Source organism: Panthera tigris, chromosome C1, assembly GCF_018350195.1.
Source record: "Panthera tigris isolate Pti1 chromosome C1, P.tigris_Pti1_mat1.1, whole genome shotgun sequence".
Taxonomy (NCBI): Eukaryota; Metazoa; Chordata; class Mammalia; order Carnivora; family Felidae; genus Panthera; species Panthera tigris.
Genome location: NC_056667.1, coordinates 20409778 through 20517651, shown reverse-complemented (window position 1 = coordinate 20517651; position 107874 = coordinate 20409778). Strand labels below are relative to the sequence as shown.

General features: G+C 45.2%; 2 protein-coding genes across 3 annotated transcripts; one reads left to right on the top strand and one right to left on the bottom strand.

Moving 5' to 3' along the window:
* Nucleotides 1–18315: 18315 nt before the first annotated feature.
* Nucleotides 18316–19078, bottom strand: LOC107179249 (40S ribosomal protein S20-like). Its single transcript, XM_015535706.2, has 2 exons — nt 18719–19078; nt 18316–18481 (listed from the first exon to the last, which is right to left on the bottom strand). The coding sequence occupies exons 1-2, from the start codon at nt 18910–18912 to the stop codon at nt 18316–18318; spliced, it is 360 nt and encodes a 119-aa protein (XP_015391192.1). The 5' UTR covers nt 18913–19078.
* A 14621-nt stretch (nt 19079–33699) lies between these two features.
* Nucleotides 33700–105185, top strand: WASF2 (WASP family member 2). 2 transcript variants are annotated; one of them, XM_042995765.1, is made up of 9 exons: nt 33700–33880; nt 85043–85215; nt 92689–92823; nt 93341–93494; nt 95650–95767; nt 96791–96921; nt 99012–99167; nt 100802–101316; nt 102745–105185. In XM_042995765.1, the coding sequence occupies exons 2-9, from the start codon at nt 85086–85088 to the stop codon at nt 102900–102902; spliced, it is 1497 nt and encodes a 498-aa protein (XP_042851699.1). In that variant the 5' UTR covers nt 33700–33880; nt 85043–85085; the 3' UTR covers nt 102903–105185. The 2 variants fall into 2 exon arrangements, with proteins under 2 accessions (XP_042851699.1, XP_015391191.1); XM_015535705.2 differs by lacking the exon at nt 33700–33880 and adding an exon at nt 82192–83862.
* Nucleotides 105186–107874: the final 2689 nt, after the last annotated feature.

Sequence of the window (107874 nt, the reverse complement as noted above, 5' to 3'; positions counted from 1 at the left end):
CAGGTCTTGAGAGAGTCTGAGGAACCCTTGGTGTGAGGGGGAGAGAGACCCCCAGCTTCTGGGGACACCTGTCTGGAGGAGGAGGCCAGAGGATTCAGATGGGGCAGGTAAAACAGTCCCCTAAAAAAAAAAAGTCCCCTAAAACGGCAGCCTCTGTGCTGGATGTGAGGTTTAGCCACCCACCAAGCCCCCTCTAAGCATCCATAAAACTCAGAAGAAGACACTGTCGCCTCACTGCACGGCGAGGCGAAGGCAGCAACACTAAGCTCAAGGCTACATTCCAGTATGGCGCTGCAAGTGGGGGCAGGGAGCAGTGAGACCCAGTAGGAGCCTGGAAGGGGGTCTTTGTCACCTGAGGAGTAAACAGCACGTGCAAAGGCCTGGGAGGTGGGGGCGGGGCAGGCAGAAGCCACACATCTTTGGTCGTTTTGGAGCAGACGCTGTGTGTGGAGGGGAGAGGACAGGGAGAGGGCTTTGACAAGGTCACTGTGGAGCCCGGTGGAGGCTCTTTGGAGTAGGTGGCATGGATGGAACCAGTGGGGGAGGCGAGAGAAGCTTGTTTTCAGCCCCACGAATTGCCTGCAGGGAGAAAATAAGTGTGTTCAGTGCTGCTGAGAAAGCAGAAGAAGCTTGGGAACGCTGTCCAGGTGGGGCTGGCTTGGGAGAGGTTGGGGGAGGGGGCTGAGGACTGGGGGGCGGGGTACGGAGGGTGCCCAGAGGAGTTTCGGTGAGGTAAGGGGGCAGTAGGGGGAATTCAGTGGAAGGGACTGGGGGCTCTACTTGAAATGGGGAGGGAGGGCAGTGAAGGCTTGTGTGCCCAGGAATTGGTGGGGGTGGGGAGGGAAGACCCAGGAAGGAAATGGAAGTTTAGGGAGGTGATTATAGCCCAGGAGGGGGCTCATTAACTTGAAGAGGGTTTTGGAGAAAGGATGGGGATTCACTGCCAAGAATGGAGCTACGGTTTCTGGGATGGGAGGGAGACTTGGAGAGCAAGCTCCTGGAAAGGGAAAGTGAGGGGCGACGTGAGAATGGGAGCGCCGGGAGAGAAAGGGTCTCAGTCTTGAGACTTAGTAAGGGGTGAGGAGGGCAGAGGTGTATTTTGGAGAGCAGACTTGGGAGATCTGCCAGGGCCAAGGGCCCGGCCTTTGGGATGGAAGTCTCTCCGACCCCGTCCAGGTGGGTAGGGCAGGGATGGGGGTCACCCTATTTTGATCTGTTCTTTTCAGAAATTTTGGCCTCACCACAGTCACAGCCCTGCACCTGATTCCAGAAAGCATCAAGGCAATGCGGCTCAAAGATGTTTGGGGGTCAGCACTGTTGTTGAATACTTCCCTGAAGTTTGTGTTCCTCAAAACAATCCTTGAGTTAGAGAATTTACTCGCCTCATTTATAGATGAGAAAATAGGTTCGAGACAGAGAGTAAGTGACTTGTCCAAGACCACATGAGAAGTGGGCAGTAGTGTGTCTCAGAGCCCTTGGTCAGTCTTTCTTTCTTTCTTTCTTTCTTTCTTTCTTTCTTTCTTTCTTTCTTTCTTTCTTCTTTTCTTTCTTTTCTTTTAGTCCTTGGTCTTCCATAACAATTTAAATTAAGAAAAAAATCTTGCTTAAACAATTCACTCAAGGGGCACCTGGGTGGCTCAGTTGGTTAAGCATCCGACTTCCACTCAGGTCTTGATCTCACGGTTCACGGGTTCCTGCCCCGAGTCGGGCTCTGTGCTAACGGCTCGGAGCCTGGAGCCTGCTTCGGATTCTGTCTCCCTCTCTCTGCCCCTCCCCTACTCATGCTCTGTTTCTCTCTGTCTCAAAAATAAACATAAGGAAAAAATTTTTTTAATTCAAAGTTTAAATAAATATAGGAAATGATTTATTTATTATGTACCAGGTACTGTTCTAAACTCTATATATAAAATTCATTCCATGTCCACAACAATTCTATGACAAGGCTTTATTGTAATGATTATTAACCTGTTTTATAGAAGGAACCTCAAGTGCAGAGAGGTAAAGACCACTCAGTGAGTAAATAGTGATCCCAGAGTTCAACCCCAAGTAATCTGGTTTGGGAGTCAGCTTCGATGTACTGTTAAAAGTGAAAATCCACTCTACCCACATCCCTGGTAATAACCTACATGTCAACATTTTCAGGTCCATTCATCTAGATCAATGTTTCTCAGCCCAGAAAGTCTGATTTCATTGGGCTGGATGGGTCCTGGGTAACGGGATTTTTAAAAGCTACCCTGGTGATTCTAATGTGCAAAGTTCAGAATATCTAATCCAACTATTGTGCTGAGTGTTTACACACAAGTACCCACCTGTGTGCACACACCTATATTTTTTTTAATTTTTTTTTAATGTTTATTTTATTTTTGAGAGAGAGAGACAGAGTGCGAGCCGGGGAGGGGCAGAGAGACAGGGAGACACAGAATCCAAAGCAGGCTCCAGGCTCCGAGCTGTCAGCACAGAGCCCGTCGCGGGGCTCGAACACACGAACTGTGAGATAATGACCTGAGCCGAAGTTGGACGCCCACCCGACTGAGCCAGCCAGGCGCCCCTGCACACACCTATATTTAATGTGTTGTCCTAGGTGTTCGTAAGATGTACACATCTTATGTACACATAAGAAGAAGATGTGTACATCTTATGTACACATAAGAAGTATGTGTACACTGTGGTATCCATTAGTGTTTTTCACTGAGTGGCTGTAAATTACTATGGGTTTTCTGAGTGACTGTTAGAGACACTGTAAACACATTCATTCCACAAATATTTCTTAAGCACCTACAAGATTCCAGGCAATGGCCTAGGCATTTGGGGATATAACAGTGAACAAAACAGATGGGGTCTCTGCCTTTGAGTGCATAGTCTGTTGGAATTGACAGATTTGGTCTTATGTCTTTGCCTGTCTGTGGCAGGGGGATAGCTGCCCTTGGAGGTTGCTGAAGGGTGAATGGCTGGCTGGGAGAGCTTAGGAAGGTGAGATTTGCTAGTTGGCTGTGTGCATGGTGGCCTTTCTAGCCCTATGTGCAAATATATTAGAGAAGGAGACATAGGGCATGTTTCTGGGTTTGAATGAGTGTGGCTGGCTGTGTGGCATGTGTGTAAAGATGTGCATGATCTGGGCCTGTGAAAATGTAGGCAACAGCACGAAGAGAGCATGATAGGGAAGGCTGCGTGCAAGGTAGGCAGGCACCAGCCCAGGACTGCACACAGATGGTGGCACATGCACACACACGCGCATACAGCCAGCAGCTGCAAGAAGGAGGCTGGTTTCCAGTCCCGGGGCACAGACTCCCAGGACCCGGAGAACTCTGCTTTGGGTATGTGGAGGAGGCACAGCTGGGGCTGGAAAGTCTAGAGTGGGAGGGAGGGAGGCTGGGGACCCACATCCTTGATCTCTGGTCTGTTTCAGCAGTTCCGGACTTGGTGCTCTGGGTCTTTGTGTGACTCTGGGTCTCCCTCTCTCTGATGTCTGGATATTGGCATCATTCTCCCTCTTCTGGGTCTTGGGCTCCGAGGCTGATCACATGACTCTGGGTCACCACCTCTCCAGCCTGCTTGGCTCTCTGTGTCCCCCCTCCAAGTCTGTCTCTGCCTCCGTGTCTGACTCTGTCTCCGTGTCCTTCCTTGTCCTTGCCAGGTGGGGGGAGGGGGTCCAGTGCTCAGGGAGCAGGTGTCAGCTCACTCAGGCAGCAGGGAGTGAAGCCAAGGAGGGCACAGAGCCAGCAGCCCCTGGACACACAGCCACACTCCAGGACACACTCAGGGCGCTCACAGGAATGCACAATGACATACATGGAGAGATGGGTTCTCAGGGACATACATACAGGTGCACAATTCAACACACAGCTAAGCCCAGAAACACAAGGATGCCAGACAAGATCACATGCAGATAGCAAGGGATCACACACGCGCGCGCACACACACACACACACACACACACACACACACACGGCAAATACTTATTCAGGCACACACCAGAACAGTCCCATGGACACCTGGGACATTCTTCCAGAGAAAAACCCAGAGCCACGGGCACACAAACGGATACAAACACACACACACCTTCAGGCATGTGCAAGCACACAGGCTCAAAGATAACAAACACAATCACACGCTCGTACACAGATGTACAAAGACACAAGTACACTCAGTTACACCTGGGCTATCATACACCCAGTGCCACATACGTTCGGGATAGGGAGGTAAATGAGCACGGAGAGGCCAATACCCTCAAGGACAACCAGAGACGGAGGCACAACAGGCACACTGAGGGACACACCCAGGCACAGGCAAGAACATCCTCAGGTACATACAACCCCCCCCCCTCGGGAGCTCACTCTGGAGCACCTGGGGACACGCCCACAGGCGGCCGGAGCCTGCGGGGAAGGGGGGGAGGGGGGGCGGGGGAAGCCGGGCGGCCTCAGCGCACCTGGCGCCCAGGGCTCGCCCCCAGGCGCCGGAGCGTGCGTGCCCGTGCGTGCGTGCGTGCGTGCCCGCCCGTGCGCGCCGCCACCTGTGGGAGGAGAGGTGCGCACTGCGCCCGGGGCTGCCCGGCTGGCGCGGCGCGGGGGGAGCGGTTGCCATGGCGCGCAGAGCGCGGCCGCATACTAATGGGGAGGCCACGGGCGCTGCCCCCTTGCCGGCCCGGCTCCCTCCTCCCGCTCCTTCCTTCAGGCACTACGAAGTCACCCCGGTGGCGCCCCCCCCCAACACTCAAAGGGCCCGAGTCCTGGGGGCTCTCGGGAGGCCCCGGGCTCCGGGACCCTCGCCTCCCCCAGTGCCCCAGAGAAGGCCCAGGCCGGGTGCAAAGAGGGCCGAGGGAAGGCCTGGGGGGGCTGCCCTGCCTGGGTGCGGGCACCGAAGGGGCACGGGAGCTGGGAGCGCAGGTGCCGCCTTGGAATGGGGGTGGCTATCCTGGGAGGGTGGGAAATAAAAGGGGGAACGTAACCCTTTTGTTGCCCGAGGGCCCCCCCCCCAGTCTGTCTTCCCCAGGCTTGACTGGGGAGGGGGAGGAGACTTGACCAATTCTTGTGCAATCCACACCCCTCTCTCTCTCTCCGCTTCCAGCATCTCTCCGGTTTGGGCTTGACCTACAGGGGAGGGAGGGCGCATCACTTCACCGCCACCCCAGTTCTGCCCTGCCCGGAGTCTGACTGGTGATGTGGCTGTGTGCAATGAGGACTGAGGGGAAGGGGGCCGTGGCACCGGGATGGTTAACACCTCCCCGTTACCTCCATCCCAGTCCTAGAGTCCCCCTTTCCTACAACCTTGACCCCCTACCCTCTTAGCCCCACTGTTTTAATTGGCTTGGAGGGGCACGGCGGTACCCGGGGGGGGGGGGGGGGGAGCCAACAGAGGGTTTGCAGGTAGAGACGGTGGGAGGGGGGCCTAATGGGGGGGAGCCAGGCGGTTGCCTAGCAACCCCACAGCTGTCTGTTGACCTAGAAGAAGCTGCGCTGTCTTGACACAGCTGGTGTTTACATGTAACCGAGGCTCTGGCTTAGCGCTTGCTTGGAGGAAAGCTGAGGCAGGGCCCTTGTGGCAGCCTGGCCCCGGCCCCCGGCTGTGGTGGGCTCCGTGCCTGCCTGCCCTCTCCGCTTCAGCTCCCACCTCAAGTCCAAAAGGAGAGAGAGTGGGAGGGCAGATCTCAGAGCTGAAGGCTTTGGAGCTGGGGAAAGTTGATAGACACACACACACACACACACACTCAACCTGAGGCCTTTAACACAGAAATGGTGGGAGAGACTAGGAAAGGGACAGGGGAGCGGGTGCCGAGTTTATGCACAGATTTCAACCCACGCACAAGAACACCAACATTCACAGGGACACACGAACGTTACGGACCCACAAAATCAAACTGACCTGGGCACACGCACACATAGGCACAGAGGTGGCCATTGACATGATGGCATCCAGACAGACACACAGTAACACAGTAATCAAATGACTGAAACCCCGACACGACACGCAGACATCTTGATACAGAGGATAAACAGGCGCTGACCGTCTGACAGAGACACAAACACACTGACGCATATACAGAAACCCCCACGTGTTAACACCGGCACCTCTCACGTTAACACAGTTTATTCCAGCTGGAGTTTGCGGGTCTACATTATGACCCACATACAGAGCCACCCGCATGCACACAGAGAAACCCACGACTCCCCAACCCCTTATTGATTGCCCGAGGCAGACAGCCACTGACACAGGCAAAGACACACCCAGGAGCCCAACGTGTGAGGAGGCACAGGTCGCTGAAAGACCACGGGCCCTGACATGTCCCACCCGCACCCACACAAATACCTGTAGCACAAACACATGCCGGCCTAGGGTGTGGGCAGAGCTGAGACTCCTCCCGGCCCACAGCCCCGAGTATCAGCAGATGTGCCTTGGGGTCAGAGAGCCCTAGAGGCGCCAGGCCCAGGGCCAGATGAACCCATACGTCCTGTGCTGTGCACCTGACCCTCAGCTCTAGGGCGAAAACCGCCAGCTCTTTTGCCGGAAGCCCCCAGACGGAAGGAAGAGATCCAGCTCACACCCAGGAGTCCCTGTCTGAAGCTCTGTCCTCTGGAGCCCCTGGACTGACAAAAGAGGCACTGTCCTGTTCAGATGAGCCCCAGTCTGATGGAGGCCATATTGCCCTCCCAGGCGGCTCTGGACACCACGAACACACACACACACACACACACACACACACACTAGCATGTGGCAGCTCCTGGGGGGTTCTCCAGGGCTTCCTGATAGAGGTGAGCCCGGGGCCTGGCTTTGGAGCCCAAGAAGTGGGGGAGGGAGTGTGCTGAGGAGGGCCTCCCTGTCTTACCCCATACCCCGCCCCTCATCCAGCAGTCCCTTCTCCCCCCAGGGCCCAAGGGGCCTGCTGGGGCCCCACAGCCCCATCAGCCCAAGCAGTGAGCAGAGGAGGAGAGCGGATATTTTTAGCTTCTCTGCCACTGACATTTCGCAGCAGGCGACCTGGGGTGAAGCTGAGTGAGTGCTGAAGGCTGGGAGAAGCCGACAGCGCCTTCCCGCCCCCCCCCCCCACACACACTCACAACTGTGCGCTGCACGCACATAGCCGCATCCCTCGGCACCCCAACGTTCACATAAGGGGCACAGCTTTAGGGACGCAGTCACACCGAGGCACGCACACACGCACCCGTGCACACACTCGGTTCGCGTGCCACTTGTGCCCAAAAGCTCACACACCCGGACACAGAATGTATCTGTTCACACACCCGGATGCCCACAGACACAATTCATACACATAACACACTTCCCCACACCCGGCCGAGTGTGCGCACACTCGTTTGTCACACACTCAAGAAAGATGGTTTAGTAACTACTGTGTGTTGGCACTATTCTGAGCACCGGGGATACTGGGAGCAAAATCGACAGAAATCCTCCAGCCTTCATAGAGTTTATGTTCTGGCAAGGGAAGTTTGACAATAAACAAAAAAATAAATAAAATACTGCTTCAAGAACCGCACCGCTAGCTAACCCAGTCCCCCAAGCATACAACCACACATGTGAACAGTTCCCTGACATTCACCACCCCGCAAACACACACAGCTTGCACACACAACCTGTAGCCAAGACTCCTACAGACAACTCCACCCATGAGCCTCACGACGACCACCAGCATGCATATGCTGCCACACACACACGCCGTTACACACTTCCCGTATAAGTACGCACGCGGCTCAAACACATGATGCACGCGGACCCGTGCAGCCACACACACACACACACACACTGTACAGAGCTGTACACACTACGCACACAGAACACAGCCTCCGCAGGAACATGTAAGTGCAGAATCGATCCCACAACCCTCTCCCCGCCCCCGCCCCCCCCACACACACATGTGCAGGACCATTCCCTCAAGTAAAATTTCTCTCTGCCCATAACAAACATACACATACACACATTCCCGCAATCCTCCCCCAGCCCAGGGAAGTCCAAGTCTGTTTGCCGTACACGTTCACAGGTATACACACAGAGTCCTAGCACAGTCACAAGGTCACACGCACCCAACTCCCATGCCCTAAAGAGGCCCCATACCCCAAGTCAGTTTCATACCCATTGTCCCACCCACAGCCCCTCCCTCCTTTCTCACGAGGCAGATCTGGTCACTGGGCACACCCACCCCCAGAATGCCCCCGAGACTCCAATTCTGCTGTCCCTGTCCCAGCCCCCAAGGGGCAGGAATCCCTCCGAGGCGCTCAGAGGTGGCCTCTGGTGCCCTGGCTGGAGGCGGAGGCAAAGAAGGTCTATGCTTCTCAGATCTGACCCCAGCAACCTCCTTGCCCTCCCCTCTCCTCCTTCCTCTCTCCTCAAATTCCTTTCCTTCCATTTCTCCATCTCCCCATTCCATCTCCCCAGTAGCCCTTGTGCCAGAACCAAATTCTCCTCTTTTCTTCCAGGTTCTGCTGTCCTAGAGAGGACAAAAAAAAAAAAAAAAAAAAAAAAAGCAAGAGTCATTGTCAAATCCTGAAGTCCTGAGAGTGGGAAAGAGATAAATGGGCCACCAAGAAAAGGGAAGGGTAGGACTGATCGGCCCACTGGCCCTTGGGTCAGCCTGCACAACAGTCACAGGGAGAAGAAGCCCTGTGTGCCCCGCTCTACTGTGTTACCCTGGAGCAGTTGCCATGCCTCTCTGGGTCTCTCTTCTGCCTCTGTACAAAGAGGGAGTTGCAGTCGATGATTTCTGAAGCAATGAGATTCTCAAAGACACTGCAGTGGTTGTGTAAACAGGGAGAAGGCCTGGAGCCTTGGGAGTCTGATTAGAGAAAGGACAGCCTGCTCCCCAGAGGCTCTCCAACCAGAACCCCCTCCTCCCCCTTCTAGGCCTGGGTTCTGAGAGGCCAACAGCACCCCCTGCCCCCCAACACATATAAACACGTGTGCTCCCCTCAACCCTTAGCCATGTCCTTTGCCCTCTGTGGACCACTGGCATCCAGGCTTGTGTATTTGGGGCTCACATTTGGGCTCTGTGCCGTGAGCCAGTCTATGTGTGCACTGTCTGTCTGTCTGTCTGGTTGCCAGCAGCCTTCAGGCGCCAGGAGGGGAGGCAGCAGTCGGGGAGGTGGGGGTGGGGAAGGAGGTAGCGTTGACAAGTTCCAATGTCTGGCTTTCCCTCCTGGAAACCCCGAGCTGGGGCTGGCCCCCCCTTCCCTTCCTGTCTCTCTCGCTCAAGCACGTCCCTTCTAAGAGCCCCTCTCTGCAGACACCCCCAGTGGAACCAAGCCCAGATCTGCTGCCAAGAAGGCCGACATTTCTTAGACTTGCCACGTTAAAGGGGCCTGCACAGGCACGCACTCAAATCCCCCCTCCGTGTCCTCCTCCTGCGCACATTCAGACGACCCGAAACACACAAAGACACGGTTGGACACAGCGGCCACCTGTGCACACAGGAGGTAGCACATGGAGCGCATCTGACCCTGGGCTCACAGACAAGTACAAACACGGCCATGTACTCCCCCCCCCCTTCCCACACTCAGCTTACCACAGACTCAGAAGCACGCACAGTTTGCAGCACACGGTGCTCACAGACACGCACAAACATAACCACACGCAGGGCCTTGTCGTGCGGAGGAACAAGTGCAAATCCACAGCATATTGTCTCCCCGCCACCGCCACCACCACCATCACCCTGTGCAGATGCAACACAGCAACACAATGCCTGTGCTGCCTGTGACCTTGTACACACGGCCAAGCGTATCAGTCCCACACAGTGATCCCCTGCGTCGCTGTAGATAACCACACTTACAAAGTCTCCTGGGCACAGAGACACGGTGTGCCCACACCACGGACATTTGGAGTAGCCCACACAGTTACACAATGTCCTCCTGGGCATGGACCCACGTCCACGATCGTGGATTGTAGCGCTCCTCTGTGCACACACAACCACCGTCCCTTGGGCGCACACGGATGAGCTTAAACTCGCAATTACCTCATTATCCTCTTATACACAACAACAAATTCACAGGGGCCCCAAACACACCCAGACATGGCATGCATGAACTCAGGCCCGCGTGCTGACCCTTCGGTGCGCACACAGATTCCTTGTCACTAACAGTTGGCTTCCGTGTGCACACACTGCTAGACACAGCCTCTCTCCGAACACAGGCATGTGTTCAAACTCGCGGCACATGCAGCTTTTCCTTGTGCTTACGCAGACGCAGAGTGACCGCCTGGGTGTGCACAAACTAGCACAAACACACGCACAGCGTCACCCGTGCACACCAAGGCAAACACGGACTCACAGGTCGCCCCCAACATGCTCTTCCCTGCATACATAAGTGTGCACGCTCCCAGAAAAGACCCAGCTATCTGAGCCTCACACACATAGACACTGCAGCCCTCTGGCTCCCAACCCCAGGCTCCTGCTTCTCTCCCTTGGCTGGTGAGGGTGGAGAAGGACTGGGAAGGCTGGGGGCTGGCTCAGCCCTTGTTCCCTCCCTCTGCCGGCTGGCTCGCTCCCTCCTGTCTGGCAGAGTCAGCCAACCCAGCCCGGGCTCCAGCAGCCCTGGCTGTTCTGGGCAAACTCTCGGCGGGTTGGTCTCGGCTGATGCCGCATCAGCAGCAGCAGCAAGCAGCAGCAGGGGCGAGAAGGCTGCGGGCGGCTGCCAACGTGGCAGACGGCGGGCAGGGCGGCAGGAAGGAAGCGGGGCCTGTTCTGCGCCCACTCACTGGGGGAGACAAAACCAAGGGGGCTGGATGAGTGAGCGGTGCAGCTGGGCAGGGGGACCTTGTGCCCAGCCTGGGCTCTAGGCCCACATTGGCCCCAGACTCACTGGGTGACCTTGGGCAACTTGCTCCCCTTCTCTGGTCCTGTTTTCCCCTTCAGTAAACAGTCTGGACCGGACTGGACGCTCCTTTCATCTCCAAAACCTTGTATCCAGTTCGGCGTAGAGAGCTCATAGGAGGGAGATGTGGGCTCATTCTGTGGCTTCAGGCTGGTCCCTTCCGCTCTGAGAAACTTAGCCCTTCGGTCCAAACATTCCTGAGCTCTGTGCAGCTGTTACCGTGGACACCACATTTTTGTTCTATGAAGGTAGCACCATTTTGCAGATAAGAAAACAAAGGTTTAGAGAGGTCAAATGATGCACCCGAGGTTACCCAGCAAGTGAGTGAGTGGCAGAGTTGGGACAGGAGCTCAAGGCTTAGCAGTTTGCCTCTAGAATCAATGCTGCTCCCTTAGCTTTCAGTCGTCCGCACCCCCACCGGTATCTGGGCTGCCCCTCTGAAGCTCCCCACCTCCCAGCCCGGGGCCCCACCAGCGCCACCTGGTTCTGCCCTGGGGAGTCCGGGTTCAAAGGCCAGACAGGCCTCCCACTAGCATTCCCCGCTGCCACTGGGAACACAGCTGTCAGCAGGGCTGGAGAGCCAAAAGCCGCCTCCCAAGCAGACCCACATAATTGGTACATTGTCAACTCAGAAACAGAGCTGTGCTGTGGGATCTCGGGCAAGCCACAGTCCTCTCTGGGCCTTCGTGTCTTCATCTGGTCGCAGTCTAGATGATCTCCCAGGGCCCTTTCAGCTTGGACAGTTGCCTAGGGAGTGACCGAGGAGAAACATGGTGGGGAGAGGCAGCTGTACCAAAGTCCCCGGGAGGCCATGGGTGTGCCTCAGGTGTCTGGACCGAAGAATCTGGCCTCTGCCTCCCTTGTGGGTTGGGGTCACATCCGGGTCCTCTCTGAAGTCCCAACTTGGAGTGTTTGCAAGATGGATGGATGGACAGACAAGTGGACAAACAAAGGTATGAAGGAGAGAAGGGAACAGAGGCCTTCAACCAGTGTTCTAGGGCCACAGCACCCCCTGAGGAGGAAAGAGGACAGAAGGCAGAGGGAGGCTCTCCTCCTACCTTCCCCCTTTGTTTATTCCACAGACCTCTCTTGAAGGTCACTGTGCCCCGCCCCGCAGGGGAGTCTGTGGGGAGGACAAATGTGGGGCAGCTACCTGAGGGGGAGGGTGGCGAATGCTGAGGGATCAGTCCTGAGGCCTGCGGAGGGAGGAGGCTCCCAGCTCATCTGTGAGGGCGAAGAAAGGGCTCTGGGAGGAAGAGTCACAGGTATCGAGCTCAGGCCTCTGGGAGAGGTCAGAGTAAGCCTGGAGAAGCACGCGTGCTCCAACGTGTGTCTGGGGGGGTGCAATTACCATCCCATTTTACGGATGGGGAAATCAATTCTCAGGAGTAGAGGGACGGAGCCAGGCCGTACATCCAGGCCTGCCTGACTGCAAAGCCCGTGTTTTCTGTGCTCGGCCACGCTGCCTCCCGAAGGAGTGAATTGCTAATGGTGGCATTTCAGATTTCAGATGTAGTGACAGCAAACTAGGGAAGAGGTTCTGGACAGATGGTTCCCAATCGGGTCCCTGCCTCGGGCTAGCAGAGCAGAGGGTTGTCAGGGCAAGCAGAGCGCCCTCCCCTCCATTCCTCTTGTGTGTGGGATGCAAGCAGGTCCCCCCCCACACACACTCTCCTCACCAGCCCCCTCCAGCCCTTTGGCCCTGCCTGGGTGACCTGCATGAGCTCAGCTTCCCAGCAGCCCTGTGGAGGAGTCGGCCAGGGCGGAGGCTGCCTCTGCCCTCTCCCTGCTTGGCAATGCCAAGGGAGGCGGGGCCGCGGAGGGGAGGGGTGGGGGGAGCCCGCCAGCCACCAGACCTCCGGTCCTATCCCCCAACTCAGGCGCCCCTGGGGTTTGCTGCAGAGGCCCAGGCTGGGCCAGGTGGTGCGGGGCTGGGACGCGCTGGTCAGGCCTGTCCCCGTTGCTGCAGCCTTGTTGAGCTGCCATTAACAAGTGGCCGGAGGTTGCCGTGTCTCCATGGAGACCAGACAGTCAGTGCGGCTCCGGGGTGAGGGCCGTGATTAGTGAGTGTCAGCTTTGCCAGCTCTGCTCTTCCCACCGCCCGCTGCTGGGCTCAGAGACAACAGGCCTGGCCGGGGGTGGGGGGGAAGCACAGGGAGGGGGTTCCCAAGCCCGGGCCCAGGTGCTGTGTCTTTGTCTCCCCCAGGGCCTCCTCACTTCCCCCTGCCTTCCCTCCAGATCCACCTTCCCAACAGCCCCCGGGGGTGAGCCTTCTAAAACACAAGCTGAATCCTGACACTGTCTTCCTTAAGAACTTTCCATGGCTCCCCATTCCCTCGAGGCTGAGTCAAATTCCTTATGGTGGCATTCAAGGCCTTCCTACCTTCATTCCTTCATCCGTTTATTTACTCACTCATACGACAAATCTGTTTTTGAGCACCTACTGTGTGCCAGGGAGACTACCAGGTAGGGATACACGGTCAGTAAAATGAGCGAGATCCCTGCCATCGTGGAAGTGAGGAAGACACACTATAGACAATACAAATCAATCGATACCTGATTACAATCATGACAAGGACTGGAAGGAAATGGAGAGCGTGTGTTGGCAGACATTAATTTATAGGGGGCCGGCCTACCTAGAGCGGTCAGCGTGGCTTCCCTGAGAGGACAACATTTTGACAGAGTCACAGACATTGATGGGGATCCACCAGCCGGGAGACAGGGATGAAGAGCTTTCCCGGGAACAGCCTGGGCCAGGACCCCAGTCTCCTGCCCTGGCCTGCTCCTCCCTCCCCACCTCCACCCCCACTCGTGTTTCCTATCTTGGCTAAACCATCGGGCTTTGGGGCGCCTGGGTGGCTCAGTGGGTTGAGCATCCGACTCTTGATTTCGGCTCAGGTCATGATCTCGTGGGTTTGTGAGTTTGAGCCCCGCATCGGGCTCCACACGTTGACAGTGTGGCTGCTTGGAATTCTCTCTCTCTCCGTCTCTCTCTGACTCTCCCACACATGCTGTCTCTCTCTCTCTCTCTCTCTCTCTCTCTCAAAATAAATAAATACACTTAAAAAAATAATGAAGCAGAATAAATGTATGTTTAAAGAAAAAAAAAGTCAGGCTTATTCAAGGAAGAGACCTGTGAGTTATCACCAACTCCCCCCGCCCCACCGTGCTCACCTCTCGTCAATCCAGTATTCTGTCTCCTCTACCACCTACCACCGTCATCTCTCTCCTCGTTGCTACTTCGGACCCCATCATTTTCACCCCGGTCACACTTATCCATTCACTCACTAGTTCCTTTGTCCATCTGATCATGCATTGAGCGCCCCCTACGTGCTGGGCACTAGGCTGGGCTTCGTGGACACACCAGTAAGCAGGACCACGCAGTCCCTGCTGCTGGCCGAGTCCAGTTGGGGAGACAGACAAGTCCACAAGTCCACAGAAAGAGTAGGAGGACCTAATCTGGACCAGGGATGCCTAGAAGAGCTTCCAGAGAAAGTGTGGCTAAACAGAGACCCGAGGGAGAGCGAGGAATTTGCCAGACAAAGAGAGGGGGAAGGTATCCCACGCAGAGGAAAGAGCATGTGGGCAGGTCACATGGGCAGGCGGGAAGTAGGAGACTCGGGGCCTCATCTGCAGGCTGGTGGGGAGCCACTGGGGGACTCTAACCCACCCACGGGGGCGCACACTCAGATCTGCTCCCCGACATCCCGTCTCTCCCCTTCCGTTTCACTCTCCACACTTCAGCTAGAATCATGTTTCTAAAATTGGCACAATCGTGTCCCTTCCCAGCTCTTAAAATCCTGCTCTGTCCCCAGTCTTTTAAAGTCCAAACTCTCAGCAGCAAGTCAGTCGAGGGCCTTGAAAGCGTCTTTCCAGCCTCATTTCCTATCACTCCTCCTCCCAGCCCACTCTGCTCTGCCACACCCAAACAGGTCATATCCTTTCACAGCTCTGGGCCTTTGTCCATGTAGCACATGCTTCCCTGAATGCCCTCCCCCACTTCCCCAGGTGAAGTCTTCAGGCTTTGGGGCCCAACGCAGATGTCCCTTCCTCCAAGAAGCCTCTCCTGACCGCTGTCCCCAGCAAGAGTTAAGCTTCTCCTCTATGCCCCCATTATCTTAATAACGGAGAGCTAACACTCATTTGATGCTTTCTCCTCTCTGCTCAGCTTTATAGAAGTATTTCACGTTCACAATAGTCTTTACGAAAGTATCTTATCATCAGTCCCATTTTACTCATGTGAAACTGACGCTCTGAAAGGTGAAGGGGCTGACCCAGTTTGCAAAGGTAACAGGTGACTCAAGCCCAGGCGCCTGGCTGCCACAGCTCATGTGCTTAATCCCTAGGCCACCTCACCCTCTACTAGGGTTTTCTAGCGACGTATCTGCCTCCCTTAGCAGATGAGCAGCACTTGGAGGGCACCGTCCAAGTCTGATTCACCTAGGTCCCTAGGGTCTAGCATATGTTCCCACACACAGGAGCAGGTACAAATGTGTGTAGAGTGACTAACTTTTGCCAGAAGGCTACCAGAGGGTTGTGCACGGGGCTCACAGGTTTTTGAGGGTGGATTAAACCCCTTCACCCTGAGTGGGTCTGGCTATCGTCCTGGGACAGACACCCAGTCCAGCACCTAGCTCCTCCTGATCCAACCCCAACAAGGGTCTGCTGGTGACCTTGGGATTCCCATCCCTTAGCTAGCGGCCCCTTCAGAATCAGACAGATTCAGCTCTGAATCTCAGTTTTGCCCTTAGATATAGCTATGCCATAAGCTGTGCTTGGGGTACCAAGCAAATGACTTTACGTCTCGAGTGTCAGTTTCTTCATCTTCAAAATGGGCTCAGCAGTGGCTGCTTTTATTTATTTATTTATTTATTTATTTATTTATTTATTTATTTTAGGACTTTATTTATTTTTTTTATTAAAATTTTTTTTTAACGTTTATTTATTTTTGAGACAGAGAGAGACAGAGCATGAATGGGGGAGGGTCAGAGAGAGAGAGGGAGACACAGAATCTGAAACAGGCTCCAGGCTCTGCGCTGTCAGCACAGAGCCCCACGCGGGGCTCGAACTCACGGGTGCGAGATCATGACCTGGGCCGAAGTCGGACGCTTAACCGACTGAGCCACCCAGGCGCCCCTTTTTAAGTAATCTCTACACCCAGCGCAGGGCCCAAACTCACAACCCCAAGATCAAGAGTCGTATGCTCTACCGACCGAGCCAGCCAGGCGCCCCTCAGTAGTACCTGCTTTTAAGTGTTTATTATGAAGATAGTGAATGGCAGCCATTCTTACTATTTCCCAAGTGTCCACTACGTGTGCTGTGCTGGGCTTTGTTGTTTATTCTCGAGCAGTGTGACCCTTGGGCTCAGGCAACCAGGAGGCAGGAGCCCCTGCATTTCAGAGAGCCTACTCCAGACCTCCTCTGCTGGGCCCATCCCCATAGAGTGAGGAGTCAGAGAGGCCAAGAGGCCTTGCCCACCTGAAGCCCATCTCTACCCCCTTCTAGACCACCTCTGGGTATCCAGATCCCAGAATCTCTTGAGCTAGCTTCTGGGGCCTGGAAGGGTCCTTGCCTAATCCAAACTCGGCTGCTGGGGTAGATTTCCAGGCCTGAGGGGTGGCTGAGGGACAGCTACTTGCCGGGAGTGGTGAATAAACCTTGAACATCTGGTGGTAGGGCAGGGAGGGGACGAGAGAGGAGAAGGGCCTCTGGTGTGCTCTCATCAGGGACTACCTTGCCTTTACCAATCTTTACAAATGCCCCAAAAGGTAGGGATTACTAGCGTCATTTTATTGTATTTAATTAATTTTTTAGAACATTTAAAAATTGTTTTTATTTCAAAAAAATTTTTTTACATTTATTTATTTTTGAGAGACAGAGCGAGACAGAGCACAAGTGGGGAGGGGCAGAGAGAGAAGGAGACGCAGAATCCGAAGCAGGCTCCAGGCTCTGAGCAAGAGGTCAGCACAGAGCCCGACGCGGGGCTCAAACCCACAAACTGCGAGATCATGACCTGAGCCAAAGTCGGACGCTCAACCGACTGAGCCACCCAGGCGCCCCAGAACATTTTTAAAAATATTTCTTTTGAGAGAGAGAGAGAGAGAGTGTGTGTGAACAGAGAGAGGGAGAGAGAGAATCGCAAGCAGGCTCCACGCCGTCAGTGCAGACCCCTGCCCCCCCCACCACGGGGCTCCATCTCACAAACTGTGAGATCATGATCTGAGCCTAAATCGAGAGTTGGAGTCTTAACTAAGCCACCCAGGTGCCCCTTTTAGTACTATTTTAGAAAGAAACCAAGGCTCAGGCTTAGAGGGGCGATTCCAAAGCCTGTTCGTTTTATTGGCTTTGAGGCCACAGTGCTTTATGTCCAGGTGCTTTACATCTTCACTTCATTCGATCCTCACAACGACCCTATGATAAAGCAACATTAGCATCCCACTTTACAGATGAGGAAACCGAGGCACAGAACAGACTCGTCTAAGGTCACGCAACTCATTAGCGGCAGTTGAATCTTGGCAGTCCAGCTCTTAACTTTAGGCTTTGCTGTCTATCACCATTATCAGAGTTTTCATTCAGTTCCTTAACTTGGGTAGCACCCACTCTGCCTCAGTCATCTCTCTGAGGAATGGGATACAGTAAAATGCCCCCCAGCCACCTCCACCCCCCGCCCAAGTCCGTAAAGCTACGAAGAGGCACAAATGTGATCCAAGCTGAAGGGAAGGCCATGTGGCAGTTGCGGGGGGGACTGGGGCTTAACTCCTCACCCTCTGCCCTGCAGGCCCAGGAGAGCTGGGCAGGGCCCTGGGGGCTGCTCAGAGAGGCCCCTCTGGCGACTGTGCGACTATGCCCTCCCTCCCAGCCTGTGGCCTGAGAAGATGGCGCTTTCTCAGGGCCAGAAGCAGAGACTGCGTCCCCCCCACCACCACCACCGCCTTCCTCTCCAAGGCCCAGCTGTGGGGCGGCTGCCCAAGCTCCCGCCAGCCCCGCCTCTCCTACTCCCTGGCCAAGTTGCTGCTCTGTGGTCACCTGGACCCAATTTCCTCCTTCCTGCCTCCTCCCATCTCTGGGAAGCGCCCCTGGGCTGCCCTGCCAATTTCCAAAGGCTTCTCCCCCAGGAAGCCTTCTCTGTCCTCCCCCCACCCGCACCCCCAGGTCTCCTACCCCTCCTTGGAACACTCCAGCTCCTCTCCCTTCAGCCCCACACATAGAGAATCATTTGGACCATCAGCCCATTTTCCATTTGGTTCCTGGCTGAACATTAGGTCCCCCTGGCCAGACTGTGAGTTCTCTTCCCCAAGGCGGTTATCACATCGTGTGCTTCCCTCTCCCCCCGAGGTGCCAGGCAGGGAGGAGCCCAGAGCAGAGCTGCCCATGCCCCAGGAGCTGAACCTTGGTACTCAGAGGCCTGAAGTCAGCATCATTGTTCTTTAAGCTTTTGAGAGCAAAGCGTGCCTTTCATTTATCATTTTTTTAAACAACTGATAATCAATTTATTAAAAAGGTTGATTTAAGTATCTGCACTGGTGACTTCAGCCTCAACTCCTGGCTCAATACTGATGGAAGTAATCCGCTTAACAATCTCAGAAGGACTGTGCAAATCAATGAGTCGCTTGTGGATGCTCATCTGAAAACGATCCCGAGTCTCAGAACCTTCACCACAAGGAGTTTTTCTTTTCTTTTTTTAAAGTTTATTTATTTATTTTGAGAGAGACAGAGACAGCACGAGTGGGGGAGGGACAGAGAGAGAGGGACAGAGAGAGAATCCCACGCAGGCTCTGTGCTGCCAGCTGCACAAAGCCCGACATGGGGCTTGAACTCACAAAACCGGGAGATCGTGATCTGAGTCGAAACCAAGAGTCGGACACTTAAACGACTGAGCCACCCAGGCACCCCAACAAGGAGTTTTTCTTGTAGTGATTCTCAGAGTCTTGGTAGGCATCCAAACTGGTCCTTTCACATTGAGAGTCTTTTCCTTTGCGCCTGTGATCAAGTCAGCAAATACCTTCTCTAAAGATTTTATGCTATGGCTGGTTAGAGTCATTCTAACTCGGCGAATCGCCACCTCTGGTTCCAAGGGTGTCTTCCCGGTGTCTTTAAAAGCCATGGCCGCAGCGTGGCTTCCAGAAGGACCTGTTCCTTGGCGCCGAGAGCAGCAGGGAATCAGGAGCAGGAGGGGGTCAGCCAAAACCCTGCTGTGGCTGCGACTTTGTCTTCCTCAAAGAGAAAGCAAAGCACCCTTAGGTGAAGAAACCCAGAAGGCGCAGGGAGAAGGAACTTGCCCAACGTCACCCAAAGGCCAGGCCAGTACTCAACCCAGGTCCTGTGACGCTCAGCTGCAGGTTTCTGACACTACCTGGATGGAGCTTCTAATAATCCTCCTAGGTCCTCATTTTCAGGCAGGAGACCAAAATATTTCCCAATGATGTATTATCAGAACGAGGGTGGAGGGGATGGTTAATTCTGCCTCATATGTCGTATCTGGAAAAACCCCAAAGACATTATTCGTCCAACCTCCTTCCATATACCCCCATTTCATAAACAAGCAAACTGAGACCCCAAAAGCAGACGGGACCTCCTCGAGGTCACACCAAGCGGGGACTAGAGCTGAGACTGGATTCCGTGTCAAGTTCTCTGATGAAAAATTAGGCATCACCAACTAATTCATTCATTCAACAAAGATTTTTTTTTTTTTTTGAGAGCCTAATAATACCAGGCTCTATGCTGGCTGCTGAGAATGTAAGGGTAAAAAAGACAGTCACAGGTGGTAGGAATAGGAGGGGGTCCTCGGACAGGAAATGTGGGGCATCTTGATCCAAGTACCAGTTACATGGTTGTGTTCGGTTTGTGAAAATCCATCGAGCTGTACATTTTGATAGGTGCACTTTTCTGAATGTGTATTTCGATTAAAACACTTTTTAAAAGACAGTCCCGGGGCGCCTGGGTGGCTCAGTCAGTTAAGGATCTGACTTTGGCTCAGGTCATGATCTCACAGTTCGTGGGTTCAAGCCCCGCGTCGGGCTCTGTGCTGATGGCTCAGAGCCTGGAGCCTGTTTCGGATTCTGTGTCTCCCTCTCTCTCTGCCCCTCCCCCGCTTGAGCTCTGTCTCTCTCTCTCTCTCTCTCTCTCTCTCTCTCTCTCTCTCAAAAATAAATAAACATTTAAAAAAATAATAAAAAAATAAAAGACAGTCCCAGGGCAGGGTGCCTGGGTGGCACAGATGGTTAGGCGTCCAACTCTTGATTTCAGCTAGGCCAGGATCTCCCGGTTTGTGGGATCGAGCCCCAGGTTGGGCTCTGTGCTGTCAGTGCAGAGCCTGCTTGGGCTTCTCTCTCTCCTTCTCTCTTTCTGCCCCAACTCCACTTGTGCTCTCCCTCTTTCCCTCTCAAAATAAATACACTTAACAAACAAATATATCTATGTCTATATCTATCTCTATCTATATATGAGAGTCACAAGCATTGAGCTTACAGAACTACAGTACAGTAGAGGAGATGAGATGTTAATTACACAAATAATTGGTTAGTTACCATTGTGACAAGTGCTACAATAAAAGTAGAGGTTGCTAAGGGCTGTGGAATACAATAACTTGATCTAATCTGCGAGTAGTCAAGGAAGGCTTCTCGAAGGAAGTGGGGGATATGCTGAACTGTAAAGAATGAGAAGGCATGAACGGAGTGGGAGTGATTCTCAACCCCTACCTTACATGGCACGAAAACTGATTCAAGATGGGGCACCTGGCTGGCTCAGTCGGTAGCGTGTGTGACTCTTGATCTCTGGGCCACGAGTTTGAGCTTACTTAAAAAACAATAATAATTAGGGGCGCCTGGGTGGCTCAGTCGGTTGAGCGTCCGACTTCAGCTCAGGTCACGATCTCACGGTCTGTGAGTTCGAGCCCCGCGTCAGGCTCTGGGCTGACGGCTCGGAGCCCGGAGCCTGCTTCCAATTCTGTGTCTCCCTCTCTCTCTGCCCCTCCCCCGTTCATGCTCTGTCTCTCTCTGTCTCAAAAATAAATAAACATTAAAAAAAATTTAAAAAAAGACAATAATAATTCAAGATGAATCATGAACCTAAATGTGAAACCTTAACACTAAAAAGCTCCTAGAAGAAGATGTATGGGAATATCTCCATGATCTTGGGATCGGCAAAAATTTCTCAGGCATCAAAAACACTAAACAGAAAACAGAATTGTCAGGGGATGGGGAAAAGCATTCAAGGCAGAGAAAAAAACTATGTGTGAAGGCCCAAAGGAAGAAAGGGACAAGGTATGTTAGAAGAACTGAGAAAAGGCCAGAGGGAATGAAGGCAGGGGGAGAGTGAAGTGTGAGGAAGTCCAAGAGGAGGTACGGGGCTGACAAGTCAGGGCATTACAGGTTGGGTCAGGAGCTGGGAGTTTATCCTGAGGGTCCTAGGCAGAGAAGGGTTTTTAAGTTTTCTGTTTGTTTGGCTTTGGTTTTTTTATTTTTATTGTTTACGTTTTATTTATTTTGAGACAGAGAGAGAGTGAGGGAAGGGCAAGAGAGAGAGAATCCCAGGCAGGCTCTGTGCTGACAGCATAGAGTCCGACACGGGGCTCAAACCCACGAACCATGAGATCATGACCCGAGCCGAAGTCAGATGCTCAACCCACTGGGCCACCCAGGTGCCCCTGTTTTTTTTTCTTTTAAGTCATCCCTACACCCAACGTGGGGCTCGAACTCAAGACCCAGAGATCAAGGGTCACATACCTTTCCGAGTGAGCCAGGCTAAGCCCCAAGATAAGGGTTCTTAGTAGGGGGGGTGGTAGGAGCAGCAATTGAAGCGACAATCGGAGATAGCGTGACCTTAACCGGGGTTGCAAAATCAAGTATTACTTTCTTTGATGTGCCCAGGACTGCAAGGCACTGCCTATACAGAAGGGAGAATTAAAGGAAATACCCCCCCCCCTTTTCTCCCTGCTCAGCAACCAGGCAAGGCCAAGCTTGGATTTTGCTTCCTTGCAAGTCAAGATGTAGCTTTGCAACTTGGAAAGTCGCTTAATCCAGGTGGCCGGATGAGGCGGAGTGGAGGTGGGGACTTGGGGCTGTGAGGCCCTGTCCTGCCAGGCCCAGCCCTGGTCTTAGAGGAGCCGGAGTCTGCCAGCTTCCACCCACGCCCCGGTGCTTGCTATAGCCCCACCTCACGCCTGCTCAGCACCTGACCTTCTCACATCTTCTCCCTTCTCTTCCTTCCTTGGCGGGGGAAGAGCCCAGAGGTCAGGAGTTTCCTTCACCCCCTCCCTCCCACACCAACATACCTAGCACTAGGGCCCAGCGGAGTCCAGCTGTCTCACCTCTTAGGCCTTCTCCCTGCAAGGGGCTCACTAAGGCACTGGAAGTGGTGACTCCACTCAACCAACATTTACTGAGCACCTGCTGCATACCAGGCAGGTGCTTGAGTAAAAGGGCGGTATTTCTGGTCTCCAGGAATTCTTGGGGTAACGGGGGAAAGAGAGGGCAAAATACACAAGTGCTTTATAGAGCAACAAAGTACGAGTGTAGAAAGTGAGACTGACTTCACCTGGGGAACAGGGTGTGACTATCAAGGAAAATTTCCTCCAAGAGGTGATAGTTGAGCTGGGTCGGAAAGAATAACAAAGGCAGGCAGGAAGAAATGCTCTTTGTGACATTGGAAAGCGTAAGAACGATAGTGACCATTGGGAATGTCAGGTACTGTCTTCAGCACCTTCTGTATGCATATACTCCTTACAATGACTCTATGACGTGGGTATTGTGATTATGCCCCTTTTCCAGAGGCAGTAACTCGAGGCTTGGAAAGGGGAATTGACTTGTTTACAAACTCTCGCAGCTGATACATGGCAGAATCAAGACTCAAACGCAGTCTGTTTCTATGCCCTTAACTTCTAGTACATAGAGTGGCTTGGGCAAAGGACATGTGGAGGAGAGGGGCTGAAGGTGAGGCTGGAAGGGTGGAGGCAGGGCTTGGTGGCAGAAACCTTGGTGCAGAGTATGGGCTTTATCCAGAGAGCAATGGGGAGCCGTGGGAGGTTCATTAATGAAGGGGGGGATAAAGAGGGATAGCACTCACACTTTGCTTTCTGTATTTAGAGGTCCACTTTGGAGGAAGAGAAGTTAGAGACGGAGAAAGCTATGCAGGGGTTGCTACAAAAATCCAAGAAAGGGGCGCCTGGCTGGCTAAGTTGGCAGAGGATGCAACTCTTGATCTCTGGGTTGTGAGTTCAAGCCCCACGTTGGGCATAGAGCTTACTTAAAAGAAAATCCTGGGCGCCTGGGTAGCTCAGTTGGTTGGGCATCTGACTTCGGCTCAGGTCATGACCTTGTGGGTTGTGAGTTCCTGCCCCATATTGGGCTTTCCACTGTCAGTGCAGGGCCCACTTTGGATTCTCTGTCCCCCTCTCTCTTCCCCTCCCCTGCTTGCTCTCTCCTTCAAAAATAAACACTTATTTAAAAAAAAAATTTAAGGTTATTTATTTTGAGAGAGAGAGAGAGAGAGAGAGACAAAGAGAACAAGCAGGGAAGAGGCAGAGAGAGAGGGAGAGAGAGAATCCCAAGCAGGCTCCATGCTGTCAGTGCAGAGCCCAATGTGGGGCTCGAGCTCACAAACTGCGAGATCATGCCCTGAGCCAAAAGCAAGAGTCAGACGCTTAACCGACTGAGTCACCCAGGCGCCCCCAAAATAAATAAACATTAAAAAAATCCAAGGGGTGCCTGGGTGGCTCAGTCAGTTGAGCATCTGACTTTGGCTCAGGTCATGGTCTTAGGGTTTATGAGTTCGAGCCCCACACTGGGCTCTGTACTAACAGCTCAGAGCCTGGAGCCTGCTTCAGATTCTCTCTCTCTCTCTCTCTCTCTCTCTCTGCTCCCCCCTCCCCCACACCTCATGCTAGAAAGAAAGAAAGAAAGAAAGAAAGAAAGAAAGAAAGAAAGATTGATTCAAGAAAGAGATGAGGGTTGAGGGATGGAGAAGAGGTGTACCAGGGAGAAATCAAACAGAACTTGAGGAATGATTGGAGGAGTCAAAGATGATGTCTAGGGTTTCTGGCCCAAGTGTGTGCTCCAGAGGGAAGCCCAATAATTGATCTTTAACAACTCAGCTTCACCCACGGCACCTGCAAAATTCACTCCTGGAAGGTGCTTTATTCTCCTCCAAATACTCCTGTGTATTCATCACTGTTTGTGTATTCACTCGCCCAGTATATGTGGAGCCCCTACTGTCTGCTGGATGTTCTGGGAGCTGAGGAGAAGCAGGGGATTAGCTCAACCTGCCTTATTAGTAGAGTAACCATTACAGCCTGGGGTCTGGGTTTGAATCCTGGTTCTTTGTGCTCAACTTCTTTGTGCTCAAGTCCTGGCTGAGCCTCCACCTTGCTGTGACTTCGGGTAAGTCATCGAACCTCTTTGTCTCAGTTTCCTCATCTGTAAGATGGGGGAACTAACAGTACCTGCCATGGGGATTAAATGGGCTAATATGGGTAAAGTCTCCGGTACCAGGTAAGCGTTCGCTGTCAGCTAGAACTACCGAGTTCATATTTTAGTGGGGAGACAGATCCGATCACACAGTTCATTAATTACAGCAGCGATAAATACCCTGAAGGAGCACTTGCAGTCTGGAGGTGAGGGAAGCCTCCTCAGACCGAGGGAGGGTCCCACTGGGCAGAGCTGAGTGAACTGGGGCCGGCCAGGCGAGGCATGAGGGAAAGAGGGAGGGGCATTTGAGGCAGAGGGGTCTCTGAGTAGGCAGACCCTCAGGCTGAAGGAGGTGCTGAGGGGTCTGTATTTCCGTAACTCGACCTCTTTGGAGCCTCAACACATTGCCGAGAAGCAGGTCAGGCAGATACTCTGCCCCCATGTTCCGGAAAGGGCACTAAGGGCCAGAGAGGAACGGCGACTTAGCTGGTCAGTGACCAAGCCTCCTGGTTGATGCTCTGCCCCCTCCAGGGGGCTGGAGAGGACAGGCCTGAGAAGAGGCCTTTGTCCCTTTGCCCACTGGGGTGGGAGCAGCAGGAGCTGAGGCTTCAGCTGGCCACCAGCAGCTGTGGCGGCCAGAGCTGCGTTCCTTCCCCTGCCAGCAGAGCAAGTCCGGGCTCATGGCAGGGGCCGGGAACGTTCCTTTCGTCTCAAAAAAAAAAAAAAAAAAGAAAGAAAGAAAGAAAGAAAAAAAAAGAAAAGAAAAGCACTTTAGTCAACATTAAGTCTTGACTTCAAAGGACACAGCTCCCAACTGTCTCCCCTAACCCTAGGTCTCTCCAACTCCCTGGGGTAAGCCCCCAGGCAGCCAAGTTTCTGGGAAAGGGAATGAGGCCTGGCCTTGGAGTCCAAAGACTTTGTGGTGAGCCCTGGCTCCGTCTCCAACTTGCTGTGTGACCTCGGGCAGGTCACCAGCCCTCTCTGGGCCTGAGTGTCCCCAGCCAAACAGGGAAGGGAGGGTTGGATGACATCAGGTGGGGTGGGGAGTCCAGCAACCGGCTCCAGCCAGCTGCAGCAGCTTTGCTGCCCTTCAAGTCAGGCACTGGGGCCTCGGGGGTCCGGAAGCTGGGGACAGGCAGCCTTTCATCTCTGCTGGCCCAGGGTCGCTGCAGGTTGGCAGGCCCCACATCCCGAGATCGCGTTTCAGGCTGGAAGGGGCCTTCCTGTGACCTCAGCCGGCCAGCCCTGCCCCTGCCCCCCTCCTCCCCATTCTCACCAGAGGGAAGCAAGCAGGCAGCATCCCGCCCAAGGTCACCGACCAGCAAGTGGCTGTCCTTCGGCCTGCCCTTCCCTCCCACCCGAGCCAGCCCCCACTGGCCTCCCACAGTAAAGCCTCAGGTCTCCTGGGCCATTAGGAATCTGCCAGGCGAGGCGTGGTCTTCTTCCTCTCTCTTGTTTCTTGGCTTGTTTTCCCGGTTCTCCAACAGCCGCCTCCTGCAAAAGCCTCCGGGTGCGTGTACAGGAACATTTTTCTTTAAAAAAAAAAAAAAAAAAAGAAGAAGAAGAAGAAGACGAAGAAAGAGAGAGAAATGCAGCCACAGCTGGTAAAAAAGCAACCAACTCCTTAATCCTTCCCTGTAACCTCTGGCTCCTCAGCTGGGTTGGCTCCAGCCCTTAGGAAGGAAGGCCCTGCTGGGCAGGGGCCTGGGCTTGTCTCCTGCCCACCCCCTCCTCACCCGCCTCTGTTCTCCTCCAGGGTTCCGAGCCTCGAGGAGACAGGCTGCGGGGTTCAGCAGGACTTAGGAGAGCATGGGGGGCTGACGGGGTAGGCTGGGGCTTCCACCCCGCTGCCCACTTGCCCACCTTCTCAGAAGGCTACGAGATCAGGATTTTTCACCCCTGGCCCATTGCTTCCGCTCTCGCTTTCACCCCTTTCTTCTGTCTTATGAATCACTGGCCTCTTCACGGCAAGAGCCCTGAACGCCATCTTCCATCCCAGTTAGTCCTTTTCTGTCCGGCACAGGGCTTGGCCCTTTCTGTGAAGGTCACACACTTCCACACTGCGAGCCTTCATCCATCCAGATCCCACTGTGGGGGGTGGCACGTAATGTCCCTGCCACGTCTTGCTCTGTCTGCAGAACACTTAATGATCTGTTGCAGCTCCAGCACCTGGGTCAGTGCTTGAAACATAGTAGGTACACGGTGTCTCTTGAATGAATGGATTCAGAGCATAAATAGGTCTCTGGAAATATTCAGAGCGATCTCACAAAAGGGACAGTTGATTATGGCACATCGCAGTTAAAACCCTTCCGTGCCTCCACAGCACTTCTTCCCCCTTGCCAGCTCTCATCAAAGGATTTCCTTTTTCCCCAAAGTGCCATCTTTTCTCTTGCCTCTGGGCCTTTGCATGTGAAATTCCCTCCGCCTTCCACACCCTTCTCCACCTCTCACCTGGATGACTCCCTCTGGCCTGTCACCCTGTCAGATTACCCAACGAGCAGAGCCAACGTGTGTTTAGGGCCCCAGCAGAGCAGGGGCACTACAAATACTATTTTTTAAAATCTTATTTTACAAAACGAATCTGATGTTTGGTAATTTAAAAAACACATTTGAGTCGCACTCATGAGAAAAATTAGAACTTTACTGGGGCTCCTTACTCTTCATTTTATAGTTTGCATTGTTTTTGTGTTGCATTGATATACGGGCTGTTGTGGAGGTAGGTGATATAATTTGGCTCTGCTCTTTAAGGCTCAGCCTAGACATCAGCTCCCCCACCAGGAAGCCTTCATTGATCCCTCCACAGGTTTAGGTCTTTTTTTTTTTTTTGGTAGTCTCAAAGCCCCTCTGGATTTTTCTCGAATATGGGTATTTTTGCTTTACTTGCTTTCTCTCCACCCCAGCACCAAGTCTGTAAGCATCTTGAGCGCCCAGTTAATAGCTTTCCACCTCTATTCCTGCAGCATATAGTACGGGGCCTGGCATAGAACTGACCCCAGATATGTTACTCTCTAGCCTTTATTTATTCAATCCCCTTTGCAGGGTCTGCACTACCTGTCATATTCTATATTCTTACTTTATAACCCTGAGGAACTCCTACTCACCCTGCAAGACCCCTGCAAATGACCTCTCTTCTATAAACCTGCCCCAATCCCTCAATCGTGTTAGGCTTTTCGGAGGTCACACCTCCTGTTGCAATTGGCGTCTTCCTCTTTTATTGTACTTTTTATGTACTTTCTAAGTTAAATGTTTTTTGACAATTATTTTTGAGAGAGAGAGAGAGAGTGTGTGCACATGAGTAGGGGAGTGGGGGTGTGGCAGAGAGAGGGAGACAGAGGATCCAAAGCAGGCTCCACGCTGTGATCACAGAGCCCTATGTGGGGCTCGAACTCATGAACCCTGAGATCATGACCTGAGCCGAAATCAGGGGCAGCTGCTTAGCTGACTGAACCACCCAGGCGGCCCACGTATGTATCTTCTCCCTCATCGGGGTGGGAGCCATGCAGAAACAGAGACTAGGTGGATTGATCAGTGGTCCTTAGTGCCCTGCATCGGCCTGGCCAGAGGACAGGGCAATGTATGCTCTTTAAACGAACAGACTGGAAGATGTCACAAAGGAGGGAAAATTCAGGCAAGATCTCGAATGTGGGAGGAGAGGAATAACATGTACTCACTGAGGGCATCGAGTCCGTGTAGATAAAAACAAATTACGGCAACGATAATCCCGACAACCAGTACTGAGGGCACCGTAGTGTCGTGGGTAGGAACGGAGATTAAGCTCTGACTCTTACTGGCCGTGTGACCTTGGACAAGTTATATTATCTCTCTGTGCCTCAGTTTCCTCATCTGTCAAAAGGAACAAAATGGGCTAATACACACAAGGTGCTGAGGGCTGTGCCGGGCATACATGGACACTTGGGAGTTTGCGGTCACCTGTAATCTCCATTGCTGAGCACCTCGGATGTGCCAGGCACTTTCACCTGGCACCTCTACTTAGCCCTCACAGCAGCCTGAGAGGCAGGGTTGTTGTGTCCTTTCACAAAGAAGTGAGGTGTGTGGGGGCCAAAGGTTCTGGCTGAGGCCATTCACTGGGTGAGTGACAGGAATGGGATTTGAACCCAGGTCTCTCTGGCCTGCCGCCCACCCGTGTTCCTTGACTGTGGCACCTGCCTGCAGGAGGAGGGGGAGGAAGAGAAGATGGCACAGTGGGAAGGCAGGGAGGCTTCACTGAGCTGGGGCCTCCGGAGCAGAGCGGCAGGCGTTTTTCTAGAGCTTTCATTTCCGTCTGCCTCTTCTGAGCAGGTGAAAAACCCCACAGAGGGCCCTTCACTGAGTCCTCCTCCTTTTCCTCCCCCTCCCGGTGCTGCCTCATCCCCCACGCTGGGAGGGGGGAGGTCAGGCATGCAGCGTGGGAGATGTAGGGGAGGGGAGTGAGGAGGTAGGGGAGCATCATTCCAGATCCTTTCCCTCCAGCACCCCCCTTTCCCCATCACAGGCACTCCAGGAGGAGAGAGCATTCCAGGTGGAAGGAATGGCAAATGCAAAGGCTGTGGATTAAGGATGTGGAGGCGGGGAAAGCCTGCTAGCTTGGCTGGAACCGAGGTTCGGGGCCCCCTGGGATTGCTCAGTGGAGAGGAACTTGTTTGAAGAGAGGGAGGGAGAGAGAGAGAGAGAGAGGAAGAGAGAGAGAGAGAGAGAGAGAGAGATGGACCCAGCGAGAGCCGAGGATGCTAGTTAGGGTAGCGGCTGGAGACTGTCCTGGGCTCTAAACACAGTACTCTCCACTCTCTTCCCTTCAAACAGGGGTGGCGAAAAGGGGTCACTGTGATTCTTCATGGTCCCTGTGCTTTGTTTCCCCCCCCTGGAATCCCTTAAGACACTGTGCTCTGTGGGCTCTGTTCCAGGAATTGATTCATGGCTTTTTATGCATTCCCTCAACGTGTTTTCTATCCAGCTCTACGAAATCAGTATTATTCACTCCATTGTATAGATGAGAAAACTGAGGCTCAGCCAGGTTTTATAACTTGCTCAAGATCACACGGGGCATAAAAGGCGGATCTGGGACTCAAACCCAGGACTATCTCCAGAGATGGCAATTTCGCCTGCTATACTGGTTTCGGCTCCCCAGGGTGCTTCCATCCCCATAGCAACAACAAGGAGAGGCACTCCTGTGCTGACAGCCCTTCATAGTTCATGCAGGCCTTATTTTTTCTGCTCCTCACAACAGCCCTGTAGCAGAACCGCGATCATCCTTACTTCGTAGATAGGGAAACTGAGACTCAGACACGGGATGTGACTTGGCCAAGACTGCAGAGCCATTAAGTGGCAAAGTTGGGACTCAGATCCAGTTCTAGCGACTCTAAATGTCTTGTTGCTTTCCCTTGCAGAGTAAGAGGGTCCACTCCCTGCTCTTATCTGCCTCAGGGGGCAGGGAACAAACAGGCAGGGGTTACTTTTCAGAACTGGTGGGAAAGGCACGGGTTTGGCCTTCACAACCCGGGGACTTGGTTACCGGCAGTGAGTAATTTCATCCCTCCGGGTGATAACTCTAACTTCTAGGTGGAAAAGGGAGAGCTTGCTCCTCAAGAGCAGTTAAGCCCTCTCAGAGGCTGGGTTCAAATGCCAGCTGTGCTGCTTCCTGACTGGGTGGCCTTGGGCAAGTCATTTAACGTCTCCACACTTCCTTTATCTCATTTGTAAAATGATGGTAATAACAGGACCTCACTCATAGGACTACGATGAGGATTTATGAGTTACTGCATGTATACCACTTAGCACATGTTTGACACATAGTAAATGGTATGTTCAATGTTAGCACTTATTAATATTACTATTAAAGTGCTCAGCACCATGCTCTCGGAAAGCAACTTGTCTACGTCCATTGCCTAAAAGGAGAAACTATGCCTCCTGTCGCCAGACAACCTTAAGCAAAGCTCCAGAATCTTACCTAGTACAGGTAGTAACGCTGATATCGACAACAATTACTATCAAATGACTAATAAAGTTACTGTTAAAGTCAACGATACTATGATACTATTAAAGTTAACATTCAAGCGGCTTGCTGTGTGCTAATCACTGTGCTAAGTGCTTTGCATTTATTATTTCATTTAACTTTCACAGCTTTGGGAAATAAAAACAGTTACCTCAGTTTTACGGATCGGGAAACTGAGGCTTGGAGAGGTGAAGTCTCTTGCTCAAGGTCACACTGCTAGGAAGTGGTACAGCCATGATTTGATCCGGGCTTGCCTGGCTTCAAAGTCTTCCAAAACAGTTAAGGTCAGATGAGAACTGGCCCAGTGTATAGACACTTGTATCAGCTTTCTCCCAAACTTATCTGCTGGATCTGATGCCTCAGGCTCATCTCCTTCCATTCTGGGGAAGACCAAGCACCTTTTATGGAGTACCTTCTATATGCCACAACACTTTATTTTGATTTTTTTAAAAGCTTTTATATATTTATTTTCAGAGAGAGAGAGAGTACAAGCAGGGGAGAGCCAGAGAGAGAGAGAGAGGGAGAGAGAGAGAGAGAGGGAGAGAATCCCAAGCAGGCTCCACACTGACAGCATGAAGCCTGATGTGGGGCTCGAACTCATGAACTGTGAGATCATGACCTGACTGAAACCAAGAGTTGGACACTTAACCAACTGAGCCACCCTGGTGCCCTTTTTATTTTATTTTTTTAATTTTTAATTTTATTTATTATTTTTGAGAGACAGAGCAGGGGTAGGGGCAGAGAGAGAGGGAGAGACAGAATCTGAAGCAGGCTCCGGGCTCTGAGCTGTCAGCACAGAGCCCGATGTGGGGGCTTGAACCCACGAACTGTGAGATCATGGTCAGAGCTGAAGTCAGATGCTTAACCAACTGAGCCAGCCAGGCACCCCTATGCCACAACACTCTATATACATTTCCATATTGAATCCTCACCCTTACCTGTTGACCCTTTATTATCATCCCCCTTTCTTAGAAAAGTAGATGAGACACAGAGAGGTGTGGTGACCGGTCAAGGTCACACAGCCCGAGGTGAGATGGCAGAGCCAGGATTCAAACCCAGGTGGGTTGGCCTCAAAGCTTGCATTCAGGGACTACCAGAAAAGTACAGAGACCCTTGGAAAACAGCCTCACTTTCAAAGCCAGGTTCTCTCCCCTGTCACACTTCATTTGTTCGGGACCCTGCATGAACTCTGCCCTCCTCCCCCGTTGCCACCTATCCCAATTGGCCTAGATGCCTTCCACACCCTTTCTCTTGGCCTGCAACACTTCTTCCAACCACCTGCTGCCTAGTTAACCCCCATTCATCAATTCACCTGAGATATCACCTCTTCAGAAAGTCTCCTCCGTCCCCACCCCATCCCAACATTTACGTCATAAGCACATTGTACTTTGCCTTCTTGTTCCTTATCACAGTTTCTAACTGTATTTTGATTCGTCTGGTCATTTAATGACTTACTTCCTCACTAAACTCTAAGCTCCATGAGGCTCTGTCTGTTTTGCCCACCATTGTAGCTGCATCACTGGTAGGCTGCCTATACATGGTTGGTGCTTAGTAATTTTTTTTAAGTAAGCTCTACATCCAACATGGGGCTTGAACTCACTGACCCAGAGATCAAGAGTCGCAAACTCTACCTACTGAGCCAGCCAGGAGCCCCGGTGCTTAATAAGTTTTTATTGAATAGATGAATCCATGAATGAATAGACAGGTACTTTACACACATGACTCATTAATTCCACAATTAACTCATTGAATCCTCACAACTGCCCTGTTGTCCCTATTTATTTATTTATATTTTTAACTGTGATGTGGATATATTTATATAATTTTTTTTTTTTTTTTTTTTTTTTTTAGCAGTGATGTCTGTTGTCCCCATTTTAGAGAAGACATAGATGAGGCTCAGCGAGCTAGAAAGTGGTAGATCTTAGATTCAATCTCAGGTCAGGCTGCCCCCAAACCATTGACTTCTGTACAGCACCTGCTGCCTCCCAGCAACCAATGGCCACAGTCACGATTTAAATAGTCATTGGTTGTCAGAAAATAGTCATTGGTTGTCAGACCACAAGTCCCAATTTGCGCCTGGAGGTCACTGACTCAGCAGCACTGAGGCTCTGTCAGCACCATGCACGCACTTGGTGGTCTCTGCCCTTCTAAAGTCTTAGGCTGCTTCCCCTCCCTCTCCCATCTTGGCTTCCTTCCTTTCCAGAGAGGGAAAAGGACTAGGAATTGCAGCCAAGGCAGCTCTTCTGGGAAAAACAATCCTGCAATGAAAAGAGCCCTGTTCTGAGAGCAGAGAGACCTGCATTTAAGTCTTGGCGTGGAAGCTGCCCTGCTGAGGGCCCACAATGGTGTCATTGCCCCTCTGTGTCCTTGTCTGGGATTCTGTCTGGGTTGCTGACCCACCTGCCATCCCCTACTCACCTCCTGATTCCTAGGACCCTAGAAACAGCTGGGGCCTATGGTGACCAGAGAGATGGGGGCTGGCCTGTCACCCTCATGACACTCTCTGTTATGCTAACGGGTTGGTGGAAGTAAGGCTTTCTCAGGGGACACCAGGCCTGGAAGGAGAAGTGCAGAAATGGAAGACAAAAGAGAACAGATTTGAGTCCCAGGGTTGTTTCAAATTCCCCCGGGGGGCGACCCTGGGTAAGTCATGGAGTTCTTGGTTTTCTCTTCTGCAGAACGAGGACAGAGGACAATATCTGCCTGACAGAGTTGCTCTAGAGAACTAAATGAGAGATCTTCGCTAACATGTGAATTTGTCACATTGCTATCCAGCTGCAGCCTTTTACAATCAACAAGGCGCACATATACCCAACTCAGGAATGTAGCCTCAACAAACGCCAAGACATGAGGCAGACATGACTGTTTCTATTTTGCAGAAGGACAAACTGAGGCCCAGATAAGTTCAGGGAGTTGTCTGAGGTCGCAGAATGAGACGGCGGCCGAGCCAAGGTCCCGCTCACCTGACCCCGGCCTTTCAGAACCACCTGCCCGTCCCAAGACGCCAGGCCTCGCCCCGGAAGGATCTTTTAGCAGCCGGCTGGAGCCTATGACTCACTCTCCCCTTCCTACTTTCGGTGGGGCCTGAGAGCCGGAGGGAAGGGACAAAACTATCTGCAATTTGAGGGGTGTCCTCTGAAAGTTCATGGGTTTGTCCCCTTCTTTCCACCAAAAATCCTGGTTCTTTGAACTCTAACAAGAAGAACTCCTCTTTCAATACACTTTGTACGAGTTTCTACACTTTCTTAAATGGGGTTTTCCTACCCCGAATTTAGGAGTTGATTCAGTTTAATCTCCACCCCTACTCCACTTGGTTTGCTCCCCCGCTGTTTACTCCGATTGCGGAAGTAGCTCGGGTGGAGCTCCCCAGAAGGTACCCTTGAGTACGTCTTTTGCGTATCTATTTAACTGGCACTCCACTCAGGCCAATGGAATGCCCGGAAGCCCCAGCAGGGTGGGGCAGAGAGCCAATCAGGGCCGTTGGCGGGGTGGGGCTGCGTCCCAGGGCGGGGAATCGCGTAATGGCGGACGCGGGCCGGGCGAGCGCGGCTGGGGGCGTAGCGCGCTGAGGGGGGTCTGGCTGTGTGGCGTCCCGGGAGGCGGCCAGCGGGAACGGACCCCGCGCGGAGAAGGGCGGCTGGCCGGCCCCTCTGTCGCTGAGGGCGGCCGCGCGAGACCAGGTGAGCAACAGGTCCCCGCGGGCGGGCCCCGCCGTGAGGCGCCGGGCCGGGCCGGGCCGCCACCCTCCCCCCACCTCCCCGCCCCGAGCCTCGCAGGGTCCTGAGGGAGTGGATGGCGTGCCTCTTGCCGCGGACCGGCGGTGGCCGGGCGAGCGGTCAGCGCGGGTAGCGTCTTCCTCTTCAGTCCCCTCCCCAGGGAGGAGGCGTCCTGGAGATCCCCTCGGAGACTTTGAGGGGCCCGCGAATCTGTGAGGCTGCGAAAGTGCCCCTAGCCTGATCTGGCGCTGCCACCGACTCGCTGTGTCACCTTGGGCAAGTCACTTTCTTCTCTGGGCCTCAGTTTACCGATTTGTAAAACGAAGGCTTTGCAGGCAGTTGTACATGAGTTGGATCTCAGATGTCTGATATCTTGGGCAAGTTCTTCCCCGGGCGGAGCTTCGGTTTCCATCTTCGGGCTATGAAAGAATTGAGGCGCTCTTTGAGACCCCTAGCCTAAGTTGAAGAGAGGAGTGTGTGTGTGTGTGTGTGTGTGTGTGTGTGTGTGCGCGCGCGCGCGCGCACGGGATGGTTCTGCACGGTAGAGAGGAGAGTTGACTGAAGGGGCGGCTCTTCCACGAAGTCTCTGGATGGACCCCACACGATGATTAAGGTGGAGTCCGGCTGTCTTGGTGCTCCAGGATCCTAGAGTCTCAGAGGTGGTGCAATTTTACACACTGGTGTTCCCTAGCATCAGAGGAGAGGAAGGCATCCTTGGAACCTCTTGGGGCAATGATTGAAATTTAGGCCCAAAAGAATTCAGGAGGGTTCGGAGTAGGGCAGAGAGCATGTATGGCGCTCCTACTACGTGCCAGCCCTTGTTTAGGCTTATGTTATTTAATTTTTACAGCCACTGTTGAGAGTTTACACATAGGAAACTAAGTTTCGGAGGAATTGAGTAACTTGTCCAAGGTCATGCGGTAAGGTACAGAGCTTATCAACCACAAGGTGTTGTCTTTGAGAATCGCTGGGCAAGGGGGAAGGCATTGTCCACTTAAAAAGAAGTTTGCTCTGTCACAAATAGGGGAAGGGGTCTGGTCCCAGACACTTCAATTGACTTCTGGCTTGGAGACAGGCTGGGTCTCGATCCCTGGATGGCTGATTATAAGTACATTCCCTTTCTTCAGTCTGTGAGTTTCTAAACTCAATTTCTAAATGGTAAAAGTCGTTTTGAAGTGTTTCAGAACCCCAAAGAACTCAGTTTGAATCCTGACTGGGTGGCCTGTAGAAGTTCACCAACTGTTGGCGTATAGACTTGATTCTTGGTGCAGGGTAGTGCCAGCCAGTTAATTTTTTTCTCCTTTTTAGCTAAGAAGCCTAAATTTTCTTGGGATAAGAGAAATTTCCTGTTTGTTCAAATTTCTTTGGATTCCTGGAATGAAAGTTTCAGTAGCCCACGTCTCATGAAACATAATGTTCCTTCCTTTCTGTGTGTTCTCTGTTAGATAACTTCTAGGTGAGTGAAGACTGTGGACTTGGCGTGAGAGACTGGTAGTTAGATACTATAAATTGTAGCCCTTAATTTTTCCATGCTTCAGCTCTTGGTTAATCAAAATGGTAGGACCGGCAGTGTGTATTGTTCTCTGTGTCAATGGTAGGGAAGAAAATTGGAAGAGGAAGTTGCTGAGAAAGAGGGCGTTTCTTAGCAGTGGAGCCAATATGTATTTCTTTGTTTGAAATTCTAAAACCAGAAAAGCAGCAACTGAAGGAGGAAGGAAGGAAAGAACTGTGAAACTCTTCTTCCAGTTCAGATATCCTTAAGAGCTGTTCCTGTTGCTGTCCCTGCCCAAGGAGCTGCTCCCACAGAAAAAGTCCATTGTAATTTGTTCAAAGTTGAGAAATTGTATTCTAGAATGAAATAATTTTAAATCTGAAACCCTCTGAGATAAATTTCTTAAAAATTAGAACATTTTACTGAGTACGTTATCAGTGGATGATTCTTTTACCCAACTTAATTACTAATTGCAGTTTAATTTCAGTCTAAGAAGAATTGAACTAGATACTGTAAATATCACCACCACTTGAGAAAACACGTAATGGTGTGTTCAAGTTTTGACATTCGTTGAAAGTATTTTTAATGCTTTGTTTTACAGGATTGTGTATGTGTGAATAGGTGTTGTTAAGGCAGTGAATTTATTGTACGTGAAGATCTACCTTCATTGTCTGTATTAGTTATATGTTCTGTATAAGACTTAGTCCTAAATTAGCATGTCAGTCCATAGTATCTTGGGGCCAAAAAAAAGTTCCTGGGGGCGCCTGATAGCTCATTTGGCTAGGTGTCCTACTCTTGATTTTGGCTCAGGTCATGATCTCACCGCTTAGGGCTCTCCTGACAGTGAGGAGTCTGCTTGGGATTCTCTCTCCCTCTGTCTCTGTCCCTTCCCTGCTTGCATGTTTTTTTTCTCTCTCTCTCTCAAATCAATAAACTTGAAAAAAATTCTTGGGGCCAGATTTTTTTTTGAATTTAGAATTTGGGGGATTTTAGAAAAGGAATATGGTACATGTACTGTGTGTTATGCAACATCCCAGAGAGGTCTGGGGCAGTACTTTGTAGTCAAACACATTACCATTTCTGTAGTGAAATGTACTGGTATAAGTAAATAGTATAAATAGGTTCATGTCATTTCATGTCAGATTTTACCACCAAATGAATAATGACAAACTTTTTTACAGCCTTTTAGATTTTGGAATTGAAGTTAAGGGATTGTGGACCTGTATGGATAAAATTTATAAGATGAGGAGGATAATTACAAGGAAAAGTATTGTAAACCAAACTAATTTCAAAGCCATGGGTCCTAAAAACAGTACTACATGGAAGACAATTTTTGTATGCTTTTTTCATGTAATATTCTTATTCTACTTAATATATGCCAATGTACATTTTTCCTTAAGTACCAAGATTTACCTTTTAATACCCTCATTGATCCCTGGTTTAGATGTTTGAATGACACCCTAACCCTCTTTTTTTTTTTTTTTTTTTTTTTTTTTGAGAGAAAGAGCACAAAACAGAGGGAGAGAGAGAATCTTAAGCAGGCTTCATGCCCAACTCAGAGCCCGATGATGGGCTCAATGTCACAACCCTGAGATCATGACCTGAGCCAAACTTGAAGCATAATCTATAGGGTGTTGTGCTCATTAGTTTTTGTGTAGCAGTTAAGAGAATTGTACCTTTGGGGCACCTGGGTGGCTCAGTTGGTTGAGCGTCCAACTAGATTTCGGCTCAGGTCATGATCTCACAGTTTGGTGAGTTTGAGCCCCAGGTTGGGTTCTGCGCTGGCAGTGTGGTGCCTGCTTGGGATTCTCTCTCTGCCTCTCCCCTGCATGTGCGTTCTCTCTCTTTCTCAAAATAAATAAATAAATAAACTTTAAAAAAAGAGAGACTCATACCTTTTTTCTGTGTAATTCAGAGAAAGACTAATCAAGTGAGGATCTTTATATTCATATTTGCAGAATGTAAAGTTCATGCTCTCTTCAGGATAGTCTTTAATATGAGGTTATCACTGCTGGGTAGTATGCTGAGTAGGATTTAGGTTAAGAAAAAAAAATTTTTTTTTTTTTTTTTTTTTTAAGTAAGTTCTGCATCCAACACAGGGCTTGAATTCATGACTTCAAGATCAAGAGTCATACTCTACTGACAGAAAATTTTTTATCTTTTCGGGAGTCCGGCTGCCTCAGTGGAGAGCATGTGACTCTTGATCTTGGGGGTGTGAGTTCAAGCCCTACTTTGGGAGTAGAGTTTACTTAACAGTATTTCTTATTTTTTATTTTTGAAGCTTCCACAATTTGAACATCCTAGTAAGGAGTTTACTAAAATATATTTTTAATTTAGAATATTTTTAAAAATTTAGAATATTTTTATTTTAAACATGTGCTATATGAGAAATTTGAATTTACCAGCCTTATGAATTTGGATGATTTCTTTAAATGGCCAAGGACCTCTAGGAACAAATTATAAAAACTCTATTCTTTACTCTTCCTGGGTGCTTCAGCTATAAAGTGAGGTGGACTGGTGTTGTTGGAGGTTAAAGAATTATTTCTTCTCTTTAAAAGAAGCTCCATGGGGCGCGTGGGTGGCTCAGTTAGTTTAGCATCCCACTCCTGATCTCAGCTCAGGTCTTGGTCTCAGCGTCATGAGTTTGGGCCCTGTGTTTGGGCTCTGCTCTGGGCATGAAGCCTACTTAAAAAATTTTGAGAGAATCTGGCCATCAGGATATCCCGTAGCCTCCTGTTTTGTGGTCCTCATTCATCTTTCTACTTGGGGTCTCTCCATAGTTCCTGAGAATGGTACTTTCACTGTCTGGGAGATTGAACGGGTGCAGAACAGTGTATCAGGAGTTGCAGGTAGATTCGGTGTATGACTGGACTAGGCAAGAGGAGCAGTTCTTTTCCTGACTACCCCAGTTTTTTCTATTTCATAAGCACTGCTAGTATTGTAAAAGGATCACAACTGGTGGACTAATATCCTATTCTAAATTACTCTGTTGTGATTGTGGATAAGCTCTTCAAGACAGGAACTGTGTCTTGTACTTCTTTTGTATTCTGTAGTGCATCAAACTTGTTTTGCATTAGAATTTACCATTAAAACATACTCATATCTGGGTTGGGAGCTCTGATGTCGGAACACAACCAAGGTTGAGAACCATTGACTTCAGTACATTGTAGGTGCTCAATAAATTTATGTTGGTTACTTTGCTGGGGCTCCTGGCATGCACTGGATGGGGTGGAAGAGGACCCAGATTTTTTCATAAAGTAAAATCGCTTTCCAAGAAACTGACACAGTTGGCAGATCTGGACCCATAGTCAGTTCATTGCTAGTTACTCTGCCACATCACCACCCTGATTTTGTGACTTAGGCAAGATGGGATACAGGCAACTGAAAGTTTTGTTTATTTCTTGGGTAGTAGCCTTACTGAGTATGATTGATTAGGATGATAGTTGCTAAACTGAAGACAGGTAGAAAATGCAATAATTGTTTGGGGTTTGGGTAAGGGAGGTGGGTTGCTGGGCAGCAGGGATGCCAAGAGAAAAAATGAAAGGTTGTAATTTGACTGGGTCTCCAACACATAACACAATGTATGGAACATAATTAGTGTTCTATAGCTTTTTTGTTGACTGAAGAAATGAATGGCTCTTTGTTTGGAAAGAGGCTTATATGCTGTGAAATAAGATACTTCCTACTCTTCCTTCTGAACTGAGCTAAGATGTCATCTCTTCCATGAAGCCTTCCCAGGAAAAATTGAGTGACTCCTTTATATGTTTTCTCCTTTGTCAAAACATTTATCAGATTGTCAAATCTGATATTAGACAAATTACAAAACTCTTCTCCCTGCCTGTCCATGAGCTCCTTAAGAACAGGACTGATTTTTTTTTTTTTTCCTTAATGTTTATTTGAGAGAGAGAGAATCCCAAGCGAGCTCCAAGCTCTGAGCTGTCAGCACAGAGCCCGATGCGGGGCTCGAACCCAGGAACCGTGAGATCATGACCTGAGCCGAAGTCAGACACTTAACTGACTGAGCCATCCAGGCGCCCCTGAATTGTTCATTTTTATTAGACTGATGCCCAATATGCAGTAAAGGCGTGGTAGATGCTAATAATGCTTAAACCGTGGCCTCTGTCTTCTATTTCATTCTTGTAGCTTCACTTTCTTCCAATTCATAGTCTTTTCAGTTCAGATCAGCAAATATTTATTTATTGAATGTCTTCTGAGAGGTAGGTCTTTCTTAGGCCTTAGGGTAGGGTTTCTCAGCCTTGGGTACTGTTGACATTTTAGGCTGGATAATTCTGTCATTTTGGAGGGCTGTCCTGTGCTTTGTGGGATGTTTAGCAGCATCCCTGGTCTTTCCTCACTACCCATTAGCACCCTTTTCTCACTAGCTCTGATAACCAAAAATGTCTCCAGATATTGTGAAATGTCTCCTGAGGGGCACAATTGCCCCTGTTGAGAACTACTATATCAAGGGTAGAAGTGGTGGAATCATAGAGAGAAGTAAATATAGATGTTCTGAGAGGTGTACACTCTCCTTTTATTCATTTTTTCTAGTTACATAGTCTCTTGTCTATGACTTTTGGATAAGAAAGAAAAATCAGGGAAACCAGGTGACAACCTTAAAATAGCCTCATTATTTTTTTTTTTTCTGTTCAATTTTATTTTATTTGGTTTAAATATATTAGAGCAGTATAGCTAGCTGCATTATTTATGCAGATTTATGTAAATTTAGTTTCTACCACTGATAAGTTGGAGTAAAGAACTATTAGAATATTACTACCTTGCGTAAAAGACTTTCTCAGAAAAGCTCATAGCTGAAAAGTTTAATACCTAAAGAAAAATCAGCATTGGTTTTATAGAGAACTTTCCAGGACTTGTTTAGGATTCTTCTTTGATACTTTTTGAGCTTTATGGCTAAGATATCTTTTGATGTCCCTGCATAGTTACTTTATAACTCTAAAAAAACATGTTTAACTAATGGATGTGTTTTTCTAAGCTCAGTATTTTTTGTAATAGCTAGATTGGTCAAGGCAATGGTTCTTGGTCCCTTGGGGCATTCATAAAGTGATTACAAGTCAGTAGTAACATTTGGGGACTTCACTCTCCTTTGGCCAACCCTCTACAATATAACATTATAATCATTCATGTCTTAGTCACCATTAAAGTGATGTTGAATGAGTGTTTTTTCCTGTTCCATTTGAAGTTGTGAATGGTACTCTGGAGAATTCAAATGTATAGTTATGAATGGTATCTCAGAATAGTTACCATTTATGCAAATGAAACACACTTCTTAACTTAGAAACCAAACAGAATTGAATTAGGAAAGAGAAGAATAGAAACAAGAATTGTTGAATGCTTGCAGAGGAAATAATGTTCAGATATAGAAATATCTCAGAAAAATGTGCTCTTTATGATTACACACTAATAAAGAAAAATAGTTTGAAATTGATGGGAGAGGCTATTAAACTTAGCCTGTGATATTACTTTTCAAGCTGCTTTTCTTTTCTGGTAAAATATGGGAGTCTGAGGCATACTCTCTTAGTTGTAAGATTAATTCCAGTTGAACAGAAGTAAGTCTCTTATTTTTAGAATATAGAAGCCCTTTTGAAAAGTAGCAGTGGTTCAGCTTAGTTCCAGTTTAGGTAAATATGTGTATGTATATGCACACATACATATGTACACACATAAATATGATGTGGCTTATGGTGACCCTTAAACTTTGTAGTTGACATAGTAAAATAACAAGAACAATCCTTTTACTTTCAAGTATTCAAAATTGAGACCTTTGTCTCCCCTGATTATGCCATTGTTCTAGCAAGTACTCAGTCTAAAAAGCTTTCTCAAATCACATCTTGAGAAATTGTGTTTAACTGTGTAGAAGGAGGTCTTAGGTCATGCACATAGATGTTCCTTTTCATTCACAAATTAAGAACTCTAAGTAAATTTCCCTTTGTAGAATACTGATAGTATCTTAAGAACAGTATTCCTGATACCAAGGTCATCTGTGGAATTATAAGAAGTATAAGACCCCATCTCTGTAGAAACGTATTTGCCCCCTTCTTTACTTTTTTAAAAAGTTTATTTTTTTTTTGGGGGGGGGGGGGGGAGAAAGAGAAGGAGAGAGATTCCCAAGCAGAGTCTGCACAGTGAGCACAGAGCTCAGTGTGGGGCTCGAACTCATGAACCATGAGATCCGAAGCTCAACTTCCTGAGCCACCCAAGTGCCCCATGCCCCCTTCTTTACTTTTAAAACTCCTTCAGTATTCATTTGCAATGAATAATTTGCAAAGCACAGTATTCCCACTTTGATATATTCCATTATAGTCACTTCCCAGCACTTGAGATAAGTTATATTATGTTAATAGCTACATTTTACAGGTAAACAAGTTCAGAAGAGTAACTTAAAGTCACTCAACTAATAAATAGCAGATTTGAGATTGAACACTGTCTCCTCCCTGCCCCCTCATTGTACTCTACCCTTTATCCCAGCCCCATCTATTTGAAGTATAGTTGACACACAATGTTACATTAGTTTCAGTTGTACAACATAGTGATTTGACAATTCTGTGCTCACCACAAGTATAGTTTACCTTCTGTCATTGTAACAGGGCTATTGCAATACCATTTACTATCTTCCTTATGTTGTACCTTTCATCCCCATGACTTATCATTCTGTAACTAGATGCCTATACCTCCCACTCCCCTTCACCCATTTTGCCTATCCTCCCAGCCTCTTGTCCTTTACTTTTTAATGAGATTTTTTTTTCATTTTTATTTATTTTGAGAGAGAGAGTATGCATGTATGTACATGCGAGTGAGGAAGGGGCAGAGGGAGAGAGAGACTCTTACGCAGGCTCCATGCTCAGAGCATTGCCCGATGCCAGCTCAATCCCATGACCTTGGGATCATGACCCAAGCTGAAAAAATGAGTTGGACACTTGGGGCGCCTGGGTGGCTCAATTGGTTAAGTGTCAGACTCTTGATAGCAGCTCAGGTCATGCTCTCATGGTTGGTGAGACAGAGCCCCACGTTGGGATTCTCTCTCTCCCTCTCTCTCCCTCTCTGCCCTACCTCCACTTGTGCTTATTCTCTCTCTCAAAATAAATAAACAACAACAAAAAGTTGGACGCTCAACTGACTAAGCCATCCAGGTGCCCCTTAATGAGAGTTTTTTAATGGTGCAGTTTACATACTGTGAAATGGACAGAAATCCAAGTATGTAATTAGATGCATTTTGACAAATGTAAACACATGTGTAACCAAGAGATAGAACATTTCCATAGCCACATATCCTTTCAGTCAGTCCCTACTGTCTTAGAGGCAACCACTGTTTTGATTTCTATTCTTACAAATTAATTTTGCCTGTTCTTGACTCATAGCATGTGCACTCTTGTGTCTGAATTCTTCTGTTCAATATAAAGGTTTGTTTTTTGTTTGTTTGTTTTTTTACAAGTTTATGTGTTTATTTTGAGGGGGGCGGGGGGAGGGACGGAGGGAGGGAAGGAGAGAGAGAGAGAGATTGAGAGGGTTCAAGCTGCACGGTCAGTGAGGAGCCCAATGCAGGGCTTGAACTCACGAACCATGAGATGTGGACTTGAGCCAAAGTCCGACGCTTAACTGACTGAGCCACCCAGGCACCCTTGTTCAATATAGTTTTTGAGATTCATTCATGTTGATGTGTATATTGGTATGAACCCAAGTCTTTTGATGCATATCTAGAGTTCTTTCCAACAAACTGCAGCTTCTAATTTGCTTACACTTATATCACATCCTCTCCTGACTTTTTGTTTTTTTGCTTTAGCATTTGCATGTAATTTATTTCTTTTTTCTAATATCCTAGATTTATTTCTTTTTAAGATCTCTTTGAAATTACAAAAGTAATACATGCTCATTGCAATAAATTACACAATCAGAAGTGAATAAAGAGTGAAAGTTTTGTCAGATTTATTTTTATTTCTGCCTTTTTCCAATTATGAAAAGAATGAGTGCTCTTTGTAAAAAAATTTTAAAGAATTGCCAAATTCAAAAGTATGAAGCACAGAATAAGACTCATCTGTGATCTTACCAGTTAGCATTTTGGCGTATCTTCCTCTTTCTGTGCATTTTGTTTGCCATAGCTAAGACCATAGTTTAGGGATATTTAGGCTTGCCTTTTTCCATAGGTTTGCCACATCCATGTTAATCAGTTTTTTTGTTTCAGCGTTCATGTTTTTGGCCATCCTAAATTTAAATATCTTGCTGGCAGTGATCTCGGCTGAGTTGGCCTCATCAGGCATCATTTTTTAAGATTTCCTGTGCACTCCACCATTCACCTCATTCTTATATATCCAACACCCAACATTTCTTGCAGAGTAGGAGACAGAATAGTTGTATGGTTGTGAGTGAAGATTCTGGAGTCAGTCCGTCTGAGTTCAGTTGTAGGCTCTTTCACCTACTGGTTCTGTATGCTGTCTTGGGCAGTGATTCAGCCTCAGTTTTGTCATGTGTAAAATGGAGACCTGTCTAATTTTTCTGTAAAATATAGAGCATATCTCAAAGAGTATTAGAAGGATTAAATGACATCATTACTTAGCCCAATGCTCCATAAATGTTAACAGTTGTTGTTATAAATTAGGAAATGGCATATTTAGTTGGGTACATCATCTATCTAACCTTGAATTCTGCTTGTGGGAAAGGGATGAAAATGTCAGCTTCAAAATTTAGGACTATGTTGCCCCAAATTCATAATTTCTCTTAGAAGTTTATTTAAAAAATTTTTTTAACATTTGTTTATTTTTGAGAGAGAGAGACAAAGTGTGAGCAGGGGAGTGGCAGAGAGAGGGAGACACACAATCTGAAGCAGGCTCCAGGCTCTGAGCTGTCAGCCCAGAGCCCACTGCAGGGCTTGAACCCATGAACTACAAGATCATGATCTGAGCCGAAGTTGGATGCTTAACCAACTGAGCCACCCAGGCACCCCTATTTTAGAAATTTCTTATGGAAATGTTACCTATGCATTTATCTAGACTATCTGAATTACTTTTTCTTATATCCTGTCCACCCCATCTGAGTAATGAGTTTTATTACTTTATATGCTTGATTGCATAGTAAACTATTACTTTTTTATTGGTCCTAATAAAAGCAAATAGCTGCTGGGTAGTAAGTGTATACAAACTATGTGCCAGGCATTGTGCACATTCCTCCTCACAGCAGTCCTTCAAATTAGTTGTTATTTACAGATGGGAAAAGTGAGGTTGGAAGAAATTATTATGTCCTTGGTCACACAGGTAAGCCTACTGGTACTAGTATTCAAAACCTTCCTCTTTTTTGCGAATGCAAAAAGTGGCTGGTGCAGCCACTCTGGAAAACAGCATGGAGGTTCCTCAAAGAACTAAAAATAGAACTACCCTACGACCCCGCAATTGCACTACTAGGCATTTATCCAGGCGATAGAGGTGTGCTGTTTCAAAGGGACACATGCACCCCCATGTTTCTAGATGCACTATCAACAATAGCCAAAGTATGGAAAGAGCCCAAATGTCCATTGATGGATGAATGGATAAAGAAGATGTGAGATATACACACACACACACACACACACACACACACACACACACTGGAGTATTACTTAGCAATCAAAAAGCATGAAATCTTGCCATTTGCAACTATGTGGATGGAACTGGAGGGTATTATGCTAAGTGAAATTAGTCAGAGAAAGACAAAAATCATATGACTTCACTCATATGAGGACTTTAAGAGACAAAACAGATGAACATAAGGGAAGGGAAAAATAATATAAAAACAAGGAGGGGGACAAAACAGAAGAGACTCATAAATATGGAGAACAAACTAAGGGTTGCTGGAGGGGTTGTGGGTGGGGGGATGGGCTAAATGGGTAAGGGGCACTAAGGAATCTATTCCTGAAATCATTGTTGCACTGTCTGCTACCTAATTTGGATGTAAATTTTTATATATATAAAATTAAATTTAAAAAAAATTAAAATAAAATTTTAAAATTAAAAAAATTAAATTAAAATAAATTAAATTAATTTAATAAAATTAAAAAATTAAAATTAAAAAATAAAAGAAATTTTTGCAATGAAGTAAAAAAAAAAACAAAAAAACACCCCAAACACAAAGCCTTCCTCTTTACCTTCTTTGCCTGTTTTTTTTTGGGGGGGGGGCATATTTATTTTGAAAGAGAGAGAGACTGTGCATGTGAATGGGGGTAGGGGCAGAAAGAGAGAAAGAATCCCAGGCAGGTTTCGCACTGTCATTGCAGAGCCTGATGTGGATTTTGAGCTCATAAACCCTGAAGTCATGACTTGAGCCAAAGTCAAATGCTTAACCAACTGAGCCACCCAGGCACCCCAACTTCTGTCTTTCTGATTTTAAAATTTGGACTTACAAAATAATTTAATACACTTTGTTTCTTTAGACTTATATCTGCTTTATAATTTCTAGGATTTGATGTGAATCTGTGTTTACCCTGTCACACCCCCTTTTTTTTTTAATATTAAAGTGTTGTCTGTTGGGACACTTTAATTGAGTTGGTTAAGCATTTGACTTTGGCTCAAGTTGGTGGCTCCTGAGTTGAGCATCCGGCTTCGGCTCAGGTCATGATCTCATGGTTTGTGAGTTCTAGCCCCGCATGAGGGTCTGAAGCCTGCTTCAGATTCTGTGTCTCCCTCTCTCTGTGCCCCTCCTCTGCTTGCTCGATCTCTGTCTCCCTCAAAAATAAATAAATGTTTAAAAAATTTTAAAAGAAAAGTGTTGTCTATCTATGTTATATAAAAAACCTGTAAGCATACAGAAGCTCCTCTGTCCTTTGGTCTTTTTGGATACCTTTATATGCCTTCTCTGTTTTACCTTTTTTGTGCAGTGATGACCACAACTGCACATTCTATTCTGGGTACAGATACACTTCGGTTTGTACAAGGGCAGGATAATGTGTTCTGTGTTTCCAAAGCTTTCAGAATAACAGCCAGCATTTTGTTGCCTTTTTTTTTTTTTTTTTTTTTGGTAGCTGTGTTCAGGATAAGACCAGAGACTCTGAAATCCTTTTCTTATATTGTAACAGGTAGCTTTGAAGCTCATCTTCTGATAATTATAGTTTGGACTATTTTTCCATTACTGCATTACCTTATTTTTGTCTACATGGAAGCTATTTTCCACATTTCTTAACACATAACTTTGTACCACCATACTTCTAGCTACTGTTGTAGATTTATCTGCCAACAGGGAAGATTTCACTAGATGTTTTTTTCTAGGTAATTTGTAAAAATGTTACTTGGGATAGGTTTCAGCATCAATCCCTGGGGGACTCCTTTGGTTTTGTTTGTTTGTTGTTTGTTTGTTTGTTTGTTTGTTTTTAATTTGTTAAGTAATCTCTATACCCAACCTGGGACTGGAACTCATGACCCCGAGATCACGAGTCACATGCTCTATAGACTGAGACAGCTGCTAGAGCATGCTACTCTTTTTTGTTGTTTTTGTTTTGTTTTGTTTTGTTTTGTTTTGTTTTGTTTTGTTTTTTTCAAGTAGGCTTCACACTCTGCACGAAGCCCAACATGGGGTTTAAATTCGACACTGAGATCAAGAGTCAAATGCTTAACCAATGAGCCACCCCGGCGCCCCAGTTTTGTTTTTGTTTTGGAACATGCCACTGTTGATCTTGGGGTCATGAGTTTGAGCCCCATGTTGAGGGTACTTAACATAATAAATAAATATTATTTATTCTACTTAAATAAAAGTAGAAAATAAAAAAAAATTCTACTTAAAAAAAAGTCTACTTAAATAAAAAATCAAAAAAAAATAAAAAATTATTGGGGTGCCTTGCTGGTTCAGTTGGTAGAGTATGCAGCCCTTGATCTGAGTGTTGTGAGTTCAAGCCCAATATATATTGTTTGTAGAGATTACTTAAAAATAAAAGAAATTAAAAAAAAAATTATTGGCGCTTGGATGGCTCTGCCGGTTGAGCTTCCAACTCTTGATTTCGGCTCAGGTCATGATCTCACAGTTTGTGAGTTTGAGCTCCATGTGGGGCTCCATGATGACAGTGCAGAACTTGCTTGGAGTTCTCTTTCTCCCTCTCTGTGCGTGCTGTCTCTCAAAGTAAATAAAACAACAAAAAATTATTATCTGACGTATAAAACTCCAGCAATTTAAATACTTGAATTAATCGTGCTTTTGTTTTATTTTTACAACAGTTTATTGAAATATTATTGACCTACAATTAACCACATATATTTAAAATGTAAAATTTTAGTTCTGACTCATGTATGTACCCGGGAAACCACACCATAGTCAAGAAAATAAACATTTCCATTACCCCTCAATGTTTCCTTCTGCCCCTTTGTGATCACTTCCTCCTGCCCCACTGCCTGGCTCCCACCCTCTTCATCAGCAACCACTGATCTGCTTTTTATCACTATAAATTAGTTTGTATCTTTTATTTTTTTTTAATTTTCAAAATTTTTTAAATTTGAGAGAGAGAGAGAGAGAGCACGTGTGCCAAGTGGGGGAGAGGGGCAGAGGGAGAGAGACAATTCCAAGCAGGCTCCATGCCACGCATGGAGTCTGACTTGGTTCTTGATCCCACAACCCTGGGATCATGACCTGAGCTGAAATCAAGAAATCGAGTTGGACACCCAACTGATTGAGCCACCCAGGCGCCCCTAGTTTGTATCTTTTAGAATGTTACATAAATGGAAATATGGAGTATGTGCTCACTGGGACATGGAAGTTTGACATCTTGCATTCAGGATGATTATTTTGAGATTCATCCATGTTGCAAGTATCAGTAGTTGCCAAATAATGATTGATTGTGTAAAATATACCAGTTTGTTTATCCACTCATCTGTTGATGGACATTTGAGTTGTTCCAGTTTGGGGCTATTAAAAATAAAGCTGCTGGGGTACCTGGGTGGCTCGTCGGTTAAGCGTCCGACTTCGGCTCAGGTCATGATCTCACGGTCCGTGAGTTCGAGCCCCGCATCAGGCTCTGTGCTGACAGCTCAGAGCCTGGAGCCTGTTTCAGATTCTGTGTCTCCCTCTCTCTCTGCTCCTCTCCTGTTCATGCTCTGTCTCTCTCTGTCTCAAAAATAAATAAACGTTAAAAAATTAAAAAAAATAAATAAATAAAATAAAGCTGCTGTAGCATTTGTGTATAAGTCTTTGTATAGACCTTTCTTTTTGATTTAAAAAAATGAGATATAATTTACACGCCAGACAATTTACCCTAAATTTAAAGTGTGCAGTTCAGTGTTTTTTTAATATTTTCACAAAGTTGTAGAACCATCGTCACTATTTAATTTTAGAACATTTTAATCACCCCCAAAGAGATAGCAGATATTCTCCATGCCTCCCTCCTCCCTCCTAGGCAACTATTAATCTACTTTCTGTCTCTGTGGATTTGCTTGTTTTGGACATTTCATCTAAATTCAGTCATACAATATATGGTCTTTTGTGTTTGGCTACTCTCACTTAGCATAATATTTTCAAGGTTCATTTGTGTTGTAGCATGTGTCAGTACTTCATTCCTTTTATGGCTGAATAGTATTCCATTGTATGGATGGATGGACCACATTTATTTATCTATTCATCAGTTGGTGGACATTTGGATTGTCTATTTGACTGTTATGAATAATGGTGTTTTAACATTCATGTACAGAATTTTTGTGTGGACATGTGTTTTCAGTTCTCTTGAGTATATACTTGTGAGTGGGTTTGCTGGGCCATGTGATAACTCTGTGTTTGAGAAACTGCCAGATTTTTTTCCAAAGTGGCTACACATTTTACATTTCTGCCAGCAGTGTATGATTCCAATTTTTCCACATCCTCACCAATATTTCTTACTTACCTTTTTGGTTGTAGCCATCTTGGTGAGTGTGAAGTGATATCTCGTGTTTTGATTTGCCTTTTCATAATGACTAACGATGGTGAGCATCTTTTAATGTTTGTTGGCTATTTGTATATCTTCTTTGGAGAACGTCTATGTAAATGTTTTGCCCATTCTCAAATTGGGTTGTTCTTTTATTATTGAGTTGTAACAGTTTTTTGTATACTGTGGATACAAATTCCTTATCAGATATGATTTGCAAATGTTTCCTCTCATTTCTGTGGGTTGTTTTCACTTTCTTTGTTCATGCCCTTTAAAGCACAAAAGTTCTTTTTTTTTTTTTTGAAAAAAATTTTAAGTTAATTCATTTTGAGAGAGACAGAGTGAGTGGGGGAGGGGCAGAGAGAGAATCTCAATCAGGCTCTGCACTGTCAGCCTGAGCCCTATACGGGACTCAAACTCATGAAACTTGAGACCGTGACCTGAGCCGAAGTTGGACACCTAACTGACTGAGCCACCCAAGTGCCCTTTAATAGCATTTAATATTTAATAGAATTCTTGAAAAGGGTACAATTTTAAAAATTTGGTGTTTACATCATATTTGTGCATTTCTAGGTTAATCCTCAAGCACTGTTATTTGGTCACACAGTGTTAATTAACGGTTTAAAGCTTGCTTCTTGTGACAAACAGTATAACGTGAGTGCACCTGAAAGTATTTTTTTCTTTAAAAAAAATTTTTTTTAATGTTTATTTTTGACAGAGAGAGAGAGACAGAGCATGAGTGGGGGAGGGGCAGAGAGAGAGGGAGAGACAGAATCCGAAGCAGGCTCCAGGCTCTGAGCTGTCAGCACAGATCCAGACGCAGGGCTCGAACCCACAGACTGTGAGATCGTGACCTGAGCTGAGGTCGGATGCTCAACCGACCGAGCCACCCAGGCGCCCCTGAAAGTAATTTTTTCTGTTTGTATTTTTCCTAAGTTATTGTGTTGTATTGCGTTGTATTGTATTTTAGTTAGAGAGGGCGCAGGTGAGCGAGGGGCAGAGGGAGGGAGAGAGAGAGAATTCCACACAGGCTCCATGCTGTCAGCACGGAGCCCAAAGCGGGACTCAAACTCACCTGAAGTGGGCTTGAGCTCACTCGATGCCAGCCTCAAACTCATGAACCATGAGATCATGACCTGAGCTGAAGTCAGATGCTTAACCAACTGAGCCACCCAGGCACCCCTAAGTATTTTATTCTTTTTGATGCTATTGTAAATGAAATTATTTTTTTAATTTCATTTTTGGATTCTTCATTGCTAGTGTATAGCGATAGAGTTCATTTTTGTATATTGATCTTATATTTTGCTACCTTGATTCTAGCAGTTTGTGTGTGTGTGTGTGTGTGTGTGTGTGTGTAACTTAGCATTTTCTGTATACAAGATCATGTCATCTGCAAATAATTTCCAATTTTTCCTTTACAATTTTATGCCTTTTATTTCTTTTTTCTTGTCTGATTGACCTGGCTAGAACCTCTAGGACACTGTTGAATAGAAGTGATAAGACGATATCATAGTCTTGTTCCTGATCTTAGAGGGGAAAATCTTTCTGGTTTTGATATCAGTAGTACTTGCCTCATAGAATAGGTTCAGATGTGTTTGTCCTTATTACTTTTGAAGCAGATCTCAGACCTCGTATCATTTGTAAATATTTCAGCATATATCTCTAAAATACAAGTATTCCCCGATTGAAACATAATTTTAAGATTTATTTTTATTTTTTTAATGCTTATTTAGTTTTGAGAGAGAGAGAGAGAGACAGACACAGTGCGGGTGGGGGAGGTGCAGAGAGAGAGGGAGACACAGAATCCAAAGCAGGCTCCAGGCTCTGAGCTGTCAACACACAGTCCCATGAAGGGCTGGAACCTATGAACCACAAGATCATGACATAAGCTGAAGTTGGACATTCAAACAACTGAGCCACCCAGGTGCCCTTTAAAATTAAAAAAAAAATTTTTTTAAATGTTTATTATATTTGAGAGAGAGACACACACAGTGTGAGTGGGGGAGGGGCAGAGAGAGAGGGAGACAGTATCTGAAGCAGGCTCCAGGCTCTTAGCTCTCAGCACAGAGCCCCACAAGGGGTTCAGACTCACAAACTGTGAGACCATGACCTGAGCCAAAATCAGACATTTAACCGACTAAGCCACCCAGGCACCCTAAGATTTTATTTTATTTTATTTTTATTTATTTATTTTTTTAACGTTTATTTATTTTTGAGACAGAGAGAGACAGAGCATGAACGGGGGAGGGGCAGAGAGAGAGGGAGACACAGAACTGGAAGCAGGCTCCAGGCTCCGAGCCATCAGCCCAGAGCCCGACGTGGGGCTCGAACTCACAGTCCGTGAGATCGTGACCTGAGCTGAAGTCGGACGCTCAACCGACTGAGCCACCCAGGCGCCCCTAAGATTTTATTTTTAAGTAATCTCTATACCCAGTGTGGGGCTCGAACTTAACCCCAAGATTAGGAGTCATACGCTCTACCAACTGAGACAGCCAAGTACCCCTGTAACATAATTATATTAGCATTGTCACACTGCAATATCTTTAAGCAGAGTGCCTGATATGGGTCTTGAACTCCCGAAAGGTGAGATCATGACCTGAGCTGAAGACGGATGTTTAACCAACTGAGCCACCCGGGCACCACTGATTTCCGTTTTTAAAAGATTAATCCAATTGCTGCAAAGAAAATGAATTACCTGGGGGCAGAAACTGATTGCAGTGGGTTATAGAAGTCTATTGTGGAAGTCCAAGTAATAATGAAGACTTAAACTAGGTTGGTAAAAGAAAAAAGAAATGGAGAGAAGTAGACGTATTTAATATGTATTTTGGAGGTAGAGCTGATAGGACTTGATGGATTAGATATGTGGGTCAAGGAAGAACAGAAGGATTGAGCATACCTTCCTTCTGGAAACTCTTCTCTTAGCTTTTATGGGAAAGCATTGTTCTGGTTCTCCTTTTGCCTTCGTGATGTTTCCTTCTTTGTCAGTATCTATGCTGTCCTCTGACCTTGTCGCTCTGTTTACACTTTTGTATTGGGAGGTCATCTACTGTCACATGTCTTTAATTTACAAATCTCCATGTAGTAAAACTCCCAAATCTGTATTTCCACCTCTGAACCCCAATCCCAGAATTCCTACTGGATCATTCCACCAGGGTATCTCTTCTGCATCTCCAGGTTTTCATGGACTGTTTGCTTTTGGGAACTGTAGTCAGTTTGGTATAGCTTGTCTCTTCCTCGCTCGGGAGACATGCTTACAGGTTTTAAGGATAGATTTTATACCCATTATACAGATTTTGATGATGGAAGCTTTGCTTCTCTAAGAAAGATGTTTAGCACACCTGGGCAGCATTTTCATTCAGGACCTTGACTTCCTCATAGGTTAAAATGAGAAGGCTAAGCTTATCTTCTGCTCATTCCTCACCTCCATATCCCCTGACTTGCTGCCCTTTATCCTGACTTGCATATTTCTATTTATTCATTCACTCAGTCATTTATTCAGCATATTTCAGGGCTGGTTATAGGTCTGCCAACATACCAAGCATTGGCTCCACTATTTTCCAAATTCATCCAGAGGTAAAGCCTTAGTTACCATTGGCTCCCCTGAACTCCCTCTTTTCATGCCAAGACTCTTAGGTTTCTCCCGGTTTTTTGTTTTCTCCCACTACTCAAGTTCATAGCCTTTGTTACCTTTTCCATGACTGTTGTCCCTACTTCCAGTCTCCATCTCCAGCTCTATTATCTTCTACTCTCCTTAAGTGAGATGCATAGCATCTTCCTAAATATTCTGTAATCTGTAACTCCAGTTGTGTGACTCTCATTACTTATTGACTAGAGTACAAACTCAGCCTGTTTAAGATTCTGTGATCTGGCCCAACTTGTCTTTCCCGCCTTGCTTCCCACTACTTTTGCAATAATGTACTCCTTTTCATTCCCCAGAGATGTCTCATTATTTTCTGCTTATGTGACTCTGCTTACATTGTCTACTTCAGATATAATATTCCTTGTCCCTGCATATCCAAACCCTGCCTATTTTTAATGTCCAGTTAGATGATGCTCCTCTGTGGTGCTTCTGTGATTTACTTAACCAGAAGTAAAACCATAACTTCATCATTTTTTGTTTTATATTTGTGTACTTTTCTCATCTCTCCTAAATGAACTCCTTACATAGAAACTATTTCTTGTATCTCTATGTATCTACAATGCTAGGGCCATTTCACTTAGTAGTTACTCAGTAAATAGGTGTTGAGTGACATAATATTGAAGATAATGTTCCTAGAGGCAGAAAATTAGATTTAATGACCTTGAGGTGCTAGTCAACCTCATAATTTATTTTCATAGATTTTTATAGATTGAAAAACTTTTAGATAAACTTATATGAACTTTTCTCTCAGTAAAAAAAAAATTTTGGAGGGTGGGAAATTTCAAGCATATATACATTTAGAGAGGATGAGATAATGAACCTGTTGCTCAGCTTCAACAACTATCAACCCGTGGTCAGTCTCGTTTCATCTGTACCACTGCCTACTCTCTCATCCTCATTGGAGTCTTTTGTTTCTTAAGGGACAGAAAGGGCAGGTGGGGGAGAGGGGCAGAGGAAGAGAGAGAAAGTCTTAAGCAGGCTCCATGCTCAGCACAGCGGAGTCCAACGTGGGGCTTGATCCCACAACCCTGGATCATGACCTGAGCTGAAATCAAGTTGGACACTCAAACAACTGAGCCACCCGGGTACCCCCTCATTGGATTCTTTTGAAGCAAATCCCAGACATCATATCATTTCACTTCAGTATATAGGTCTGAGATAAAAGATAAGTACTCTTAAAAAAAAAAAAAAAAAAAAGTAGATTATCAGATATTCCGTTAATGTTCAAATTTGCACAATTACTTTCTGTTTCTTTCTCCCTTCTTCCCTGCTCCCTTTTCTCTCTAAACATTTGGTGTATTCGAAATCAGGTTCCAAAAAAAAGGTCCATATATTATTGATTTGGTTTATATGGCTCCTAAATCTCTTTTAATCTATAGGTCCTCTTGCATCTTTTTTCTTGTATAGAGTTGTTGTTGTTGAAGAAAGCAAGTTATTTCGTACTTTTTTCCCCCCATTCTGGATTTTGCTAATTGAATTTCTACAGTCCATTTATGTTCCATTGGGGCACGTGATGACTCAGTTAAACGTCTGACTTCGGCTCAGGTCATGATCTCATGGTTCCTGAGTTCGAGCTTTATGTTGGACTCTTTGCTGTCAGCACAGAACCTGCTTCTGATGCATGCATTCTGATAGATGTTCCTCTATCCCTTGTATTAGATCTAGAGCATCATTGTCTAGTAGAAATACTCAAGCCTTAAATTTAAATTTTCCTCTTTTTTGAAGTTTACTTATTTTTAGAAAAATTTTTTAATTTATTTTTTGAGAGACAGAGGCAGAGCATGAGCAGGGGAGGGGCAGAGAGAAAGGGAGACAGAATCCAAAGCAGGCTGCAGGCTCTGAGCTGTCAGCACAGAGCCTGATGCAGGGCTTGAACTCATAAACTGTGAGATCATGACCTAAACTGAAGTTGGACGCTTATCTGACTGAACCACCTAGGTGCCCCTTATTTATTTATTTTTTTAAGTTTATTCATTTTTGAGAGAGAGAGAGACAGAGTGGGAATGGGGCAGAGAGAGAGGGAGACACAGAATCGGAAATAGGCTTCAGTCTCTGAGCTGTCAGCACAGAGCCCGACACGGCTTGGACTCACAAACTGCAAGATCATGACCTGAGCCAAAACCAAGAGTTGGGTGTTTAACTGACTGAGCAATCCAGGAGCCCCTAAGTTTAAATTTTCTAATAGGTACATTAAAAAGGCGAGAAGAAACAAGTGAAATTCATTTTAATAATATTTTTTATTAACCCGGTAGTTGTAAACTGTTACTTCAACATGTAATTAATATAAGGAGTATTAATAAGATATTTTACAATTTTTTATACTAAATCTTTGTGACTCAGTGTGCATTTTACACCTACAGCACATATCAATTCAGATGAGCTACATTTCAAATGTTCAGTAAGTACATGTGTGTAGCGGCTACCTATTGGACAGCACAGCTCTCGAGGCTCGGGCTGAATTAGGTTTCCTGCTTTGGCAGTAATGCTTCACAAGTGGTGGCTTATAATGATGTATAAAGATGTAACTTTGTGTTGTGAGAGGTCATGGATAATAATTACCTAGATCTTTTATTTCATTAGATGTTTTAACATATTTGATATATTTTAATCCATTGTAGTTATTTTTATTGATGTTCAGTTTGTTCCATCTTGGATCAGTGAGTGCCTCTTCACATTGGCTTCTGACTTCTTTTGACGTTACTGCAGTGGTCGTTGATTAGTGTTTCTTGCTTTCTAGTATAAGATGTTCCAGACTTGTCTTGTACATTTCCTGCCCTTTAGCCAAAGGGCTGTGGATCTTTTTTTTTTTTAAATGTATTTTTGAGACACAGCGTGAACAGGGGAGGGGCAGAGAGAGAGACACAGAATCTGAGCTGGCAGCACAGAGCCCATCGCGGGGCTCGAACTCACGGACTGTGAGATCATGACCTGAGCTGAAGTCAGACGCTTAACCGACTGAGCCACCCAGGTGCCCCTGAACTGTGGATCTTTTCAGTGACCACATTATTGACTCCTTCATTGGTAAATGAGGAAACTGAAGGCTAAAGAAGTAGAGTTATTGAACCAGAGTCACACAGGTTTAGCAGCATAATCTGGCCTAGAACCCTAGCCTGCTGGCTCTTAGCTCTATACCATGGCCATTTCCTGTCTTGTTTCCTGTACCTAGTTTTTAGGACTGATGGTTTAACTGCATTTGAGCTCCTACTCTAGGTTGTCAGGGGAAGATAGGTTTTGTGGGTCATCATTGGAGGTACAATCAAATCTCATTAATTTGGACTAATTGGAGTAAATCCTAGTGAGAGTGTTGTGTGTTGTTTTTCTTTAGGTGCAGCTGTTACTTTGAGTAGCTGAAACTAGGCTAATAGTGTTACCAGGTTATTTTGGTAGGTAGAGGTCCCTGTACCTGGTTTAATGAATAGCTGAGAATGATGTGCAATTTAACTTTAATTGTATGTAAATTAGACTCCTGAAATGCTTAAAAACAGCTCATTAAACATTTCTCCCTGCGATCTTATTTATACTGTTTTCTTACCCAGTCTTTTCTTTATTAGAGTGCAGAGGTAAACTTTATTTCAGGTGTGAATTTATCTCAAGTTACAAATGTGTGGAGTCTGTATTAATAAAGGATTGCCATAAGTTCAGAAAATTTTACAAAGAATATTGAGAAAGTGCAGAGGAAGAACATCTGAAAGTCAGACATCTGGCAGTTTCAGCCAACCAGAACATAACTCCTTGTATTTAAAAGTAAGCTAAAAGTGCTTTTGAGTGGCAGAGAGCTTTCAGAAAGCTTGTTCATTTTACCTCAAAAGTAGCATCACCCTAGGGCCTCACTCAGAGATAATTGTGTATGTTGAAGGACAGAGGATCCAGGTGTGTGAGGGCTGGCTATGTTGCCTCTTGGTTCTGTGGCCCAAAGTAAGTCACTTGACCTCTCTGAGCCTTAGTTTATTCATCTATAATGAGGTAATTAAATTGGGAGTGTTCTTTTTACATCACAGAATCTTGTGAGATTCAAATCAGCTATTTAACTGATATAGCAGATATTTATTGAATTAATGAGAGATGATATGAAAATGCTTTTTTAGCTAGAAGCTTTATATGACCATAAGCATTATTAGAATAATATAGAATAGAGGTACTAATACATACTAATGATCAGAAGCATGACAGCAGAAGGAGGAGATTCAAGACGTCTGTCCAGAACTTTATAGCCATTTTACTACTGAGGCATATAGCGCTCACACCTCAGGAGCCTCTGACAGCATCATGGTTTCATAGCATAGTACCACTGCTAATGTGAAGGCCCTGAGTTACCAAGAAAAGGTTAAATTATATTTAGTGTATTCTGTTTAGGAAATACTGGATATGCACAGTATAGAGTTTTTCATTAAAATGACTTCAGAAAGTATGGTGTTTAAAGAGTTATTTTTATTTCTAGGGCACCTGGGTGGCTTGGTTGGTTAAGTGTCTGACTCTGGCTATGATCTTGTGGTTTGTGGGTTCGAACCCTGCATTGGGCTCCACACTGTGCAGAGCCTGCTTGGAGTTCTCTCTCTCTCTTGCTGCCCACCCCCTCTCTCAAAATAAATAAATTAAAATCTGAAGATATCTTTATTAAAAAAGAGTTATCAGGGCACCTGGGTGGCGCAGTCCATTAAGCGACTTCAGCTAATCAGGTAATGATCTCACGGTCCATGAGTTCAAGCCCCACATCAGGTTCTATGCTGACAGCTCAGAGCCTGGAGCTTGCTTCAGATTGTGTCTCCCTCTCTCTCTCTGCCCCTCCCCTGTGCTCTCTCGCTGTCTCTCTCGGTAAATAAACATTAGAAAAGAGAGAGAGAGAGAGTTATTTCTATTATCTGGCATAATTCTACCTTATGTAGAGTCTGTCATTCTCTAAAAGCAGCTAACACCTGTACTGAACGCCAGCGACTGTTTTAAAGTCTTTGTATATTTTTACTCCTTCATTTCTTCCAATATTCCCATGAGGTAGGTCATATTATCTACCATTTTACATATGGGAAAACTGATATACAAAGAGATTAGGAAACCTGCCCACGATTCTGGATAGAGATCCTGGGTTGAGGGGAAAAAAATTCCTATAAAGAGCATTATTGGGACAACATTTTCTAAAACTTAGGTATTGGAGCACCTAGCTGGCTCAGTCGATAGAATGTGTGACTCTTGATCTCAGGATTGTGAGTTCGAGTCCCATTTTGTGTGTAGAGATTACATTAAAAAATATTTTAAAAAATAAAATTTAGATATGGATTTTATGTTAAATAGCAATGTATCATTGTTAAATTTCCTTTTTTGTTTTATTTATTTAGAGAGCGTGAGCGGGGAAGGGGCAGAGAGAAAGAATCTATGCTGTCAGCACAGAGCCTGTTGAGGGACTTGATCCCACGAACTGTGAGATCATGACCTGAGCTGAAATCAAGAGTCAGACATTTAGCCAACTAAGCTATTAAGGCACCCCTGTCCTTTTTTTTTTTTCTTTTTTTTTTTTTTTATAAAGATTTACTTCTTTAAGTAATCTCTGCACCATACGTGGGGCTTGAACTCACAACTCCAAGATCAAGAGCCACACGTTCTACCAACCAAGCCAGACAAGCGCCCCTCAATTGTTAAATTTCCTAATGGGATATTTGTATGATAGTTTGCTATTAGATGACTCCCTGAAGTATTTAGAGATAGGGGCTACCATGTCTGCAACCTATTGTCAAATGATTTTAAAAATTAGTCATAAGTTAGAGAGTGTGAGTGTGGGAGAGGGTGTGGAGGGAGAAAGAGAGAGAGAGAGGGAAATGAATGTGGTAAAATGTTAATAATTGGTGAACCTAGGTGGAGTGCGTAAGTGAGTCCTTTGTGCTATTCTTGCAACTTTTTCCCAAGATTGAAATTATTTCAAAATAAAAAGGAAAACAAAAAAATGTCATGAGGTCACACAACTGAAGAGTTTATGTAGGAGGACTGAGATTTGAACTCAAGCCATTTGGTTCCAGTCCACTGGGTTTTTCTGTTTTATTTTAATTTTTTAAAAATGTTTGTTTATTTTTGAGAGAGAGAAGGAGTGTGAGTGGGGGAGGGTCAGAGAGAGAGGGAGACCCAGAACCTGAAGCAAGCTCCAGGCTCTGAGCTGTCAGCACAGAGCCCAACACAGGGCTTGAACTCATGAACTGCAAGATCATGACCTGAGCCTAAGTTGGATGCTCAACCGGCTGAGCCACCCAGGGGCCCCACCAGTCCACTGGGTTTTTAATCACAGTACTATTGTATTGTTCCATTCATAGCGCTAGATGAAAGAAATAAATCTGTACTGAATTTTAGTTGGGACTATGATTGGATCCTGAACCTTGAGCCATTTTAGCAGCCCTGCCTCCTGGTTCCTCAAGGATAGGGTGATCATATAACTTATTGTATAAACCAGTTCACTTTTAAAAGTATGAGGGAATATACTATTAATAATTACTGTGGGACAATTGATGCAAACCAAGAAGAGTGGACAGCCTAAAAGGATACTACTTGGCAGATACCAATTTTAACAAATGTGACAAGACATGATAATTGCTTCATTATAATTGAATTTTGTTTGCCATAGATTCTAGTTTACACAATACAGACACGTTTTTCTCCTGCCAACAAACCTCGGGCTTTCACCTGATGCATTTTCATATTTTCTCCTCTTGACTTTGCTAATTCTTCTGCTTCCTTCCAGACCACTTGGGAAATATTCTTTGTCAAACCCCATTTCCTCCAAGACTGAAAAATACCAACAAGAATTTCTGTAACAGTTGTCCAGTTTTTTAAAATATTGGCATTTAATCCATAAATCTCCAAACATCTTTATTAACATGATTTCTACAAGGAGAGGAGCTGGTAAAATGCATCTGTATTGCTAGGTTGGCAGAGAAGTATTGCTGTTGTCAACTTCCCATAGATATTTGGAAAAACCTTATTGTATGGTGCTGGAGGCTGTGTTAATGTTAGTTAAGGAGGATTATACCAGTGTAGAATCAAAGGCAGATATGCTGTCTCATTGATCTGTTGCCCAGATAGTGTTCATTCCCATTTTTCTAATCATACTTATTTTCAATTTCGTTGCCCTGGAGCTCTGTCTAATTAAAGACATTGACCTTCACTAAAACAGGACTAGTATTTTTTGGTCAATCTCTAAACAGGATTTCAAAATTATTATACTATGATCTGGTCTGGATTTTATTTATTTACTTTACAGTTTATTTATTTTTAGGGGTGCCTGGGTGGCTCAGTCACTTGAGCGTCTGACTCTTGGTTTCGACTCAGATCATAATCTCGCGGTTTCGTGAGTTTGAGCCCCACATTGGGCTCTGTGCTGACAGTGCAGAGCCTGCTTGGGATTCTCTCTCCCTCTCTTTCTGCCTCTACCTCACTCACGCTTTCTCTGTCTCTCTCAAAATAAATGAATAAAAAGTTAAAAAAAAAACTTTAAAAATTTTACTTATTTTTAGAGAGAGAGAGAGCACATGTGTGGGAGAGGGGCAGAGAGAGAGGGAGAGAGAGAATCCCAAGCAGGCTCTGTACTGTCAGCACAGAGCCTAGCTTGGGGCTTCATCTTATGAATGGTGAGATCATGACCTGAGCCGAAATGAAGAATCCGACCCTTAATGAAATCAAGAGTCAGACCCTTAATGGATTAAGCCACCCAGGGGCCCCTGCTCTGGATTTTAAAAATCACAGTATCTTTTGGCTCCTCCTTCTTCATATAGAATGTATTTAACCAAGTATAGCTCCACTAGAACAGGAGAGGGTGAGATAGAGCAAGGATGCTGAAATTTAAATCAGATAGTTTTTCTTCCAGTTAGCTACTGTGGCATAAGGTTTGGGGAAGGAGTAGATAAAACAAATGATTAGCATAATTTTTTTAAGCCACTAAAGTGTCTTTTTTTCTTATATCACAAAATGTGCTTTTATAGTAACAATAGTCTTAATAATAATTACACTTTTATTTTTAAAAATAATGTGGATGTATAAGTTCAAAGCTGTTAAATTTCTTCTGATGGTTTTTTCTTTAAATTCAGTGAATTGCTATATTTAAAGGGATAGTTTTTTTTTTTTTTTGCATCTAATTTAATGATTGAGTGGCCTCTGAAACCAGCTTTTACTTAATTTAAAAGAGGCTTTCTTTTTCTTTTTCTTTTTCTTTTTTTTTTATGCACACTGTCAGTGCAGAGCCTGATGCAGGGCTCAATCTCCTGAACCATGAGATCATGACCTGAGCTGAAACCAAGAGTTGGACACTGACTGAGCCATCCAGGTGCTCCAAAGAGCCTTTATTTTAAAGATATCTGCAAGTGTCATTCTGATCAACCATGCATTAATCAAAATCAACTTATTAATTGTTTTAGACATTGATTAATTTTTGAGAGAGAGAGAGAGAGAAAAGAAAAGAAAGACCGTGAGTGGGGAGGGGCAGAGAGAGAGGGAGACAGAATCAGAAGCTGGCTCCAGGCTCTGAGCTGTCAGCATAGAGCCTGACATGGGGGCTTGTACTCACAGACTGCGAGATCATGACCTGTACTGAAGTCAGACACTTAACTGACAGCCACCCAGGTGCCCCCAAAATCAGCTTATTAAAATATTAACTTGATTTATCAGTTTTGTATTTGATATAGGAAATCAAACCTTGTGTCCAAAAGAAGGCTCTATTCTTGGAATACAGAGATACACGAAAATGTTGAAATATTGTGGAATCTCAAATCTTTATGTCATGGATCTTTATCTCTGCCATTATTCCATTCATCTAGCCATTTTGTTCTAATGATAATAATATTTGCTACTCAATTTAAGGAATACTGTGAATACTATCTTGGTTTATTTCAAAATTTAGATAAAATGGGCAAATTCCTAGGAAAAGATAACAAGATGACTCATGAAAAAATTGAAAACCTTTAACTATTAAATAAATTGAAATTATAGTTATCTTCAGAAAACACCACACCCAGATGAAATTCTGAAATACAGCCTAAGTTTTTTTTTTCACGTTTTTATTTAAATTCCAGTTAGTTAACATGCAGTATAATACTAGTTTCAGTGATTCATCACTTAACATACAACACCCAATGCTCATCCCTACAAGTGCCCTCCTTAACCCAGTACCCGTTTAACCCATTTCCTGTCACCCTGCCCACCTCCCATCCAGCAATCCTCAGTGTATTCTCTATAGTTAAGAGTCTGGGGGCACCTGGATGGCTCAGTCAGTAAAGTGTCTGACACTTGATTTCAGCTTAGGTCATGATTTCAGGGTTGTGAAATCGAGCCCTGCATAGGGCTCCTCACTGGGTATGGAGCCTGCTTAAGATTCTCGCCCTCTCCTTCTACCATGCTCTTTCTAAATAAAAAAAATAATAAATAAATAAGTAAAAAATAAATAAAAATAAATAAGGCACCTGAGTGGCTTGGTTGGTTAAGCATCTGACTCTTGATTTCGGCTCATGTCATAATCTCGTGGTTTGTGAGATTGAGCCCTACGTTGGGATCCTCTCTCTCCTCTCTCAAAAATAAATAAATTTTAAAAAATTAAAATTAAAAAATTAAAATTTAAAAAATTTTTATAAATTTTGAAAAAAAAGTGTTTCCAGCTTGAGGTTTTAGAGTCATCTATAAATTCCACTTTTCCGTGCTATTGGAAGCCACCATTAAGAAGGTGACTGTATGGTTTACAATTTCATTTCCTGGGACCTAATTGTCACAATTTATTTTTCATTAGCTCTCACTCCCTTTCTCCTCTCTTGCCTTTTCTCTCATTTTTTCTTCATAGTCAGCAAGAGTCAGAAAGGGCCTTTGCATTGTTTAGATACTTATTTTCTCAGTAAATTCTGCTCATCTTTCAATATACTTATCCAGTATTTTATGGGGGATTGATGGGTGACAGAAGTGCTGCTTATTAGCACCTCAGGTTTTAAAAGATGGTAACTTTCCCTCAAAGAGCTCATAGTCTATCCCTGTTACAAGTGCAATGTGGGATATATGGTATAATAGAGTGCTATTGAAACAGAGGGCTTGATTAATTCTTCCTAGGGAACAGGGTCACAATAGCTTTGTGGAAGCAATTCATTTGAACTGAGCAGGGAAGGATTAATAAAATTTCAAGAAGCATAGGGAAAAAAAAACAAAAAACAGATAAAAAGTGGGTATTCCAGGAAGCAGGAAATGTCTTGAATGATCACAGAGGCATGAGAGTGCAGGAGGGCATCTGTGGTGAACAGTGGCTGAAGTGTAGTGCACTAGAAAGGTGTGGCCAGAAAGGAAACTAAAGAAGTACATTGATGGCAGATACTGAAGGGTTTTAAGTATCACATATTTGCCCTCATCATTCCCTCTCAGATTTTCTCAGTCTCAGTCCTTCTAAAATCCCTAACTCACCTTCAGTTCTCAGATGAAAAATTTCAGGTGTGCCTCTGTGTCAGTATGGCTGAGATTTGGTCATACAGTTTTACCCTGGTGCTGAAAGACACCAGTCTTTATCTGGTTAATTACTGGGAGGCAGCATTCTGAATGACCTACAGCCATTTTAGGCTTTCAGAGAAGATAATTTCGGTGTTTTGGAAAAATAAAAAGTAGCTCCTTCCTATCAAAAGGGTTGGGAATGTTCAGCTTCATTAGCAGTCATCAGGGCAATGCAAATCAAAACTACAACGACACATTCTTTTATGTCCATCAGATTGGCAAAAATTAAAATCTGACCAAATATGTTGGCAAGGATATATGAAGCAACCAGAACCCAACAGACAGAAGTGTAAACCCATTTTGGAACACAATTTGACATTATCTCATGATTGAAGATTTTCATACTCCATGACCCAGCAGTTCCACTCCTAGGTGTCTACCCTTAACAACCTTATACACGTGTACAAGGAGACGTGTACAAAAATGTCCATAACAACTTCGTTGGCAATAGCAAAAACATAAGCATTCCAAACTGGGAAAAATCCCAGTGTCTATCAACTTTAGATTGAATAAATAAATCATGGTATAGCCATATAATAGAATACCATGTAACAGTAGAAATGACTAAATTGCAGCCATTGCAACATGAATGAATCCCAACAAATAGTAGAGTGAAAGGTTGCAGAAAAATGTGCATTAGATTCATGTGAAGTACAGAAACATGTGAAACTAAACTATAATGGTTTGGGATACAGATATGATAAAACTGTAAAGAAAAATAAGGGAATAGTAAACACATTTCTGGATAGCGTCATCAGAGTGAAAGGGAAGGAGATAGGTTTGGGGAGAGGCATGTAGGGGACTTTAAAGCTAATGGTGATATTCTTTTTATTTTTTTTAAGTTTATTTTTAGAGAGAGTGTGCACAGGTACTTGTGGGGGAGGGGTAGAGAGAGAATCCCAAGCTGTCAGCGCAGAGCTCGCAGAGCTCGAAATGGTGCTTGGTCTTAGGAATGGTGAGATCATGACCTGAGCCGAAATCAAGAGTCAGACGCTCAACCCACTGAGCTACCCATGTGCCCCTAATGGTGATATTCTTAAACTAGGTGGTAGGCAGGCACACTGATGTTTGCTAAATCACAATTCTTTTTTTTTTTTTTAAGTTTGTTTATGTAATCTCTACATCCAGCATGGGGCTTGAATTCATGGCCTTGAGATCAAGTCACGTGCTCTACCAAAAGAGCAAGGCAGGTGCCCTCTCACGATTCTTTATTACCTTACACGTATTTCTAAAAATTTTTGTATCTGTAAATTGTAAAGCATTAAGGTAAGGTTTATGATACTGAATCTATTCCAGTGTTCCCCCCCGCCCCCCCCCCCCAGTAATACTTTTACAAACACATTTTTCAGAATGTAAAAACTGAGGCCCAGAGAGACTAAATAATTTAATTGTTCAAGAGGGAGAGCTCATCAGTGACAGCCTGGCCTCAAACTCTGTACAGAGTATTTTCTGTCATCTGTTGTAACTCTCCCATTATGTAGATTCTATCCATCAATTAGAAGCGCTTCCACTTGGAATACTGCCTCAGTCTTTCACCCTCTCATGTAGTACGTTCTCCACACTGCTGCCAGAGAGAGCTTTCTAAATGCAAATCCCATCATGTCACTCTCTAGTCTCAATCTTAAATAGTTCCCAGTAGCCTTCAGCACACTCCAAGTGCTATAGTGCAGCATACAAGGATCTCTGTGCCTCAGCTTCTGTCTACCTTATTAGCCTTATCGCTCATGACTTCTTGTACTTCAGCCACACCAAGCTATTTGCTGCTCTTGGAACATTGTTTGCCTCTGCACACACTGCTTCCTTCATCTGAAACTTCTCTTAACTAATTTTTTTTTTGTCCTTTAAGACACCCTTTCTTAACTACGTCTGCCCGCAGTCTGAGCTGGATGCCTCCACAACATCTTGTGTAGTCATACTTACGAAAAGAGTAATTCTGTCCCCTTCAGTAGCTTTTGAGCTTCCTGAGGGCAGGGACATTGTTGAATTTATCCCCAGTGTGTGGCACAGCGCTCAGTACCTAAGGTTCATTGAAGTAAGGAGGGAGGGAGGGAGGGAGGGAGGAAGGAAGGAAGGAAGGAAGGAAAGAAGGAAAGAAGTGCTCAGTACATAAGGCTCATTGAAAGAGAGGGAGAGAAAGAAAAAAGGGAAAGAAGAAAGGAAAAAGGAAAAGTGGATATCAGTTTATACAAATCTCATATATGGTTAGAAGCTGTCATATGTTTGCCAGATTCTCACTAGCTGTATCTGTATTTATAATGGCAGGAAGGAAGGGAAAGAAAGAAAGGCAGGCAGGTTGGCCGTTGGCAGGGTCAGTTGGTGGGGACAAAGTATTGGTGCTGGGGGAGGGGGGCAAAAAGCTGATTTGGTGGGGAAAGAAAAGGTTCAGAGGCTTATTAATGTTTTAGGCCACGTGCCTGGAGATTTTAATGACAGCCTGGATTTCTTTCAAGTTTTTAAAATGTGCTGATTTTCATGACTTACCCTATTCTGACCTTCCTTAGCCTTTTTAGAAATGTGTCTCCTTTGGCTGATAACTCTTAATCATTTCTCTCTTTACATTAGAAGATAAGAACTTAGAGGTGCATGAATAAAAGGGAGGTGGCAGATAGCTTGTGTTGGTTGGGATGGCCTTGGTGGTTTTTTTGTAATTAAAAAAAATTTTTTTTAATTTTTAATGTCTCACTCTGCTATATACAGATTAGACCTCTAATCATTTCCTAGGGTTTGTAGAGTATGTATAGATCCCGTCTTGTGATCTGATGAGTTACTAGGAATCTTAATTCTAAAACAAAGGTTGGGGCGGCTGGGTGGCTCAGTTGGTTAAGCGTCCGACTTCAGCTCAGGTCATGATCTCACACTCTGTGAGTTCGAGCCCTGCATCGGGCTCTGTGCTGACAGCTCAGAGCCTGGAGCCTGCTTCAGATTCTGTGTCTCCCCCTCTCTCTGCCCCTCCGCTGCACATGCTCTGTCTCTCTCTGTCTCAAAAATAAATAAAAACATTAAAAAATTAAAAAAAAATAAGTAAATAAAACAAAGGTCGAGCTTGGGCTATTCAAATTGAGTTCTCGTCCCTCAGAAAGCAGTACTATTAAGACTGAATGTCCACACACCCTCCCTATCCTCACCTTCATAATGGCCAGAGCACAAGAACCACTAACTGTGGCTTCATTCGTTTGATTAATATTAAAGTTTGTTTGGTTTTTTTGTTTACTTAAATTTATTTCAATTCAAGTTAGTTAAGTTTATTTTGAGAGACAGCGAGTATGAGCAAGGGAGGGGCAGAGAGAGAGGGAGAGAGACCTAAGCAGGCTCCATCCACACTGTCAGCACAGAGCCCAGTGTGGGACTCAGTCCCACAAACCGTGAGATCATGATTTGAGCTGAAACCAAGAGTCGGACGCTTAACCAGCTGAGCCACCCGGGTGCCCCTCATTTGATTAATATTTATTGAGCATATTCTCTGTACCTAGCATGGTGATAGGCACTAGGATCAGAGATGATTGATCGCTAGCCTTAAAGTATTTGCAGTCTAGTGGGAGAGCAAGTAAGAAAATCAGTCATTTTAATGCAGTGTGATGGGATAGGCATGCACAGGGTGTTACGGGAGTTTAAAGAATGTGTGGAGAGGGGCGTCAAGCTCCCCTGGGGCAAGGCATGTCAAGAGACATTTCACTTGAGCTCAATCTTGGAAGACCTTAGAAGTTGGTGAGGGTGTGGTGGGTGGTCAGATTTGAACAAAAGTATGGAAGCAAGGCAGCCATGGGAGGGTCTGTGGGACTTCAGGGATGGGTATGTATGTATGAAGTTGTGATAGTAGATGAGACTGAAGCCATATAAAGGGACTATATTGTGAATGAATGACATTTTCTACTTTCCTAAATAAAAGGAATTATCAGAAGTGTTTTCATTCATCCAGTGTTAAAAGTTTAGTGTTTCTCTTACTATTGTCTCTTGAGCAACTGAGTTTTATTGTGTTTTATTTCTTTGATTTGTTTTTTTTTTTTATGATATTTGAGTTTGGAGCCCTCTTGCTTTTTATGCTTTGAGTACCATCTAGTCAGACCCCACACTCAGGCATTGTGGAATGGATGACGCATTGCTTTTAAGGCAGCTTGGAAGTAGGAGGATTTAAATGACCTTCAAAGACTAATGTCAGGCCCCCATGTCAATGTCATTGCAATTCATGCATGCATGGAGAGTAGGAAAGAGAACTTAATTATGGAGGAGGGGAATTGTAACCCTGCTTGAATGGGTAGTTGAAAGTCCTGGGCACGCCCCTTAGCCTCAAAAAAGGACTTTCTTACATTTGCTGCCAAAGAGGTCATAGGGAGAGCCCAGATAAATACCATCCTCCTTCTGGGGTGTGTAAGTCAGTCTTAGTCTTTTGCTTCCACAGGTGCAGAATAGGTTCACCAAATAATATTCTGATCTCCATTGAACAGAATTTGGCATCTTATTGTCCTTCTCCAGAAAATCAATCCCTTTAAAGCATTGAACGTGGCAATTTTAGGTCAGCAGGCATTTAAAGACACCTTTTTAACTTTTAAGTGCTGGCCTAATAAGATATATTTTGTGCAAAAATACCGGTGTTATCAAGATGAAACTTGAATCATTTAAATCCTGAAAGGGGCTAAGTTTTAGCTGCTGGTATACCTTTTACCTGTGAAATTCCTTGTTGTCTTATAATGGTGCTGTCCTGGAAGACTGTGATCATCATCAGATATCAGGCTCCATTCCTTCTGCTAACCTTTGGTAACTGTTCAGAATTCATTACAGTGTTTGAGAATGAGGGAACCCACAATGACCCATGTGACTATCCTTTCAAACCATAAAATAGCTTTCCATAGTTAGCCTGGATGACAGCAGAAGCCAGCCTTATGTAGTCAGGAACTGCTCCAACCTGGCTATAGTCAATGACTGAAGGAGTTAGTCATAGTTACCCTCCTCCATTTCATTAATTTGTTTTGGGAAGTGGTATTAGTGAGGCAGAGTTGCATCTTTGGTTCATTAATACAGGGTCTGAACAGGAAAATCTATTTCAGTGAAATCCTTGAGACTTGCAGAAAACACATAATGCTTCTTATGCTTTTTTTTTAAGATTTTATTTTAGTAAAAACATTTTTTTTAAAGATTTTACTTTTAAGTAATCCCTATGCCCACCGTGGGGCATGAACTTAAAACTGTGAGATCAAGGGTTGCATGCTCTACCAATTGAGCCAACCAGGCACCCTGCTTGTTAGTACTTTATTATTTATTTATTTATTTATTTTAACGGTTTTTTTTTTTTTTTTGAGACAGAGAGAGACAGAGCATGAACGGGGGAGGGTCAGAGAGAGGGAGACACAGAATCTGAAACAGGCTCCAGGCTCTGAGCTGTCAGCACAGAGCCCGACGCGGGGCTTGAACCCACGGACCGCGAGATCATGACCTGAGCCGAAGTCGGACACTTAACCGACTGAGCCACCCAGGCGCCCCTTGTTAGTACTTTAAAGAGAGCTTTTCTTTTGCAGGGAAAGTGCTGTATATACACGGCCCTGGTTGTTACCTCTACAACATAAATATTCATATAGTTTTAAAGTTTAGAAAAAGTTCTGTGTTAATCTAAATCAAGTTTTACTTTTTCTATATACATAATTCATACCTTAAAATAACACTCACTGGTAGATTTTGGTAAGATATAGAAAAACAAAACAAAGTATCATCTTCTTAATTCCTCTTCTGTGTAAGCCTTTTCCCTCCATTTTAATGGAGGTTTTTCAGAACACAGACCGTGGCAGAGCCCATTTTCAAAGCAGTTCATAGAGATTTAGCTTTGCAATTTATTTGCCCTTGGTCACCAAAAAAGAGTAGAAACCAAAGAACCAGATGGCTGCTGAGGGAAACTATTGTAACAGCAAACTTGAAGGGCTAGAGACCAGAGAGAAAGGAGAATGCTTGGGGTGGTCTTAGAGAGCTAAAATGGTAGTCACAGAATATAAATTAGGTAGTGGAAAATTTAGGGTACTATACCAAAGCCATCCTTCTAACAAATTTTGGCCTGGAATTATCTTTGTAAGTAAAGCTTTTGTGATTATTAGAATGACACAATTCATCTCTTGGCTTTTTGTCCCAGAAGGCATTAGACCCTTTAACATGATTTATGGCAGACAAGAAATACCAGTTCAGTTAGGGCAGGTGGTATTTAATTACCCCTCTCTGTGGGAGTGGGGCTGTTCTCACTAAAATTGTTTGTAGGTGAAATCACAACAAAGATCCATAAAGTACAGCTTTATATGTATATATTTTTAAAAAGAGACATCAGTTTCTTGCATTTTTCAAATGTCAAAGGTTAATTTAAAATATTAATGCTGAAAAGATTAATTTAAGATATTAAATCTACCAGGCAAGAATACATGTACATATTGTAATTACTTCCTTTTTACAATTAAAGTAATTGGATTATATTTAATGAGCTATTTACATTTAATAATTAAAAAAGACTTATCATTTCAGTATTCCCCATATGCAGAAAGAAATGGGGGAAAATTATATCACTTCTGATATAATTATCTTTACTTGGGCTAAAAAGGGAAAACAACCATGCTCTTTGGAAAAAGTCAGAAGAGTATTATTTTAAAAAATACATATATAGTTTAAGAATTACCCATGGGAATGTGTTTTGGTTCATTGTAAAAGAAGATGAAAGATGAGGTGCTTAAAAAAAAAAAAAGCCCCTGATGACAAGATTTGATGAGCCAAACAGTGCACAGAGAATGAAACTTAAAGTGATTTTCAGGGACCCTGCAGATAAAAGTAACTCATCAGAAGTGATGGAACCCCAAATGCCTGGCTGTTTGAAAACAGGAGTTTGTTTGAAAAGCAGTAGCATCTAAGCATGTTATGTGAGGCTGGCACTTGAAATGAGCCAGTGTTTATGTTGTTTAAAGTGAAAGATGTGAAGCCCCTGAGCAGCTGGCTAAAATTGGGTGTAGAGAGGGAGAAAGCAGTATGTTATCCTCATTAACACCGTTTCAGTTCTAGGGTAAATATGTCAGGAAGGCTTTCTTGTGTTAGCATGCAGTCTTTTTTCAAGGGAGAAGAAACTAGTCTAGGGCTTCGTGGCACTTGTGTATGAGAATGAGAAATAGGAGCTTACTTGTATAATTTCTTGGTTTGTGTGTTTTTTTGAAGAGTCAGTGTGGAGTCATGGAATAAGCATAAACTTTTGACATAGATAGACCTGGGTTTAAAAGTTGACTGTGTGACTTTGATAAAGTTACAGAACTGCTCTTAGTTTTAGTTCTGTCATCTGTAAAATCAGAATGCTAAAACTTACTTCATAGAAGTGTTTTGAGTAGTAGAGATATATAAGAAGACGTGAATAAATACCAGCCATATTTTAGGCATTCAACACTTATTGAGCAGACACTATAGGATACAAAGAAGTTTTAAGAATCCCACCCTTAGCTGCTGTTGTTAGTACTACTTCTGTTAGGTTTAAAGGTATTTTGTTTTTCAGTTCCTGTACTCAGAGAATTGTACACTCCAAAAATCTGTACTACAACATAGAATGTAATGACTGCCATCAAAGAGGTTCAGCATACCTCTTCGGCACTTTTGGAAAGGGAGAGATGACTTCAGACTAGAAGAGTCAAGGAAGGCTTCTTAGAAGTGGTGACATTTGCCTTGGGCCTTCAAGATGAAAGGATTTTTTTTTTTTTTTAAAGAAATGCCATGATCCAAGTAATAGTCCCTTTGAGACTATTTGTCTTTCAAAGTTTGTAAAGTGAAAAAACTGAATTGATTTTTGACTATGATTTGGAAGACTGATACTCTTTATCTTAATATTTAAAATTGTCATAATATAAACAGAGGCCATCTATTTCTTTCTCAGTATTTGTCTCTACACTCCCAAAGAGACTGTCCCAGAAGGTAAGAGACCCACCTACTACTTGGCCTCCACTGAGACTGAAGAAAAGAGGATCAATTAGGAGAGCCTTTTGTGTAGTGTGCTCAATGCTGTTTAATTTGATTTGCTGTCCTTAAATTATTTCATTACCACCAGGAGGTGAGTCTAAACAAACTCTGCATTCCTTTGAATTAATAGTAATCAGAGCTATCAGTTACTGAGTACCTACTGGGTGTTAGACATCCCTCTAGGAGGCTCACATATGTTATCTCATTTTATCCTTAGAACCATCATATGAGGTAGATTTTATTTTTCCCATTTTACAGATGAGGCTTAGAGAGATTAACCAGCCCAAAGTCACATAATGAGTGGCTCAGGAAATCATTGAATCTCTTGACTGAACATCCCTCTGAGTTCACCAAGCTGTATTGATTTTTGAAGGTGGTAGGCACCTATGTGAGTATTAGCTGTAAGAAAAGAACTTTCTGTCATTGTCATCAGTTGTGATCATTCAAAAAATTAATTAAATATGTCATCCAAATATGTTATATGCTTATGGTAGTGATATTATACCTATTGGCAGTGCTTTCTTGTTTGTTTGATTTCGGGACACCTACTTTTCCTTGTTATTCCTAGAATTACTCTGTGTATGTACTTGAAGATAAATTGAAATTAATCAGACTTTAAGATTATAATACTTTATAATACCTCTTTATTATGGAGGGCCTTGCAAAACTAGAGTGGAAATCAACCCTGACCTAAACAGGAAGGACAGGGCTGTGATCCCTGTGAGAAGGGAAATAAAAGAGGTGAGCCCTGTGATTACCTGGCTTTCTGTCTAAATGTCTCTTCTTTTTTTTCTTTTCTTTTTAAATTTTTATTTAAATTCTAGTTAGTTAATATACAATGCAGTATTGGTTTCAGGAGTAGAATTTAGTGATCCATCACTTACATACAACACCCAGTGCTCATCATAACAAGTCCCCTTCTTATTACCCATCAGCTATCTAGCCCATCCCCCACCCACCTCCCCTCCACTAACCCTCAATTTGTTCTCTATTGTTAAGAGTCTCTTGGGGCACCTGGGTGGCTCAGTCGGTTGAGTGTCCGACTTCGGCTCAGGTCATGATCTCACAGTCTGTGAGTTCGAGCCCCGCGTCAGGCTCTGTGCTGACAGCTCAGAGCCTGGAGCCTGCTTCGGATTCTGTGTCTCCCTCTCTCTCTCTGCCCCTCCCCCGCTCATGCCCTGTCTCTCTCTCTGGCAAAAATAAATAAACATTAAAAAAAATTTTTTTTTTAAAAGAGTCTCTTATGGTTTGTTTCCCTCTCTTTACCCCCCCTTCCCATATGTTCATCTGTTTTGTTTCTTAAATTCCATATATAAGTGAAATAATATGGTATTTATCTTTCTCTGACTTACTTCCTTTAGCATAATATACTCTAGCTCCATCCATGTCATTGCAAATGGCAAGATTTCATTCTTTTTGATGGCTAAGTAGTATTCCTGTGTGTGTGTGTGTGTGTGTGTGTGTGTGTGTGTGTGTGTACACTGCACCTAGATGTCTCTTCTAACTATGGAGCAGGGTGGGGGATTCCAAGCAGAGCACACTGGTCTTGCTGAACTGAAGAGACATTATAGTTCAAGGGGAGCTGAAGCAACTGAAAGCAGTGTGGTTGAGTTCTGGAAAGGGGGAAGCTATGAAGAAGAACTGCTCTAGAAATCTCAGGGTCTTATTGAATCTTTGCTGACCACACACATGACTGGGATCACACTGAGGGAGAATGGGGAAAGAGTGACCAGGAAGCTATGAGCAGGGAGGTGTTTGAGTTCCTACCAGCCAGAATAGAGAGCCCATGGTGCTCACTGGGAGCACCCAGTAGAGATTGCAGAGGGGCCGCATCTTTGCACTGGGGTTAAAATACCCATAAAGTATAGGCTACCCTAGAGCCATCCTAACAAAGCTTTTTAAAAACAAGCCTTACAGGTACCCAACTGAACCAAAAGTAGCTTAACTACCTACCAGAGTAAAGTCTGACACTTTTGAAACCACTTTTTTTTTTTTTTTAAACACTTTTGAAAATTGCTAGATAGTCAACATTGTAATAGCATAATGTCTAACATCCAATCAGAAGTTACCATGTTTGGGGTGCCTGGGTGGCTCAGTTGGTTGGGCTTCTGACTTGATTTTGGCTCAGGTCATGATCTCACAGTTTATGGAATCGAGCCCCATGTTTGGCTCTGGCTCTGAGCTGTTGGTGTGGGGCCTGCTTGGGTTTCTTTCTCTCCCCCTCTCTCTCCCTGCCCTCCCCGCCCCCCACGCATCTCTCTAAACAAACAAACTAAACAAACAAACATACATTTTAAAAAAAGTCACCAGATTTACCAGGAAAATGTGGCCCATAACTAGGAGAAAAATCATTCAGTAGAAACAGTCAGAAATGGCAGAGATGATGGAATTAGCAAACAAGGATATTAAAATAGCTCTATGTTCAAGTATATAAAGGAAAATACGAACATACTGGTTAGGAGATAAATATTGTAGCCTTGCAAATAATTAGTGGAGTAAAGTTCCAATCTCTCATTTTTATTATCTTTGTTCTTTGGTGTTAATGATTTGGTGGAATTTGTGCTTGTAGAAGTCTGAGTTCTAGAATCATAGCCTTTTAGGGTTGGAGAGAAATTTTAAAGGTCATTTTGTCTACCCTTTCATATTATAGAAAAAATAAATATATTTTATTGATTCTAAGATGCACGTTTTCCCCACATTTTTATTTTTATTTAAATGTTTGTTTATTTAGAGAACAAGTTGGGTAGGGGCAGAAAGAGAAATTCTAAGTAGGCTCCACCCATCACACAAGGCTCAATCCTATGAACTGTGAGATCAAGACCTGAGCCAAAATCAAGAGTTGGGTGCTTAACCTGTGAGCCTTCCAGGTGCCCCTCCCCACATTTTAACATCTCTTGAACTTGAATCATGATGATACATCTCATAATCAATGGCATCTTAGATTTGATGAAATGTGGTAAAAAGCCCATTAGAATTGTAACTTTTCCATAAATTCTTAGTGGTAGAGTTCAAGATTTCTGCTTATATTACCCCCACTTGGAAACCCTTCCTCTTTTATTATTATTATTATTATTATTATTATTATTATGTTTTAGATATTTTTTTATTTTTTTAAATTTAATTCAAGTATAGTTAACATACAGTGTTATGTTAGTTCCAGGTATACAATATAACGATCCAACAATTCTATACATTACTTAGTGTACATCATAAGTGTACCCCTCTTTATACTTTATATCCAAATCCTGCCTGTTTGATCCCTTCAAGTCACAGTGACTGTTTCATCCTTTCTGTTGTTATCATTGACTGCATCATTCATTTGATAACTGAACTTCTATTTACTTGCTGTATTGTTACTAAACTGGTTTTATCTGTCTCCTCAAATTATAAGCTCCTGTAGTCAAGGAAGGGAATTTATACTTCTTTGTGTCTTTTAGTGTCTACTTGATAGATATTCATTGATTGATAAGGGTACTACTATAATTAGTTAAGTATTAATACAACCTGAAACTTATTAATTGTATTGTTTAATGGTTGAGGGAACCACATATAAAACATTTTTTAATGTTTTTCTTTTTTTAGTGTTTATTTTTGAGAGAGAGCATGCATGCGTGTACACACACACACACACTCATGAGCGGGGGTAGGGGGCAAAGAGAGAGGGGGACAGAGTGTCCAAAGCAGGCTCTGTGCTCTCAGTGCAAAGTCCAATGTGGGGCTCAAACCCACGAACCGTGAAAGCATGACCCGAGCTGAAGTCAGACACTCAAGTGACTGAGCCACCCAGGTGCCCCATGAAACATTTAGAACAGGGGTACCTGGGTGGCTCAGTTGGTTGAGCATTCAACTTCAGGTCAGGTCATGATTTCACGGTTTGTGAGTTCAAGCCCCACATCTGTGCTGAAAATGTGGAGCCTGTTTCAGATTCTCTCTCTCTCTCTCTCTCTCTCTCTCTCTCTGTCTCTGTCTCTGTCTCTCTCTGTCTCTCTCTGTCTCTCTCTCTTTCTCCTCTCTCTGCCTCTCCCCAACTCGTGCTTTATCTCTCTCTCAAAATAAATAAAAATAAACTTTAAAAAAAAGTTTAAAGTCACTACATCTTAAAAAAAAAAAACATTTAGAACAGTGCCTGGCATGTAGTTAAATGCTAGATATGTGTGGAACTCGTACTTCCACTACTACTGCTATGACTACAACAGAAATCACTATTTTTTTTAAAGTAAGCTCTGTGTCCAACGTTATCATTGACTGGAGATCAAGAGTCACATGCTCTACTCGTCGAGTCAGCCAGGTACCCATCACTAGGACTATTACTATAATTGTTTTGTGCCAGGCACTGTGTTAAGCATTTTACACATGCATTATTTTATTTTTCGTCATAACAACCTTACAAACTAGGAATCATTATACTAATTTAACAGATTAGGAAACAGACTGAGAGATTATACTGCTTACCAAGGTCCCAAAGCTAAAATTTGGCAGTTGGGAATTGAAACCCACACCTCTGCCTCTTACTGTCCATGCTCTTGCTACTCTACACCACTGCTTATTAGGTTTTGACGGCTTTGGTAACTGCTTAGTAAACTGAGGGTAGAAAAAAAAGAATGGGTACTTACTTTCCCTCTGTTCAAGGACTTTTCCTTATAAATTCCATATTTTGAGTGGTGAATAGACCTTGTGAGAGGAAGTAGATGTACAGCTGCCCTTTGCTGCTGACTCTTAGTTGCTGGCGGCTTGGCTATTAGTGACAGATGAGTGTGTGACACTTTTTCAGGAATGAATTCTTGTTACAGCTGGCAGAATAGAACAGTTGATATGGAATTGCAGTTTGCTCCATAATTCCACTTCCTGGTGTTCAGATGCGATTGTCATTGCTAGGTCTCCCTCCTTACTTAAGTTGGTATATTAACAGTCACATCCAGGACTGCTGCTTCTGCCTGCTCCATGACCACACGGTGTGTTTGTACGTTGCCCTGAGCTGTCAGCAAAACATTTTGCTGAATCTCCTTTTTTGTTGTTGCTCTGCAACCTTTTTCCCCCTGGCCTTTCTCAGTTGTGTAAAGTCAGTTTCTTTTTTGGCCTTTCCATCCCAGAGAGAAGCTTGAAATACGAAGTGAGGCATCATAGGGATTAAAATGAATGGTTAGACAGCTGGCAGGATGAAATGAGACTCAGTGCCTGATGTGTGGTTTGGCTCTGACTATCTCCTTTCTCCCTCTTTTTCAAACCCACCTCTGTATCTAATCACCAGTGGTTGTGCCAGTGACCTGTCTATAGGGAGCTTAACCTAGTGCAATACTCACTGCTACTTGCAGGAACCAAGAAAGAAAGGTTGCACTTAGTCCCATCCACTTTATCTTTGAGTAAGATAGTAAAGTGGGATTTAGACATTCTTCCATAAAAACCAACTGTGTGTTCCCATATGTAGCACATGCCCAGGTTTGGCTTACTCACAGGTACTCAAGCCTGGGTATTTGGAGAGGAATGCATTTTGTATCTACCCTCTTATCTCAGGTTTTTAGGCACCAGTAACTGGAGATCACTTTGTCATTGGCGAAAAATAAAAAAAGGAAGCTCTTACAAGTGAAGAATACTTTGTTGGGGCTTGTGTGAGTTAGTGGCATATTTCTAGTAATCTTGTGAACTGATTTGTTGAGGTTTGATGCTTTGTTTTGTTTTGGTTTGTATGTTGGTGTTTGTTTTTCAGAGGAGCTTAGTTGTTTTTCATGCTAGACTCCTGTATGAATTCAATGCTGAATTAATGACTACAGCTGAAAGGAATCTGGTACTTGAGTACCTACAAATACCAGGGGTAAGATTTCTCCATTTCTAAGTAAAATCATTCATAATTTATATGTATTCAGTCAGTAGAAGTAAGCCCATTTAGATGGATGGATAGTTTGGCGTATTTCAAACCATTCCATTTTGATGAATTGGGTATTGCTAGAAATTGGCAATAGATTGGGAATGTGAAATGAGTTTTGTGTTTGTGGCTGAAAGTCATCAGTGATAACATTGTAGACCTTGTATATTATAAGTGGATACATAACAGGGAACTTGGGCCAGGATGGAGATACAAGAAATATTTTATGTGAATAAATCTTTTCTTTGGAGATCAGAATACTTTGCAAACAAAATCTCAGTTTTATATTAGCATCTTTTGAGATTTTTTTTTTTTAGGGCAGCCCAAAGCTGAACTAGAAGGGTGAATTGAAATTCTCCCCCCATTTGCCAGTCATCATTAGATTAAGAACTAGAATCCAGGGGCGCCTGGGTGGCTCAGTTGGTTGAGCATTTGACATCCGCTCAGGTCATGATCTTACAGTTCACGAGTTCAAGCCCCACATCGGGCTTGCTGCTCTCAGCACATAGTCCACTTCAGATCTTCTGTTATCTTCCCTTCCCTGCTTGCACTCTTTCTCACTCTATGTCTCTCAAAAATAAGTAAAACATTAACAAAATTTAAGAACTAGAATCTAAGTTCCAGGTCTACTGTTTAAATGTATTTTCTTTTGGACAACCAGATGGACAACACTAAAAGAGCCTAATTTCCACCAGTAAAGAAGCAGTTGTCTGTGGAATAGTTTATACTAGAAAAAAACAATTTTAGAGGTGAAGGTGATCCCCCAGTTTTAGCTTTAAGAGCAAAGCTATGATTAGAGCCTGAAGAGTAATAAAGGTAAGAACAAAAGGTGGTATTGCCCCCAAAGTGTAATAGAAATTTAGGGAATTACCAGGTATGAATGGTCCTTGATAGATCCATAGTGTGCTCAAGGAGTAAAATACTGGAGTTTAGAAGTCCTGTTTCCTGGACCACTTGCCCAAAACCAAATCAGGACAAGAAGGAGCCTTAGGTTTATTGAATGTAGGTTCATCACCTTTGTCATTACTTTAGGAAATTGGAAACTTCTCCTGGTTTTGGATCACAGATAACTTTTTTGGTTCTCCCAGTCAGATACTTTCTCTGTCAACCAAAGGAGTTTCATTTCTGTCTTGCTATCTCTCTTGGACGTTAGTGACCTAAACTGATTTGTCAGTAATGCTTTGTGTTTAGAAAGAGTCTAGTTATATTTGTAGGTTCAGCCTCACCCAGTATTTCAACAGGAAGTGGGTGGATGCTTAAGTCTATAATGAGGCATTCTTCCTTGTGGTTGTTGCATAGTTGTGAGGACTGCTGTATGCAACAGTAAATTCATACTTCTTTAAACATTTTTGTAGACAGATTTAGATTACAGTAAGTCTGTGTATTGTCTGTCATTTTGAAATCAAATGATTATTTGACTTTTCAATTGGGATTTTGAACCCCTGTGGAATGCAAGAAATTTGTCTCTTGAAAGAGGAAACTGGTCTACAAAGTAAAGCTCTTCTCATAGGCCCCCATCCAAATTGCTGTTAACTGTAGAACAGTGGGAAATGCTGAAGTGAAAGCAGAAGTCCTAATTGTCACACATATAACATCCCCACATGTTCTCATCCCCTGCTACTGCTGATCAGCATTTTGGGGGTATGTTTCAAAGAGGAACTGCCTTGAGAAGCATTTCTGTTGTTATGGTTATTGCTATAGCTCAGATATACTTGTTTTGGGATGGAACCATAGAAATCTGCAGGTGTTGTCAGTGACCTTGGCTCTAAATGAAGCATTGTATATTTATTTATAATAAATAGCTAGTAATAAATATTACTACCAGAATGAGCAGTAATTTGTCTTCTGTCCTGGTAATAACAGGAATTCAGAGTGGGGTAAAGATGAATGTGTCCTCCCTCACATGTAGCCTTCCTTTATGACCTTCTTCCACCCTCTGTCTTTTTCACCTCACCCCAATTCTGCTTCACGGTGTTGGAATCAGAGTTGTGAGAGTGTAGGGTAGATGTCAAAGTCTCCTTTTGACTTTACACTGACCACATGTTATATATAAGTATTTTGTGATAACTTCTAATATATAGGCCTGTAGAATCTTACTGTTTGAAGGGACCTTAGAGAATACCTCATCCAGTCTCCATTTCAAAGCATGAATTCTGCCATGGTACTGACAGTCTAGACTGGTCCATATACTGCCAGGTCATGGCTAGGGAGGGATGCCTAAAGTCTTTTACTTGTTCTCAGACTCATTCTCAAGTCCCTTAAGCTGAAAATAGCCAGGAGTAAAGATGGGGTTGCTACTGAGTCTGGCTGCATGTCTGGAACTGTTCCAAAGCCAGTTTTTCCTTTGGACTTACTTGGATAGCCAACTCCCAGATCAGCCTGGGAGCCGCCCAGGATGTAAATAACTTAACCTTGGGGCTCTGTCTGAAACGTCCTTTGGACCATTCTGTATCCTGCAGGTCCTGGTAACTAGATGAATCTAGATGTGGAGGAGGGTTTGATTCATAGCCATGACCCATCCCTCTCTACAGTTCTTAGACCTACTTCAGGCCTTGTGTTCAGAATGCAAGTCCATGTTGGCCAAGTAAGGAGGTTATAGCAACTTAGAAGCAAATCTAGAAATTTTAGAACTTCTTAAAAATCATCTAGCTTAGTCTCTTTATTTTGCAGATGAGGAAACTGAAGCCCAGAGTGAGAATTATATCAATCATCTTTGATTTAGAAGACATTGTAGAAGTCATCCAATCTGACCTCTCAACATCAACATCCTACAGTCTGGGAATGTCTCCTGCAACATTCCTGATAGCTGGTCATCCACAGGACTGTACTGGGAACTCATAACCTCTGAAGAGAACCCATTCTAATATAGGACTGCTCTAATTAAAAGGAACTAGCTAAACTGAAGTCTGTTTCTCTATAACTTTTATCTCCGCAGTGGTCAGTCCTCTCCTGTGTAACATCTCCCAAGGTGTAAGACCTTCTCAAACCCCATATTAGCAAATATCATTATAGCATATAATTCCCTAATCAAAGTAAAATATAACTGAAAAAGAACTTTATTTTTTTGTTTGTTTTGCTGTTGTTGTTTTTGAGAGAGGGGAAATGTGTGTGAGCAATGGAAAGGGACAGAGGGAGAGTCTTAGGCAGGCTCCATACTCAGCGCAGAGCCCGACACAGGGCTCGATCTCAGGACCCTGAGATCATGACCTGAACTGAAATCAAGTATCAGACGCTTGGGGAGCCTGGGTGTCTGAGTTGGTTAAGTGTTGGACTTTGGCTTAGGTCATGATCTTGCAGTTTGTGAGTTCGAGCCCCACGTCGAGCTCTGTGCTGACAGCTCAGAACCTGGAGCCTGCTTCCGATTCTGTGTGTGTCTCTCTCTCTGCCCCTCCCTGTTCGCACTCTGTTGTGTCTCTCAAAAAAATAATAAAACGTTTAAAAAAAAAAAGTGTAAGACACTTAGCCCACTCAGCCACCCAGGTGCCCCAGAACTTTATTGATCCTGGAAGACAGGTCATTCACTCTTTCATGGCTCCAAAACTTCTTTTGGCATCTAAGAACCACTACTTTCTTGGTTTTCTTCACTTTCTCTTTTTTTCTGTCACTGACACTAACATTTACTACCCCTTTTCATGATACTTTTAAAAAGAGACATATGTCTTATCACTTTGTGAGTATAACTGTACAAACCTATTGAGAGAGTAGCAAATAGGACTGAAGAGTTAGCCTTACCCCTACAACCTGTCCTCATTCATATTTGCTAGCTGTAGTGGGCCTCTCCATTTCTCTTGTCATTGTCTTAACCTGTGAAGAGTCCCAACTGATCTATTTATCTCCAGCCTTCTCCTGCCCAAATATAACTTCTTTGCTTCTGTTAGAATGACTTGTCTAAAATGCAAATTTGGCCATGTTACTTCCTTAATACGGTGGTTTCTCAACACCCAGTACTCCACAGATTTTCCACTAAATGACTACTGATGATAGAGGAGCCTTTCTCAACTGGATTTCCATGAGAGAATTAAACCCTAATGCCATTAGGCATCCATTGTATATAATGTATTAACTTTTTCTCCAATGCATCTGGAATGGTGCTAGTAGTTATGTACGGTCTTGAGGAGAATTGAGAAAATAGTCACTCTAATCATTTTCTTTGTTCTGTGGATCAGATGAGGAACTCAGTGTGAAAGAGTGGAGAGAGAGAGAATGTGTGTTCTTCGGGAGGTCCAGAAGCCTGGCTGGGAGCAACCTCTGGAGGAAATAAACCTCAGTAAATTTCATTTAAGTCCAGGGTTTCATCTTTACATTTGTTTCATCTTTACGTTCATCTTTGCGTTCTACCACACAATATGTCTATAGTTGAGGGTGTTTAAAAATATTTATCAATGCATAAAGTTGATTTTACAGTAAGATTTTCCTAGGGTCCATGGACTACAAAATAACTACCTTTTTATTTAGCCTTGTAGTAGACATTTTATGTATGTTACATTATTTAATGTCTCCAGGAAAATTGCCCAAGATCACATAGCTAGTAAGGTTATCAGAGTCACGGTACTAACCCTAGTATGTTTGAATGGCACAACTTGAAGCTGAGTTGAGTCAAGAGCCTTGAGAGTCTTTGCCCATTTCTAAGTTTATCTTCACTGGAATGTAGGCTTTTTTTTTTTTTCCTAACGAAGTTACTGTTGTGTTTCAGATCATGCATAATTCCATACTTCTTATGGTGAATATAACTAACTTAAAAAATTTTTTTTAAGGTTCTTGTTTATTTTTGAGAGAGAGAGAGAGAGAAGGAGACAGTGCACGAGCAGGGGAGGGGCATAGAGAGAGGGAGACACAGAATTGGAAGCAGGCTCCATCCAGGCTCTAAGCTGTCAGCACAGAGCCCGACTCAGGGCTCGAACTCACGAGCCATGAGATCATGAGCTGAAGTCAGACATCGAACTGGCTGAGCCACCCAGGTGCCCCAAAATATAATTAACTTTGATTATCCAAAAGGAAAATGAACAGTGATTCAGGTAATTCCGTATAACAGGGAATCTTGTTTCTCATTGGTGGTTCTGAAACATATTAAGTGGTTTTTTTTAGTAGCAGATTTACTTTTCTGTTTGTTTTGTCTTGATAGATATTGACATATTGTCATTTCTTGAGTACTGTCTGTGGTGTCTAAATGGGGTGTCTCTCCCAATCAGATGAGGGCCCCAAATGATCACTGATCAGGTGGAAGCTGATGGTGCAGGCAGTGCCAAGAATTCACCCAAGGCAGAACAAAGGAGATGGAAGTTTATTGAATACACCATAGGGGAACAGTGGGGAGGACAGCCAGGGGAAGGCTGTCTGTAATGAGGTATAGAGGTATAGAGGCTGTTTTTAAAGAGGGAAGGTGAAGGAGGTATGGGGACATATGGAATTCTCCCATTTTTGGTAGCTGTGCCTAGTTGCAAGTAGCCCGTTGGTCATTCAGGGCCTACGGATATTTTGAGGGGGTTACCTGATGGGTCTGTCTGTATTCAACCAGGTGGTCACTGTGGCCCTGTTTCTGCGTTCCATTGCTCAAGCCTGTTTGCCTAAAAGTGGCCTCTACACTCTCTAGCTGGTTGTGGGAACTGGTTTTTTTAGTGATAAGAAGCCATCTTGCTATTGGAAACTTGTATCCCATCCCCCCTCCCCCCACCATATGACGTAGAGTTGACTCCATTTGTGTTCTGCTTACTCAAGGCCCTTGGGAAAGTATAAATTCTAAAGTACCAAGGTGTTACAAGAACCTCCTCCTGGCCCCCAGTTCTACATGTACCTAGCCATCTGGAATCCAGTTTCCATTAGGTGTCCAGAGAGAACATCTGGAATGCCTTGTCAGTGGCCACATTTGATGTACAATTTCAAGGGGATCTGGCTCCTTTAGCTCCTCTGAGAAGCTGGAACAAGTACTGAAATGATTGCTAATAGAGGGAGCCACAGTGGCTGTTTTCAATCATCTCTGGCTGTACCATCGAATTTGATTCTTCCAGAAAGCTTGAAATTTGAGAGTATAAGAGCATCCAGAGGATGGTGTACAGAGCCCTGTGAGGTTCTTTCATTTGCAACCTCCTGCCTCCTTTCTTGTTCTAAACTCTTTCACCAGTGAGTTAGTTACTAATGATTGCATCTTAGTACCTCTGCACCATGTAGAGAAGAGGAGTTCAACTGGAAGGGAGAGTCCAGAGTTTGGATTAGAAAACCTGTTGAGTCAAAGGGGAATTTAGCAGAGGAACGGAATGAAAATTATTTCCTTAGACAGTAGACAAATATTCAGGAAACACCTCTGCACCCCAAAGATAGGCACAGCTGCCACACAGTGACTATTAAAGGGAGGTTCAGAGTTATGAGCAAACAGCTGATTCTCTTGGTTCTTGGGCTGTTGCTGTTGGTGACAGGAAATCTTGTTCCCCAAGCTGCTGGCTTCCTGTTTTATTTTTACTCTTAGTAGATCAGAATGTCCATAACAAGGAGCAGTCTGTTCCAAAGGGTTCTACTCCCCCTTTGAGCCTGAAGGGCTTTTTTTTTTCCTTTTTCTTTTGGTCAGACAATATGTTGGTTCACTTCTAAGATTTGTAATACTTAGCTTTTTGTATTCACAATCAACTTTTTTTGGTGATGAGCTGGTGTTTTAAGATTTGATGTAAGTAAACCTGTTTTGCCTTTTTTTTTTTTTTCGTTTTAATTAAATGAAGAATTGGGAATACTGGGGACTTGGGTGTGTTACCTTTATGCTTTACCTTTTCGTTTGAAGTGAATTTGCATTTTCCCTAGCATGAAAACCATTAGGCTGTTTTAAATTTCTTTAGTTTCACGAGATACAGAAACAGGAACAGCCTGGTATGCCTTGGCTGTAGTCATACCCATTTTGTTGAGACTAAAACCTCCTCCTATCCTTGTAAAGCTAGGAATTTGGTAATCTAATTCTAAAACAATAGCTCAGCATGAACCTGAAGTGGTGGGGATTTCCTAGGGAAAGGGGCTCAGCTGACAGGATAAGAAACGGTAACTGGAAGGTTTCCGGATCTGCTCCAGACACTTCCTGCCGGCTCAAGAGCCTTTTGGCCCAGGTGTGTTGATCCGGATACGAATATGAGAGAGAAAGGGAGCTCTTGGGTAGATGAGAAAGGACTAGGGAATCTTAGAGCACAGTTTGCTTTAGCATCATGTTTGACATATTGAACGTGTAAAATTTTCCTTGATATTCTTTAATTCTGTCAATTCACAGGCTAAACTTTAGTAGTGTTAATAGACACTGGCAGCTAGCGTTTAGTTGTACATTAACAGTCATCCATCAGGGAAGAACTGGAGAAGTTATGTCCTGATGTAGATCAATGGAATTGCTATTGGCAACTTAATTTCCGTTGTGGAGATGATCAGATGACAGCAGCTCTTTTTTGATCCTTATAATTGATCATCTGGAATCTGATCTGTCCTGATTATGGACACACCAAGGATAGGATCTGTCCGTACTATCCAGAGCCTGCTGAATGGACTGTTTTCTGACCATGCCTCCTTGCCTCTGGAGACTCTTGTTGGTTGGAGCGTCGTTGTTATTTTAAGGTTTTTAGGTTTTTATGCTGCCTGTGTAACTCAGCCAGCAGTCACTAGTTCAGAATTTCTAAACTGATCCGGCAAGCCTTCTAATAGCAAACCTTAAAGATTGGGGCGGGGGGAGCTTAAAAAAGAAGAAATGATGGGGGAGAGATTTTTTTTAAAGCTGTTTTAGATCAGAACAAGACAAAAGAAAAAAAAGACTCGCACAGCCCTAGTGTGCCTGGAATTTGTGGTTGAGTAATACTTTCCTGTTATTTCTTTTTTAGGTTGTTTTTCATCATTCAGAACATTGCCTGAAGCAGGTCCACCATGCCGTTAGTAACGAGGAACATCGAGCCAAGGCACCTGTGCCGTCAGACGTTGCCTAGCGTTAGAAGCGAGCTGGAATGCGTGACCAACATCACCCTGGCAAATGTCATCCGACAGCTGGGCAGCCTGAGTGAGTGCCGCAGAGAGCCTGTGCTTTGCCCTCAGGGGTCGTTGGTGCTCTTTATTTAGTTTCCTTCTCCTCCCGTGCTCCTATTTCTCCCCCATCTGCCTTCCCTAGGTAATGCGAAAATGTATCCCTCCCCCTCTCCCCAAAGAGAGGTTCATTTTTGGTACAGAATTCTTCCCCTCAACCTTTTCTTCATCTACCACCACCCTCTAGGTTCCCTCCACCTCCCCCTCCACCTGCTTCAAAAGAAATCTGTGGGAAGGGTGGCAGGAAGGGCTGCAGCAGAAACTGCAGATGGAATGACAGAGCAGAATTCTCTGTGTGTAAAGTGGGAGGTTCACAGAGCAGTATCTTGGGTTGGGGAATGTGCCCGTAATTGCACGAGCTGTTCAATGTAGCTGACTTTGTTGAAGCCTCAAATGTGCCAATAGTCTTTCTCTACCCTACACCCCCTCCCCCAACTTTTCTTCCCAAAGAAGAGTAAAGCAAACATGCACTCAGATTCTAGCTGACTTGTGTACCCCGGTACACATTTAATTGTGCTGCAAGCCCCCAGGTCCAAGTTCAGGGTGCAAATTACTTTTGCAGTCTCTAGGGTATTGGGAATTTTGCAAGCTGCATGAACACACAATGACACAAAGTGTAGCTGGAGCCGTTCTTCTCTAGCAAGAAGACGGTTGTTAGCCCAGTCTGTTTTGGAGTTGAGGGAAAGCCAGCTCAATGATATTTTTGTTGTTGTTGTTGTTGTTGTTTTAATTGGCAAGAATGAATGAGACTGCCTAGGGTGGAGTACGTGCATGGTTTGGATTTCATTGTGAATCAAGCTGACTTTGTTTGAAGCTGAGGTAGGGGAAGGGCAGACGCTTGGATAGGCTCTGCGTTTGTCTTAGTGCCGCTCCAGCTCCCATAAGAACCTTCGTCAAATTGCCATTTTAGTGATCTTCCTTAGCAAAGGCATCTTGGTATGAATTCTTTCAGACATTCACCCCTTCTATTGAATCACTACTACCCTTAGTGAAGGCAGTGGGGTATCAGGAAAGCCTGCATTCCCCCAGATAGTAACAGGCCCTGCCTTTAAAACAGGGGCCTGAGGAGACAGAGTTCTGCGACCATATGATGTATGGGGTCTGAGATTCCTAAGCCTTTTCCTAGCTCCAGAGGCCATCTCTGTTGATCTAGGGTTTAGAGAAACCTGGATGGGGCGTCACGAAGAAACGAAACCCTGCCAGTGCCCGTCTTACACAAAGGAACATTGACAGCAGTGCAGTAGCAGTGCAGCTGACAAGGAAGCACATGAAGGCTGTAGAGAGCCTCAGTGCTTCTTAAAAGCATCATTTCTGCTTCTGTCACCCTGAGAAGGCCAAATGGGTGCAAGTCAATCACACACCGGTTCCTTCTCCATAGGACAAAGGACATCTAGCTAATGATGCTTCTTACTCTCACTCAGCAGGAGTTATGCTCTCTCTCAGGTGTTTTTCCAGGGTAGTGTTGATGGATGTCATTGCTCACTCTCTCACTTGTGATCAGACCACTCCCATCTTGAAGAAGCTGATCTGAGGGCCAGGATTGGTTTGTACCTACAGAAACAAGATTTCCTCACACTGTAGAGCTAACTGACCCTTTTTTTTTTTTATCCAATAAACATGTATTGAACATATTTTATGTGCCAGATGCTGAGGGAATAGAGTGATAATAAGAAATGATCTCTGCCAGGGGCGCCTGGGTGGCTCAGTCAGTTGAGCGTCTGACTTCGGCTCAGGTCATGATCTCACGGTTCATGGGTTCAAGCCCCACATCGGGCTCTGTGCTGACAGCTCGGAGCCTGGAGCCTGCTTCGGATTCTGGGTCTCCTTCTCTCTCTGCCCCTCCCCTGCTCATGCTCTGTATCTCTCTGTCTCTCAAAAATAAATGTAAAAAATAAATTAAAGAAAAAAGGTCTCTGCTTTATAGGAGCTTATAATCTACCAGAGGAGACAGAAATAAATAATTTTTAAGGGGAGAGGGCGATGAGAGGGGAACTCACATTTGTTGATTGCCCACTTTATGCCAGGTTTTAATAGGATCTTGACATAGATGATCTCATTTAATCTATTCAGTGATCCTGTGAGGGTAGGTGGTGGTATTCCCGTTTTTCAGGTAAAGAAATGAAGGCTCAGAAAAGTAACTTGCCTAGAGAGACAACAGCCAGTAAGAGGTAAAGTAAGATTTCCAAAGAATTTCTCTGCTCTGTCTCTGCCAACACCACCCTGGTTTAGACCTTCGTTAACTCTCACCTAAACTGTTCCCTTGGGGTGCCTGGGTGGCTCAGTGGGCTAAGTGTCTGACTTCGGCCCAGGTCATGATCTCACAGTTTGTAAGTTCAAGCCCCACAATAGGCTCTGTGCGGACAGTGCAGAGCCTGCTTGGGATTCTGTCTCCCTCTCTCTCTCTCTGCCCCACCCCTGCGTGCGTGCGCTTTCTCTCTCTCTCTCTCTCTCTCTCTCTCTCTCTCTCTCTCTCAGTAAATAAATAAAGTTAAAAAAAGAAATAGAGGCGCCTGGGTTACTTAGTCGGTTGGGCATCCGACTTTGGCTCAGGTCATGATCTCACGGCTCATGGGTTCGAGCCCTGTGGCCTGCTCTGCACTGACAGCTCAGAGCCTGGAGCCTGCTTGGAATTTTGTGTGTCTCTCTCTCTCTGCTCTTCCTCCACTTGTGCTTTGTCTCTCTCTCTCACAAATAAGCAAACATAATAAAAAATAATAAAATTAACTGTTGCCTTAGCCTCCCTCTGGCCTCCCTTTCTCTATCAGTCCTCTTAAATATATAAACCTAAAGATCTTACAAATCTTAAAACTTGTATCCCTGCCAGAGTGGTCTGCTCAAAATGCAAATTTCACTTTTTACTTTTATAATTCTGAATTATTTGACTTTTTAAAAGTTAAGTCTGTGGGGCGCCTGGGTGGCTTGGTCGGTTAAGCGTCCGACTTCGGCTCAGGTCATGATCTCACAGTCCGGGAGTTCGAGCCCCGCGTCGGGCTCTCTGCTGACAGCTCAGAGCCTGGAGCCTGTTTCGGATTCTGTGTCTCCCTCTCTCTCTGCCCCTCCCCTGTTCATGCTCTGTCTCTCTCTGTCTCAAAAATAAATAAACGTTAAAAAAAAAAATTAAAAAAAATAAAATAAAATAAAAATAAAAAAATAAAATAAAAGTTAAGTCTGTGTTAACTTTTGCAATTTAAAAGTTTTTTGTTTTTTGTTTTTTTAATGTCTGTTTATTTTGAGAGAGAGCAGAGAAAGGGCAGAGAAAGAGAATCCCAAACAGGCTCCACACTCATCATGAAGCCTAACACAGAGCTCCATCTCATGACCATGAGATCACGACCTGAGACGAAATCAAGAGTCAGATGCTTAACCATCTGAGCCACCCAGGTGCCCCAAAAGTGTTTTAAAAATAAGAGTACAAGGGTGCCTGGGTGGCTCAGTCGATTAAACGTCCAACTCTTGGTTTCGGCCTATGTCATGATCCCACAGATTATGATAATGAGCCCTGAGCTGTTGAGATCGAGCCCTGAGGAATCTGCTTAAGATTCTCTCTCTCCCTCTCCCTATCCCCTTCCCTGCTCCCCTACTCGAATGAATGAATGAACAAAAAATAAATGTATACATACATACGTACGTACGTACATATGTACGTACATAAGAGTGCAAATGTTAGAAATCTCCCCTGTTCCTCACTGTGGAATTGTTTAAGTTTCTTGGCCTGGCATTCAAGACTTTTCAAGACCCGCCTTCCTTTCAAATCTCATTTTCTGCCATCCATCTTCTCCCGTTTTATAATCCTTTTATTTTTTATTTTATTAAAAAAAATTTTAATATTTATTTTTGAAGGAAAGAGAGAGCATGAGAAGGGGAGGAGCAGAGAGAGAAAGGGAGACACAAAATCGGAAGCAGACTCCAGGCTCTGAGCTGTCAGCACAGAGCAGGACGCAGGGCTTGAACTCACAAACCATGAGATCATGATCTGAACTGAAGTCGGACACATGCCCAACCGACTGAGCCACCCAGGCACCCCTCCCATTTTATAATCTTTTTAAAAGATTTTTTTTTTTAATGAGAAAGAAGGAAAAGAGGGGGGAAAAGGAAGGAAGAATGATTTATCACTTATAGTATTTGTGAGAGAGATCATACTCTCATACTTGCATGCGATGCCCTTGCTGTTTCCTGCCTGGAGTACCCTCACCATCCTTGCAGCTGCTCTTGCAAGGCCTAGCTCAAGGATCTCTTCTAGGTTGGACTAAGTGCTCCTCTGAGCTACATCATTACTTGCCACATTGTGTTGAAACTTTTCTGTATCTCTTATACTAAATTAAAAGTTCTCTGAAGGCAGAAATCACGTCTTGTTTATCCTTGAACCCCAGTGTTTTATCTTGTGTAGAATCTGGCACCCAGTAGAAGCTCCGTAAATGTTTGTTGAATGATGCGTGCCTGTGTTCTCTCCACCATTCCATGCTGTCAGTGCACAGAGAACACAGGGAAGGAAGTAGTACTCTGTATGGGGATTCAGTGCATGGTGTGGGGGCATAGGGAGAGTTAGGGAATGCTTCTTAGAAGAGGGTAGATTCACACCAGGCCTCCAAAGATGACTAGTATTTCATCTAGCAGAGAGCGGCACAGGGACAAGTTCATATGTACTTCATAGTCATGACCTTGTCTTCGTGTGCTGTAGCCCGAAGTTCTTGGCCTAGTAGGCAAAGTGTGATTATGGAGTGGATAAGGCATAAAATTAAAAATTCCACAGCCTTGGATTGCTGCATGATAGCATATCCAGAATTTTTATTTTCCCTCAGTGCAGAGAGATTGGCATTGCACATACTAGGTTGCCATATCTTAGGAGATATAGGCACAGCCCAGCCAGCCTGCACTTTTGAATTAGTATCCTGACCACCTGGTAGAATGGAACCCCCACTTGGGTCATTAAGAAATCATGCTATGATACTGGGTTTTCTGAGCATACTGGGGCCATGCCCCTGGGGGCTCCAAGACTCCCACTCAGACTTCAACAAGAGCAACTTCACAGTTTTAAAAATCAGTTTTACCTGTTCATTTCCACATAGGCTTTCATTTGAAGAGTTCTGCTAAGGAAAAAAATAAATTAAAGACTGCTTCTGGATTCTTTTTTGCAAAATGTGTTTGATAACTATTATGAATGTCCTGATGTGATAATGGGTGTATCTTGGTAATCTGAATGAAATTTAACTCTGTACAAGGCACTTTGGTTTTCTCCTATATAAGTATCACACTTCTGTTTTCAGAGATTGGAGTAGTTTTTAGTACTTGAAGAATAGGGGCTATCATATTACTGACTGGAATTATATCTTAAATTTCTTGTAAGTGTAAAATAGGATATTTAGATACACTCTTGAAAGTCATCTGATGTGGTTGAGCGGTATAAGGGAGAATTTCGTTGTAACAACTTACATTTTTAGCTTGTTTAATCCTATGACAGTTTAGTAAGGTTGATACAGTTATCCCCATTTTACAGATGAGGAAACTGAGGCTGAGACATTGTGACTTGCTGAAGAGTACACAGGTATAAATAGAAAGAACTGAGACTTAAATCCAGACTTTTCTGATTGAAGTCTGCTGCTTTTTCCATACATCATCTTGTAGTTCTGAGTAGGCCCAGGGCCTGAGGGGATGATGTGACAGTGGGGAAACCTTCACACCACCTCACTCCCTCTTCAAGCAGCATTCTCAACGTTAGCATGTTTATATGTTGGGGGTAAGATTTTATCTTGAAAATCACTGTGCCACATTCAGCCACTACTCACGTTACCACTACTCCCTTCACTGAGGAACAGAAAATCCTGGGTACTCTCTTGGTGACCTAAGGGTGGGTTGATTTGGGGTTTTCTTTTCCTCCAGAATAGCTCATCGGTTGACTGGTTGATTGATTGATTGATTGATTGATTGAGGTTTTGTTTTGTTTGAACTAATCTCCATGCCCAAGATGGTCTTGAACTCATGACCCCGAGATCAAGAGTCGCATACTCTGCCAACTAAGCCAGCCAGGTGCCCTGGTTAACAGATATTTTTGAGCCTGGTCTATTTTCCACACATAATGCTGCATGTTTCTCTGCTTTAGCTTTCCAATCAGTTTTCCATTACCTGGTTGAGCATGATGCAGTATGGTCTTTATAGGACTTAGCTGTATTATGGACAGGGATCAGATAGGATCCTCTGCCAATTTGTGTTCTTTGAGCCCAGGAGCTTCCCATGGTTGTTTAAGTCGCAAAATCGTTCAGTGTGCAAAGACTTGTTCCTTCTTGATTAGAAACTCCTTATCGACTAAATTTACCAGCAATTCAAAATATGCTGTTGATTGGTCTTATCCTTACTCTCCAGGTTACACTGGGAAGGTGAGCTGTAGTTAGTTCACCCTGAAGGTGCAGTTTTGGCCTTTTGACTAATATTTTTCCCCTCAAGTGTGGACTAAGCATACATGTAGTTTCAAAGCTAAGAATCAGAGCCTACTTAAAATAGTTCTCAATAGTTTTTTTGGTTGGGCACAGTGACTTCTGCCTACCTTCACCTTGCAAGTTAAGAAACTCAGATGATATATTTATTCATATGTACCACTTTTCATTCCTAGCAAGAATGTGCTTTGTGGCTTAGAATGACAATATGGAGGTAGTGTCAAATTGCTGTTCGGTTTCTTTGGCTGCAAATTCTCCTTGCATTCCAGGGTTGAAAGTACGAACTCTTTTCTTTTTCTAAAAAAATAAGATATTGCAGAAAGAGACCAGTGGTATGTTGGTTTTCAGGGAGGGCTTGAAAGTTTCAGCTTTTCACTTCTTCCTTGAGATGTAAATTTGAAGGATTATAACCTAAAGCAAAGACTTCCAAAGTTGTGTGTTATAAAACATAAGATAACCTTCTCACCCATTAGAAGAAGTTATAAGTCTGTGCTGTGAATTGTTGATAAGTTCAAGGCCCCTCGAAGATACCACAACTCATCATGGTTGTTGAATGTACTTTGGAGGCTCCATTGAGGATGTAATTTCTTATTTTTCATGTTAATGGTAGACACCTACAAGGTCCTTGTAACTCCCAGTCTGTTTCCCAGAACCATTTTACAAGGTGCTTTTACCAAGCAGCAAGGGGGTAAGGGCTGTAGGCATATGTCTACATATTGTCTGCTCTTCCAGGATTAATTTTTTGTATTGCACCTTTTGGTATTATTCATCCTGCATTGAGTTCGTGACTGTTCAGAGTTTGCCAAGAAGACTATTAGAGAACATAAGCAGACTGCTCAAACTATGGACTGCTCAAACTCTGTATCTATCTATGAAGAGCAAGCATCTGCATGTAACCCAAACCATCTTAGGGGGTGTGTGCGTGTGTTGGGGAGGTGGGGAGTAAAATCTATAGTAGCCAGTTTTTCTAACCATTTATGTCATTTTTATGCACTAGTGACTTGGTTTCTTTGCTCTTTCAGGTAAATATGCAGAGGACATTGTTGGAGAGCTCTTTACTCAGGCAAATACCTTTGCCTCTCGGGTAAGCTCCCTTGCTGAGAGGGTCGACCGCCTACAAGTTAAAGTCACTCAGCTGGATCCCAAGGAAGAAGAAGGTAAGGAAGCTGAGCTCAGCATTTGCAGGCTTTGCTGAGCAGTTTCTTAGAGTTTTTTTTTTCCTGATTTATAAAAAAGTAAAGGAAAAAATCACAGAGACCTATGGAGTTCTGCTTTGAAATGACACAAGCCTGGGTGGTGTAAAGAAACCTTTTTAGCTCTACCACACCCCCACACACTCCCTCTCTCCCATTCCCCCAATTCTTGCTCAAATGCCCCCTCCCCCAGTCGTATTTTGTTACCATAAAAGTACTTGGAAGATTCATTCCTCCCAAGGAGAGGCCTGCTAGATCTGGCCACATAGTAAACCTTTGTGTTGCCTCATTTTGTTCAGTCGTGAAATGGCTGGGCTGCTGACAGCCTTGTGGGGCTTCCCCAGAGGGGGAGGAAAAAAAACCTGGCTGCAGACAGCCGCAGCCAAGAAACGCAGCAGCTGAGGCCTCTCAGACTGGTGTGACTCAGTGTTTGCTCAAATAGCCTGTCGTCCATTTTCTAATGCCTTCCATCTTCTCTCAGTGTCACTGCAAGGAATCAACACCCGAAAGGCCTTCAGAAGCTCTACCATTCAAGACCAGAAGCTTTTCGACAGAAACTCTCTCCCAGTACCTGTCTTAGAAACATATAACACCTGTGATACTCCTCCACCTCTCAACAATCTTACCCCCTACAGGTAACCTGGCTAGTTCCTCCCTTTTTCAACCTGTGGTTAACAGCACTAGAGTGTCTTTTTATTTAAAGATGTTTACATCAGAGGATTGTATCAAAAAGCTTACTACCTACCCCAGAGTTGTTTGTGGCAGCAGAAGCTAATATTTACCATATAAACACTTGTCACTTATTATTGTTTGGTTTCTGAAATTCATAGTAAATATAATATGTATTGAAAGTTTGCCATAACATTGCATGCTGCAGAGTTTAATTTGGTGTAAGCCAGGTCCATCTTGGATTCTGTCCAAGGAATTTAGTTATTATAGAACCAAAAGGACTTTGTTACAAGGCAGTCCTAGAGCATGCATCCCAGGGGCAGCATTCTAGCAAGGCTCCCACTTACTCAGAAACCACTAGATTACCAGATGTTTGGGTGTGTTAGTGGGGCTAGCTTTGTGGACTGGCTGCTCTGGGCCCTGAGGGTCCTTCAGAGCTTAAGGAATAATTGGTATCCTTCCAAATGAGTGTCTTTACTTTGTTTAGAACATCCTTTCGACACTCCCCTCTGCAAAGACCTATGCTGCTGCAGCTAAACTTGAGAAAGAAGGTAGCCTTATAGACAGCTTAAAGCCCTTCCCCCCTCCAGTGGTCTGTAGTGTGATCATCCTGCAAAAAAAACACTGAGCAGGGGCAGAAAGCGAATATTTATCTTGCTTGTATCCATAAATATCTTTGGAACAGGTAAAAAGTAATTACAGATAGCTGGAGGCAGATGTCTTCTGTGAGACATGGGTATACTGCAAAGTAGAATGTGTGTGTGAAACTCAAGGACACCCACCTGATCCAGGGAGCCTGGAATAGGAGCATGGTAGCTATTCACACAGGATAAAAGTACATAGCATCTATCCTGCATTATTACTGCGTAAAATTATGTTTGCACCTTGGCTTTCAAAGGGGCTAGCTGGCAGAGCAGGGCAGAGATTTGACTCTGTAGCCTCCATCATTTATCAAGTTGGATTTGGGCAGAGGGGTTTCAGGGCAAGAAGGGAGTGTACACCTGATATTGAAGGGAGTATGACATACGACAAAGGGCTTGTGTGATAGGATAGGGTAAACAAATGATATTAAGACAAGTTTATTTTCCAGTTAATGGTATTTTCTTACTTATCATTCTCCTCTCAATTATCTAGATTTGGCCTAACAGAAATGAGCAATGGTGTAGCTAACTCAGAATAAGATTTAATATAAAAATCATTAGTGTTTGATTTGGAAATGCTTTCTGTGTGTTGTGACAGGATTGGAGGCCAGGGAATGGAATTGCTTTTCTAATTCTTTCTAGTTTAGAATAGTGCTAAAATAAATGTCCACCCCTACCTAGCACATACTTTTTAGAAAGTGAGAGAGACTTAGTCATGCCAAAGTGCAGGATTCCAACCAGGAACATCAAGTCTGGCAGGTAACCCTTACATGGACACTCAGTAGCTCTCTCTGTACTTCTGTCACAGCCACTAAAAGATGGTAATTCAATCTTATCATAAAACAGCTGGCCATGTGTTTTCACTGGGGCCCCCTTGTGGTTGGGGGGTTGGGTGGGGGGTGCTGAGCTATTCTAGAAGGGAGCAAGAAGGTGGATTGCTGTGGTTACCTGTTTTTACAGAGGAATAACAGCTGCACACATAAATGCTTTCATGTGTATATATGTATACATAATGTACACATGTGAACCTGCACATATGTGCATAGGTTTCATGTGGGTGGGAAGCCACTAATGCTTCCTAGAGAGTGCTGGGGAATTGGTGGGGGAAGGGGAACCAATGGCAGAAATCCCCTCTGGTGTGCCAGGATATCAGGATGTCCTCAGGGGGATGTCTGTAGCCATGCAGATCATTAGAAATAATCAGGATCCCTGCTGCTCTAGCCCATTCTTGCCCTGACCATGCAAATTCCTCTATCAGGAATTGAAAGTAAGGCTAAGTTTCTTAAAAAGCCAGATAAATAAAGAGGCGCCATTCAGGGGGCATTGGAATGCTGGTGTGGAAGAGGAAATATGCAGTCGATTTGAATGACTTCTTGATTCCTCAGTGTAAAAACTGCTAACTGGTAGGTATTTGGAATATTGGATTTGGTTGGGAGCTCATCTGTCTACTGACAGCTACTTGTCTTCATTTCTATCCCAGGGACGATGGGAAAGAGGCACTCAAATTCTACACAGACCCTTCGTACTTCTTTGATCTTTGGAAGGAGAAGATGCTGCAGGACACCAAGGATATCATGAAAGAGAAGAGAAAGCATAGGGTGAGGGGAAAGGGGCCTCTGTTCTACACATCAGTAGGCACGATTGTGGAGGGGGGATAAAAAGGAAGCCAGTCTTATATGAAGTAATCATTCCAAGTGGCTGCTTGCTTGGATGCCAGGTGAAACTCTTTAAAAAATGTGTCCACTCCAAGCACAACCAAGATGAAAGTATAAATCACACCAAAAATGTGTTTGTTCCCCCTAGCGCTATTAACAATTGAGTATATTCAGGCTGAGTTTTAGAAATTGACTTTTCTATTCACCATTTATTTCTCTTGCAATTTGCACCTGACTCTGCTGGACACTCAAGCTAGGCTAGTCCCTTCCCCGCCAGTTTTGCAGCTCATTTCTCAGAGATCAGCACAGGGCCCTACAGTGTTTGATTTACAAACAGGAACAGTTTAACACCTTCACTACTGGTTCGGTAGGGCGGGGTGAAGGCATAGACTTAGTTTTGGGAGGTGCTCCCTTCCCCTAGACCTCCAGTGATGCGTGTAAGCATATGACCTACCGGTGGCAACCTCACAATCCCATTAGCATGTCTGCCGGGAGGCCCAAGAGAGCGCCAGGGGCTAGTGCAGCTGCACAGGCCGAGGAATTCTGCCTTGGTTGTTTTATTTTGTTTTGTTAACTATTTCCTTATATCTGTCCCAGATATTTACGGCTGTTATTACTCCTCATCTCTGTTGACTGACCTTTGTGGCAGAGCGAGTAACAAATAGCTTTTTTACTAACCTCCTAACAATTAGAGCTGCTCAGAAACATCAGTGAGCTACCCAAAGAGGTAGTGAGTTTCCCATCTGTAGAGGTGTCTGAGTGTGGGATTGAGTGAAAGTGTTTGACTTTGGGAGGTGGTTTGGACTAGATGACTCTAGGTCATTCCCAAACGAGCAATTCTATAAATTCTCTAGTTACCGTGTGTTGTCCAGGCAAATCATCTCTTTGCATCCATGAAACCTGGTGGAATTTTAATGAACTTTGGAAAATGTTTTACAAAGGCTTTTCTGTTTCTTATCCTTATAGAAAGAAAAGAAAGATAATCCAAATCGAGGGAATGTAAATCCACGTAAAATCAAGACACGTAAGGAAGAGTGGGAGAAAATGAAGATGGGACAAGAATTTGTGGAATCCAAAGAAAAGCTGGGGCCTTCTGGGTAGGTGATGCTTTCGTCCTATTGGTAGCATTCTTTGAAGGGCCTGGGGACCTGGGGGCAACAGCCTAACAGCTCTGGTGTGACACCTTTCACACCCCTCTGAAGTCTGGCCGTGTGGCATAGATCATACCACTATTAATCAGCTACCTTAAAGCGCATCCATCTGGTGATTAAAATTTGCTAAATAAATCAAGAGATGCAGCAGTTTAAATGAAGTGACTGTAGTAGTCTGGAAAAGAAAACCCATGGCTTCTAGTGCCCTTGCTCTGCCAGACACTAGTATGTCTGTGGGCCTCAAAGAAAAGACTGGAAAGAGAAGAAAAGTGGTCTTGGGAGCCCTTTGCCTCCACAGCTTTGATTTGAAGGTCGTGCCTAAGGGCTGGGCATTTCACAGGAGCGGAGAGGGCCAGGCAGAGGATTTGTGCACATCACCAAAGCAACTTTTCAGTCAGCCTTTGTCAGTCTCGGGAGAGAGGCTGGCCAAGGGACTGAAAGCAGACCTCAGAGACAGTGTGGGAAAGGTCGCTTGGCCAGTATTGAGGCTATATATCTCCATGGGGAAATAGTAGATGTCAGTCTGACCCATTTCCCAATACCAAATCACACTGGAGGTTTAAAAGGAAAAAAATGGTTTTAGAGCTTGGTTTGATGCTTATCCTGATGTCCGACCTGTGTGACATTCAAAGCCAAGTTACCACGACTGCTTGGCATGAATGTTGCCCTGGTTTTTCCTCTAAATACATTGCATCCTGGCTGTCGGAGAACGATGCCAGCCCATGCCGGGTGTCTAGGAATGATAAAAGGAAAGAGTTGAGTTGTTCTTGCTTTTAGGAATAACTCTACCATGAAAATCTTGACTTTTGAAAATCTTGACACTTCTGACACTTGTTCTTCCTGGATTAAGAGATTTGTTTTAAAGAGTGACGAAGGTGGTGCGAGAAAAAATGAACCTTTCTACAGGGAGATCAGCCCTGAGGGCACCTTCCTTACCTTCAACTCCAAGTAAAAGGGGCCATTTTGTTCCATGGTCCCATCTTGTTCAGTCAGGCCTTGTCTCAGGTTCTGGGACTCTAAGGCCAGAATCTTGCACGTTCAGAATGCCAACTATTACGTGTTGTTTTTTGTTGTTTTTGTGGGTGTGGAATGGGGCTGGTGAAAACAAGGACTTTGCCTCCCATTTTCCTCTTGTCCAAGAAGTTTGGGATCAGGCCACATGGCTGGCCTACCTGGATATGCTTGTTGGGGAACCTATAAAGAGATGTGCCAAGCCTACAGGGGTCCGGGCTTTGGGGATTTTCTGCATCAGAGCATCATTTGATTTGTTAGTTCTCTTCAACTCTCTTCTCCTGGAGTCTGTTTGCAATGAGTTCTTTAGAACCCAACAGTGGTGGAGAGAAGGGGGAGGTGGAGCGGAACCAACCATATTTTGCTAGCTGCTAGTTGGTGTATTTATGCTCATTTGGAGGTTTGTTGTTCACCCAAGGCCCAGTGCTCTGGGGGACAGGTTTTCATGAGGCGCAGGCCCTAGCACCTTACTTAAATTGGCAGCTTGTTGTGTTGGATAAGAGACCTGGCAGGGAGACCGAGTCTAGCTACCACACAGCAACTTGCATTTGTCCTCAGCTTGGTTTTGCAATCAAATGCCTCCTTGGCCTTTGAGTACTCCAGAGGCTTGCTGACCTCCAAACGAGGCTGTGTGCCAGTCACGTGTTTACAGCTCACTAGCCTTGGGGCTTGGCTTTGCCCTTTGCCACAAGATAGACTTTGGGATTTGGGTATAGGCTGCTCTTAACATTTGGGAGAGAATTTAAAACAACTGCTGGGTTTGCCAAAGCCAACCAGCACTGGGAAAGGAACGGCATGGTTTTGATTATCTGGGTTGGGAGACATTTAACAATAGAATTTAGTCCTAAATTTTAATCCAGAATTTAGTCCTAAAATTAAATTTCAGAATTTTATGTGGAATTTTATTCTTTCTTTCTTCCTAATAGCTTTTGTATCAAATGCATTTTTGTGGAGTCGCTTAAAAAAGCATGAGCGTATCACTCACACTTTTTAAATGACTGTTTCGGCATTGGGTTCATTGGCAGGTATCCGCCCACCTTGGTGTACCAGAATGGCAGTATTGGCTCCGTTGAAAATATGGATGGAAGCAGCTACCCACCACCACCGCAGTCAGATTCCACTTCTCCACCTTCTCCTTCCTTCTCTGAGGACAGCTTGCCTCCCCCACCCGTAGAGTTCAGGTAAATGATGCTATCTCTTCTGTCTACTTTGAGTGGTTACATACTCAAGAACAAAATATGTGTTCCTTAGGGTGCCTGAACAGGCTCAGTCTGTAGAGCATGCAACTCTTGATCTCGGGGTTGTGAATTTGAGCCCCATCTTGGGTATAGAGATTACTTTAAAAAATAACATCTTGGGGCACCTGGGTAGCTCTGTCAGTTAAGCGTCTGACTTCGGCTCAGGTCACGATCTCACGGTTTGTGAGTTTGAGCTCTGCGTCAGGCTCTGTGCTAAGAGTCTGTGTCTCCCCTCTCTCTTCCCCTCCCATGCTCATGCTCTGTCTCTCTCTGTCTCTCAAAAATAAATAAATGTTAAAAAAAAGTTTTTTTAATAAAAAAAAAATAATAAAATCTTAAAAAAAAAAAAAAAAGACGACGAGGGATGCCTAGGTGGCTCAGTCAGTTAAGTATCTGACTCTTGGTTTCGGGTTAGGTCATAATCTCACGGTTTGTGAGATCAAGTGCCACGTTGGGCTCTGTGCAGACAGCATAGAGTCTGCTTGGGATTCTTTCTCTCCTCTTTCTTTGCCCCTCCCTCTCTTGCTCATGTGTGCTCACTCGCTCTCTCAGAATAAACTTTTTTTTTTTTTTTTTTTTTTTTTTTTAAAGTACAAAATGTGTGTTCCAAATCCAGGCCAGGACCAGTAAAATAACTTCAGTGAAGTCTGTCTAGATAATAGAAATGATTAACATTTTTTTTTACGTGTTTGTTAGGTGCCAGGCATTATGCCAAACACCTTCTATGTTGCCTAATCCTCACAACAATCATCCTGAGCTAGGTACCCATTTTACAGATGAGTGAATGGTAAGGCACAAAGAGGTCAGTGAACTTACCTAAGGTTGCACAGCAGAGCCATGATTGGAAAGCAGGTCATTCTGTCTGCAGAGCCTATATTCTTAACTGTTTAGCTATACTGGAACAGATAGAGATCACCAACTTATCTTTTACTTTTTTTACTTAGCTTCAATTCAGTATGAGTTAAATGAGTGGCACATTCATTTCCCATGTCTGCTGACCCTCAGATCCTCATCCCTGTCAGGTTTTTCCACATGAACGCTGGAGGTACATTTGCCTAAATCTGTACCCTGCTCAGATTGGTCAGCTTGGCTTGGGTTTCCTGCCCTCACAAGATCTGGTGAATGACAGTAGCCTGAGGAATAGAGCCCAGTGAGTGGGTGTTGTTTTAGATTTCTTTTGCATGCCTTCTTGGTCCCCAGCTCTAGGATTAAACAGACTCTTCCTCCTAGAGAAGGGTTCAGGAGGGTGCCTTCCCTTGGAAAGCTGAAAGGTTTGAGGAGGACCTAAGAGATGACCTTGGCTAACCCTTACCTGGTAGAGGAATCCTAGTCTACTTCTTTCAAATAGTTATTCTCAATTTCTGCTTATATTCCTCTGTTGATGAAAGCTCATTACATTACCAGGCTGCCCCATTGCATTGTTGGTTTGTTCTGACCATTCTCAGGTTTTTCTTTCTATTTGAGCTAAAATGAAATAATAGTCAACTGAAATGAACCTAGGCTCGTAGATAAGCTTAATTAGAGGTGGATGTTCACATGCTGAGAGTGATGATGGGTCTCTTTCTGTGTCCTTTTAGCTGCCCCGTAGACAGCAACCAAAGAGGGTCCGGTTTAGCTGGACCCAAAAGATCCAGTGTGGTCAGCCCAAGCCATCCACCACCAGCGCCTCCTCTGGGCTCTCCTCCAGGCTCCAAACCCGGGTTTGCTCCACCACCTGCTCCTCCACCTCCACCTCCAGTGATGGGCGTTCCACCTCCACCACCGCCTGGAGGATTTGGGTCTCCGGGGACCCCACCACCACCTTCACCCCCATCTTTCCCACCTCACCCCAATTTTGCTGCCCCTCCGCCTCCTCCCCCACCGCCCGCAGCTGACTACCCGACTCTGCCACCACCTCCCTTGTCCCAACCAGTGATAGGCGCACCTCCTCCTCCCCCTCCTCCCCCTCCTCCGGGGCCCCCTCCTCTCCCTTTCAGTGGTGTGGATGACCAGCCTGTTGCACCCCCACCACTTGCCGATGCCACCAAGCCTAAGTCCTCCTTGCCTCCTGTGAGCGATGCCCGCAGTGACTTACTTTCAGCCATACGTCAAGGTAATTCCCAGTGCTGGGTCCGGGGCCATGAAGTCTTGTCTTTCTGCAGCCGGGATGACTGATTGGAGGGTGGGCTAGGGGTTCTGTGCCCTTCCCAGGAAATAGCTTTCATTAGGTGGGGAGGGATTGGGAGGGACCTCAGGCTTCAGATCAGCCTAAAGAAAGGCTTCGCTCTGAAAATAACAGAGATTTAGATTTCTTTCCACCTTGGTGTGAAGTAAAGGATTCTTGGGGCACCTGGTACTCTACCCAAGTCAGTAGAGCATCCGACTCTTGTTCCCAGGGTCGTTGAGTTTGAGTCCACGTTGGGTGTGGAGCCTATTAAAAAATTAAAAACTAGGGGCGCCTGGGTGGCTCAGCCGGTTAAGCGTCCGACTTCGGCTCAGATCATGATCTCACGGTCCGTGAGTTCGAGCCCCGCGTCGGGCTCTGTGCTGACCGCTCAGAGCCTGGAGCCTGTTTCAGATTCTGTGTCTCCCTCTCTCTCTCTGCCCCTCCCCTGTTCATGCTCTCTCTCTGTCTCAAAAATAAATAAATGTTAAAAAAAATTTTTTTTTTTTAATTAAAAACTAAAGGATTCTTAGGGTTCCTAGACTGTCTTAGAAGAGCATGTGACTCTTGATATATCGGGGTCGTGAAAATAAGTAATGTGTTCTTAACTTGGGGTCTTTGAACTCCTTGAAAATACATGCTTTGCATGTGTTTGCATTCATTTTGTGCCCCGGAAAAAAAAAAGCATCACTACTCCCTAGAAGGTACTTCTCTGGCCAGACTCCATCATGGCCCTCTCCTCCACTTTTGTGCCTTTCACATCCTTCTTTCCTTCTCTCTTTCCCCCTTTCTCACCCTGTCCTTCTCCCCTTTTTCTCCTATCCCCTCCCTCTTTGTCTCCTTCCCCACCTTTCTGTGCTCCCTCATCATCATCTGACCCTTGTGGAGCATTTATTCTCTTTCTGTCAGAGGTCAGGTCTGGTCCCTAGGGGTTAGAGTGGTTTCTTCTGTGTGTGAGCCTCCTGGAACTGAAGGATTGTCTGGAGGAGACAAGTTGGGGCAGCTGAGCTCCGTGATAATCGATGAGCTGAGCAGACTGAGTGCCCACTTGGTGCGGTATGGTGGCCACTCCCCACTCAGAGCCTCTTGAGGAGTACCGGCCTCACCAGCCTGACGGCACGGAAACTGGAAAGGATGGCAGCCTTCCTCTCCAACATGCCTACAGCACTAGGGCCAGAATCGTATAAACCCTCATTGTCTTTTCTTGCTTCCCCCTTTCTCTCTTTGCTCTTCCAGAGGATTTTTTTTCTTCCCCCTTTCCCCATACTTCACCCACCAGTAGCCACTCCCCCTTCCTCAGTCCTGTGTGGATTCTGAGACCTACTCACCTTCTGAACCCTTCTTTCTCTCCTTCTTTCTCTCTCTCTCTCTCACCAGGCTTTCAGCTGCGAAAGGTTGAGGAGCAGCAGGAACAAGAGAAGCGGGATGTTGTGGGCAACGACGTGGCCACCATCTTGTCACGTCGAATTGCTGTGGAGTACAGTGACTCGGAAGATGATTCCTCTGAGTTTGACGAGGACGACTGGTCGGATTAACTCTTTCTGCCTGCTCTCCCACCTCCTTTTTCTTTCCTGCTGCTGCCTTCTTTGATGCCTATCCCAACAGTCCAATGGGGGGAAAGAGGGAGGAAAAAACAATTTCAAGGGGCCAAAGCCTTTTCTGAAGCAACCAAAGATATATCCAAGTGCTTCCTCCAAATCAACATATATTTTCCCGTCTCCCCATAGTCAGGCCCCGTGGGGCTCCTGAGGTTCAGTAGCTGAGATGTTCCCTCTTCCCTTCAAGTGACTGTTGCATATTGAAGAGAAGGAAAAACTCCAGAGCAGATCCCTTTGATTGGGCTTAGATTGGAGTTGGTGCCTTCCCCTAGGAGCCATTTTCAACTGTGGTCTTCTTCCAGAATCCTTACCCTCACCCTTTGAATAATACGAGCCATCTTCTGGTCCTAATGCCTGCATGGACATGGCCAGCCCCTTTTCCCATGCACTGAGAGGGCAGAGCAGGCCACACGTCCTAGCAGCCAGACTGCCTGACACACCTTTTTGCCCTGGTGAGCAGGGTGAGCTACCTTTTGCTAAGCTATCTCTATGTCTGGATGCCCTTTATGCTAGGAGCCATCAGGCCCTAAGGAGCATCTCCCCATCTGCCCAGAAATTGTACCTTTCTAAAGGCTGAAGTTTTTGCCTCCCTCCCAGGCTCCCTCTCCAGAGGGTGGTGTCCAGGTGTCCCTTAAATGTCCCTCCCTCACTACCAGGTGCGTTAGGCACCACAGCCCAGCTCAGACCTCTAATATCCATGACCAAACTGGCCCCAACACACTGGTGTGTGGACCTCTGCCAGCTGTCAGGAATCAAGCTTAGAGACTCAGAGCTGCGGGACTGAAAGAATGGTAAACTCCTTGAATCCTGCCCTCTTGATGATGCTGAAATCTGGACACGGGAAATGACTTGCTCTAGGTCACACAGATGATTGGTGACAGAACTGGAGCCCAGAGTTCCTCATTCCAAGTCACCTGTGTCTTCTGGAACCAGGTAGGGGTTCCAGACTTGCTGGAGTCTAGGCAGAGCAGTCTTGGCTCTGTGCTACTCCAGACCTTACCCCATAGGTGGGGGTCCCAGTAGGAGGGCTCAGAGCCAGTGCCAGGCCTGTCAGTGCTGCTCAGACCCTTATAGCCTGTCTTACAATTCTTTGCTTCCCCTTTACTATCACCATTGAACCACATGGCCTTGGGAGCCATCCTTCTGGGGGACCAGAGGTAGTGAGAGAAGGAAGGGGGTAGGCAGCTTTGACAGGTGCTGTTTTCAATTCCTCTGCAACTCGTCCCCTTTTTATTTCCCCAATTTAAGCATAGGTTCTGCCAGCTGTAGAAACTTCAGTCCCTCAGGCTGGCGGCTGCCGCAGGTAGCTGCCTAGGGGGGCCTGGCAGCCGTGAGGAGGGCTGAAAGGCAGAGGGGCTCTGGGTCTTGTTTCCAGCTCCCTCCTCACTGCGTGCAGTGATGTTCCCTCCCTCGCTCCCCCTCTTTCCAGAGCTAATACACAGGTGCTATTATTAAAAAAAAAAACTGGTCAGCTTTGGCCAACAGTGAGGTTTCTTCTCTTCTGCCCTAACTATTGTGTAGCCTCTTATGCTGAAACCGGCTTCTCCTGGCTTCTCCAGCTTTCAGAGCCCTGAAACAAAGAGAAACAGGATCTGTCTCTACCCAGCACAGCAAATGGTTGTAGTAATTGCCAAAGCCCTCATAAACCCCTCCGGCTTGAGGAGAGTGTGTAATCACGGGTACTACCGCTGTGCCCTGGCTGGATGCTCCCCCTCTGCCTTCTTTCCTTGAACTCTGGCGTGGTGACTGAGCCAGTAGGGACCAGCATGCCCTCCTGCTGGGGCCGCTCCAGAATATACCCTCCTCGCCCTCCCCAGATCAGGTGTCTGCGGCACAGGTCTGGTACCCTGCTACAGTGCTGAGCATACCAAGCTGTGTGTGCCCCCGCCTTGCTTCCCTCCTTGCACTTTGGAAGCTGAAGGTGCTTTCTTCAGAACCCTAAAATGGCTGTTGAAGGTGCCCCTGGCTGCAGCCCAGCAGTGGCTGGAGAGGCAGGTGGAGGGCAGTGGTTCTCCCAAATAGGAGTCCTGGGGCCTGGCCAGGCCAGGGTTTGGGCCTAATGGCTTTGACTAAATTACCCCCATCCCCCTCCTTTCCGGAAAAGGGGGAGCCAGCGCCACTTGCTATCATTCTGCTCTGACCTTGAAGGGGGCGGTGTTGGCCTGGCTTCTGGAATGGACACAATCCGCCCTGGAAAGGGCTGGGGGCAGGAGCGGGGGTGGGGGGGTTGGGGGGGCACTGCCTGCGGAAGGTAGGATTAGATCATTAGCTCAGTGACCTCCTAGGGTTTCGATGTGCTGTGTTCTCATCCTACAGCTGGTTTGGTAATGATCTGCAAGTCCCGGAGAGCAACAGCACAGCTCTGCCTGACGCTCTCATTAAAATCTATGCAGCCAAGCTCTGTGCTTTGTAGCAGCCGGCCTTGCGAAGCCTCCTCAGCTCTGGGGGCTGGGGACCCAGTCAGCCGAGAGGCCCTCTGGGCTCTATTTATGCATATGCGCATCCTCCCACCCCCCCACCCCCAAAAAACCCAACTTCTTTAAACCCAGAGCCCTTTAAGATGATAAAGGACCCTGTGCAGGTAATTGTGTGTCTTTGGAATCCTGTAATTGTAGAATGCAAAGTTTAGTGATTATTTAAACTGGGCCAAGGCTGGTAGGAGTATGGAGCAATGGCTCATAAGGACTCTTAAGCTCTGAAGCCAAGGAGCCACCTCCCTTCCCTGGCCTGCCCAGCCCAGGGGACCTGCCCCCATTCCTGTGGCCCAGGGACCCAGCTTCCATTCGGCAGTGTCAGAAGTGACTTGTGGCTTTGCCATGCTTGTGAGATGACTACATTCCAAAGGAGCAGCTACCGGGAGGGGGTAGGCTCTGCAGTCCCTTGGAGGGCTCAGAGCAGCTGGCCCAAGCTCCAGCTCGCCTCCGACGGAAGCTCAAGCGCCCTCAGAAACGACCCTGGCCAATGTCACCGCAGAGCCGAGGCGGTGTTGTCAGGGCTAATGTGAAATCTCTTCCCGTGGCGCCGATCCTCCGGCTCTGCAGCGCCAGCTTGGACAGATTGAGGTCTCTGTGGCTTTGGTGACCCTGCTTAAGCATTCCCACCGTGTCCCAGCTCGGCTCTCTGCCTGCCTCCCTCTGCAGCCCCCCTCACCTGACCTCAGGGCCTGGGGAGGGGGCCAGTGCCCCCAGGGCAAGGGGCTTTTGCTCCAGAGAAGTGTCAGGCTTCCTGGGGGCATCAGGCTTTGAGCTCTACTGGGGTCCTGCATACCTGGGACCAGGTTTCGCTAGGAGATTGTGCCTCATATTGTGTCTCAGTGAGGGCTAGGGAACAATTCTGTTATTGTATTAACTTAACTCAGTTAACTCACTTGAGAAACTAACCAATTTTTACTTTCTGTCTAGAATGATGTACATGTAGGAGAGTGAGCTGTAAAGCTCCCAAAGTGCCTTGTTTTCTCTGATATAAATATATTTATAAGGACCTATTCCAGTGGATTCTTGGGTATGTTTGCCACATCGATTTTTAGGGAGTGGGCCTATAACATTGTAGGGAAATGGTCTGGAAATGGGTCCCTTTCCCCTGAGGGTGGGAAAGGAGATTCAGAGATCTGTGAGGGTGAGGTTAAACCAAACCCCTGAGGTGACCCTTTCCTCTTCGCTGTACTCCTCCTCTTAGGCCCTTGGGAGGATGTCCTGTTTTTTTTAAAGCCCCGTGGCTCCAAGCCTGGCCTCATTTGTTTCCCTGCCAGGCTCATGTGTGGACCACATTAGCACCCCCATGACCTGAGGATTCCATGTAACAATTTTATATATACATGCGAATATGTAAATGCCGACATTTTAAATAATTTGATAAAGTCTTTGTAGCTACTCAGCCACCTTTGGTGTGTGTGCGTGTGTCTGTGTATGTGCACGTCTCTCTGTTTCTAATGGGAAAAGTGATCGGAAGGGGACAACATTGAATGCCACAGGTGGTGGCCAGAGCTCTGGAGGGAAGTCTAGTGTGGGTGGGCTCCAGGAGCAGGAGGCCTCTGGTTCTGGATGGTATACCCTGTGTGGGAGGTGGAGATGAAGGGCGGAAACCATTCTGGTTTAGAAGGAGACCAGGTTGGGGGACCCAGAAGGCCCGATCCCCAGGCCCTCCTAGCTGGCTGAGGTGGGTGTGTGGGCCCGGGGCGGGGGGGGGGAGACCGGCTGTTGGCCATTTCATCAGGCAGGAGAAGAGCACCGGCCGAATGCTGATACTGCTTCCCAACATCTGGCCGGCATCTTGTCTGCCTCTCAGACCCAAGCAACTTACCTTAAATAGAATGATTTTCAGTGGAATCTGATAAAAAGTTTCGGCTGCCGCACGCCCCTTCTCCCGCCTGGGAAGGCGAAGGGGCTGGGTTTATATTCTGACCCAAAAAAATGACCTACCCAGGAAGCAACGGTTGTTCCGAGCACAGCTGCTGCGGGTGACTGTCCCTGGGGGTAATTTATGGGCAGACACCCAGTCCCAGTCCCGGGCCCCGCTGACTGCAGTGGGGTGGCCCTGGGAGAGGGGTGGGAGCAAGGTTGGTGACTGCTGGTCACGCCTGCTGTTCAGAGAGAGTCACCCACTGGCGTCCCAGGAGAGGGGGCAGGAGTTTTGAACTGTCAGCAACTGCTGCGCCAGCCGCTCTGAGCTCATCGCTGGAGGTGGGGGTGCAGGGGAGGGGGCGCGGGAGCCAGCTCGCCCCGGCGGAGCCCCTCGCTCCACCCTCCTGCTCAGGCCTGTGTTTAGTCAGCACTTGGCTTCCCGAGACCGGTGACTGACAGGCGGCCAGACGCCCGCCCTGGGAGAAGACGAAACGGTGGTGTCGGGAGCCGCCCTTGCTGGGGAATTGGAAGGGAGGAATGTGGTTCTGGGAAGCGGGCGGCCCAGCTTA

Coding starts and splice junctions, on each gene's coding strand:
- WASF2 (XM_042995765.1), top strand. CDS start 85,086: ATGCCGTTAGTAACGAGGAACATCGAGCCAAGGCACCTGTGCCGTCAG. Junction 92,824..93,340: donor GGATCCCAAGGAAGAAGAAG/GTAAGGAAGCTG, acceptor ATCTTCTCTCAG/TGTCACTGCAAGGAATCAAC. Junction 101,317..102,744: donor ACTTTCAGCCATACGTCAAG/GTAATTCCCAGT, acceptor CTCTCTCACCAG/GCTTTCAGCTGCGAAAGGTT.
- LOC107179249 (XM_015535706.2), bottom strand. CDS start 18,912: ATGGCTTTTAAAGACACCGGGAAGACACCCTTGGAACCAGAGGTGGCG. Junction 18,482..18,718: donor AAGACTCTGAGAATCACTAC/AAGAAAAACTCC, acceptor TTAAAAAAAGAA/AAGAAAAACTCCTTGTGGTG.